Source organism: Diadema antillarum, unplaced genomic scaffold, assembly GCF_040938485.1.
Source record: "Diadema antillarum isolate AM-2024a unplaced genomic scaffold, OU_Dant_1.0 scf00000054, whole genome shotgun sequence".
Taxonomy (NCBI): Eukaryota; Metazoa; Echinodermata; class Echinoidea; order Diadematoida; family Diadematidae; genus Diadema; species Diadema antillarum.
Window position 1 is genome coordinate 126,185 of NW_027270943.1, and position 144,179 is coordinate 270,363.

General features: G+C 37.7%; 3 protein-coding genes across 6 annotated transcripts; all 3 read left to right on the forward strand.

The window, feature by feature from the left end:
- The first annotated feature begins 13,009 nt into the window (after nt 1-13,009).
- LOC139715739 (potassium channel subfamily K member 18-like) lies at nt 13,010-64,926 on the forward strand. 4 transcript variants are annotated; one of them, XM_071627290.1, is made up of 5 exons: nt 13,010-13,182; nt 19,238-19,378; nt 25,433-25,684; nt 26,287-26,942; nt 63,253-64,926. In XM_071627290.1, the coding sequence occupies exons 4-5, from the start codon at nt 26,342-26,344 to the stop codon at nt 64,080-64,082; spliced, it is 1,431 nt and encodes a 476-aa protein (XP_071483391.1). In that variant the 5' UTR covers nt 13,010-13,182; nt 19,238-19,378; nt 25,433-25,684; nt 26,287-26,341; the 3' UTR covers nt 64,083-64,926. The 4 variants fall into 4 exon arrangements, 3 of the variants coding, with proteins under 3 accessions (XP_071483391.1, XP_071483389.1, XP_071483390.1); XM_071627288.1 differs by lacking the exon at nt 25,433-25,684; XM_071627289.1 differs by lacking the exons at nt 13,010-13,182; nt 25,433-25,684 and adding an exon at nt 16,897-16,965.
- Nucleotides 64,927-74,915: 9,989 nt separating this feature from the next.
- On the forward strand, nt 74,916-95,172 carry LOC139715721 (potassium channel subfamily K member 18-like). Its single transcript, XM_071627271.1, has 3 exons — nt 74,916-75,026; nt 92,701-93,158; nt 94,175-95,172. The coding sequence occupies exons 2-3, from the start codon at nt 92,747-92,749 to the stop codon at nt 95,170-95,172; spliced, it is 1,410 nt and encodes a 469-aa protein (XP_071483372.1). The 5' UTR covers nt 74,916-75,026; nt 92,701-92,746.
- Nucleotides 95,173-105,678: 10,506 nt separating this feature from the next.
- LOC139715722 (uncharacterized) lies at nt 105,679-109,137 on the forward strand. The gene is made up of 3 exons (XM_071627272.1): nt 105,679-105,921; nt 107,304-107,493; nt 108,056-109,137. Exons 1-3 carry the CDS (start codon nt 105,679-105,681, stop codon nt 109,135-109,137), a joined length of 1,515 nt encoding a protein of 504 aa, XP_071483373.1.
- The last annotated feature ends 35,042 nt before the right edge of the window (nt 109,138-144,179 follow it).

Below are 144,179 nucleotides of genomic sequence, written 5' to 3' on the forward strand. Positions count from 1 at the left end.
TGTACATCTCTGCAACAAGTGCAATTCAATAAAGCTACATATCTTCAGTGATGATGGAATGTAAAGGTCCTGTGTTTGAGTTGTCTGTAGTGATTGGGTTATGTTACTGTCATGGCTAATTGTGCAGCAGGTGGTATAGAAATGGGGGGGGGGGGGAGGGGAGGGGAGCAGAACAGTCATTTGTTAGAGCCATTATCCGAGTAGACTCTACTAAGGAATGGTCAGATAAATGATGTAATGAGGATACAGTCTGTTCTTAATCCTTGACAACTGAAAATGACACTTTGTTATGTAATCACTGTCACTAAGTTGCTGGTACCTGCACACTCAGCTACACCTGCAAAGAAACTTATCCAAGTGTGAAATTCCATGAATGAAGCAGTGTTTTGCAGCATATCAATTGGATGTAAGCATAGAATGACTCTCCATGAGTTTTTTTTTTTTTGCCCTAAGGGCCAAGAAATCATGGGACTAGGATAAGTTGAACAAACCTTTTAAGCAATGCAACTCCCTTAATCTTGATGTTGTCAGCACGTGTGAGTATACACAGAGTAGTGTATTGCTTTAAGTTAAAGGGCCTGACCCATCATGCTTGCCAGAATTAACATTGTTAGTATACAAGGTATATATATGTACAGTGCACGAGACTCTTGCCAACGTTCCACTGAAAGGTGATGATTTTGCAATATGTGGGGCCACTACCAATACCTTGATGCAAATTATAGACTTTCATGTGACTTTGAAATTACTGCAGCTGTATTTCATTCTTTTATCTTTGTTAACTAATGGGCTTGAAACATTGCAGTATGTAAGATTGTTGTGTACAATTCAGTAGCAGCAGTTTCATATTTCTCTGAATTCAATAGCCAGGAGAGTGAAATGCCAGTTGAGTACAATGTGCTTGATGCTTGGTGTGTTGAAACATAGCATTAATTAGTTTGTACTGGGTCATATGTTCAATCTTGAGGAGATAAAAAGTGAGGAAATGTGAATATATGTTTGTTAATGGTAGAATTTTGACGTAAGAATTTTCAGATTTGAGCGATTGTAAGTTTATTTCTGAAAGAGAAATTTGCATAAAAAGAAAGGACAGAATAATAAAGATATTGAGATGTAGTGATCATGGGCAACTTGATCTAGATTTTTTCATTGACTAAACCGCAACTTCACGTACTACTGTACCATGCTATAGTGAAAAAAATAACACAATTGTAAACAAGATTTTGCAAGCAGTAAGTTGTGAAATGTATCGTAAGGCAATTACTCAAGATGTCAGCAATAATTACAATGTACTTATTACAGGGACGCAGTATTACAGACAAACACTTGTACCCAGTACTTGTCAGTTGAGAAAGTGGTCAATCTGAAGTCTCCCAGATTGTTCTACTTCTTCACTCTCACATTAATATGTCAATGTAATTCATGAAAATGTGCATATTATTGCATTTTGTAATATTTACAGTGCATACATATCACATTTTATACAGAAAGGTAATAAAATGTTTCATGAAGTAGATGTGACCTGCTTGTGTGATGAAATAGACTTGAAATTTGAAAAATGTAAGGCCGGTAGTCAAAGGTCAAATAGAACTCAAAACATGTCTGTTCCCATTTATTGATACATGTATGTATATCAGGGCTCGACACTAACTTTTTCCTGTGGTGGCCCAGAATAAAAAGAAACATCACAATCCACTTTAAATCCGAGTTGCTCGATCAGGCCACCAAATTTGATGGACTGACATCAATTTTTAGCAGCCCTGGGCCATCATGCCACCACTGATGTTGAGCCCTGTATGTACACTGTATGTGTGTATATACGCTCAGCAAACAAACAAAGTAAACACTTTTTCAAGTTTATATTTTTCACAGAATTTTTGGCTAGATGTTAATCTATTATATACCATATGAAAGGTAATTTAATTGGCTATCAACTTGGTAAGTCAATAAAGAGGGAAACTTTAGGCATGAGTGAACACCTTCGTTTTTCTCTTCCAAGGCACAAAAGTAAAAATTGCAAAAATGAACAAGTTGTCATTCATATGTCAATGCTCTTCTATGTAACAATGAGAACAAAAGACAAATTTAACACAATATGTAACATGAAATAGTTGCAAAAATATACCTATGATTATTATAATATATGTGAAGCCCAAAAGATCAATAAAGGCGAAAATCAATGGAGGAAAATGAAGGATTTTTTGTCAAATCCAAATTCAAGTGACATGAGAGAAGAAGCTATATCTAACAAAAATGCTAGGATTTTGAATTGATTTCTCAAATTAGAAAAATTGTAAATTATATTTGGATCTTGAATTTGTCTCATAAATTCAATGAAATTACTGAATTGAATGTATTAAATGAAGATTATTTGTTTATTTAACCCGTTCCTTTAATACTGAATTTAGACATTTCCATTGACTTAATGCACAGACCACCAGGTTCCCGTATGGAACGGGTTAATCATGTTTGTGCCCTTACTCCCTATGTCATCTGAAGTTTGGGTTGACAGAAAATTCTTATCCCCACCTTAAATTTCCCACTTTGGTTTTGTTTGAGCTTGTAAAGAGATAAAGAGAACGAAAACTTATTCTTGCCATGTCATTCATATCTCTCTTTGTGTTAAGCTATTTTTTTTTTAAACCATTTTTATCTTAAAGGTCATTTGCAAAGAAAGACCATACAGTTATATGTCAATTTTTTGCAATTTTTACTTTTGTGCCTTGGAGGACTCAAACAAATGTGTTCACTCCTGCGTAAATTTTTGCTCTTAAACTACTAGGTTGGTAGCCAATTACATTACCTTTATTATAATATATAATACATGGATTTTCATCAAAATCTATGAAAATTGTAAACTCGAAAAAGTGTTTACTTTCTTTTTTGCTGAGTGTATATATATATATATATATATATATATATATATATATATATATATATGATATGTACATATATACTTGTATATACATTGTATATATAGATAGATATAGATATAGATACATTGTATATATATATATATATATATATATATATATATATATATATATATATATTGAGTAAGTTATCCACATGTTGTTGTGATAACGTTATCAAAAACAAAACTGAAACAAAGTTCATGCTTTGTTTGAAGGTTTGCATGGTGAAGTAAATGAGGGAGAAAGGTTTGCGGTTCTCCCTCAAAGTTCATTCTGCATTTACCAACAGTTTATCTCGGCACACCAATTTTCCTGCGATTCGCTCTTTCTCAGGTGTTGTTATTGTTCTCTCAGTATCAACACTTGAGAAAGAACGAAAGAAAGAGCTCGAAAATTTGTGTACCGAAATAAACTGTGGGTGAATACAGCATAAACTTTGAGGGAGAAAGGTTTGCGGTGACATGTGGTGTTACCGCAAACCTTTCTCCCTCATTTACTTCACCATGCAAACCTTCAAACAAAGCATGAACTTTGTTTCAGTTTTGTTTTTGATAACATCACAACAACATGTGGATAACTTACTCAATATATATATATATATATATATATATATATATATATATATATATATATATATATATATATATACATATATATGCACACACGCCTAGGTCCAGATATCACTTGGAAATTGTTGGAAATATTACATACCTCCTTTGTGCAGATAGGATTAAAGGGATGGTACAGTTTTGGTTGAGATGGGGCTTGAGGTTTCCAACTTCTTTTGATGAAGATTTTTTTAGGCAATTAGAAACCTCTTATGAAATATGAAAGAGCATATGGTACCTATAATTCTAAAAGGAATTCTAAGTTCATTTGATGAAAATTGGTTTTGAAACGGATAAGATATCTCCGACAAAGCAATCCTTTTATTTTGTTTTTGGATATCTCAACCATTTCTAAACCAATTTTCATCAAATAAACTTTGAATTCCTGTTAGAATCGTATACTTTTTAACATATTTCATAAAGTGGGTTATAAGTATCCTGTATCTTGCAAAAAGTGAAAAGCTAAATTCTTACCTCATTAAACACTCTACCTTCCCTTTAATAGTAAATCCCCGGTTTGTGGTCAAGATCAGTTAACTTCATCAAAATAGAAAGGAGAAACTTAAAAAGGCAGATTGCATGATTGCAGTCGACTATGAGTAACAGTCGAGGTCCGGGTATTTTTTGTTCTGTTTATCATTTTGCATGTCTACATGGCGGTGACCAAGAAAAAAAAAAGGAATTGGCATTTAATGTGATGTTTACAACATGCGATAGTTGATCAGGGGGTGTTTCATAAAGCTGTTTCTTGAAGTTACGAACGACTTAAGAACGACTGGTGATCAGTTCTTGTATAGCACATCAGAACTGATCACCAGTCGTTCTTAAGTCGTTCGTAACTTAAGAACAGCTTTATGAAACACCCCCTGGTGTTCCTGCATCAGCAAATTACTTTAAGCTGTTTATTGGTCCATTAGTGTCCATGTAAATAAATGGAGTGGTCTACCAAGTTGCTCAGTACATGTACAAGAGACTCGGATGCATCTGTTGTTTAGTGTAGAGGATCAACCTGTTCTTGCGTTAATAACACATGTAGATTGGATGTTCTGCTACCGGCAACATCCTGTATTAAAGGCAAGACTTTTAGTAGGCTTCGAAAGTCCCCCCCCCCCAAAAAAAAAAAAAAGGCGCCCCAAAACAAAACAAAACTGAGTCTGACACTACGACCAAAAAAAAAAAAAAATGAACAGTAGCTCGTAATGTTTATATATATATATATATATATATATATATATATATATATATATGTATATATATATATATATATATATATATATGCCAGCATGATATCAACATGTCGCCGCTTCTGTTCTTATGACATTTTTTGTTGTTGCGCTGTTTTGTAACATTTCTTCCAATTTTTCATTTTGTATGATATCTGTACAAGTATAGGTTTTCCTCTCTCATTTTCATTAGAATTGCATGAGAATTCATGAATAAGCGATCAAAGTTCGAACGGTTTTTGCAAACTCTGGTGACATGGTTCATTTTCAATTTTTGAACATTTTAGATTTTGTTTTCATTCAATTTAGAAAGAAATTTGTTTGTGATATATTATGACGACGTGAAGTCCCAAATATATGCCTAGTTGTATTTCAAGTTCATTTATAGACACACATCTTCGTACTTTGAACATTTCAAGGTAGAAAGCTTTGTGATTTCAACACATATGCGGAAAAGTCTCGAAACGTTGGGCTTTGACAAATGTTAGTATCAGGGATTTGGAGACCTTTTTCTACTTTTTTTTTTGGGGGGGGGTGGGGGTTGGGGGTCAGCACAATAATTCGTTTGTCAGAGAGAGACAGTTAAAATTGGGTGATAGTTGATTGGCAGCCCAGAGAATGAGTGTGTTCGTGTGTGTGTGTGTGTGTGTGTGTGTGTGTGTGTGTGTGTGTGTGTGTGTGTGTGTGTGTGTGTGTGTGTGTGTTTGTGTGTGTGTGTGTGATAGTAGTAGAAGAAGTAGTAATAGTAGTAGTAGTAGTAGTAGTTGTTGTTGTTGTTTTAGTACTAGTATAGTAGTAGTAATAGTAGTAGTAATAATAGTAGTAATAATAATAGTAGTAGTAGTAGTAATAATAATAATAATAGTAGTAGTAGTAGTAGTAGTAATAATAGTAGTAGTAGTAGTAATAGTAGTAGTAGTAGTAATAGTAGTAGTAGTAGTAGTAGTAGTAGTAATAATAGTAGTACATAGTAGTAGTAGTAGTAATAGTAGTAGTAGTAGTTATGATAGTAGTAGTAGTTATAGTAGTAGTAGTAGTAATAGTAATAGTAGTAGTAGTAGCAATAGTAGTAGTAGTAGTAATAGAAGTAGTAGTAGTAGTAGTACACTGTAGTAACAGTAATTTAGTTGTAGCAGTAATAATAATAACAATAGCAATAATAATAATGATAATAATAGTAATAGCAGTACGCTGTAGTATCAAATTTACCTTCGCTGATACATGTATTGAATAAATGAAGTATTACGTCTTTGCTGCTATTCGTATAACCTGAACAATGACCCATGTAAGAACTCCTTGAAAGTCAGCTTAGGTTTTAGTGGGGAAAATCATATCAGGATTCACACCATGCTCTGCTTGATTTTCACTATTAAGTCGTTTCAAATTATGATCGTATTTCAGATATAATTCTCTTGGTTATCATGTCATAGTTGATGCAATGCACGAATCCGTACATATAAGATGCAACTGTAGATCGTAACTGTTGACTGTGCAATGTTTGTAAGCTGCCATCTTCATGTCAAAAATGGAATGGTGACGACGGATGGTTTCATCCAATGTTACCAGCGTGATATCACTTTTCTGGCCTGCACTGCTACCTATACTATTGTGGGAGGCAAACTACTGTAAGCAGAAGCCATGATGAAGGCATAGCATGAATCCGCTTCCTCCATACCTTGCCCCTTTAACTAATACATGTAGCTGCATTACGAAGAACATGACTAGTCGATCAACGTTATGACTTGACATGAAATAAAAGGAGAGCACGAAAGGGACCGCTGAGCAACGGGAACATTACTGTATCCGCACAATCGAACGATTATGATGGTAATAAAATCCAACAAAATTATATTGAGAACCAATAATTTCATACGGCGTTGCTGGTATAGATTGTTATCTAATCCTTTTTGATTTGATTTCCATTTCGTTCTATTGAAAAAAAAAAAGGAACGCGTCGGTCAAAAATCGGCTTTGGATGTAGGTTGGTTGGTTGGTTGATTGGTTGGTTTGTATGTTTGTTTGTTTGTTCGTTTTTGTTTTGTTTTGTTTTTAGCCTCCATGCTTCCGGGTTCCGAGAAATATGAGGCACGAGGTTCGAGGCTAAAAGGAAAGTAAGATAAATGAAATAACATGTACAATACAGCACCTTGTTGATCATGATACCAAAATTCTCTTTTCCATTCTATGTTTCAGGGGAAATAAATTTGCTAGTTCGTTTATTGTAATTATTATCTGTTTTTGCCATGAATATGTATGAGTTGTTAAGCTTTACATATAGGTATGTACAGCATGCAGGGTGACAGTAATTGATTGCTGACACATTGAATTGAATGACCTGTACATCCTCCGTTGCAAGACATACGTTTGATAAATTCATTATGAATAAAAATATAAATACATCATAGTGTATAGAATACTACGTCCATCAGCAGCTGTGACGTGTCTGCGCAGTCAACACCTTAATAATTGTGAGCTATGTTGGAGCACCTCATGTTGATGTTATTTTCTTCTGACGAATATTGATCGTGAAATGCAGCATACCTGTCGTGCTCTATGTTCCATATGACGCTCACCAAATTATTCAACAGCTGCTCACGTTCGTTCGTGTCAAGTGCGTTTTTCATTTGCCCCTTTCGCAGTGCCTTTAGTATATGAAAGTGTGTTTTCTGTACCTTGGCGACTAAGCGTAACAGAAAATCTAAATGCCCTGCGCAAAACATTCCGATAGTTCTTAATCTAACCCTATTTCTCTCTAACTTTGTTAGTGTGATAAAATATATCACAAACACTCGGTTATACAGGGGTTTATGTTGATCATAGAATCAACATGCTGATACTAAAACTGGACGTTAACATATTGAAAGTTTAAAAACGTTCATTACATGAACTTAAAAGTTTCCAGGCGAGGCATAAAGGTGATCCATTCTGCATATCACGAGTATTGATTTCTTTCTCCATTTCTCCTTCCTCTTCTTCTTTATCTTCCTTTGATATGCGTATATCATTACTTCATCATCATCATCAGTAGAAGTAGAAGTAGTATCAGTATTACATGTACTAATAGTTATAATAGTAGTGATAGTAGTAGTGGTAGTAGTAGTAGTAGTAGTAGTAGTAGTAGTAGTAGTAGTAGTAGTAGTAATAGTAGTAGTAGCAGTAGTAGAAGTAGTAGTAGTAGTAGCAGTAGTAGTAGTAGTAGTCGTCGTCGTCGTAGTAGTAGTAGTATAGTACATGTAGTGGTAGTTGTAATATCATCATCAACATTGTCATCATCATTATTGATTCAAAGACTGTATCCGGAGAAGGTGTTCCTTTCTATAATCCTTTGTCAGAAAATCACGAAATGCAATGTCCTCATTCATCTATTGTCATTTACGTCGCTAAAAACAATTTTTACAGAATCGTTGTGCTCATGGGAACCCGCAGGCGGCAAAGCGTGCATGGCGTCAATGAAAATAGAGTTCTATCCCTCAATACAAGTGTATGCCTACGTATTGTGAAAGTGAAAAGAAAATGATTTTGTTGTAGCTTGCTTATACGTTGGCCATTCGCATTAAGACCTAAGTAATACATGTAGTTTCATAGTTTAGTCTATACACTGTTACAGTGGCTTACATTGCTATAGCCTCACAAAAACGCATTTACCTAAAGGCCAATGATATGTTTATATCGGCCCCTTTTAATGCTAACAGAAAGAGAAGCGATAGAGAGTGTGAGGTATAATGGTAAAACTATCACCTCTCTACCCCAATTGACGTAACAATGCCATATTGGTTTATGACTTCTGGTTTCTTTCATGAGAAAAAATTACTTTTGAAGAGGTCACTCACATCGTCTGCATTTGTAGTCGATCATCAAATATGCCTTCGGTTTTTGACAAATTTTACAGAATCGCACCGACACCATCGAACGATATCAAAATCAATTGGGAGGTGGGTTACGAGCATAAATTTGGCAAAAATGTGCTGTGTTTCAATTGCAGGGAGATGTATTATGATACTATAATTATACGTCTTTATTAGCCTTTACAAAATGATTCCAGTGAATTTACATAATTTGTCACATTCAAGCAAACATTCTTCATCGGTACTTTTTTCCTTTGTAGTAGTTTTTGGTGAAGGGAATGGTCATCTATCGAAAATGTAACTCTTTCGATCACCCGATCTTCGGAAGAGCATTTTAAGCATTCATCGAATGTAATCAACAGCCAATTTTCAGTTACTGCTGTGAGTGGACACAAGATGAAGCTAACTTCATATCAAATATTATTTGCTTCCTACATAGTGCTCAATACCTTTCTCCGAACACCATTTCCACTTAACACGCTATCCATGGTCAGTCAAGTATGCGACTCTTACTGGGAAACAGGATTAGTTTTGTCGGGTTTTTTTATCGCCTGCTGCTTCCAGAAGAGCGAAATCAAAAGCTCTCCCTTTCTTCTGCCTGTCGTTCATTTATCGGAAGCGCTCTGCTGATATCAGTGAACAGCTATCACAATCCTCGCTCACGGCGATCTTGCGTACATGGAACACCAATGCGTCTCTTACAAAGGTTGCAGACAAACATAAGTAGCTGGAAATGTGAATAGATAATACATTGTAGACAGACTGAGATGAATGATTGCATGTCAGTTGAATGTTCCATCCTGTTAAATCGTCCTGGTGTGATGACAATGACTTGTATGAAAATCGTAAGATCTTCAAAAAGCTGCCATAGCAACAATTGCATGTAGTAGTAGTTCTTGCATTCCATGTATAGACAATACTTTTTTGTACAATGCCTACAGATAATTCGTCCACATAGGACGTGTTAGTAACAGGCACGGTAAAGATGAGCTGTTACTCAAAGAAAAAGGGATTAAGTGATGATATTAAAGAAATTAGCTTTCTATGACATTCCATGACATTCTATTCTCAGCTCGGCCCTGTTACTATGACAACGTAACACTGGATCAATGCACAACAACTCACGACATAACTGAAAATGCAATGTGTTGGTTATCAAATTGATCTATGAGTGTTTCCATATACATTATAGCTGGCTGTATTACGTGAATTTCTGCTGTTTTCAGTCACGTCCAAGTCAATTAAGAGCGAAGATCATCATGAATATTACAGCGATATTGTTGTTGCTATGACAACAGTGATACAATGAGAGCACATGAGAAATATGCCGACCCTTTGTAAATAAACAGCCTATCCAGTGTTAATTCAGTTTTATAGATATGTAGCCATTTCAATAAAGATGGATTCTTCATCTGAAGCACTTTAAGGTCACGTTCATGTCACATTCTTATCGTTTCAATGACAACAGCTGCCTGCTATATGAGCAATCCTTCCCTCACGTACGTGATAGCTTTTGATAAATCTAGACGACACACTTTTGTTTAGAACGATTACTCTTTTAAAGCTAGCGCACGTTTTCAATTTGCTATCCATCACTCTCTTCACAACTTCAACATGATTGTTGCCTTAGCTTTGGTTATTTGAATTGAGTGCTTTTTATTTTCTTGTACTTTCTGTTTCACTTTAAAAAAGCATTTTGCAATTTTGCTATAGAGAAATACACTTTCCTTTTGCATGTTTTCAGGACAAACATTTAGATGATTAAGCTCTGTTATAAACCTTGCGTGATCGTATACTATTCGGAAATGACACTTTCCATATAGGAGCTTTCTTTCTCAGTAAAAGTACTTTCTTGGTTAAACAATGCCTAAGCATTTGCATGATTATGACCTTGCTTTTCTAGCCCCTGTTGTACAGACAGCCAGACTAATTTCAACAATAATAACTGCTAATGAAGATGTTGTCGATTACTAACATACAATTCAACAGAAGTGACAGAAATAACTCTTCGTTTTTAATGCGGCCAATCTGCATACAGTGGTAACTTTCACATAAACGTGAATAAGGATTTATAGGGATGGATTCTAGACCGATTAAGAAATCATTACAACAAGAATATTTTCTTACCTGTGTATGAACTCATTTTCACAGCCAAGCATCCTTATTTTGTTTGTATTTTATTGGACAAGGGAAAATGAGGCGTTTGCATTTGATTAACTGAAAAAAATGAATTACTGTTGTAATATAATCCACATGCAGGGCCGGCAAGATAAGAAAAGATGACAAAACTTAGTTTTGTGCTAGATATTCCAGCAACACCAAAATAATAATGTCTTTGTCTCCGAGATGAGCTGGTCTATATCAAGAATTTCCTTTTTGTGTAAGTCTGATAAAGTGCGATGAAAGTCAGTATGGCACAATACATTGTGCAGTTGTTGTGTGCTTTGGAAAATAAGCTGCATGGCCAACCCGCAAGGAGAGAGATGTTTGCAGATATTTAGTCTTCGGTTATTACTTGCTTTCATAAACCTCTATGCAAACAGTACTGTATTCTCAAGAAGAGCAGCTACAAGAACTCATTCCATTAACCTTTTCTGTCTTGATTGTTTGTTTGTTTGTTTGTTTGTTTTTTTGTCTTTATCATACCGAGTGTAAGGGCATTTTGTCGATACAATCGTCTTGTTTTCACCTGAAACTGACTCTAAAGTTTTAGTATTTTCCCCCGACGGACTTCGTACAACGAAGACACAAAGTGAAGAAATCCTTCAACTATTATGGGCACGTTTTCTTAATATAGCATTTGACCTCTCACTTGAGGGTCTATCCACTTGGGCATTTCCCACTTTTTTTTGCCCCATTTGACATGCCTGACTGGGCTAAAAGCCACATTTGAAAAAAAAAAGAGCCTCTCTTTCTGTATCTTCATTTGTATCCAGGAAATAAGAGGAGAGCAAGAGAAAAGGGATGAGAGAAAGTAGATAGAGTGCGAGTGAGTGAATTATGTGCCTGTCAGTGTTGTTTAGCGATTGTGTTTAATTCGATGTGTGCAAACCAGATGTAGGTTTTGTGAATTTAAAACGTTTAGGCAATTCCGTATAGTAGGCAACAATCAAATAAATATGATTTTATCCTAAAAGTTTGTTTAAAGCATTTTTACATTCCATACAATTGTGGTGTGTGTGTGTGTTTGTGTATGTGTTTGTGTATGGGGGTAAATAGGCCTACACACTACCACCGATTTTGTTCTGTACAATTTGCAGCTGAAAAAATACCCAGCATTAGTCCTTCAAAATAGTTCTGAAGTGTGAGTTAGGGATAGAAACAACCAATGTAACAATTTGAACCAGTCTAATCGATGGTAAGTATTGTTAAATGCACAAACTGTGAACAGTATTTTAACAAAAATGTTACCAGACTAAACCGTCTAAAGTTATGGTTTAATGAGAAAAATAGCGATATCTCCTTATAGTTTAGGCTTTATTGCAAAATTTTTGCATGGTAGGATGTTTTGTGATATAACTGACCTACACATGTGCATCAAACATCAAAAGTGATATCTTGAACATTTTTATATTCCTGCTTCCAAAGTTAACAGGACCCTTAACCCCACGCCATCCTACCGTCCACTATATCTGCCCTTCTCTGTAGGCCATGTTTATCCCCATTTCAATATATTATTAAGCAGTTCAACATAATAATCATACTTTGCAGGGGAGGCAAAGGTTGATTTTGATAAAGAATAGGCCTATGTTTTAAACCCCAATAACACACACACACACACACACACACACACACACACACACACACACACACACACATGCACACTCTTATTGACAAACCAGAAAAAGTCAATGCCGCCATCGTATGTCAAATGTTATAGTATTACCGACATCAATATAGAGGTGTTTTCTTATTCTTATGTTCTTCCTTCACCTCCTCCCATCTCTTCCCCTTCTTCCAGATAAAGAAAAGTAAAAGATACAGTCACTATCCCTTGTTTGCACTTCCGATGGGTGAACTAAGTGATCATCCCTTCGCTGTAACTGATCTCACCTGCACTGTAACCCTATAATGCCTATCTGCTTAATATCCCTTTGTCCAGCGGGAAGTTCACATCAAGCATAGCTGTTTAGAGTGTATCGATGCGACTGGCGTAGTGCGCTCACGGATGCGAGCTCTCGAGAAATCTGTCTCCTCACCTAGAGCATTCCGAAAAATGTCAGGTCTGCCACTGCCAGTAACTTGCCCGCGGGTATATTCATTATGAGAAGACTGGAGTGTTGTCTCGTCCACACTTGCGAGGAAGCTTGAAAGCTTGGCGCATGCGGGGAAGTCGTACATCAAAGTTTATGTAGGACATCACAGGAAATCGCCTTCACATTCTGTTTCGCAATGTCGCAATTATTATACCGTGGAAAAGTACATAACAGAGGATCTCCCCTGAAGTACGTTCGCCTTTCAAGCTGCCTTTGATATTGTTGTTGCTATTGTTTAGGACTACACAACCAGTCAGAAACAAACTGAAATATCCACCATCGGAGAGACATTTTGCCTAGCGAAGTTCGTCAAGTGCGGACTTGTGAACCTACAGGTAAGGCGCCTTTTTTCCCCTTTCACTGTATGTATCAAAACAATGCATCATTTCAGAGCGCAAAATTTCTATCATATATATAGTATTTTTTTCTCTTTCTAAAGTTGTCTGCGTATACTATTCTTATCAAGATTAATAAGACCTATTAAATTCCCGAGCTTTCTGTCTTACCACGATGTGTTCTCGACATATAACTCAATCTAACTAACACGGTCTCGTCCTATTTCGTCTCGTGCATGTGTGGTATATCTTGACCGAGATGTTCATTTCCTGATCCTATAGTGTTAATCATTATTCAGACCAAAACCACGATATTAAGGACGTTATATTGGTTTTTGTCACCTCTCCATTTCCTTCCGTTCATTAATTCGTCATTGAATAATGTATTGTGACATCCCAGCTCCTCAAAATAGTTACACAGTGAGGGGACACCAGTGGATAGAAATGACACAGGCCTACTTCACGCTAAGCCACGATTTTCTAATCTAATCCTCAACGACTAAATCCTGTGATAATATTGTCGCGCATGTATAGACTAAAAAGGAAAAACATCAAACTAAAGGTTTATTGATAGTAAACTTCATCGATAGTAAACTCGTCCTCATGATACACGGTTCATATTGAAGCTGTGCTGTATGTCATATTTTATTCAAGGGCTCTTTTTTTATTAGTTTACTATATTTGTCATCATTTGAAACAGTTCATATCTTGAAAGAACATCAAGCTGTTATTTGTAAAGTGACTGCCAAATGTGTTGAATGTTATTCTGAAAGCTGCGTATCGAATGTCAAGACACTATTTGACAAATGATATTTATCACCTTGCCTCTTTAAGTTTTCTCGTATACTTTTGGGGTGTATTGTTCTACAACTTTTATGTTTGTATTTTCGCAACGTCACCTTCTCAATGTCTGTTCGTCAACTCAGTTTTAAAAATTCGACGTCAATTTCACTTACATCGCTCTGGGAATGGGCAGTCACAGTTATGGCCAAAACGCAATGAAAACACCGCCCTGTTACGGTACCTTCACAACGAATTGAACAGGCTAGTACAGTGTCCCTTATAAAGAAAGAAGGGTGTAATTCAAGGCCAAATACACAATCGTGTATAGCGCTGAGAGGTGTGAGAATTTTCCTTTTCATGGATGTATTAGTCAGCCCTGAATATCAGCTGTTATGAATGCAAGAACGGTACTAGAGGAACGATTCAGCTACAACGTCATAAATGCTTAATCTGGTGACTCCTTATATAAAGAAGAATGGGATCCAAGCAAACATGTGGATTAAGGAATACAACAATATTATTAGAACACGTAAATCAGTGAAGTTTGACGAAATTAATTATTAACATCCGTTCGAAAGTTAAGATTTCTACAGTTTCGGTGCCGCCATCGCTTCGTAAGAAGACCACTGAACTATGACGTTATGTGGCAGTAAGTGCAACGTATAAAGAACATGTAAATACAATTAAGCATACTTTCACATTTCTAGAATAATGGAAAGAGCACTTTATTTACCTTTTTCAGAAAGCAGTGGGAATAGTATTACCCTCATATGTTAGTAATATGCCGAGGAAATGTACACTTTTTGTGAAAACATAACAATTTCAAAATTCTCTTCATATTTTTTTTTTGTTTTTTGTATCGTTGTACACACATGACGTAATCAACTGTAGAATACTATAGTCTTCTTATCCAGTGTTGGCTGCACTCATACAGAATCCATATCTTTTGAATGGATTGTCTGATTTTTATTTCAAACTTAAACTGCTGTGTTCTGCTAATAATTGGGTTTCATTTACTTTAGGGAAATGCCTTGGAGGACTGAGATTCGGTGTCGCTAGTCCTAATCTTCAAGTTTATACAAACACCTATACTCTACAGCTCGTTTCTAACTCCTACATTGAATCCTTCTGTGTCACTAAGGATATGATGAAATAAAAAATCCTTTGTAACTTAAAATAATGTAAACACTTAGGTAAGCTAGGTTTACTCATAATCCGAATTTACCAGGATAGCCTATCATGCATGACTCCTCCCCCTTGAATAATGATTCAATGTGTATAATAATATCTTTGCTCACCAAAGAAAGTGGGATATGATTGCTACAAACATTTGCGTTTCATCCAAGTTTCATCCAAAGATATTTACTGCTTCCAAATACAGTCAGGACTGAATACTAGAACTAAGATGAGACATTCAGGTTTTCTTGGCGTTCTTCTCAGCTTTGCTAGCTTGTAACGCCAGACAAATCCGTAAATCCATGGTGTCTTCCACGCCACTCGGTAATACGTAGCCTTGTTAAAAGACTGTAACTCTCTGCCAGGGCCAGTTCGCTCCATAGCTCATGTGCACTCATGTACAAATTACATCTCGTTGATTCTTAACTGACTAGGCACATCAGAGCTGCAGCATAATGCATTTAGTAAGCTTGCCCGACGCCACAATTTATGAAATTCAGCTTCAAACAAAGAATGAACACAGGTGCCACTTTCTTCTTCCTTTTTTTCTTCTCATCCGGAAACTGAACTATACAAACTGGCTTCTATCGCCAATGAAAAGCTGGGTCTTGCTCCATTTTGGTATCTTGGCTTCTCTCTATCTCTTGTGAAAACTCTCTCCTTTCCTCTATTCTAATCACTAAAACGATCACAGGGTCTTGGACAAAGGCTACACATTATCCTGGGCTACAAAAAAAAAAAAAGACAGAAAGAGAGGAAAACAAATACTTTGAGCATGTAGAATGAAGGGATAAGAGCGGCGACGATTTAAACCCACGCTTCAGATATTAGGGTGTACCTTTAACTCCGCAAGGTTATATGTACATTGATTCCAAAGTGTAGGATGGGTACTACATTAATTGCTTAATTCTATATGATCAACTGCAGATTGTAACCTTTACCCATAACATATTATGATAAACAATGTAGCAAAAATATGAGATTATAACATTCATCCTTTATGGTATCTGTATGTTCTGGATATAGGCCTAGACGTCGTCTTTGGAGCAGTCCCAAAGGAGCAATGTCGCTACATCTATTTCATCATACTTTTATTTCATTGTACGCGTATTTCATCATAAAACCGTGTCTCTTGACAAGAAGATAAAGTTCAATTCAATAAGGGCTCTGAAAATGATTATGAAATATTGTTTGTCAATTACGTTTCATAAAAAGATGTACTTTAGGTATCCTGCTGAACGGTGTGGTGCCAGATGTCATGAATGATGATAGAAAACTATCATATTTCAGCACTTCTTATGTCCTCCTCAACTCATTAAGATTGAAAATAACATCTCAGTATTTTGTTTATCTGTAAATCATATCATGCCTTTTTGCTTTATAATGACATGTAACTGAGCTTTATTGCAATTTTATTGCTTAGATTACGACACTTAATAACCCTAAAACCACACATAAACTTGCCAATATGACTTACGAAACTGAAATAAAAAACAAAGAGACAAAAAACAAAGAGTGTACTCAGCAAGCAATTTCGTTACAACGAAATGCTATTCTTATATTACTACGGGAACTCCCCTTTCAACGATTTAGCGAGCAATTTGTGGACTGATCTCAATTTGGAAGAGAAGCAGGGTGAAGGATAATGTGTGAGCCTCGCTGATTTGAGTTTGACAGCCAGTGGTGATCAATTAGCGAATGGTGTTCACATCTACCCGGTGGTGATGTGATTGGTATTACCGGAAATAGGCATCAGTTGGGGAAAATGTCAGACTCGTTTTGTGCGATGATGGTTGCTGAACAATCCATACTCGAAGCAAGAGGGTGAGCAAGTGCGTGAACGTCAGTCTATTTGTGTTTAGCTACAAAAATACATCCAAGTACACATACATTGAGGTCGAAACGATTTTTGTTTCTTTCGTATGAGTCAAGAGAGAACTGTTTTGTATCTCGGAGAGTTGTGGATGATATGACTTGAATTGCCGTGTAAATGTTCATTACCTATATACTAAAGAAGTAAAGATTGTTTTAATATGAAATAAACCATAGCGTGCTGAATCAGGACAGCATCATGTACTAGTAGATCGAAATAATGAACATTCCTAATTCTTGACGACCACTATCATAAAAATCAAACAAAGAAACAAGCAAGCAGTGATGTCTGCATATAAAAAAAAAATACCGATTTTCCTCCCTGCTTTGACTAAATAATATTCTTTCACAAGATAAAAAAAGGTATAGAGTGTATGTACACGTAAAAGAGATTATATTTCATGTGTTCTCCGATGATAAATAATGTGCACGGCGGAAATTTCATCCAGATTAATTCAAATATCATAATTGACCAACTCGGGACAAGCCTTTCCATAATATGATGCCTAAAATTCATCCAACTTCATGAAAGCAATAAAAACAAAAAAGTGCGATCCGTCTACGCTTTCACCACCGAGGGAGAATTAATCATTATAGTGACTATAAAGACGTAAATAAATCTAATTTTCAAAAGTTGACATCTGTCACGTTTTCATTCATTACGTGACTATCCGAACATTATTTGGAATCATCCGATCCATGTCGAATATCATGTTTGCTCTTAAATTAGGACGTGCTTTAGTCCATCCAGATGTGTTTGGCATCGATATGAGTCCCACGAATGTTACCATGCACCAGAAAATCACGTCGCAACCAATTCATGGAAACAGCAAAAAATAGAATTCGGAAAAGGAAACAATTGATCACTGTAACTGAATGTTGTAAGGAACAATTATCCTGCCCAAGTCTTTAGCCGTACTGAGCATTCAAAGGCCACGTGACGGCCTCCCTCAGCTAACATATGGGTGTACTCAGCCGGTCAGTTGCGTAGGTGTTCGTGATTATTACTGTAATTGTTGAGTGTGTCTTTTATTATGTAAGATGTATTTACAATTAATGTTATTCTGTATTGCCCTTTGTCTTTGCCTTGTGTCTCCTGTTTCATCCAGGAGGTAACCTAGGCCTTTCATGTTACATTGTTTATTTATATGGTAAAGAATGTTAAACAGAAAAAACAACAACACACAAACATGAACTTAAACACAATGGACGAATCTTTTTCAAAACGCCATGGTAAAAATAGTTATTGTACTACAGTACCCCCTCTACCCAAAATGAGATTTTAAAAACATTCTTAAACTTTGAAAAGAAAACAGATGGCAATTAAGAAAGAAAAGTCACGATTTCTTGACCAAATCACTCATTGTGCAGCTTTTCCCTTCGGTCTACTTGCAGTCAACTTTGCAAGTTTATCAGGCTATAATTTGGTGAACGGTAATCATACATGCAAAATTGCATGCATAACGTTATATATTATATACAAGCAGGCATCATTATACATAATAGGTATATCTGTTTATTATATAAAACATGTTTGTGTGTATGTGTTTGTATGTGTGTGTTTGTGTCTGAGCTCCTTTTCAAATATTGACGTTATCTTTGTAGACGTGTCAAACGTGCGATTGGAAAACTATTTACTAATTGCACAAACACAACCATTCAGTATCTCATGCTTTAATTTCTTGGGGGAAAATGAATAAAAGTCTCAAACATGGTTGAATATGTGTGATAGTATCATTGGACACCTGCTAATTTCCCAGGGATCAATATTGCACGTATTCCATCAAAAGTTTAATGCTTGATTTCCATCGACTTATCGACGTGGCAGCTGAACTTTATTTCTACCAGACTGTACCATCCTGGACGTGACACTAATAAGGACATTTCACCTTCCTAGCTACGGTATTGGTCTGCCAGTGTTTACAAGTCTTCCGCTTGACTACAGAGAGAAGTAACGACCCGACAAAGGACTACCGGAAATCGTGCGCAACACGCCCGCGACCAACTTCCAGGATGCAAGCGTGTTGAGTATAACTTCAGCGGCCAGAATAATCGTTGGCATTTTGTGAGCTGGCTTTCATTATGTCCCACACTTCTGGCATATAAGGTCGTCATAATTTGCATCACATGCCCTCCGTTTCAAAGGGGTTTTCCCGCGAGAAGACGACACCCTAAGCTTCACAAAATTAACGGTCGTTATTTTGTGTGCTCTTCCACACTACAGGTCACGTGATTACTGGATGGATGGGCACTAGAGCTCCACTCCTTTGGAATTGGAACGAAGGAATATTTTATAGGGCTGAGTTTCTGTGCATGGTGTGAGAAAACTGTTTAGATTGGACCATCACTAATTCATCATGACATGGTAAGAAAATATTTCTCTTTATCTTAAACCGGTATAATATGCTTTAGAGAGGTTTTCTTCTCATTTTTTGCGAATATATGAAAATGAAGGCGTTCGATATGATTAATGGCAAGAACATACAGCTCTAATGCTATGCAAGGCTATGGCCTATGGTCTTTACTACTAAATAACTAAGTATCTTAGAAAAACTGTTGTAGACAAAAAAAAAAGCATAGTGCTGAGTAGGGAAGCTCCGATAAAAAGGTGAAGGTTTACCTTTTCTAATCTCTTTGTATCCTACTAAAATATTCCTTACTGTCATTCTAGGGATCGGCAAGCAGTCCGCATACACTGTATCCCCCGACCGCCATGAATTCAAGCTTATGGCTATACGATGGTGGATTAGGGAATTTTATTCAGCCTAACATATGATTTCACATGAATGATACACCAATCATTCTGAAGTTATGAAAGAATATAACACATACACTTGTATCAACAAAGCCTCTAAGATGTCGGCAGTCACTTTTATGAACACCATTCAATGGCATCTTGTTATTTTGTCTCTTTTTTAGAATAAGATTCTATGAATGTATGATTCAAAGTAATTGATTTCTTGCGTTAGGTGCCATTTTGTTGAAATACATATAATTTCATCAAATTAGAAATAAATTCTTGATTAAATTTCCTATAAAACTGCAAGCTTTTCCCCAGTAATGACAGACCACAGTAAATGCATAGTGATTACATAACTTTCATACCACCTTACAAGGGGTACTCTTTTATTGCTCTACAGTCTACAGTCAAACTCATACCACTTGAGTATTAGAGCGTTCGGAATGTAGCTTTGTTTAGATTCATACTCCGCATGAAACGTATGGTATATCAGGTATACATATAAGTGATATATTATACAGTATGTCCCCCCCCCCCCCCCCCCCCCCCACACCGAAAAAAAAATACAATCAGATTTTTGCGTTGATAACTTCCGATATGATGAAACTGTCTAAATGCTACTTCAGGCTCTTCAGATATAACATCTTAGCTATATTTTGCAGAAACCCCACTCAATTTGGTTAAGTGGTCACAGAGAAACGCAGATCGTTGTAAAGCATGTCATGAGTCTAATTTTTCCAAGTTTAGCACTTGGATGATCCTGGAACTGCATATTCATGTTTGAACACAATGGACAGAACTTGAAGGGAAGGGATTCCTGACATGCTCTACAAAACTCCTCATTTCTCTTCGACCATTGAAGCAAATTAAATGGGGTTTTCTGTAAGATGTGGGTATCAAGTTACAGTTTTATACCGTGAAATTGCATTTGGATTGATTCACTATTTTCAAAGTTATCATTGTGGAGGGTCCCGTTGTAATCTTTTTGGGACATACGGTATTGTGGACATGTTGTCAGTAATTACAACGTCTATTAAAATTCTGCGTATGAAGTTGTCTCAAGCTTCCAAGGTTTGCAGCCATTTAAGATTCATTCTTTTTATACTTCTTGCATTTAGAATACATTCCGTTTGATATCCTCGTTCAATAGAAATTTAGATTGATGAATCATACATTGAAGCAATAAAGTAGCACTTGTGTGTTATCTCTGCAGCGATATTTAATATCGATATATTTCAGTGATGATCTTTAGAACACATTTGAAGTTTTGAACAAATTTGAATTTGAAATTGAGACTATTTTATTTCTTTCGTCAGAGCATGGATAATGTAGCATGTAACAGCATTAATTTGTGACTATGTATATATGCTTTTATTTCTTAATTACAAAGTGTCACTAGTTTTGATAACGTCAACTCGTTTGTACTCAAAATTATTCATGATTTATGTTCTATGGAAGAAGAAAATGAAATAAATTGAAATAAAAACTGAAATTGAAGTAAAATCTTGCCACATAACATTCATCCGTAATCATAGTTGACATTCGGCTTTCCATTCATATTTTCTGTCGAATTCTAGAACAACAATGAAATAAATTATGAAGGCTGGTGGTTTATCAATTCATTAAATTTTTCTGCAAAGAAAAAGCAAAAAAAAAAGGAAGAAATTTGAAGTAGGCCTAAGTATCTGTATAACAAGAGAATTCAAATTACTCTTTATTGCTGAAAATATCTGCTTATAACGCCTACACACTCATACACATTTACATACAAAATGACTCATTGTCACGTTGTGCAGTGTAATAGTTTTTCGCGCTAGTCCCTCGATATTTCGCGATAATATCGTTGCTTCTGTACTAAAAATAATAAGGCAGGGCTAACAACCTTGTTGTAAAGTTTCCTGTTGTGTCTGCAAACACTGCTGGGAAACGAATCAAGAGGATAACAGATTTTTTGGAAACTCACTTCCGCCACATAGGAGGGCAGGAGGGACGATTATGTCATGGAAAATTTCCACTGAACAAAACTGAGAGCCAAATTTTTGACACCTTTATATTACAAAGCCCATTCTTATGTGACTCGTAACTCACGATATTCAATGTTCCCACTCCTATGTTTTCAGTGCGGGCAATATTTATCTGGTACCTCCCGAAAGAAAGGCCAGTCAATATCATAATTATTACCTATCCCTTAGGTAAATTAAGAAAATATGTGAATACGGCTATACACTGATTCAGATGAAGCCACATTTGACTACCTGTAGACCATCAACATGTTGAATAATTACAAAATTGTTCATCAATGTATATCACTCAACTCCAACTTCAAAGATACATATGAAGTTGTAACAGGCAAACTTCAAAGTTCTGAACGCTCTTACACTTTATTTTTACTGTAAAACTGATGGTCACTGTGCAATTACTGAGCACAAATGGACTAGTCATTGCCTAGTGCTGCTGTAAGTGGTCGACCTTGTATGAGCTGATTTATCAGCGTTCTTCTGCGGTGCGTGTAACTGACACCCTGGACGTCGTGGAAAGTTTTCTTTTCGTGGTCGATCGGAATGTTTACGTTTAAAAGCCCCCTCACACCTGAGCGAATGTAGGGGGACGAAGGGGGACGAATGGGAAAAACGCACGAAATGCGCGCGAATTCAACGATTTCAAATAAAATTGCCTTCAAATCATCCGATTATAAACTAAAGTCAAATATGATTAACGAACGGTCAGCGAAGGATAACGATTTTTTGGTTCACTTTTTTGAGTAAATTGCGGCCGAAGGCGAGCGAAGGGTGGATATGACCCGATAAGACGAACGAACAATGACCAATGGTTTGATATGGCGTGCGATTGGAAACGAAGACGAAAGAATAGATCAGGCGTTCTCGTACGTGTGTGTGCGCTCCTCGAGGAGTATAAAAGCGACCAGGGCCCCATTTCATAAAAGATGTTAGGATGACAACTCTTGCTGGAATGACAACTTCCCACAGCAAACAGCCAATCAGGAAGCTGTATTCTTGTCGTTACCATGACAATTGTCATTCCAGCAAAGAGTTGTCATCAAATCAACTCTTTATGAAATGGGGCCCTGTGTCCGTCCATCCAGATTTCAGTGCAGCCAGAGAAAGGTGATTACCTTTTAAAGGAAACTGAAGAATTTTCTGTCATATCCAAATTGGAATGAAATGAGAGGAGAAGCAATATAAATAAAAATTTCTCAAATTAGGAAAATCATAAATCATATGTTTTTGTTGAATTTGTCTCATGGATTCTTAAATTACGACATTAAAAGAAATAAATGAAGATATTCTGTTCATTTAATCATCATTGTGCCCTTACTTCCTATGTCATTTGAAGTTTGAATTGACAGAAAAGTCTTATTTCCCACTTTAGTTTTTTAACTTTGATTTTGTTTGAGGTTATAGTATAGAGACATAAAGAGAACCAAAACTTATTTTTCTTATTTCATTTATGTCTCCCACTCTGTTAAACTGGTCTTTTGTTATCATTGTTATCTTGAAGGGCATTTCCAAATGAAAGACAACATGTCAATTTTTGCAATTTTTGCTTTCGTACCTTGGAGGACAAAAACAAATGCGTTTCCTCATGCATAACGTTTCCCTTTATATTGACCTACTAGTTTGATAGCCAATTGAATTACCCCAATTTGGTATTATGTAATATACATTGATTTTCATCAAAATCTTCTATGAAAAGTATGAACTCGAATAAGTGTTTCCTTTCTTTTTTGGGGGGCTGAGTGTATATATACACTCAGCAAAAAAAGAAGGTAAACACTTGTTCAAGCTCATATTTCTCATGGATTATTTGGCTAATACAGTACTGGTGTTTTAGATACCATATTCAAGGTTATTTGATTGGTGGATTAATACAAAGGGAAATTGTACGCATGAGTGAACACTTTTTTTCTCTCTTCCAAAGCACAAAAGTAAAACTTGCAAAAATAAACAAGTTTCATTTATATTGATTTGATTTGATTTGATTTGATTCAATTTGATTTGATTCAATTTGATTTATTTCCGCATTCAATCTAATACAAATTGAATACAAATTTTAAAAGTACAAAGACAAAGAATAACAAGTGCACTGAAATAAAACTATATTAGAACACACATAGATACACATGAGTAATTGCATTGAGCAGTATACATTCACAGAAACATAAAATGAGGCGGGCTGCATCTTCCATTTTTCTGAAGAAACTTTGAAACTTTCGGGTGGAATGTTTATATATGAGTAGCGTGGTGAGTGGCTGGTTACAGAGAGCAGCTCAGCATTCGCCAATTTTTTCGTCAGGTCATTCGCTCGTATTCGTATCACATCGTAATCCATAGTTTGTCGTAGTATCTCTTAGACTTGCCTTCGTGTATGCATCGCTATTCAAATTTAGTAAAAGTCAATCTTGGTTTCCCTTCGCATAGAAGATGGCAAGCGAAAATACGTTTGTCATAGTATCTTCGTTTCTATGCGCAAGTCATTTAGTCATCGTGTTGCTTCGTTTAGGGTCCTTTCGAGATCGGTCCACCTTGGCAAAAGCGCGATGAGGGACTATGCGTGACAATAGCACACGAACGATAAACGAACGATTACTGCAGACTAAATAAGAGATGCAAATGACAGACGATTTTTCAATTCGTCGGGAAATTTTAAACATGTTCAAAAATCCCGTGCGAATTTGAATAATCGCAACTGTTAGTTCAGAAGGTGTACGAACCCAAACACGAAGGGTAAATATGATGTACTATCAATTACCATTGAAAACGATTTTTCCAAAAATGCCTTTCGCCAGTCATCGCAAGTCATATTTCAGGCAATTCGCTCAGGTGTGAGGGGGCCTTAAAGTATTGAGATGGGGAGAGAGATTCCACTCTCTCTCTCTTCCAACCTCCCTAAACCGGAAGACTGCACTGTTTGCACACATTGTTTTGTGTACGGTGCGGTGTGTGTAACCGACACGCAGCGACGTGGCGAAAAGCATATTGACTGCTGACCTCTAACCCTGCAAAATAACAACTCCTGACCTTTAACCCTGCAAAATAACAACTGGAATTGCCTCGCAAAACTCCCTCGTATAGGTAATAATGTTTTATATTTATTGAATAGTAGCCACATCATGGACTGTGTGAATAGCGCAGAAGTTGTCTCAGTAATGCATCTAGGGTAATTATGTTGCCACACGTCAATCAAGGTAAGGCTTACACTGAGGGGTAGGGGGTAGGATTGCTGCTGACACCTTCAGATTAGTAAAAGCAAAGTCACATTATGACTTTTCTCGAATGAAGATGATTACATTTCTACCCAAGTGACATCCACTTCAACAAGATTACTATTGTGAGATACATGTCTGAATGCTTGCTCAGTTATAGCGTGCAATTTCCATTTTTCGGGGGGGGGGGGGGGGGAGGGGTGGGGCTCTTGTTCTATCATTCCCACGCAATTCATTGAAATCTTAGTCAGAAGAATTCTGCGTGATCACGGTGATAGGGCCTTTCATTAGTCCTTTTATTTATTCATTTTGATTTTCAATGAATGATGTATGCAAGAATCGAACTGAAAGCGTGTCATTTTTTATTGTCCAGAATGATCAATACTGCTGAATGTTTCTAGTTTGTTGCATTACAAGGTTTGGCATTGATACCTATTTTGTCTTTGTGTTGACAGGCTGCTTTTAATGAACTGATCATCGCTTGACGTTTGACTAACAGTGCTAGAACGGTTTGCCGCACGGACACACCGTGCATAACAGTTAACCACTTTGTGAAGGCTACAGTATCATCGCCGTTACTGCGTTCTGCACACCAATCCTGAAATATTGGCAACCTAAGAAGTGCATGCATATCAACGGCATACGGCGGCAGCGTTAATTTTAGAGAGTTTTGCCGTGGTACTACCGTCTGCCTGGCCTGTTGCTGAGTGAGCAATATACGATAAATGAGCATGTGACCTTTTTCTTGTCGATCAATAAACCTATCATATCTATCGTATAGCATGCCCTGATTATAGCTGACTCAAATTTGTGATGCATAGCAGTGCTTTAGTACTGTAGACAGCAGCTAGTGGCAATATAGAAATGATAAAATAGTAGAGTGTTCATATTACATGACGCTGCTGTTTTTAGTATATTTGTGCATGGAGCATTTTGTTTATCTTTAATGCATTGTACTGCTTGTATTTTATGGACGTTCAATATGCGAACATACGAAGTATTACCGTAGATTCAGAGGATTAGTAATCTGCTTTAAGCTATTAAACAGTCTACCAGTATTTTGTTGACAATGTATACACCAATTCACAACCCTTGCCACTACTTGTATAATGCCTGTAAACATGTGACCCAGGGATGCGTATAATATGACTGTGTGTGCATGGATTTGATCACCATTCAATGTTTAGGAGGCATGGGACAAGTTGTACATCTGTGTTACCAATATAGCATTCCACAGCAGGTGTCAGTGTGATAAAAATGGTAAAGAATTGAATGACGCTCAGCTTTCATTGATCTATCTATTGTGCAGGGGAAAGACGAAACCTGGCCACAGCTGTGCAGGGCGCAAAGCTCACCAGGCCACCATGTTGCAACCACATCCAGAAATGTCCGACATGGGGAACGGAAGTCGGCGAGGGATCAGCATACGACGCCGCGACGATTCCGTCTCCGATGAGAAGGAGGACCTCCATCGAGGTCCCGTCTGGAGATTCTTCCGCCATGTCTTGCCGGCCGTCATTCTACTCATAGTCTTTTTCGTTTACCTCATGATTGGGGCCGCTGTCTTCAGATACTTGGAGAACACGAACAACGAAGCCACGCGGTTTCAAAATGATGTTGTTCAAATCAAAACAGAACTTTACGATATGATGACCAACAGCTCGGCTATTGATCCTACCGCAATGACCACTGGTGTATCACCGAGCAATACTACATCAAGTGAAATCATTCGTAAGTCTGATGAAGAGCCCACAGAGAGAGGACAAAATGAACCCATGACTTCTACATATCGGGACGATCATCACTATATCAGAAAAGGGGAGGTGGATCGCAAAATTGATGAAATGATCGAGAAGATGAATGGTCGAGATTGGAAAGCTGGTCGAATGGAGGCCGTACAGGCGGGTCGAGCCTGGTCCTTTCCCAGCGCCATGCTATTCTGCATGACAACCATTACCACAATAGGTGAGTTCAGTCCTTCTTCCGCTTAGACTTTAGACTTCCTTGTTCGTAGCAGCCCACGCTCACTTAGGCACATTTTGTTACATATGACTTGTTTACAAAATTATAAACAATCGAGAAATCCCGCAGGAGGACGTTCATTCACGTTTGACAAGTGGGAGAATATATTGCTCAGAATGATTGGATATTGAAACAAACGTTTTTAATGTTTATCTTTAATTATCCAAGAGATAGAAGTGAAACGTTTTTTTGTTTTTTGGTTTTTTTTTTTTTTTGGGGGGGGGGGGACAAAATGCAAAGATGAACACAAAGAAATGTGTAGTGCATGATTATATCATTTGAGAAGAGGTACTCAATGAATGTTAATATCTTCAAGTTTTGTTTTATTGCTTTTTTAATCATGGTTCTAACCTACAAGGTTATTCTTATTAGTCATTGTTAACTTATTGTAGCTGAGAATGCAACATGTAGACCTGAAATAACGGAAACAAAAGAGAAAGAGAGGGAGAGAGAGAAAGAGAGGGAGAGAGAGAAAGAGAGAAGAACTAAGTGACAATCATACTCTTTCTTCCTTCCTTGAATGGTAATACAGCATGTGAATATGGTGTGTTTACGTGTGCGTGTCTATACGCTCACATGAACATTGTCACTAATTGTGCGTGTATAATCTATTTTAAACAGCTTCTAATTGCTGGTATCGCTTGAGAAACATAAGAATATCTTATATCCATAGGTACCTTTTCTTGCTCGATGTGAAATCAATCACAATGATTGAAAATTTATATGAAGCGACTTTTAATTACGCCATATCATGATCCGGAGCAGTATGAACAGTTTGATACCAAAATGGGCTAAGCGCTATTTTTAAACATTTTAAAGTAAGCACATATACCCATCATTAGATGATTCCTTTTCAGCAATACCTCGTTTGCTACACACCAAGGCATGCCAAGTGATATTCTTGAATTTATAATTAAAGATATTCCACATTTTCTTGTTGTTGTTGTTGTTGTCTTGGCAGCTGTATACGCAAATATCTCAAATTAACAAAAATGGAGTGAAGTTGTCCTGCGATCAAACTCTTAATTATACAAGTACCAAACCTAATTGGTCAGTAAGCTGTTTGCTTGGATCACCATAGCCATGATATTCACCGACTCTAGTTTATTGTTTGATTCTTTGTTAACTGTTTGTGTTTATTACTTTATTGGAATGCGACTGTTAGAGATAACAAACACTGGCTTTTTTCCTGGAATCACATTCATTATATTCGTTTTGATAACTCCCAAACAGACTGACTGCAAGTGATAAAAAAGTAAAAGAATACTAAAACTTTTTTACTTTCTCCATTTGAGCTGTATGATCATTATCATTAAACTACAACTGGGAACATGTCTTTGCAGTCAATTCTCATGTGGCTATACCACCTTATGGTTTAAGAAACACAATATTCATATCATGTTAACATGCATACCTACCAAGCGCACAAATTACACTGAATTACGGAAGATATCACAAACAGGAAAAGATAGCGAAATGTGCAGAACAGTATAGCAAAATAATCCCCCAATCAAAGAATTTCGTTGCTTATTTAGGTTAAAGTTGAATAAAAACACAAAGCAGGTTTTGGTTATGGTTAACGTGTCTAATATCTTAATCTTGCAGTGATGTGTTATCGTATGATTTATGTGCGTCTACGTGCCAATTCGAAATACTTCTTTCATATTACTGCAATCATGTTCTATTACAGTTGTTGTCTTTTTTATTTGAGGACTCGCTTGGTGAAAAGTCCTTGCATAAAACGCGGGACTAGGATGCAGGAGAAAGAACAACTATAAAAATTAAATCAGCAAGCAGTAGATGATCAGATTGACTAAATGAATGATATGGTGCGTTTTGGGCCACAGCAGGCTTTTTTTATACCCTGTGAGACACTTTCAAGGACAGCGTCTTTTATAGTACACAATACAAACATTATTCAATTCACCCCCACACGCTAGTAAAATGAGAAAGCGTTTGTAGAAGGATATAGCTGTCCTTCAATAACAAACACTTCTCTTCATCAATAGCAAACTTCCTCTAAACGCAGCAACATAGATATCTGGCTGACCTCTCGAGTTAAGATTCCTTTCTAACCCCCCCCCCCCCCCAAAAAAAAAAAGAGAAGAAAGTGAGGAAGAACAAAGACCACAAAAAAAAAAAATGGAAAGACGGAAAAAAATCAAACACAAACTTGAACTCCAGGTCCTAAAAAAAAAAACTGAACTTAAACTATCGAGATATCCGTTGAATATACTGTGGTAGAATGATAAAACTAACACGTCGCCCAAAGCTGTTTTTATTATACACAAGCATGCTGTTATAAGTTCATAGAATGATGATGTAATCTTGGATGAATCGCTGGTCTTACAATCAAGTATCATTCCAATGTAGCAAAAACACTCATTAACACAAACCCTAGCATTTTGTAATCAGGTAAGTTACAAAGAAATGAAACGGTTGTATCACAATGGTTGCGAAACACATTGACGTTTGCTACTGTACAGAAACCTTAACTCAAGTTATTGTAGCCAGAAATACTAATCCCCCCCCCCGTCTCTCACATACACACTAACACACTTTGAAACAGATCATTAGAAAGAATGCTTATGCGAAGTGAGGACAGAGAAAGCATACAATTAAATGCAAAAAGGAAATAGGGGATACTGTTTCTTTACAACAGACCTTTCGAGTAAAACTCTTCTTTTTTCATTGGTAATGTTTTTGTAACATATCCACACTATCTTTTTACCACTACGTATATGTTGGACTGACTTCTGATTTTTTTTTTTCCGTTGGAAGTTTCTTCACCCCCATTTTATGGGAAATTTATGCGAAATGGCCCACATTAATGAACAGTAAACACTTCGTGGCGCTCATACTGTGCAGCAATCCGTTTTGTCTGTCACGTCTTTCATACCCACTCGGCATTAATTTCCATATAAATATGCCATCCTACGTTTATAGAATAATGGGGAAAATATTGATATTGCATCAAACCAAATCGTCAGTGAATGTGTTCAGGGACAGGCCTGGATGATTATCTGTTAAATGACCCGATTCACTCTCACATAATCGGGCTTCGCATGATCGGTCACGTATGACTCAATTTATTTCATTTTTTTGATATACATCTTCATCATGGGATGAAACAACCTATTTTCTGGGTCCACATAAATAAATGACAGTGAGAAAGAGGGAATGTATAAAGCTAATATACAAACAAAATCTATGTCATATTCAACAATAGATACGACGATACATAGAAAATAGACGTATAGGCTCAAAGTTCGAAAATTTACAAATCATTATATAACACGAACACAAATATGGAATGGAATGAATTATATCTTGCGGTAAATTTGATTTCGTCATACAGTAATATAAGTCTTTCAAATAAACCTAAATAGAGTAAAATTAAAAACACAACGAACTGCTTTAATCAAACCCTATAAAATCTACAGTAAACCTCCTACTCTGAGTGGAAATAACATTAAAAATACATTAAGATCATGTATGCATTCATAATAAATGTACAGAAATGAAATTACGTATCTATTTAGGACAAGTTATCAATTAAGACAATGTAATCAAAAGAATAATTCAGCTGAGCAACAGAGCTATCGTAAAATACAGACTTATCATCAGCTAAATACAAAATGAGTCCTGTGAAGTTTTGTGAAAAAAAAAGAATTTGGAGAGAGAAATATACATGTACGTACAATATTCATTCCTTGAGAGCTTATGAGAACGTATTTTAACCAATGTATGACTTAAAGTTAGTCTGTACATATAAGAATTTGTTATATCAGTATCAACTTTACTTCACTCTAACATTCTGGCGAATGGAAGGAGACATACACACACAAAAAAAAATCAAGTCCAATGTGCGATGCGGATTCGTTACTCAGAAAAAGAAATGAAAATGTTACAAAAAAATGCGTTACAATGGTTTTAGGAAAACCCTGGTCCTGGCAGCTCCCTCAGATCTGCAGAGTGTGCAGGGTATCAAACGGACAAAATGTGACGACGATCGCAGAACCAAAATGTATGTCGGAGCGCAAGTCGATCAGCCTTTAAATCGTTTTCCATCTATCATACCCAAAAAGGTGAATAAAGATAGTGCGAGTCGAACTTGCCTTATTATGTGAAGACACACAACCTCAAAGCCCAGATTTCTTCAACGGATTATGAAGAATGTATTGAGAGAAACATATTGAACATGATAATAATATGGAATCTAGCTTCTGTGTTACAAATCTTGGTTAGTAAACACGTGTTCTTACTTGCTATTGACTATTATCTGGTAAGCATTGCTAAAACATGTTAACTAAAGATTTTTTAACGCCAACCATATGTTAACAGAAAGATTTTTTGACTCAAGTAACTCTGTGCTTCTTCAAAGTTTGCATGATGATGTTAATGAGGAAGAGATGTTTGCGGTAATAAACACCACGTGAGCTGTCGTTGAAGGGAGTGCTGTCTAATGACCTTCTGTTGTGTAACATCCCTGCCTCCTAGCTAAGACCTCTCGTTTTCTTGCCTTAAGACTTGTGATTATGAAAGTCGTCGATGTTTAACTCCCATAATAGCATAACGCATCTGCGCCATGCTAGCAAATGAATGCAATGAATTATATAATCGTAGCTCTTCCCTTGAGGCGTTACTGCGACTCGCACAATGAAAGCTCAGCGCACAAGGTCTTTTGTGATGATCGCATGCAGCGATCCTTTGTTTCGTACCTACACGAGTCTCGCGCAATTATAATTCTGTCATCTCATCGGCCTTTTTCAACGTGGGCAGGATTACTTTATAGAGAGGCAGATTGTAGAAATAATCATATTAATAACAATAAACATAATTACTAATGAAAATAACTACAGCAAATATTAGCCAAGCAACAGAGTGGAATCTAAAGAGGCAGGTTTTCTTCTGTCAGTAGGATTAAAGGCCTAGCTCTCCACTTCTTTTAAACGTCTCTCCATAGCGAAGGTCAGGGATGGGATTCAATAAAAACAAGAATCCTTTCGTTGCATTCACTCCAGTGTTTGTTTCGACATCACGGTTTGCTGCTTTTAGTTCAACCTGCTAACCAACATTGTGGTCTAACATGAGGCAGTTTTATCGGACTTTGTCAGTATCCTTCACGTAATTTCTGTTTCTTTTTAAAAGGAAAAAACCACACACACACACACACACACACACACACACACACACACACGAACGTGTGACGTGTTTGAGTGCCCATTAGTGTTTGCGAAATCCGTAACTATAGAGCATGCCTTGACAAGCTTCCAATGTAAAGGGAGAAAGAGTAGAGTTAGCATACATCATAGATATGATCTCAGAACACAACAGTCGTGTCTGTACCATAATGGTAGGGATCATGAAATCGTAAGTTGACTGGACGTGCCTGCACTGTTCTGCGCGTATAGGATGCAATTTACCTCTTTCAGGAGGTGAAACGAAACCTCCTCTGAAGGGTAATGGGATAAATATTACAGTGTCGTGACGTTATTTTTTTTTTGCGTTATACCATCTACTTAACTGAAAGGAGCGGCTGTGGTCAGGGTCAACCATAATTAACAAACATTAATTACAACACAACATTGTAGATTAGGCTTGTACGTCGCAGCGATGCAGTGATGCCCCCCCCCCCTCCCCCCCCCCCACACACACACACACACATACTCACAAACAGTGATAGATTCACTAATGTCTACTACGTAGTTTAACGGCCACTTTCAGTTTAGTTTATTTTCATATTTCTCTGTAATGACATTATAATGTGGTAGAACAAAAAAGGACTTACATAACACACACAAAAGGCGTAAAACGTCAAATCTCACTCAAACAATGTGCAATTAATGTCGTAAACACGGTCATGCACAGATATTGGATGTAAAAGAACAAAGCCGTTTGTAGGGAGGCATTAAGGAAACCTACGAAAAGCGAAGTGGAAATTGCCAGTTCCAAGAAAATATGAGTTTTTATCGAAGAAACGTCCATTACACTGTATGCTTCAGCAACTGGTTTTACCTGCATTGCCCCATCCTAGCAAAAGGGAGCAAGCGACAGACGGGATATTTTCTAGTAAATGAAATAAATTGTGATAATCTTTCATTTGAGCAAATATCCGAAGTGTTTATAGAACAAACTTAAAACAAAGTCCCAAGCAATGGCAAAGAAGCTGACATGATATCACGTCCTACCTGTTCGGCATGACAAACAGACACATGAGTGTGAAAACAACAACTTTCTGCACATGCGCTGTTGATTAACGCCTTCAAATCATTATTTTGAAGAAATCCACTGCCTGTTGTATTGGATGAGTGTGTCATAGTGGTAAAAATGACCTCGACCACCACCTGTTAAAAGCATGAAATTTTGCGAGTCGTGAAATCTATATTTTGTGCGACAGTTGTGGTAGACGCATGCAATGTCACCAAAGAACAATATGCTGCATTTCATCAACAGCTGTTAAATCAATGGAATTCAATAGAACTAAAAATTCATCGAAGAAATACCTCTTAGAGTAGACGACTGCTGGACTTTTATATTTTTTATTTTGTATTCTTTTCCTACTGTCTGATTTTTTTTTTTTGGGGGGGGGGGAGGGAGAGGGGATGTCTGTTTGTTTGCTTGCTTGTTTGTTTGTTTGTTTGTTTGTTTTTGTTTGCAAATAGACAGGTCAATCCCGAAATCTTTAAGAAAAACTAAAAATACCTCTATAAATATACACATTAATGATTAATAGACAAGAAAACTGTAGACCAGATTGTTTAACGTCTGAACAAACTCTTATCATATACTTTGCTTATCACACGAACATATTTATTTAATGCACCTCAGTATAAATTTCACTTATTTTAATCCTTCAGTTGCAAAGTTGGTAATTGTGGAGTGTATATAACATTATCACAGTCTTGTAAATATATTGATTTTGGATTTCCATCCAGAATAGATTAACAAAATATTTTCTCATTTAAGGCTGCGCGTCCTTCCATGCGACAAATTTTCATACCGTACCAGAATCAGTCTTGTAAGGAACAAAATCATTAAACCTCTGACATAGGGACAGATTTATGCTGTAAAACCAGCGGTTCATTCCACTTCAGCTCGTTCGTTAATTGAATTGAATTTGCCTGAAATTCATCCCTTCCGAATTTTTGGTCTTTATCCCTGACTGTGGATACTGGATATGACGAGTTTTACTTCATTCGAATGTTGCACACCTAATAAAATAAGCTTGACTCAATCATTCTGACAGATTGTTGATTTGCTTCTGATGCATTAATGGTATTACCTTCAGCCGCACTGGGCAAATGCTTGATTTATGATGCTATAGATCACATTGCATCATTGCAGACGGGAGGCCGTATCCTTGTCTACTAATGTAAAAGTCATTGAACCACGAGGCTGCGTTACCCTGCGGTTCATTCTAAACACGAATAGTTTTTAAAAACTGCATGGGTTAATTTCGGCGTATTTGTCAAGCCTTTCAACAATGCCACTCGTTATTCTCTTCAGCAGCTTGCATAGCATTACAAGAAAAAGAGTGTAAATTTGACTGGCTTCCGGGGTAAAGAAAATTAAGATATCACTTTGATGGTGGTATAACATGGACGTAGAAAAAAAACTCATCTACGGTTTGAAAACGAAAGCATATGAAATTTTTTTACGTTGATAAGCATGTGATATTGTTTGAATATTGTATAGTTGTCATGAGATGACTATGTGTTTGTGGGTCATTGACTATCAAATTTATTATATACATATACTTATATATATATATATATATATATATATATATATATATATATATAATACATTTTAACATTATAGCACAATGACAGTAACATTAATCTGATGACCCTGGGTTCATAAATATTGTTATCTAGGGATGTTTGGCAAAGTAAAGGCATTCTTACTTTGGAATTAGTAGAATGAAGTCCTTGAATGAGGGGGCATACCATTGAAGATTAAAATGTAGAGCTGCCTCTAAAGGCGAGGATTGATGAAATAGAGCTCTTCGTAGGACCCTGGCGACATGACGTTTCCAACAGCATATTATTTATGTGAGTCTCTTTGATTGAGCAAATGGTGAACAGTCAAAATGGTCATATGTCATCAAGTCCAATGTTTACATCGAGTCCTCCCATCCCCGGCCGTCAGCCGTCTCTTGTTTTCACGATGTTGTCTTGTCTCTTGGCTTTAAATTATGACGCGCTTCAAGACTTTGTTGGGATCTGATGATTTGGAGATGATAAATGTCTTTTATGCCAAAAATATCCTCTTCATTCCTATCCTTTTCTTGCCCCTTCTGTCTTTTCTTGTAAAGACCACATTTCACGATGTACTTCCAAGATTCCCAAGATGGCATGAGAAACAATTTTGAGTATACAGTTAAGTTAAGACAGTGATATCATTCTGTCAACATATTTATCAGTTAAATAACGCAGAGCATTTAAACATGCACTGAGTCTTTAAACTTGCATCATAGGGAGCCTCGCAACATGGGAGGGTGAACTAATGACTAAAAGGTGCTCTCATGCTTCAGGCATCAATGTATGCTGGTATACTTGAAACCCATGTGATTCAATTTCTTAATCTTCTTTTTTTATATACAGTACCTGCAAATGCACTACGCAGTGTACAATCTGTTACATTTCACTGAGGTAAATCGACAACACGAAGTAGCTCATCAAACTATTATGTGTTGCATTTCGCGCGTGATCAGGATTGGATCCCTGTATAGACTAAGATTGAGTCTATAAAGTGTCCCGACTCACACGAAAAGGGTTAACTTTCTTATTTTTGTCGCACATTATTGATAATCTAACTGACAAGGTGGCGTTACCACAATCAGAGCACAATGCATTCATCATTGCCTATTTATGATCAGGTTACCATGGAAAAGATGTAAAGATTCTTCAAAACTAATGAAACATATTTGATTTTATATGTCATGTTATTTACATGATTTTGTGTGCGGATGTGATAGCAAAATGTGCAAAATTACTTCCTTGGGCGTTTGTTTGTTTGTTTGTTTGTTTGTTATTTCTTTTCCTATACTTGTGATTCACTGAGTTCATTTTTCAGCAGGATCCTTGCTCTTTTGGGTTCCCATTGGCCATCAATAAACTTGTTGACCATATACTTTTATTTGATACAGCGTTACCTTGATCTAATTTGTTTTCATTAAATTTTGTCGCTAATTTGCCTAGCAAAACAGGGAAAGGAAAATAAGGTAATAATAATATAATAATGATGATAATAATAATGAGGTCTTATTTATCCAGGGTAGCCCCTTCAGTGTTGCCACTGCTCTACCAGAGGGCCCTGCCATTATTATTACCCCAGCTTTGCCAGGTACCCATTTATACACCTGGGTCGAGAGGGACATGGTGGGTAAAAACATCTTGTCCAAGGACGTAAGCACTAGGCGGGACTCGAACTCGAGTCCTCCGATTGGGAGTCGGGAGTCTTATCCACTATGCCACAGCGCCTGTTTTCTGACAAAATGAAAATGATGTTAGAAGGAGTTGGACGAATCTTGTGAGGACTTTGCGAGCCTTGCACTGATGACTTTGACCAAGGTAACTACTCCGGTATTCTGCGCTAATGGTCCTTGTTTTGTATTAAGCAGGGAGAGATAACGTATTAGTAAACCAGGCAGTCATTTACACCCACTCTCATTCCTCTCTTGAAAACGTTTGTCCGTCTTCCTTTCTCGAAAATGATCACTGACGGAAAGTAAACAACTGTGTCGGTATCTGAAATGCTCTGTCGCATCAGTCCAGATGGCCCCGAATGATCCTTTTCGACTGTTGGTGCTCACTCTTACACCACCCACCAAGCTCTGTGATGGATTGCCCGTCCAGTTTCCGCTCAAAATACTTTCGGTATGCTGACATGGTTTGAGAAAATGGCTTTCCCTTCGATTGGGTTCTTCCTTAACCCCTTCCGTTCCAACGAGTCAAACGTGCACAAATTTCAGGCACAAACATGTGCACAGGAGATTAATGCGGCATACAGAGGGTTAGGCATGTGGGATGGTGCTTCTCCTTGTCTGAGTTTGCTGCTTCACTTTAGATGATACTTTGCTGAAGAATTACGTGTATGGGTCAAGGAATTGAATTAGATAAATGGTATTAGCATATTTGCAGTTTTCGTGAAGAATGATTGCAATAACTATGTGTTTGCAACGTTAGACGGTTATTTGAACTTTTATTGTTATTTCTACATCAGATGATTCCAAGTGTTATGATGATAACAATAATACACCATGCAATAATGATGATATTGTCTGAAGCAATGTTATTATGGCGCCAACGATTATCATTCCTGTCATTTTGCCCTACTTGCTATGATATAGAAAAAGGGTTATAAAGATACGAATATTATGTATATATATCGTTACTCATAAATAAGGCAGGAGATTTATGTAATATTTCTTCACCTCCTTTTTTTAAGCAATGCACTATAAACTGTCGACTACATCACTATTGGGCAATCACTCTGTATCAATTTGTTTGATAGCTGCTGAAAACAGTGAAATGCATTTCATTCGTGGAGACTTTGCTTGAATCTTCCTAAGGCTGTGTGTTAACTGTCTTCCATGCTTCCCGCCCCTCTGGTTGCCGGAATAATGTCTCCTTCATCATTTATCTCGAACACAGCTTCGGCTTCCTAACAAGTACCACTGCCACATTCGTAGCTCTTTCCCTGAACATAGGGCACTCATCTTGCAGGGGAAAGCTGTTTTGTACCGTCCTGGCAAATTGAGGGGTTTTTTTTAGACTCTCATGTCTCGGGAAGAGATATATATGTTATTTTTGCGCCTTCGGAAGATTCGGCTAAGTTAATTACCATGTGTGAACTGAAACATATAGTCACGACGTTGATCTTCTAAATTCAAACATGTAGCTATTGAGAGCAATTGATACTAGAAAGGCCATTTTTTTTTGTCCCTCCTCACATGCCTCATGTTTCTACGGAAGCTTAAACATGTGGTGAGACTGTGGCTTGAGGAACTCTGGAAGGCTGTAAATCAAAACAACGAAAAAGAAGTTATACCTAATCTCCAAATATTATCATTATTCACCTAGTGACCCCTCCCCCCCCCTTTGTTTTTAATAAAATTTCTAAAAAGTTATCAACCTTTTCAGGATAACCATTTGATAGTCACTTTCGGCCGGTTTCCTGAATGGACTGACATTGCTTTTTTTGTGATGTTTAGTGTTTGAATGAAAGTGCAAATATTTATTTCATTACTCTTTGAAAAGTCACTGGGAAGTATCGTTCAAGCAATGTCTTGATTAATGTTGACCTTCACTGTGGACTGCTAATCGTAAACACCAATAATATGGCACAATTATTGATCAGCATGCTGGTGTATGGTGTACAGATACCGCGTATTTCGAATGTTTTGATCAATGTATTTGTCATCGTGAGGCTCATAGATGTTAATCGCTCCAGTCAAAATCTGCTCAAAATTTGAAGGCAAAATTGCACGCATGCGAGTAGAAGGAAATAGATCTGATTTCTTTACATGCACCCAAAAAGTGGGGCCTTAAAGGCTACAATCTAGATATTATCATGATAATTATACAACATCCGGTGCAGATACCTTTGTGTATAGGAAGCGATTTCCGTTAAGAGCGGAAATTCTACCAAACCCGAACCCCTCTCGAGTTTGGCATCATCAAAGCCCTAGTATGCTCTGTACAAGGTTCAAATTTTCATGAGTCATGAAAGCAGATAATTTTGTCTCCTCTAGTGTCAGATAGTCAAAGTACACTGCATTTCAACGTAATACACTGTACTCTATGTCTGTCGTCTAACATGGGAAACAAAGTTCACTTTTTTTGTCCCTATTTCCTAGGAGAGGTACTAGTGATGGCGATATTCATTTTTACACACACACAAAAAAGTATACTTGCTCTGAAGTTCCCAAGTGCTTTGAAGAGGGAAAGCTTTTCAATACCGGGGAGATGTGTTCTGCAAACTTCAGCTGAATTTGCTAAATATGTTATAATAGTGTCATAAACCCAAAGAGAAAAGAACATTCATTTCATTCAGTATCGGTCCTTCTAGTTCTTATGTGGTAAGATTAGTCGTCTCGTATTGGGGTTCGTCAGTTTCTATTCTGTCTCCCGGCTGCTGTTCATGTCGAATGTGACTTTGGAGTGTGCTGCCTCGATCTGGTTCTCCACGTCCTTTTCAATTGTTGCGGTCTTTGAAAGGATGCTCCCAAGATATGAGAAATGTTCAACATCTTCCAGGGCTTAGTCGTTGATGCTGATGTTTGTGGGTGGACAGTCGTTCTGGCCTGATGCAGGTTGGATCACGGTATTTCGTCTTTAATGTGTTCACGCACCTGCATTCCAAAGCGTTCGTAAGCCGCGCTGTACAGTTCAGTGCTCCTCTAGGTCATCTGCAGTCCGACTATGGGATGGCGTTGTGATCAGCATACTGCATGTCATAGATTGAGGTGATGGACGTCCTTGTCTTTGCACGGAGACGTGAGAGTTTGAAGAGTCCGCCATCCAGATGATAGGGCATGTTGATGGAAGACGAGTCTGGTGGGATGTGGGATTCGACATGCATGGCAGCCATGTAGGCCCCTATAGCGAGAAGCAGGACACGTCCTTGCTTGAGAGTTCCAGTGATGTGTAACGGGTCTGTGAGGCCATTTTGATGGCATGACCTACCCACCATACCGTCATGGAGGGAGCGGACTAAGGCAATGAAATCCTCCGGACTTCCAAATCGAGCAAGGAGATGGCTCACATTGCAGGCCGCTGTTGTTCTTTCTAATGATCATTTGTTCTATTGTTTCATATCTATTTCACGTGATGGTCGGCTAAACAAGGCGGAGACCGTCGGACGTTGGTGCACTGGAATATGAATTTCAGTTACAATGGACATGTTTAACTTGTTCCTCAATTGTCGATAAAGATTAGATAAAGAATTAGAAACAAACAAAACTGTCATCTTCTTATTCAGTGTATAGTAAATTTAGAATCATAGTTATGCATTCAGTGATTCTGAGGAAAATATGGAAGAAATTGGAAATATTGCAATTGAACCAGTCAAACGTGTAAATTACAAAGGGCACATTATGTGAGATAATTATTTACTAGACGTTGAGAAATTCGAACCATTGGATTTGATGGGATAATTCAAACACATCGTACGCTAAATGATCATACGTATAAACTACTAAAACTTGGACTTTCGCGCATGCTTACAACTCTATTGATTTTAATCGGTAGAAAAGGAAAAGATATATCAGAGATAGATTTTTATTCCAAGATGACATAACTTATCCAGGCTAATATGAAATTTGATTAGAAGTATCATCCTCCAAATACTATAAACTACATTCTGTCTCAGCAACGGGCAATGCTGCTATTTTAGTCTCTTGTTACAGTTTTTGATGCCTTTCTGCCATATGGTTATTAATCTCTTTAGAAAGATGCCGAATTTCTTATTAAATATTACACCGATCCTCTTGATGTCGTTTAAGATGAAAAGTGGAAATTCTCGCACATTTTGCGCAACCAGAAACTAGTGAAAATTAAAGCACGCCAATAGTTTCGCTTGCTATATATGTTTCATGTAGTTCATGTCTTGATTCCGCGGAATTAAAAACAAGCGAACCTTATCTTATCCAGCCGAGCGCGAAAAATCAGTCACGCGAAAACATCCACTTTTACAAAAAGTCTATCACGTTCCGTTACGCTACACTTGAGATATCTTGACAGACAGTTACAAGTGATGATTCTATATCATTGTCATGTCATTAAAATACTCTCGATAATAACATCAATCACTTTCTACAGATATGATATTCCATACGAGCACTCTTGCGTCCTTAGTCTTAGTCGAAGACCTTTAAGATGTTTGCCTGACAGTCGTGGGGGAACGGAGCTGAAGCCGACAGCCGAGCCCTTTTGCGATAATACGCGAGTAAGACTATTATTCGTGATTCATGATTATTCGTGCAAGAAGGCATTCCTCGTCCGATACAACGACTGAATAATTGTACTGGTTTTTAAAAAATAATGTGCCCCCCCCCCCCCATTCAGCGGTTTCCTTCTACATCATCTGCATCATGACAATAGCTGTCAGTACTGTCAGTGTCTTGACGAATTTTATTAAAGTTTGGTATATCATTTGAAAATCTACAAAAGTCCCTCATGACAAAGTCTTACTCCTATCTTTTTGACGCCAGTAACGGATACTTTCATCTCATTGACCAATGGCAGCACTAGATTCTCCTGAAATGTCATGAATGTATAAATGCATGAGCTTCTGCCACCAGAGCTCATTTGAGTGGTTGTAACTTTCACTGTTTTTATCGAAATGTGAAAACAAACTTTAGTGGACAGAAAAACAAAGATCAGACATGATCATTGATGGTACTCTCCCTGAGAATTGCCTTTAGCTGAGGCTTTGTTCTATTTCGTTTTCTTGCAAATTATACAACGAAAAGGGTATCTAATAATAACAGTTGATGTTTTTATAGCGCCTTGTTTTGCTGGATATAAAGCTCTATAAGATGTCATCTCTAAGAGGCATTGCAGAATATTATACAAAATACCAGGTAGAGACAGTACGAGTCCACGGAAACTTATTCTAACCTTAACCACACCTATTAGTTTCCAAACGTTGTATCACTATCACTTTCATTGTCATTATACTAATTTGCGTGAGAAGTCTGGTAACTGCACTTACTAGCTTCGGTAAGAAAGGACCTTTGTATTTATTCCATAATAATTTAAGGTAAAGAATTATGCAAGTCACATAGTGCTATAGGAGATACTGTCAACTTTTCTAACACTCAGGCTAACGATAGCCTTTGACAAATTAATTGGCCCGTCTTAAGCAGAGAGCATACGAATATGTCAGACTGGACATTGTTAAAATGTCATGTAATCAAATTCGGAGGCAACTATAGCCGCTGTCACACAGGTAAAACTTCGTGAAATTTAAGTTCTCGAAGTTGTGCCTGTGTGACAGCGGCTCATGTAAGCTTCTCTCCTTTCCCCAGCGGTTATTGGAGACGTGTTAAGTAAGCCGTCCTCACTAAACGGCTTAACTTAAGCTTCCCAACCCTCATCACTTATAAGGCTCCAAACTCCCTTAGAACGCTTTTGATATACGCATATAATTATGCGTGCATACAGAAAAGGCTTTACATAATCATTAGAATTTCAGAATGTACTGAAATAAGTCGAGAGTGTGGCATATACCAATTAGTGCATTTATTTGTTTATTTACTTATCTATTCTTTTATCAATTCAACTATCTATTCATTTATCTTTTTCTTGTTTACATGGTAACACGAAACTAGAAAAAAAGGAAAACACAACAACTGATGTATAACATGCGGTGATACGGGTACACCCGAACATAGTGTTAACAGGCTTCAGTTTATTATGGAATTGATATGCAAGGTTGTTCTGATTGCAACTGTTATACGATTGCAGGGAATAACATGAGAAATGATAACAAATTGGTGATGTTATAATGAGTAGGTGTGAATACATAATAGTGTTTTCCTTTTCTGTCCTGTATGCATATCATATTCCTATGGTGATGTAGTAGTGTGATTAGTTTATCAATTGTCCCGTGTGTTCTATGGGTCGTTTATTGGCTTTTATTTATGGATACCTAACATGCGTAAGTGTAATGTTAAAAAAGCAAAGAAGATGAAAGAAAAAAGATGTATGATTGGAGACTCGAAGGAGGCCACGATATATGTCAGAATGTCGACTACGAAGTTAAGCGAAGTATTATGCACCTTAGTGTATGCGACACGAATACGTTGTTTCTTATATGCAAGAAGGGGGCGAAGTGTGTTCTTACAACATTGTCATTCCAAATGGATTTTCTGCAGGCTATGAGGTAGAGTACCCCTGGATTTTTAAAGTTAATGTGGCAGGTTCTGGGGACCTATTAATTCCTTACGGAGCTTGTATTTATTTCAATAAATCCCCGTGACACACTTGTGCCAGATACGTCCAGACGAAGAAAATTTGAAGAAGCCTAGTTTTGTTTTGTTTTGTTTTGTTTTGTTTTTTCGATAGGATGGATTCGGGGGGTTGGTCTTTTATATTAAGCGATAAGGGGGTACTGCAAATTTGCATTCGACATGCGAGGCACCAAAGGATGGGGAGGGGATGAGTGGTCGCGGAAAGGGGCTTCTAGATCTTTCGTATCAGATTTTTGTAATAAAAGTGCTGCATATAACCCCTCCACACAAAAAAAAATGTTTGTTGAAACGAGACGTGAACAAAAATCACTAGCATTTGTGGTTGGACACACACACACACACACACACACACACACAAAGATTAACCAGTTTTCGATCTGCATTGTGAAAGAAATATTGTCGATCTACTTTTCTGTTTCTTTGCCATCGCAACAGTTCGCCTTAGATTGCGTGTTAGAGCGAAACGCGATTCTTGGTTTTTTTTTTTTTTTTTTTTTTTTTGGTGTTTTTTTTTAATGACAGTGATTCGCCCTGCAGGCGACTGATGAATGTATAGGATACGCGTGCGTCGCTATACAATCACCACTACGATCAACGACCAAAGTTATACAATATCCTTTGATTTGTTGGCTGTTTTGTATTATCCTCTCTTATTACTTCTCGATGGTGTCGAATGGCTTATAGGCGACAAGAAATGTGTCCAAAAACTCTGGGGGCTCACTAGAAAGATAATAAACTTCATGAAACCTGAAAGATATTAGGGAGAAGAAGAAATCTCCGTTTAAGCGGAACCAAGTCAAATAAGTTGAGGCCCGTTTAGGGGACGACTATCAGTCTGGATGAGGTTAGGGTCATCAGGGACCAAAACCAAGTAAAGAGAACAATGAGGTTTTTAAACATGAATTCAAAAATGACGCATACTGGATGGATACGAGCGATGCGTTGGGAGTTGGTGCACACATGATGAATAGGGGTACGTTTGGGCGTTTGCATGGGTTTGTATGTTGGCAGACCAATTTTTTTTTTCTGAAAAGAGTGGCGTGATATAATTAATTGGTTGTACTCCATGTTTGATTCTACATGTGTGTGTGTGTGTGTGTGTGTGTGTGTGTGTGTGTGTGTGTGTGTTACATCATCCATGAGTCCATGTTTTGTTGGCTCTTTTTCATTTCAAGTCGGTTATTTATTTTATTTTTGAATGTTTAATGTAATCGTGCTGTTGCTGGAACATTTGGCTGGCGGCTTTTCCGTTTTAGTAAGCGTTTCGTGTTTGTATGTTGCGCTGGTGTTGTTCGCATTGCCTCCAGCTGCGAGAGACTATCATATGTTGCAAAGCGGAATTTTTAGCAAGTTCTACTGTCAAATTGCATAAGATCACGCAGATTTCGAGTTTCACGGTTTGGTTGAGTTGGAATTATCTCAAGCCCTTTAAGAGGAGGCTGATCTCGGCTGAGAGGAAAGGAGAATAGTCGGAAAGATCATCAGTAAAGTACGTGTCACATTTTCATCGATGTGCTTGTCCTAGTTCAACACTTTTGTTTGCACCGGAATTAATTAAGTTTTCTCCTTTTGCATTTGTTGAGCTCAAACTGCATGCGTTTTTAGATTTCCTCCTTTCAAAGCCGGGATTTCGAGTTGATTTGGTGGGCTGACAGGTGTGGAGGCTGTTATTTTGATAATGCCGTATGTTCATTTTTCATTTGAAGGTTCGGTAATTGGCGAGATTTGTATAGGTAGCCAACGATTATGTCTTGCAATGATCAAGATTGCACTGTGCTGATTTCCCTGACATTTTTGTTAACTTAACTTTCATGGATACATTGTTTCATTAATCACTGTTAGTAGGTCGTCATCGCTGAATCAAGACTGTGTGTTAGTAAGACTTTTTTAATGACAATGCAGTTTTATTTCTCACGTTACCAGGAATGAAAAAAATGTAGCTTGTATATCATATGCTTGCGTTTCCAGTCGAAAACTAATTGCCCTTAAAGATTGTCGCTTAGAATTTAATTGACTGTAATGGAATTTAAAAAAATGTATGTTAACATGTAACAAAATCATAATTGATCTAAACGGATATTATAGATATTTATTGTGTGTATTGTGTGAATGATTTATGTATTTAACTTTGACCCCCCCCCCCCAAAAAAAAAAGAAGAAAAATAAGTGGTCAGAAACTTTGAGACCCCATGATTATTACTTGCAAATAATTTTCTTTTCAATCTTCTTTCTTCTCATCATTAACACATTAAGCAAACTTTGATGAAATTGTTACAGGCGGGTAAGGCTAGACCAAATTGCTTATGAAGTGTGACTGCTTAATAGAATTGCAATGACAATGCTCTGAGAAAGAATATCATCATAGTTATGGTAACATCAAACATTTGAAACGAGTGACACTGGCTGTAAAATTGTGGAATGCATTTCTTCAGAGAAATCAATCACCTATTATTTGTACATCTATCCTGATACATTTGGATTAGATTTACCAGAGTCAACAACCACCCATGCTCTTACGTTCACAGTCTTCTCCATCTTCGTTTTACCAGGAAATAATTGCACTACACTTTGTATCAGTAAAGACTTACACCTTGTTTGCATTTGCCCTTGGGGAGTGTACACCTCGATATTTTTTTTTTTTTTAATCCTGCATGACACCATTATGTTTAACAGGCGCCAAGCTTGTTCACCCTGGATTGCGTTAAATTCATGAGTCGTGAGTAACACATGAGTTAATTTGGCAGCCGTGGAACATTCAGGGGAGAGAGAAGGAGGGGAGATATAGTGTGTGTGTGTGTGTGTGTGTGTGTGTGTGTGTGTGTGTGTGTGTGTGTGTGTGTGTGTGGGAAGGTGCTAGTAATTGGACTGTTTTCATTCCTGCGGTAGACTGCTCTGTAACTACCCCTACTGGGTGCCATTTCATGGCGGACTTCACGGTTCCTCTTCGGTGAGCTGCGGAGACAAGACGTGGTCACTAGACAAGCACCTCTGAGGATTTCATTCCAAGAAACTCTGACCTTCTCATGATGACAGATGTTCATCGCAGAGCTTTAGCTGGGAGACGTTTGTTAATGTCTTAAAGTGTAACCCGGTCTTAAAGTGTAACTCGGTGCCTAGGCTTCTGAAAATGTGTCTCGCATATAGAGCGCCACCTGTGGTTTTTGGATAAGTTTATAGGCCAGTTCTTTCTGTCGTCTGCTCACACACCATCCGTGGTTTTGAGTACGTTATCAGCCAGTTCTTTCCGTCTTTCGCTCGCTTGCTATAAGAATTGCACTTTGAAAGTTTCGAAAATGAATTGCAGAGTATTGTTATTGTGGTGTTTGTTCCTGTTTACATCGCTATTTGAGTGTCAGGATGTCAACCACGTCCAGGCAGAAAATCAGATGATGATGGTGAAGAAAGGCTCGGCGAATGGCAAGAAGATAGACAGTCATTTGCGTGTCGAGGCAGTGGTGATGCTGGCATTCCAGCTGCAGTATTTCAAATCCAACCTACTTGGCGTTAGCCTTCCAGACTCATTTTTTGTACTTGTTGTAGTAGTGTGTGATGATATAAAAAGCAATGGATTGTACATAGGACTATAATCATATCGATGATTGTTCAACTTGAGTTGTTTTCAGTTGCCAAATAACCTTTGTGACTTGGAAGTCATTCTGACTGGGACTGTAACAAGTCTCCCAATCTTGCCATTTCTGATGTATACATGCATAAATCTTGAATAGATAGATAAATAAATAAATAAATAAATGCATATGCTAATTACATTCCAGCTATTCCACTGCCAGTTGACCTATTCAGCATTCTGGTATTCCAAGCTGTACATTGTATTTGTTGTAGTAGTGTGTGACGGTATCTAAATAAACTAATAATCTGTACATATTCTAAGATCGTCAATATTTACAATGTAAGTTGCATTCAGTTGCCAAAGTATCCTCTATGAAAAGTTTTCTATCTAAACATTTGTTGCATAAGTTGCATTCGGTTGCCAAAGTATCCTCTATGAAAAGTTTTCTATTTAAACATTTGTTAAATATCTACTTTGGAGAGTCATTGGGAGTGTGACAAGGTTTCAATCTTGCCGTTTCTATAGTCATTTATTTCACGATTTCACGGGTATTTCAGCTTTTTATCAGCAAGTATTTGTTTATCCATATAATTCCTTTTTTTATTTGATGCATTAGTGTGCAAAAATAGTGTATGTAAATGTTCACTGTTACCATTAGACACAATTTGTAATTTGTAAATTTGTAATAGACTGGGTTTTTGCTCTTTTTGTTCTCAGTGTCTTAATAAATATTCGCTAAAGATATTTTCTCAGCTTTTGAGTAATCATAATGGAATCTTACACATTAGAGCCTTTGAGGGCAAATTTAGAAACATATAATATGCATTGCATTGTCGAAAAGGGCATTATCAGTGATGGCATATGACGCAATACTGTCGATGTGTAATTCAAAAGAATAGTGTGGCAATCCTCCCCTCCCAAACAATGCTCAGGAGGGGACTGTGAAATGGGCTCCATATACATACGTGTGTGCAATGTTTCCCTTGAACTATCAAAGTAGATTATTGCACACTGTATAACGTACATACACATGTATTGTCACTCTGAGGTGACCAACCTTATTTATGTATGATGCACGTCATGTCAAGATACATTTTAATATTGTATTGCTCGGAAAGGATTTGGTATACTGTGCAGTGTGTATAAAAAGCGACTGTCAGCAGAATCACGTTATATTTTCATAGCTTACCAACTCATTTATATCAGAACTTTTATATATGCTATGGTTTTAGAATAGAAAAAGTACATTTATTTTGCATGCCTATATTTCAACATGTCATAAATAAAGAAATATTATAATTTTCTTCCCTACTTACAAGATTCCATCATTATAATATATGAAGTGCGCTTATTTCTTAAGAGGCATTATAGATGAAGAGGTGGATGACAGATGAGATGACGGATTAAATAGCACTGAAAGGGGGGGGGGTGGAATGACAGGTATGTGTGCAAACCATCATACTGGCAACCTAAATTTAAGAAGTGAAAATTGCCATCTTTTCACAATTTGGTTTGGTAGCTAATCTATGTATAACTTGATATATGTGAGTGTCTCGTGTCAATGTGTTGTTAAAGCGGGGTTCCCACTATCACGATTGGCGCCACGATTGAAATCGTGGTCTTAATCGTGAAGGAATCGTGGTGATCTTATCAGATCTTGACGTCAGTCGTGGCAATCGCATTAATCGTAGAAAAATTTTGGACGGTTCAAAAATTTTCTACGATTAACACGATTAATTGTTGATCGAGATCATCGCATCAGGTTGTCTTGGATCGTATCAAAACGCAGCAAATCTCATCTAATCGTACTTCTTAATCGTGTTGATCGGGATCGACTTTTTCACTTCCCTCCTACTTATATACATATATTCATTCTTCTTTTTTATATTTGCCCTTATTTTGCTCCAAGATCGTACGTATTTTGTATTATGTATTTTCATACATATCATTATTATCACTATACATTGTTTTACCATAACACAGACGCACAAAAACGGAGTTCCCCGTAATCAATTTGGGGTAATTTTTTAACAAAAAAAAAATAGCAAAACTATAATGACTGTGGTATGTCTGCACGTATTGACTAAGGTCAGTATAAAAATGAGAATGATTTCCTGAATCGTGCATGAGTGAGCACACATCAAAGGCAAATTTGATTACTTTTTATAACTATACTACAGTAATTGTTGTTGTTGGGTTGTTTGTTTGTTTGGGTTTTTTTTTTTTTGGGGGGGGGGGGGGGGTAAAGTATTGTTTCTTGTGTATATAATTATCAATCGCTGTTGTTGTTTCATCATCCATCATTTGACCCCTTCACATCTATTGTAACAATTTTCATGTTTTCTTTTTTTTTTGTGGTTTGGTTTTTAGAGGAAAATAGCTGTGTCTACTCTTATTAAACTGCAAAATCCATTTAGTTAAGGATTGTTGTCAGATGATGCAGCCAAGATCTAGCAGCCCATGTCAAGTGAGCGTAAGAAAGAGTAGTTGTGTCTTCATTGAGTAAGCATGTACACTTTAAAGATGGAGCAAAAACTGCAAAACTGTACTTTTGAGATTGAATAGGGGAGGGCTGGCACAATGAATCCTAAAATAACACTATTGAAAGCAGAATGTTTCTCATACCCCACGAAAACTTTTGTGACTTTTGAAAAGTGACCATTGTCACTATTGTCATTTTCACATAGAGGTTAGTTGATAAGACGTGTAACAATACCCCTGCGAAATAATTTTGCTTCAAACTTATTTTGTGTTAAAAAGTGATATTAGGGGAGTTACTTTTCTGTTGTGTGTATATCGGTTTTGTTAAACGTTGTTGAAAAAAACTATTTATCAAGCTAAACCCACCAAACTTTCAATACCCCATGAGATAACGACATTTTGAAATAGAAAGGCATATATACGTACTTTGCGAATATGAAATCAAACACATAAACAATACTAAGTTCGGTCAACTTTCTTATACTGAGCCTATAACACATAATAATGTCAGCATTCAAAAAGATCCAATCCTCTCTTTAAGCTTCCATTTCATATTTTCTTCATGTGTTTCAAAGGAAGGCAAAACATTTGTCTTTATCTTTTTTCTTTTTTTTGTGGGGGGGGGGGGCAATGATTTGATCTTGCGTATGCAGTTGTTTTTTGTTTGTTTTTTTTTAAGGGGAGGGGGGTGCTGAGGCCGAGCATGTCGATTCAATAATCTTTAGGTTGAATTAGAAAAGGGAATTTCTGACGTTGTGGCTGGCCTATATAGGCGCTGCTTTCTCTCTGATGATAACGTAATTGTCATTCGCAATATTGCAAAGGTCACGTTGTCGCCATCCTCAGTCAACCCTTGCCATCATCAATGGTTGTGGATAAATAGGCCTAGTCACTCTTAAGAAGTTAGAGAAATAATGAAAGACATTGTCAGTCGGACTATAATATTCCCATTCGGGTCCAATCGCGCCTTAAATCGAGTCGCTTTTGATCCCGATCGTGAAAGATATCGTATCTTATCTCAACAGCCCGCATTGCTTCGCGGTATTCGTACTGGAACGTATCAGAACACAGCTGCACGCACCAGATCGGGGATCTCGATCGTAATGATCGTGTTAGATCGAAACCAATCGTAGACTCAATCGGGACAATCCTATCGGGTCATATTTGAATCGGAGACCACATCGTGACAGATCGTATTGCTGGAAATAGACCAATCGTGACCATATCGCATCCCAGCGAACCAACACGTATTGACTCGCATAACCTCGTATCCAAACGTGAAGTTTCAGACGAGTTGAACAAATTTTCCACGATCAGTTACGAATGTCCAATCGTGGCGTTCGCAATGGATCGCACGATAGTGGGAACCCCGCTTAACGCGTGATGTGCGAGTGTCTTGTATGACTTTAAGCAGCAATATGATACGTGTAGATGTTAAAACCTCTACAATAGTATTTGATATACCAAGCAACTTTTCCTTATCATAGTGACTTGTAAAATGTTTGTACACTTAATAATCACAATAGGGATGATCATTTCTGTATGCAGGATATTTTGTTGGGTGTTTTCGAGAACAATCATGTGCAATAAACCGCACATTACGTGGAGCAGATACCAATATGTAGGCCTACACGTCAGGTCCTATGTGAGCAGTTCTTTTCATTATCATCATTTATTGTTGTTTCTGTTTGGTATAATGTATCAACAAACACCTTCGAAAACATACTTATTTGTTCACCATTAATCATGGCTAACTTTGCAAATGAGAAATAAGGAAATCATCAACAAAGAAAGCAGAGATAAAATAAAAAGAAAAGTGAAAGCATGGGGAATGAAGTTTGCATTTCCAGATAAAATTGTGGATTTTACCATACAAGCAGTAGATACCTCACCGATCAGAAAAAAAAAGAAAGACAATAAAAATGATGAAATCACTTTCCTTCGCTGCATCAGTGGCCACCATCTGGGGTTTCAAAGTGAAAAACCACAGAGGACCTTCCTCATCTTGGGATGTAAAACAGTCAGAAATGTGCTATAGGCAAAAATTGAGCAAATAAAAGTCCACCAAAAAAAAGAGTTACAAGCCGGCAAAACCGTTACATTGTTTATGTAACAATACAGTGTTAGGTGTTGAATTACTCTGGGGATGCTACCTGCCATGTAAAGTAAAAATCTTTTCAAGAAGATGTAAAAAATATGAACTTTACGCCGCCCTCCTCCTGCCCCCCCCCCCCCATCCGACATAGCAAATAAAAAGAAATCATTCATACAGTCACCTTCTAGTATAGCATTGCATCAGCTCTGTAACCTCTGGTTCTGGAGAAGATTTGGGTGTATTTTGTTCAAACAGTCCCGTATGTTGAGGTCTTTGGATTTGGTGCCCCTTCAAACAAAGTGGGATTCCTTTACCCAGGGATGCTATCTCCCAAATTTAAGTTTAGTGGAGATGTATATGTCATAATTATATTTTTCAAGAAGATGCTGGAAATGTGAAAATTCCATCTCCCCCTACCATGGACACGCCTGGATACCGCCATAATCTAACATGAAGCTTCTAATATACTATTTGCCTAGCTCTATCATTTGGTTCTTATTATTGAAGAAGGTATACAAAAAAAAAATCCTTAATTTCTTATGTAATTATTTGCACATTAATTTTGGTAGTGCAATATATTTTGATAATAGAATTATTGTGCACATTCATTCTTTTTTCCTTTAAATCATGTACATAGTAATCTGATATTTTCTGAGATTTCGCTGAACGCTGAAAATGAATTTGATTCATAATAGCAAAATATGTTGAAGAAAAATTAATAAATCTTTCAAACAAAATAAGAAATACATTATGAAAAAATCGTAATTGTTCTATTTATCGTTGATTTTGCTCTTTTTTCTTCATTTTGTTCTTTTTCTTTTAATGTATCAAACCTATAGCTCATGTCTGCATCCCCCTTCCTATTATAATAATTATTCTGAAGTACAGGCATCTTGTCCTAATATTGTCCGTGCTCGTATGTCTCGAGATTTAGTGTGCTGCGTTGTATAGTAACTATTTTCATTCCTTAGTTCTTTGTGCAAAAAAAAAAAAGAAGTTTGTTTCCTTTCTTTTCCTCTCTCCAGTTGCCCTCTAATCTATTTCTTTAGAAAGGTTATACTCTGAGGAGTACATGTCAAGCTATTGCTTTCTAGTGAACTCCTACGTTCTTCAGTACGTGTTATTAATCTGTAATAGTTTGACATGAAGTTTGTTATTTCGTTGGTGACAAGGTAAGGTCCTTTGCCTTTAAGTAGTTTGTATTCTTTAAAGATTTCATTTATATCATGTTGAAGAACAAGTGAATTCAATTGAATTGAATTGAAATGAACGTGCTTGACTATGACAAATGTATCATTTATCATGATATACCGCTAGTTTGCAGGCACACACCCTTGTTGGTCGTAAATGAGTCTGCACCACAGGACCACTGGCACTGAGCCTCTCTCCCATGGGAGATTGGCACAACGAAATGTGTGCTCGACCGCTGCCTACGCATCGCTCTGACACATTTTCAGAAGCCTAGGCATCGAGTTACACTTTAAGACCGGGTTACACTTTAAGACCGTAACACACGTTCCAATGCATACTTGATAACTGTGGACAAGGCCCGTCCAAGTGAGGATATTACAGGGCATGCACTCATACGTGGAACGTTCAGGTTGAACGAGGACCAGCACGCATACCAAGCATGGTTAGAGAGAGGTGATCCACATTTATTACCTTCTATTTGACGCGACCGTAGGAAAAAAAGTACAAAAAAAGGAAACAACCACAACTAACACTTTAGCTTTCAGAGCCTTCACAAGAAGTGTAGCGATAAACCCCAACCAGCAGCTATTCCAATTGACCTACTTGAATTGAGAGAAACAAAAACTGTAACTATTTTTCTTATGGTGTTACGATATATATCCATTAGTATATATATATATATATATATATATATATATATATATACATATATATATGGCATATCCATTATTTGTCACGAGTAATGTACCATTGACGCTGAGGTTGCCTGCATCAAATGATGATTATCACCTGTCTATACCTCTGTGTGTTCGACTGTCCAAAGTATGTTCCTGGCATCTTAGTCTTAACGGGAATGAAACCATTGCAGCTTGACGTTCTGACACGAGACATATTAAAAGTCCAACTTCCAGACACCGACATTTGAATGTCTGTGTAAGGGAAATGAAAATATTCTGATCGGATGTAAAAATACATTTAAATACATATAAATGAAGCAGAGATGAAGCTGCCAATTCCTCTTATTATAAGCTTAAGTCCACATCATGATAATTCAATCAATCGAGTAATTTGTGACTTTCTTATAAGAATGAAACGCCTTTTTAAGGGGAGAAGTATAAGACGGACCCTCCCTCATTTATTCAACGAATGTTCCGCGGAATCTAATTCACACATTTAATAGACAAAGATAGAATCAAATCGCAGTCTATGAGTAAGACGTCTGGAGAAGACCCAGTGTAAGGCGACTCTAGCCCAATGGACCGGACATTAAAATGACAGCACAGTGAACGATGTGACGCCTTGTCCTTCTTTCATATCTAATGCTGATGTATATGGTTGGTCTTGTTTGTTATCCTTGCTGCGCTCAGCTCTCAAATAACGACGAAGGTTAACAGCTGCTCTTTACTCGGAGCAAATCGTATTACCATCGTCAATCTTGATAGATGTGGGTATTCACAGTGAGGAAGCAAAGAGGCCACGAGAAGAATTTTCACGTCACGATTGTTTGTTTTTTTAATCATTATTGTATTATGCTTCGCCCATACTATGTGCATATGTGAAGTATATACTCTCGCCAATGTCTCGATCTGTTATCCGAGTCTTGGTAATCATTGCCCCATTTTTATTCCTTCTTCAAGACAGTTAACTGTTTCCTTGTGGGGCTTTTTCTACCCTCCACCCTTCGCCCCTCCTTTCTCAGTAGCGCTGATGGCTCTATAATCCTCAGAATATATCCGCAAAAATAGTACTAGCGCACAAGTAGAGATAAACGAAGCCCTAAGGGGCATAAAATGACACGAGTTTTTTTTTTTAATCTCGGAGCCCAGACTTATCATCTCAGTGCCCTGACTTATTATCTCGGGGCCCCGATTTAAAATCTTTGGGCCCTCTGCATATCATCTCGGGGCCCTGACTTAATATTTCTGGGCCCAACGGCGCAGCTAGGATTTGATCTTAGGGGGGGGGTGGTTAGTCTGCGAGGGAGCGAAGCGACCGAGCCCGAGCGAGCGGAGCGAGCGAGGGGGGGGGGGGGAGGGTGTGGGAGGGGGGTGTCCCCCCTCCCACGGTAAGAACTTTTTTGCATTTTGATGTTGTAAATGGTGCAATTTGATGCCTGTTTTTGCGCGTTTTATCGACGTGAAACAGTCCCACTTGCTTAAGCTTGCAGCATATTTTGATGTAGATTACAGTATCATTGAACAATTTGCCTATAATATGGTATAATTTAAATACACTTCTTGTATTAATTCTTTTCACTGAATATCATGAACGCGACTGAACCCGAGAGAGCGGAGCGAGCGAGGGGGATGGGAGGGTGTGGGAGGGGGTGTCCCCCTCCCACGGTAAGAACTTTTTGCATTTTGATGTTGCAAATGGTGCAATTAGATGCATGTTTTTGCGCGTTTTATCGACGTGAAACAGTCCCACTTGTTTAAGGTTGCAGTAAAGTTTGATGTAGATTATCATTGAATAATTTGCCTATAATATGGTATAATTTAAATACACTTCTTGTGTTAATTCTTTTCACTGAATATCATGAACGCGACTGAACCCGAGCGAGCGGAGCGAGTGAAGGGGAAGGGAGGGTGTGGGAGGGGATGTCCCCCCTCCCACGGTGAGAACTTTTTGCATTTTGATGTTGCAAATGGTGCAATTTGATGCATTTTTTTGCCTGTTTTAACGAGTTGAAACAGTCCCACTTGTTTAAGGTTGCAGTATATTTTGATGTAGATTATCATTGAACAAGTTGCCTATTTAATGGTATAATTTAAATACACTTCTTGTATTAATTCTTTTCACTGAATATCATGAACGCGACTGAACCCGAGCGAGCGGAGCGAGCGAGGGGGGAGGGGAGGGGGTGTACCCCCTCCCACGGTGAGAACTTTTTGCATTTTGATGTTGCAAATGGTGCAATTTGATGCATGTTTTTGCGCGTTTTATCGACGTGAAACAGTCCCACTTGGTTAAGGTAGCAGTATAATTTGATGTAGATTATCATTGAACAATTTGCCTATAAAATGCTATCATTTAAATACGCTTCTTGTATTAATCCTTTTCACTGAATATCATGAACGTGACTGAACCCGAGAGAGCGGAGAGAGCGAAGGGGGAGGGGAGGGTGTGGGAGGGGGTGTCCCCCCCCTCCCACGGTGAGAACTTTTTGCATTTTGATGTTGCAAATGGTGCAATTTGATGCATGTTTTTGCGTGTTTTAACGAGTTGAAACAGTCCCACTTGTTTAAAGTTGCAGTATATTTTAATGTAGATTATTATTGAACAATTTGCCTATAAAATGGTATCATTTAAATAATCTTCTTGTATTAATTCTTACACTGAATATCATGAACACTGTCTGTTAAGCAGTCAAACAGAAAAAGCATGCACACGAGGGTGTAGATAGGGGAATATCCCCTCCCACACGAAGGTAATTTTGCATTTTCAGACCTGAAATTCAGCGATCTGTTGCAAATTTTTGGTGCAATACTTTTTCATCGAAGTGATAAAATCACGGAATTTAGCTCTTATTCCGAATGTGCACCATCTGTGTGTACACTGTATGTATAAAGTCTAGTGAGGTAGAGCTTAGGGGAATGGGGGATTCCTCCTCCCGCTCGCGGAGCTTTTGCGTTTTTAGAATTGAAATAAAGCGATCTGGGTATGCCACAGTCTACTTCTATGCGAGGCGGAAGGGGGGGGGGGGAGGGGTGGGCGAGCAGGGAGAAGGCATGGGCGAGTGTTATCCCCACCCTTCCCTTCCGATTGAGCTTTTGCCTTTTTAAGGTTGAAATTGAGATATCTCGTCTACGCACATTTGATAAAATCAACATTTGGAAAATCACACACACACACACACACACACACAAAACTGATGGGGGACTGAGGGAGGAAAGGGTCGATTAAAAGGGGAAATTCCCCTTATACATGAGGGAACCTTGAGTTTTCGGAATATAAGTGATAAGTCTTGTGCACTCAGAATTACAGGTCATGATGGGATTTCAGGATTTCAGGATTTCAGGATTTCAGAGTACAGGTCATGATGGGATTTCTAATCACCTTATGAAATGTATTGTAAATGAAATACTATCACCATTAGTTCACATTTTGAATTTATCTTTATTAACAGGTATTGTTCCCACTAAAATGAAAATTGCTAAAGTTATCCCGATTTATAAGAAAGGCAGAGAGGATGAGTTAGGAAATTATCGACCTATATCGCTTCTGTCCTCCTTTTCTAAATTACTTGAGAAGGTGGTTTATAATCGTTTAATCAAATTTGTAAACGAATGTGATATTTTAGCTGATAATCAATTCGGATTTCGGAAAAAACATGCAACCACCCATGCTATATTACTACTAGTTGAGAAAGTTGTAAGAGCTATAGATTCAAAGTCGCATACAGTCGGTCTGTTTCTGGACTACTCCAAGGCCTTTGACACAATAGATCACGAAATTCTTTTGTATAAACTAAATCATTACGGTATTCGTGGAAAGGCCTTGGAGTGGTTCAGAAGTTATCTTACCGGTCGATCTCAATTTGTTTCCATAAATACTCATGACTCTGAAATAAACTCGATTTGTTGTGGTGTTCCACAGGGCTCCCTCTTAGGTCCTCTTTTATTCATTTTATATATCAATGACTTCCGGAACTCATCCTCTCTGCTGTCTTTTCTTCTGTTCGCAGATGATACTAGTCTCTTTTATTCTCACTCAGATCCGTATGTTTTGCTCGATTCTTTGAATAATGAACTTAAGCTGGTATTTGAGTGGATTCAGGCAAATAAATTGTCGCTTAACATAAATAAGACCAATTATATGGTCTTCAGTAACACAATAAAATCTCTTCCAGGTTTAGTTTTAGTGAACGGTCTACAGTTAAACCAAATAGATTCAACAAAATTTTTAGGTATTTATATTGACAGTAACCTTTCATGGAAGGCACATGTTGATCATTTATGCAAATTGTTGTGCAAGAATGTTGGAGTCATTCACAAACTGAAATATCTCTTCCCAAAGCCAATATTGCATTCTCTTTATACAACTTTATTATTACCTTATTTGAATTACGGAATATTAGCCTGGGGGAATTGCTCTAAGACTAAAATCGATTCGTTATTTTTGATTCAGAAAAAGGCCTTGCGGATTATAAATCGTGCACAATTTTTTGATCACACTGATGAATTGTTTGTTTCAAGTAAACTGTTAAAACTTTCTGATTTGTATTTGTATCATGTTGGAATTTTTATGTATAAGTTGAATACTGGTGATCTTCCATGTATATTTTCCACAATGTTTGTTAAAAACAATGATATTCATACTTACCCTACAAGACACAGTGAATCCTATCATTTTTCCCCTGTTCGTACAGTTTTAGCCCTCAAGACAATAACATCGACCGGCCCTTCTTTCTGGAATGAGTTAGATTCGGTTCGGTTGCAATCAAGTTCTTTAAGTTCCTTTAAGCAAAATCTCAAAGCCCATTTTCTAAAATCCTATGTTTAATTATTTTGCCGTATATAACCATTTGAAATGTCTGCATACTCAAATGATGCCTCGCTCGGATGACTTCAGTAGTTTGATTAACTTGCTACTTTTATAGCATTTAAACCATAGGTTTAGTCAAAAACATAATACTATACTTTGTGCATTCCGTAAACTTTATAATATTCTCGATATCTTGTATTTTTGCATGTTACGTCACTTTTGAAATTGATATACTGTACCAAAAGCCTGTTACATTTTTGGAACCCACATCCTACAAGCTTTGCTTTTTAGTGGGTTCCTCATATTACACGCCAATTATACGTCCTTATCCATTTGTGCAATTTTGGTTCAAACTGACCATTGTGTTAAAAACATTTCTTTTTCAAAATCAAATGGAATATATAATTTGTATGAAATGTGGAATATGGAACATGAATAAAAAAAAAAAAAAAAAAAAAAATTTATTCATAATTTTTTGTAAATCTAAAAAGTGTACTAAGCTAGGGAAAGAGGCACAGAGGGGGAGGGTTTGGGAGGGGGTATCCCCCTCCCAAGCACGAGAGATTTTGCATATTTTGAATTGAAATTCAACGATCTGGTGCACACTTTGAGTGAAATATTCAAAAAAATGTCTTATTTGATGAAAGGTTGCAAAGGAGACCCGCTTCATGTGCATGCATACAGTATACACGCATTTTTTTTCCGCCTCCCAAATCCCCGGTCCAAATCTTAGGGGGGGGGGGGGCCGATCGCCCCCATCGCCCCCCCCCCCCCCCCCCCCCCCTGGCTACGCCAGTGTCTGGGCCTGACTTTATATCTTGGGGCTCCAAATTATCATATTGGGGCCCGTGCCATTTTATGTCCCCTTAAGGCCCCGTAGAGACACACCACATAAAAGTAAACATACCATCTCACTGCCTACATCTTTCACACACACACGCACACACACACGCACACACACACACACACACACGCACACACACACACACACACACACACACTCTCTCTCTCTCTCTCGCGACATTTTAACTTGTTTTCGAATCTATCCTCAATTTTACCAAATTTCTGGTGTCAATCTTTGATTACGATTCTCTGCATGCCTTTGAGATTCTTACTTTTTCAAGGATTTTAATTCCCGAAGTAAGCCTCCGCTTTGGAAACCGGAGTAGATGTCTGCGTGCGCGTGGTTTATGATTCTGTGTGTGTATGTGTGTGTGTGTGTGTGTGTGTGTGTGTGTGTGTGTGTGTGTGTAGCTATATGTTGGGTTTGTGTGTATATATTGCTTCCCCCTCTTCACATCACGTTTATTGTAGAGAGCCGACATCTCCTAACAACTTGACACAAGGACAAACAGAACGTGTCACATGTTCTATGAGCAAAGTAAAAAGAATGTAATGAGAAAGAGCCTTCATGAAACGGTTCAGTGATAATAGCATTAAATGGATACTCAGGATGCTAAAGCATCATGTGTGTTCCGTAATATGTACAGTCGCTTTGGATGGCAGGTCTTCTATCTCTTTATCTTGGCAATTATGCATGCACCAAACGCTGGAGTATTTCTGCTCATATAAAATTATAATTTATCTTCTGTACATGTAGAGCTTAAAGGCATAATTTACTATTGAAACAAAAACTCAGCGTTAGTGCTTTAAAACAGTTTTAAAATGTGAGTTCGGGATAAACACAATCACTGTAAAAACTGGGATCCATATAATCGATGTTAAATATTTTGGAATACACAGAATGTGTACAATACAATGTAGTTATAATAATGTTTCCAGACTAAACTGTCTACAGTTATGGTTTATTGAGAAAAATACTGATATCTCCTTATATTTTAGGCTTTTTTGAGAAAAATTTATATGGTAGGGTGTTTTGTGATGCAACAGACCTACACATATGCATCGATTGTGATATCTTGAACATTCTTTTTTAAATCACTACTCCCAAAGGTAAACAGGACCATTAACAACTTGCCTTTAATTTGCTTAGCAGTTTATTTCGATTCTCTCTTCCCTCCACCTTCCACCCTCTCTCTTCAGCTCTCTTTCTTACCCATGTACCCCGGATTTATATTGATATTGATTCTCTCTGACCTTCATGATAAAGATTCAAACGGGCATATAAACATATCCCCAAAACCAGAGGGCAAGGGGCATTCGTGAACGATAGTGTTCACTGGAGGAATTCATCCCAGTGCTTGAATGTTGTGTGTATTATGTGAGGTTATACAGCGGGACGTCGATCAGTAAGTGCATCGGCACCAAGGCTTTCCTTGAATGCTACTGAAATACGCCTTCAGTGTTTGGTAATCAATTTGCGGTGCAGTATGAGGGTTTGTAATTAATTACTGACAGAAATTCTGAATATGAATCGATCTTCTTGCCACCCGAAGTGGGTTTTTAGATGCAGGTTTCTTTGTCAGTGTGTAAGCTACAAGTCATCTGTCTGTAGGTTCTCCAAGCCTATCTAATGACCGATTCCCGCCCTTGTCAATTCATTAATTTTATTCATTTACATTGCAGAAGGCCGTCTAACATAATTAAATATTATCACGACAGAGACACTTGCTGCCACGTTCAGCTTCTGTGAAGCTTAACGTGTTATTTATTCATATCACTGTGTGATGAAGACAAATTAGTGAATGACTTTATCTAGGTATAGCGATGCTGGTAGAAAATATATAAGGTTTGATGTAAATGTCAGTGTTAGATGCCATTGCTGGTGGCGTACAACATTTTACATCATTCTCTAAATTAACGCAAGAGTTAATTAATTCGTTGCAGGGACAAGCTAACGAAATGATATTTGGAAGGGATCATATTTCACTGCATCTTAGACAAGCTTTTTCATGTTAGTGCTCTCGTTGAGTATAGTCATAACAGCAACTTCCTGAACGTGTCAATAATATTGGTCTTTAAGTGTCTGTTTCAAGTGGTTGTTATCCATAAATAAATATATGCATGCCAATGTGGATTGATAGCGTGTTCATACACTCAGATTGTAGAAGGTCAGACACTTTCTCATAAAACGCAGTTTCATTTCCGAAGTGTTTGTGGCTGCTAGATAAAAGTGAAACAGTGCGTTTGGTATCACGTGAAGTTATATTCTCAAATAAACGATGGAATCATAGGACCTCAGGAAGGAAATAGATAGTTAGCATGACTAAATACAAAACAATCATGATATCAATGAGTCGTATGAGAACATTGAATAGTAAAGTAGTATGTCAATGGTGAAAACACAATGTGCGATGCTCTACTCTGCTTTGATGAAACAATAATGACGCGTTTTGTTCTGACGATTATGTCCGACAGAAAACTTCTGAAGGTTCATTTGTTAATTTGAAAAGCGTAGTGATTGAATAGATCCCCTAACCCTCCCCATAATTGCGACAAAATCAAATCATGAGACTGACATAATGACTATCGCTGTGGACTCAATTGCTTGCTTTGTGATGAGAGACATCGGGCTTAGGATGTTTAGGCCTTGTGCTCAGATTTCTAAGCGAAGGCCAATTAAACCTGTATTACAGCGGGACAAAAATCGCCATTGAGGGAATTCCCCTCTAACTGATGGGATGTAAACAGCAACGAAGATGTCATCTCTTTCACCTTGGTAACATTAACTTAATAATAGGTCAATCTTTCTTTCCCCCTCTCTCTCCATTTCTCCCTCTCTCTCTCTCTCTCTCTCTCTCTCTCTCCCTCTCTTTCTTTGTTCCTAAATTTAGATGAGGCAGTTTATTTAGCTTTTATGATCATTTGCGTCCAGGATTCCGGAAACAATCAGGAGTAAGAGTGTATCTCTGCTAACACAATTTAGTTCCAAACCCGAGGAAATCAGGAGATACTGTGACCCATCGTTATGTCATGATTCGATTGTAGTGTTAGATCCATGTGTCCTTGTATTCTTTCATATTCACATCCAACGTGCACATCTGAAGACTTTGAAATAATTTGAGAAAGAACTTCTTCTTTGAGAAGCAAACGACAAGCAATAAACAATAAAATATCAAGCAATATTCATTAGCAAATGAGAGGATGTTTGCAGTAAAAACAATATGTCTCCAATTAGTAAAGGAATTCGAAATTAAACCTGTCTAAAGGAATCGATTAGTTTTCTTTTAAGCTCGTCCTACAGTATTTGATTTCTACTGAATTGGGTAACTCCCTCTTTACCCAAGTGAAGTGATGGAGAAATAAACAGGAGTGAAATTGTCTTAAGTTGCAAATTGCAATAACAAACATCGGAACACTGACTAATTACGAAAAGCTTATCATTGAAAAGTAGAACTAAATTCCAATATCAGTATTTCATGTAGTGTGTGACAAACAATTCCGTAACAATTAAAAGACTTGTTTATCGAACAATTACTGTTTCGATGAAATAGAGTATGAGATTTCTTTTTTTCGTGTGTAACTATCACGCATAGCAATTTGCTGCCGATAATATTATTATACGCAAATCTCTATTGATTCCTAAAGCACTTCCCACCGATAGGGTGTAAAGTCTTACACATGAGCCCTTCATTATCGTCATGTGCTCAGACTTGTTTAAACAATCTATCCTGACGTCATAATCAATTACCCACTATTAAGCGTAATGCTATAAATTCTTACAATATTTTAACACAATACTGCGCTGATCATTGATTAAAGTTTGAACGGGTTTCTTCTTAATAGTAATTTTGTCCTGTAAGCTTTCCGAGCGTAATAGTGAACAAGCTAAGATGTGCCTATAAAGCTAAACGCCCATGGCAAACTTCAAATCTTTGTTAACCCTTACCGTGCTTCGGTCACTCTGGTACACATGTTTGGAAACTGTTAGGAATTACCTAATCATCCATATTCCTTTTTTGCGTGTGCGTGAATGGCCTTGTTCACTTTCAACTTGATGAGGTTTGGATAAATTATTGAATGCTGATGGAAACGCTTGACAAGCCTTTCAAAGCAAGGAGCATGGGCGCGTAAAGCTAAGTAGCTGTGTCACAATAAAAGTCCCTGACCAGCCTTCATTTTGTGTATAATATTCCATTGGAATACTTATATAATTTCTTCTTATTAGTATCTTCGTCATGTCTTTAGATTTTACGTGTCCTTTTGCAGAGTAGCGATAGGTAAACAATGTGTATTGATGGACGATAGGGCGTAACCTTCGTTGTAACGAATACCTTGTGCTTTTCTTTTGACAGGGTGAGTGTAGATGCAGTAAAGTTTACTGACAGCTGTTCGGCTCAACATTGAGTGACCTACAATATCGGAACAACTACACGAGCCTAAACAAATAGCACTGTTGTTACTTATCAAACTGCACTCATTTAGTTTTGCACGGTTTTGTATTAGACATGTTGTGAACTTGCTCAGTAAGTATTTCAAATGTGAAATCTATGTGTGCTTATATTGAATAGTGTGCTAAACCCTGTAACACTATGCTTTTGTCTTTCAGGTTATGGAGATATCGTGCCTTTGACCACGTGGGGGCGTGCTTTTTGTGTGGTGTACTCCATCATTGGCATCCCGCTGTCTCTCATATGCCTCGCCAACATAGGAAATCTCATGGCCAGACTCGTACTCAAGCTTTGCAGATTAGGACACAGGATTTTGGTCATTCGTCATCGACTCAATTCTTGCAGCTGTAAGTCTGCGAGAAGGAGGTCAAAGGTCGTGGAGAAAACTTCGTCGAAGAAACAAATTGTAGGTAGCGATGTCGAAATAGGTCTGAACACCTTCGAAAGTCCTCCTGATTATTCGCCTACAGACGAGGTTGTGAAGCAGTCAGTCCCAGCGACGAGAGATTTCAGCGAGCTTCGACCCGACCAACCATGCACGCGATCAGTATCCATAGCAACAGAAAGACCAACTTTTCATCCAAAGGGCATAACGAAACCAGAAACCCAAGAGGGCGCCGACCATCCGAAGTCATGTGCCTGTGAGTGCGAGTGTCAGTGCCCGAATCAAGCAGAGCCGGACATCCTCGAAGAAGTGCCGCTCTTCATCGTAGTCGTCATCCTCGTCGTCTACATGTGTGCGCATGCAGCTTTGTTGTCGTCGTCGGAAGACTGGACTTTTGGTGAAGGCCTTTACTTTTCCTTCATCACACTGACCACCATTGGGTTCGGTGACCTGGTGCCTACCAATCACTACGCCAGAGATTCCTTCATACCTTGTATCTTCCTCACCTTATTCGGGCTCGCTATTATGTCCATGTGCATTGCGTTGGTGCAAGAGAAAATCCTTCGCACATTTCGAGAAATCAAGCGTAAAATTGGAACATAGATTGCCATAACTTTTGCTCTTCGTGTTATCACAGTACCATGGATCTCTGACAGGTTGGAGAGATCCTGTAATAACCCCAGACTCAGAGCTTTGCAGACGACACTGCGACCTTCACGCATGCGCACTGACATCCAAAGATAAGAGGCAGCAAATGCATTGCATGGTCCAAGGTTTGACCAGATGAAATGTACCAAGGTCTGTAGGGGCTGTCAGATAATAGGGAACTTTTACATTTGCGGCGCGGACGTTTGAGACGACGAGTGCACCGGACGTTTTCCTTTCTCCCTGCGTCGTGCTGACAAGTAGCTTTAGATCACCCGGAGACGCAACCACAGAACTCTAGTTCTGTGGACGCAACCTGTAAAAACTGAAATTGCGCCCCCATATGATCGGTGCATCAAGCAGCTCTCTGCGTTGTGAATTGAGCGGACATAAAAAATAGCCCAGAACAGACGCGTAGTGAAAACTCAGACAACGTTAGCAACAAATAAATCGAGTTTGATAAACGATTTTGCGCATGCTCAGAACAGTTATTTCCCCTCTGGCCGTCCCTATCGCCAAAATCTAAAGCTCCCTAAATGATGGTGTGTAACTTCTCCGCTTACACAATAATTGCATTACAGTGAAAGACTTAAATAAAGTTCACTTTGGTCTGATAAGAGTTCCATTCTTGTAAAGATGATGACAGAATTGGAAGCAATTGGATTGAATACTCCAGTGCACAGAATTTGCAGTGCATAAAAGTCTTATTATTCTAACACGATAATGAGAGCAACAATCATTGATCTACAAATCTTGGAATTTGACGGACTTCACTTAAATCATGTATTTCAATGCTTCTCATTTACAATAATATAATTATTCTAATGCCAACTAAATTTCTGTCATAGCTATCATTACTTGTCATTACTATATTATTCTAATGCCAACTAAATTTCTGTCATAGCTATCATTACTTGTCATTACTATATTATTCTAATGCCAACTAAATTTCTGTCATAGCTATCATTACTTGTCATTACTATTCTGACTGCAAAGTAGTATTACGATCATTTTCATACTCATCTCATTGTCACTATCAACTTTAGCATTGTAAGTAGGATTTTCATGTGTGTACTATTTCATTGCTGTTACTGCCATGTATGTGGTACTCTTTATTCGACCAGTAATGTTGAAAAGACCGAAAATCAATTCATCAACAGCAATCTGTGAATGAATGTTTAAATCAAAGACTTTGTCTCTAAGCGTAAATGATTATGTGCTTACATTTTTCCACTTGCTGTCGTGCGGAAGCTCGGTGGTCTAGTGGAGATCAGGACGTCGTATGTTCGAATCCTGCTCGGGTGTGCACGCCCATAATTTCTTTTATCATGGCTACTACTAGAACACTGATCAATTCAGTGCTTATTTACATCGATATAGGACAGTTTGCCAATCAGTTGCAATGAAAACATCTCGACGGAAGAATGATTCATGAATTTGAATAAAAGAATCTGTACTTCCCACATTACACAATAAAATCTAAAGACACTTTCGATTACTAACACTTCCCGGTCTTTGTACTGAGACAAAAAAAAAAAAATGTTAGAGCAGAAGATCTTTATGTCTCTGAGTGTAAATAATGTACTTATATTTTCCAATGATTTAGAATGTGCACAACGCAATGCACCTTTGTAAGATATTATGTAAGATACTTACACGATATTACGGAAGCATGATGATATGCTACTACGACTCTTATACTGTTTTTGTATAAAGGTAGATTTTCCATCATATTTCCATAATATCTTGAGCCGAATACACAAATATATCCAAATGTTTTGATGATTGTCTTTAAGACAAAGTATGTCATCGAAGAATCAAGAGGTTTATAATAACTCAAAAGAGGCATTATTAGTATTTATATAAATATAATTTGTTATTACATACACTTGTATGTGTGTGTGTGTGTGTGTGTTTGTGTGTTGTTGTTGTTGCTATTTTCATACTTGCCGGTTTATAAAAAAAGTAACATCTTCTAATGTTTTTATATGTTTGCTATGTGATAACTTTGATCAAGATAACGTGAGGAAGTGAGTTGGGGAGTGCACGTCTTAGTTCTTGTCATAATGGTTCACCAGATCAGAACTAGAACATTACGCAGAGACGGCACTGCGGTACTGCGGTTTATCTGTAAACAGCGCCCTCTCTCGTTGCTATTTCTGAAAAGAAGAGGAAGATCTTTTACTTTCAAATTTGACTTACTGACAGTATGGATAAAAGGTCTCTGTCAGACCTAGTAGTGACAATGTTTTTAAGTATAAGAAATGGATTAATAACAAATGACATCATATCAAGGACCGCATAGGAACAGTTTAAAAATTGTGACTGCGATACATCGCGATTTTGGACTTTCTTCCATATTTTTGCTTAATAAGTAATTTCTAAAGATTCTAAAGATGCAAATTAATGCTACTCCTAAAGATGTTTTAAAACCATTATCACCCTGTCACACCGTTCAAACTTTCTGAATGTATAGAAAATCGATGACGGTTTACCTCTTTTATTTTGTTTTTGTTATTTTGTTAATAGTTAACTGTCTAGACGTATGTACAAGACTGATATCCAAAGCTTTAATACAGTTGTATAGTATGCAGATACCCCACTATTTTTCCATATTAATTATGGATATACTTTTGCTAAATGTCATTACATTATAGCAAAAAAAAATGCTAAGGGTTGTGTTGAGGTTCTTCGCGGAGTAAAGTCCTTTCTGATTTCTGCAGATTACATGAAATTATTTCTGAAAGTAATGAGCAAGTAAGGGGAAACTCCCCTCTGTTTTCAAAATGATTTTTGTTAGAGGGTAACGTCGACAAAGAGTGATAGGTCAGTTTCAATGAATGAGAGAAAGAGGGTTATTGCAGAAGGGAGAAGATGTGCAGTAACGGATTTGTCAAGTGTCATCCTATGTATTTCTAGTGAACAAAATCGCAACTGTACTGCGCAGGTCGCAATCACAGTTGCGATCTTATTTACGAGATACAGAGTGTGACACTTGACCAAAATCTGTTGTATACAGTTTCAAAGAAGTTGAACAATAATTGCAAGTTTCAAGTTATAACTTGGCCTCACAACTGTCCCATGTGCATATACACAAACATCAAAATGTTCATCAACACCACGCTAACCGTCCTCCCTTTTAAAAGATAATAATTGCCAAATAGTTGCACGTCTACGAACTATGTAAGTAAAAGATATGAATCCTCTTTTGATTTATTTCAACACAATGAGGAAGAAGTGTGAGTTTATGACCCCCCTCTCTCTCTTATTTAACTTGCACTTAGTCGACGAATGTCCGTTAAAAACATACTTCCCTGATTTATGTCCAGTTGTAATGAAACTATAAGATACTTGACTCACTAAATTATGTTGAATGACCAAAGTCAAGTCACAGATATTCACCTGTCTCATGTACACCTGGTTTAGCCCTGGTTGTATGTCCTCAACATAATTCAATAACAAGAACCAAATGAAGGTGTTGTTATCCCTCTGTAACCAATGTTTGTTTCTTTCTGACGTTTTGAAGACATCACCGGAGTGGTACTCTCACAAAGCCTTCCGATCTTGTTTTCACATTATGCAGATTCCATTCCAAAAAATGTAGAAAGTACACTCAGCCATTACATTTATAATTGAAACGTTTCAGAGTTTTACGTTTGCAGTCGATTGTTAGAAATGCTTGGGACTAGTGAACCAATGAAACTGGGACCGACGACAAACTGTCTGACGGACTATCTCTCTCCCTGTCTCTCTCTCTCTCCCCCTTCCAGAGCAGAAACGATTAAACAACAGATAATGGTCATTCAATCGTGCAATACCACGTGGCTTAATATTGTGTCACTCCGCTAAACCTTCCGAGGCCTCTTGTGACGTTTGTTGGTCGACAAGGAGTACAATACCATGCCATTTTATTTCTGGTCATTGGTTTTCAATACATTTTTTGGCCAGTTGTCCATGAGCCTTGTGTTACGATACCCAGTCACTTTGTACCTAAAGAAATTGCGTCTCACGAAAAATTCTTGAATCAAAAACTATGCACAACAATCGTTTAGTGAGAAATGCTTCCAGTAGAATCTCGAGGACAGCCAAAGTTTGCTGTTTGTCTGTTTGGACCAAATTTAGAACAGCGTCATGCGCTAGGGTTATCGATCAACAACTTAGACCCAATTTTAGATATTTGCTCATTACAACCATCGTAATAAATGTAACTTATACGCTCACATTATACGTGAATAGTCTTTAGTGGTTAGTTCACCAAAATAAACTTATGATTTTTTTTTTTACTTGATGCTTCTGGAAGTAATCGCAGTGTCTGTGTGGTAAATTCATATGTTTTCTGATGGAAAATAATATGATTTGTACGTGCCAAAGAATTTTTGATAATTCTTGATTTCTAGTGTGCCGTAACGGAATCAGATATCATGTACATACTATACATATAACTTAGTATGTACTGCGTGTGTTATGTCCGGCCATCGCTCAAATTGTGGGGTTTTGTTGCAGACATAGGAAACAACGTAAAAAAGATATTGCTTGTGACCTCACGCATATGTGTACTTAGATAGCCTATATGTTGTACTCGATTGATTACCGCATTCTTATAGCCACGGTCACATTGGAACAGATCGAGATCTTAAAGTGGACATTCAAAGAAAATTTACATATTAGCACAAATTACATGCTGTGCTCGAGCTAGAATCTTGGAAATGACATAATGTAAGATTTCTGCTCATTCCACGACGGGGAATGCCACAATTGCAAGGAAAAATAATATTCATTCGATGTCTGCGGTATTGAAAGCACTTCGGATGAATTCGGGATGGCTCAAATCTAAATCTAAATCTAAATGGATCAACCTAACAGCAGCAGAAGACGTGTCAAAGCTGAAGTTGAAGTTGAAAGTTGAAAGTTGAAAGTTGAAAGTTGAAAGTTGAAAGTTGAAAGTTGAAAGTTGAAAGTTGAAAGTTGAAAGTTGAAAGTTGAAGCAAACATCATAAGTGCATCCATTGATACTGAAGAAGAGGTTTAATTACTTCGAATTGGGCTAAATGTGATATTCGCGAAAGAAAGAGTAGCACAGAACGCTATTATACCAGTGCCCAGCTTAGAAACAGCAGCAGAAGACGTGTCAAAGCTGAAGCAAACATCATAAGTGCATCCATTGATACTGAAGAAGAGGTTTAATTACTTCGAATTGGGCTAAGTGTGATATTCGCGAAAGAAAGAGTAGCACAGAACGCTATTATACCAGTGCCCAGCTTAGAAACCATCACTGCTTTTAAGTTTTTAGAAGGCAAGGGCCGTTGCATTTTCGAGTTTAAAAAGCCCGCCTAACCATGGCGAATGTGAATGAACAGCAAACCATCCGGCGCAGTAGCAAGGTTAAGCGATTGCTGACAATGACTGTGGCAAAAGTATTAGGGGCGGACAAGTGCCTGGGATATATGTAACTTTACCCCCCTTTTTTGATAGATTGTCATTACTGTTGATGTTTTTTTTTAACTGCAGATCATTCAAATGACACGGAAAAGCTTTAGATTCACTTTGCATTGGTATGGCATTTATCCGGCTAAATACCAACACAACGCTCACCTTGGAAAACAATTACACCTTTGAATCAGTGCGTTGTCTGCAGGACATAATCTACTTTTGCTTGCTGAGTCCATTCAGTGACGTCATAAATATCAGGCGTGTTCGGCGAGTTTTGGTAGGTTTTCGAAATAGAAATTATGTTGCACAAATCTTTTCCGTGAGGCCGGGAATTTTAATAACTTGGGCTGGCTTAAACTATATCTGCAATTTAATTGAATATCATTCATATTTGATATCTTTGAATGTACAGATTAAAGACCACGATATTAAATTCCGCGATCTTTTGCCAGTGTGACTGCGGCTTAAACTGACAATTGACGTTTTCCTTGTACATGTACATGTATGCGTTTGATTTGAGAACTACGCTTGTGTGTTCTAGAAATGTTTACCATACTTAAAGGAATCATGTGTGTCCTGTTCGGTACACAGAAGCCACTGGGCAGGAGAAATACTTTGCTCCCCTCCCCCCCCCCCCCATATTTTGACATAATTATTGTGCCCTTTCCATTACCAGATTGTTATCTTTTATTAATTAAAGAAAAAAATGAGAAAAGAAGAATAGTGTACTATACTATACTATACTATACTTTACTATGCTATGCTATACTAGTACACCTATATTGTACTATTATACAATACTATCATCATTTAAGGGAGAATTTCAGTTAACGTGAGAGCTAGGATAAAGTGGATGCATGTACTCCTGCCATCACCGTTAGAAAATTCCCTGAATACCGCCTTATGTGACTCAACATAATATGTGATAATGACACCTGACACATTTTTATGGCCATGCCAAACATAATTCAATACACAGACATTGTATAGAACTGACGGTCCTGTGGATCCAGATTTATAAAGAGAGAAAAAGTAACTGTAAATTGATAGTCGTGTGGTAAATACTGATGTAACGTGCGTCGTGCACAACACTATAGCCCCATTTTATGTGTCTTTACTCGTCAATTTAACTGATACTGAAATCAATATAAAAGAAAACAGACTTGATCGTGAGTTCTAGTCTAACAATTTTTGTGCTTTAGGCAAATCCTCGTAATTACGCTCCCCAGAAAGTTACAGGTTTTGCAGTTACAATTGATTAGTTCACAATTGTCATGTCCCCCTGAAAGATGTTTGCATGACGTAAAGATTTCTCATGTAATATACTTGTCTCTATCTTATACTCCCTTGTCATACAAGCACTCTTATTTCTAGAGTCTCATTTACACACTGACACTGGATGTTAGTACTGTGCGTTGGCAATGTTCAATATGCATTCATCCAAACCACTCTGTTAAACAAGTCTGGTTGAAATAAATGTTAATAATAAACGTTATACAAAAGTATTCATTTTACACTTGTATGATTTGTTTTAAATCATTTTGGAGTGACTTATTTCATTTCTGCATTGTGTCGATAACAATGTGAACATAGAATAAAACAATGAAATGACTTGCAAATAATTGCAACTGTGACATACAGATGAGAAACAAACAGTGATAAAATCTAAGTTTTATTGATCTCATGAACAATATTATGAAATAGATTGAAATCTTAGGAAATTTGTGGAATATTTTGATGATTCAATTTCGTTCTATAAGGAGGAGAAAATATGCAAAAAGCCGTCATCAAAATCATCATTTAACTAAGATTCTAGCCTTTGCACATATCAAACAAAAGACTTTAAGCCCAGGTGTCTTAATTTGAGAAAGAATATCAATAACGGACACACTCATTGTGACATAAGTGTCATGAGAGATGTGAATATTCTTCATCATTTCCGTATAGAAAAATTAATACAAACGCGTCGATAATATAAGAACTTATGAATTATCATAATCTATATAATTATTTCATGACTTTTGTTGGGTCCATTCCATCCACTTCCTCCATGGGAGTTAATCTCTTAACAGCAGTTGAAAGATTAAAAGTATGTAAAGTATCGATTGAAAGTTTGCAAGTATTATCAGAATACTGTCAAATATTATCAAATTCAATAAAGATGATAGATGTGTGTTTGACTGTGATAGATGTGTGTCTGAAAGCAAACTGTAATAATAATTTCAAACATCACCACCCTTCGCTATGGTCTGCGGACCGATTGCACATTTACATTTCCTGGTTGGCATATATAAATAGGCCCTAGTATACATGGATATGTCAATTCAAGGAATTAGTGGTGTTTACTTTACTACACCGTATTCGTGCAAACTTGACATGTCACGTGCCTACATTATATTTCTGCTTTGTTAGACAATTTCCGTAAATGTTGTTGCGTGTGAATGTATAAGGCATTGACCACAATAATCACAACATTCTTCAAGCATACATCGTCATTCGAGCGAGTTTGACGACTAATGCCAGTCCTTAGTCTCATGTCGATGGTATATTATATCCTTTGTGATGCTGATTGCCTTGGTATGAAACTCTGCTCGAGAGACTGGAAGTACAATGTATTTGCTATTTGGTTGGAACCATGCACAGGGTATCACGCTGTTTTCTTTCACAGCACAGCTAATCATGCTTCCATTCTTAAAGGGGAAGTCCAGGCGATTTTCATTATTTCACATCGTGTGTAGTACATAAATCGTCAGCTCCATCTTTAGATTTGTGTAAGAAACTGTGGTCCTTGAGCAGACAAATCAATTTACTACGAAAACCCAAAACTATTTGCACTGTAAGTAAGGTATCAATTTCACCATAAGAATGCAAAAGTGGGGGCTCATCATAAGAATGCATGAGTAGGAGGCTCACAGATTTCAGAAATGTAGCAATGCAGTTCCATTACAATACCACTTGCTTAATGAGGTCATCTATGTAGAATCTATGCCTGTTTTCTCCTTTGTTCTGCTTCGTTGAGCCCCCACACATGCCTTTTTATGGTGAGGCTCCTACGTCATCATCCTTGTTCATTGTGATTTGTTATAAATTTTGAAAACATTTTTATTCCATAGGGCCTATCCCAATCACTATAAATTCTGAAACTGTGTACCAAGTATAACCAATTTATATTTGTTCGAATGTAAAAATCTGAAAATCATCTGGAGGTCTCCTTTAAGACCCTCACAGTGCTAGCTTCAATCTGCCTTGGATCGTTCAGCTGAAATACTGATTGAATACACAATGCGAAAAAAAAACCCTGAAACTGCAATCCTTTTTTGATTGTTTGCTCTTGAAAATGAAAAAAAACCACATTATCATGTGAAGGAATGTTTAAACACACACACACACACACACACACACACACACATTATGTGAATATTATTTAGATTGATGGATGGATAGATGTAGATGAACAGACAAGGAAAAGATGGATTTCATGTGTACTTTTAGACTTGGGGTAAGTTGGATACAAAGACTGGATTTCAGACATTGAAAGCTTCTCACGTCAAAAATCATGGTAGAAAGAAAAATAGAAAGAGAGAACAGTGGACCAGCCATGCCAACCTTCCATCATGAATAAACAAATTGTGATAGTCATGTACCCCCTTGAATTCAAAAGTAACAATGATCCTGATTTATGGCAATGATGTCTTTATGCCCACGATCGAGGACTCAACAATGTTAATGCCATACATTTCACATGAATTTCCATTATACCTCTCGCGGCTTTATTACACCTACCCTCGCCGCGTGTGATTCTTTCAATATATTTGAAGACATTCGTACCTGGAGGCGCTGCCACTAAATAGACCCCTGGCCCATTCATCGAAATAATGCTCACATATCTATCGACTTCCTTATTGTGTACCATTCAAAGAAAGAAAGAAATTTGAGAAAACATTAATTTCTGCAATGAATGCTTTATTTAATGGCAGTAACACCCCGCACTCACGGGGGCCATTTTCCACCCCCGTCAAGGGGATTATCGTCGAGTATAAGATTTGAATGGAAATTGACTGTGGGTTATTTAACAGGCAAACCTTTTCTTTGACAAGTAGAAACACGTCAGATTTTGAAATACAGCCTCAAGTGCACATTCCCTCTCTCGTATTAAGCTGCATTCTTCCTGTGTACTTCATGTGTCTGAAAAACAGATCGAGGTGCTTGCACCGTGTTGCATTTTCGTTGCTAAGGATTCTAAACAAAGCGAGGAAAGCGATATCATGTTCTTGCAATTTATAACCCAACACCCACAACATATTTGCGACTGCCATTTGAAATTGTTAACGTTTGGATCAAAATTAACATAACTTCAAAAGAATAAATGCGTAAGTATCTTACTTTTTAAAGACCAATAGGACTGTGATCGGGTAAGCATGTTCCCAGCCTTCTGTTTAAAGCTGAATTCTTTCAAATGTCAGAAAAAAAAATGTTTTTTTTCCGTTGATTGAAATATCAACAGAATTTCCAACAGTTTCGAGTATGAAAGTATGTACATGTGTATATACTCAGTGGAACTAAAATACCAGTGCCTCGTAAGAACTGTGCCTCTCAAGGCCGAGTTGAAAGGGGAGAAGATTGCAAAGCCATAGACATGATTTCAGTCTTCTAAGCCGTCAGAAGGAGAAAATATGGATCGAACCCTCGACATGACTGTTGGCTTAATGGGCCATGGCAGACTTAAACTGACAAAACAGATTATCGCCCCGAAACACACACGCACACAAGTACCGGAAGACTGTCTAGTGCTTAATGTGAGATAAATGATATTTGGGAGATACGACGTTGAAACGGTCACTAACGGACCCATCTTTTTTCCTCTTCTTTTCAGTACTTTTTGACAGGTGTTTTGTTGTAGAATCAAAAACCTGGAGGTCCTGTGACGATTTTCTTCTGAAATGTCTTTCAGAGAAAAGGGGGAAGAACGGGTGAGAGTCAACATTGATAAGTGCTCCTCATAAATCCAAACGCATTTGATCAGGCCAAGTTACAGTTTGTAGTTAAATTGAGGAAAAACAATAGCAACAACAACGAGTCAGGTTAATCGCGCTCTACTCGTGGTACAATAGACCCCTCCTTTATTTCTGAGAGAGCGGAGAAAGAGCGAGAGAGAGAGAGAGAGAGATAGGAAGAGAAAGAGGGGGAAAAAGAGAGAAAATCTGCTTTGTACATTCAACTGGCACAAAGGATAATGACGACGAAGAAAAAAGACCTGAAATCTCTGTCCGACACACCTCAGCAAGCCCAAAAAACATCAGTCACCACACGGCAGTAGACAAATAGCTGGCTTAGTCACACTATCCTTCCACAGTGCCAAGATCCGTGGACATACTTTGGTACCGAGCATTTTCATTTCCTTGTCAAAGAACAAGATAGACCAAATGTATGCTTCGCCCCTGCCCACGGACTACGAATTGCTTGTCTTCTCCGGTGAGTAAATTCTTGCTTTCTGTTTATTTTAAAACACAACTTATAAAAGATTCCCAAACAAACGCACAACCACAGAAAAAAGTATAACTCCTGTTAGTGAATGGTAAACTCAGTCACAGATTGACCCCCAAATTTCAACAAAAGTGAACCTACGGCAGTGAAGACAGCACGCCTACATGTAGTACCGCATCGGTAAGACAATACTAACTGAAAATATAAACATGATTATCATGATCAAAGTAAGGACGTGGGGTGCTGTCACGAAATAATATCAATGTGGACTTCAGGACTGCACATGGTGGTTCCGTCGGGGTGTAAGTTGACGTGCTGCTGCACTTTTAAGCTGAATTACGGTTTGTTGATCCCTACAGCACAGTGGGTGTACCATGGCGTGGCGCCATTCTCTGTAGGCTCACTGTAGAGCCGCCACGGGTTGACTTGCAGATATGCAATGCTTTCAGTTGGGTTGAAACCTGTTACATGACACTCTTTAGTGTGTTTAGAGTGTTTTCAGGAGTATTTGTGTCACCATCAACATTCCTCTCTTTCAGACCACTCATTCCTATACACTTTAAGTCTCTGTTTGGACATGGTAGTGCTTTATAAGGCCATTTAGAGCAAGTGAAACAATCAGACGTTACTAGTGGAAATAGATTTAAAATGATTTTTCAATACGGTTGTTAGATAAAAATACAAACCAGAGCTTGTGTAGTAGAATGAGCCTCCAATCTTAGTCGCAATCATGGAGTTGATTCATCTTTGTCATTCCGACATCAGAGATAAGGTTGGATATTGGTTTGTGTTGTCGCTGGTCTACGGAAAGCGCCGATTTGCTCTAGCCTCCGGAGGCCAAGCACGTGTAATGGAAGTCTGTTGCAGATCACCAGATTATTTATAACAATTCAAGCATATATATTGGTATGCTCAAACAGTCGTTGATAACACCCAGAGGGAAATCACGCGGCAAACGTTTGACTATATAGTGATATTCAGATTATTCTGCATTTTGTCTGCTATCAGGTCACGTGTGTATTGTATGCACTTCTTGTTTCTATACTCTTCGTACCACTATTGCTTGTACCTCGAAAGAACATAAATCGACTTTTATTTTGTGGAAAAACGTCGTATTCCAATATCACTCCATTAATATCCGGCCAGAAGCAAAATAAATGACTCAACGGTAACTCGATCTATCCGGAGGCTATCAAAAAAGTAATTTAAACTAAAATCAAAGTCAGCGTTTTGCAGAGTCCTTCCCTGCTGGCTACATCTTTTAAAAGTTTCAGAAAGGATCCCTTCTGCCATTGTGACTCCCAAGGCATATTCCATGACAAAAAGACTTTAGAACAACTGTTATCTGCTCTTGAAGTGCAGATAACAGTTGTTTTAAAGTCTTTAAAATGCACAGAGTTTGCATGCACAAAATAACAATCAACATAATTAGTTCTGTCACCCTAAAGCATAGAGAACATTCATATATATATATATATATATATATATATCATATCATATATATATATAATATATATATCATATATATATATATATCATATATGTATAAATACATATATATATATTTACACACAGAAAAAAAAGAAAGTAAACACTTTTTCAAGTTTATATTTATTATATATACATGTATTTGGTTAAAAGTTAATGTATTACATGTATATACCATTGAAAGGTAATTTAACTTGCTATCAATCGGATAGATCAATAAAAGCTAAAAATAATGGAGGAGAATGAAGAATCTTCTGTCAAATACGAATTCAAATGAAAAAAGAGAAGAAGCAATATCAACAAAAATGGTAGGAATTTGAATTGATTTATCGAATTAGGAAAATTGTAAATAATAATCATTTGCCTCATGAATTCTTAAATTACTAAGTTAAAGAATGAAATAAAGATATTCTGTTCATTTAATCATCTCCGTGCCCTTACTCCCTATTTCATTTGAGGTTTGAGTTGACAGAAAATTCTTATTTTCCCCCTCTAGTTTCCCATTATGATTTTGTATGAGGTTATAAAGAGATAAAGAGAACGAAAACTTATATCTTTGCTATTTCTTTCATGTCTCTCATTGTGTTAAACTGGTCTTTTGTTATTATCGTTATCTTGAAGGGCATTTGCAAATGAAAGACAACATGCCAATTTTTGCAATTTTTACTTTTGTGCCTTGGAGAACGAAAACGAATATGTTCACCCAAGAGTAAGGAGTTTCCGTTTATATTGACCTACTAGGGTGACAGCCAATTAAATTACCTTTGATATGGTATATATTATTTGATTTTCATCAAACTCTTCTATGAAAAATAAGAACTCGAAAAAGTGTTTATTTTCTTCTCTTTTTGCTGAGTATCTATACAATATACACTCAGCAAAAAAAGTAAGTTCCCCCCTAACATTTTTGGATGTATCTCAAAAAGTATTTTACGGATTTTCATAATTCAAACGGGAATGGATAGGGAATTTCATTACTCATAACATGAATGGCATATCATTGCCACCAGATATTATTATTGGTGTAAAAAAAACCGAATTTTATGTCAAAAAGCATGGGAAAAAAGTTGCACTTCAGGCTATATGAAGCATATTGTATACATTTCCTATGTAAGTTAGCAAATGATCTTTTTAAATTGTGCAATTCTCAGGAATTTCTTCAAGTACAATGTGCTTCCCTATTAAACAGATGTTATGCATACTTTTAAAACTATAGCCTTTTCGATATGAAAATGTTGGTAGAAGCCATGTGATTTGTAATTCCAATCTGGGTTGATCACATTAATGTGCCTATGGCCATTTTGCATCATGCGCTCAAGTTGTAGATCAGTTTGTTGAGGGAAATGGCATCGAACGTATGGAGTGGCCTACAAGATAGTCTGATTGTAATCCAGAAGAGAATCTTTGGGATGTCATTAAGTGGAAAGCGAGCAAGAAGGTGAAAGATGACACTTTACTGCAAGAATTTAAGCGCATCTTGCAGAGAGCATGGGCCAACATTGAGCAGTGCCAAGTAAACTTTAGTTAACAGTATGAGGAAGAGATGCTGGCTGGTCATTGAAGCGGAAGGTGGACATATCAATTATCAAATACTTCACTGTATGCTCATGAAGAGAAAGAGATAGAGAAATATGCAAACAATCATGCTTAAATGTTCAGAATCATGAGTGATTGTTTGATTATTTGTGTAAAAATCATTGCAAATCACTAAAGTGCAACTTTTTTTTCCATGCATTTTGACATAAAATGCATTTTTTCACACCAATAATGATATCTGGTGGCAATGATTTGCCACTCATGTTATAGGTAATAAAATTCCATATCCATTTCCGTTTGAATTATGAAAATCGGTAAAACACTTTTTGAGATATATCCAAAAATGCTAGGAGGGACTTACTTTTTTTGCTGAGTGTATATATATATATATATATATATATATATACGAGGAGCTATATACATTGTAGTTGCTCCGCGTATTGGCAGTACTAGAAATAGCAATAATAACGTCACAACAGAGGAATTCATTGAATGCCAATCTTGATTTTAATGAAAAAATCATTTCTAATTTGATTTTAATAAAGATTGGCATTCAATGTATTCCACTGTTGTGGCATTATTATTGCTATACGAAGAGCTGTATATATATATATATATATATATATATATATATATATATATATATATACATACATATACATGTATAGACTACAGGAGGTATACGACAATTGCTCTGGCCTTATTTTCTCCAAGCAGTTCGGGTTACGGTAAGGATTGAGATAGGTTTTTAGGTTTACGTCTTGTGCTGTTTGATATGAGGATTAGGATCAGGGTTAGGGCTATGTTTTTGGGTAGAATTAATGTTTCGCTGACCGTGCAGAGATTTCATGGGAACTATTGTCGCAGGGGCAAACATCATAAAACCTAAGTACAACATGACGCATCCTGCAAATGTATGCAAATCTTCTGTTACGTATCAGGATTTATGAGTATTTCTGATTTTATCTACTATAATACACCTGCCAATGACCCTTAGAGTGCAGTGTATCCTTGAAATGGTCAACTTGGCCTAATGGACGAGATGTAAAATAGAGCGAACATATTGGCGGAGGTTTCGTCAGAGTCGGACCTAGAATGAGAGGGGTAAGGAATTCAACGTTCACAAACTCGCTCCAGACAGCTGCAGTAGTCTACTTGTAAACTTTCCATGAAAAATAAAACATTGAGGTGGAAATGTCATAAATATGGCCCCCACCAGTCCTCCGTGACCTACGAGGAGACTTTCACCTTCCTTTGTGTGTGTTGCATGAAGATTTTGGGCAATGATGACTTATAACTCAGCTTTTAACATAAAATATACCTAAAACTACACTCCCGAAGTTTGGAACTGTAGCTTTCCATTTAGCGTTCTTCTATTCTTATTTTGTGTTTCATACCGTAGAGTTTAAAAAAAAAAAGAAAAAGTAAAAAATGATCCTTTGTTTTTTCATACACAATTTTTTTTTCTGGTCCTGAATTTCAATAGCCTGTGAATCAATTAGTTTGAAACTGATTCTTATATCTTGGCCACGCATTCAGAAAAATTAAATCTCCGTCCTTCTTTCAAATTGTTGGATTTATTTTTCATTTTGAGTGGATTTGATGAATGTCCCCAGTCCCATTTAAATCTTTCTCCAAATAAGTTATTTTGAGAGGTGCAAATTTCATGATGAAAGATGATAATTAATGCCGAAAAAATCCCGTCCCCTCTCCGGGATTTGATGAATTGAGGGACAGGGCTTGTATTTGCTGAATTACCAATGCCACAAGTGATGAAACGTTACCTCTGTATAATAAATATCCACTGCAGGTAATCATGTCCAAAGAACATGAAGTCGCCTGGCATCCGACATCACAGAGATATCAGAATATTGATCGAAAGCCGACGAAAATGCATTAATCAGTGCAAAATCATGCTGCACTTTGTAAATATCAAACAGAAATTTAATGTATCAAAGTAAAAATGATGACAAAGTGACAACCTATCAGACATGGAATGAAACGTGATTATGACTGTATATCTTTCCAACCAACAAAAGATAAAAATTATATGAATTCATCATATTATTTTTTGTATACATGTCATACATAGCATCGACTCAGCAGGCTTTGGTACTGTATCATAGTGTGTTGTTTTATGCTTTAAATCGATATACGGACTCACTGACAAACAGCCCTGAGGCTACATGTAAGTGGTTTTTTTTTTTTTACCGTATTAAAATTAATATAGCAAACAAATAAAACAGACGTCCGCTCAGTGCTTTTCCTATGTATTCGTCCGTTACACATGTTGTTTTTGATAACATTCATAAAGGCAGCTATGGAAACACTCACCAAGATAGAAATAGATATAGCACAGAGGTGCGTTAAAGTGTCACGTGTATAATCAGATTAGAAGTACTAGCAAACAAATTGTTCAGTCGCGTGTCATTATCATGAAAAAAAAAACAACGTACGGACGAGCGAATATTCAGCACATGACTTTAACACAAACTAACAAGGAAATGTTCGCCTCCTCTTAAAAAAAAAGAGGAAAAAATACTTGGGTTGTTATGTCAGATATAGACCTGAAAGTGCAGTGACACCATCAAGGTTAACAATCGTTTAACAATTTTGTGGATTGCTGTGTAAGTCCCCCGCTCGATTGCCATTGTGTGATACAAGACAATAAACCCACGTTCCATCGTCTGCAAAACTATAGCGCCCCGCTATGTATTTGGCAATAGAAGAAAGAAAGAAAGAAAGAAAGAAAGAAAGAAAGAAAGAAAGAAAAAAAGTGGGTAACTGAATCGAAACAAATAATAATAAAGCTGGGTGGGTCACATTTGTCTGTTAGACATTTCAAGATTTCATTAGATACTCTTTGAATCTTTGTGTGTGGGTTTACGGATGAGAGCTATCATATGCTGTATCAAATTAGAAAATTTGCTCCACTTTGATATCAAATCAGGTGATATTTTGAATTAATCGACTTATCAGTGAAGTGTAGTCTAAAATTTGACCTGTTGCTGTAATCAAAGGTTGCAGCCAATTTACACGTCAATTAAAAAAAAAAACTCAGTCAAAAATGTTAGTAGGTACTGTAGACACATATTTTCAAGTTGCATAAAGCATGCCCAAGGTAAAATGGATATTAGGTTGGAAATTCATTTCTTTTATTTCACACTATTTCCTGTGATTACCTGTGACGTCTGTCACTTCCTCAACGCGGTTTTGTTTTGAGACTATGAATGAAATGGCCGATCATTATATCCACCATTCAGTTTGGTATTTCAACTCTGATTGTTTATTTCAATCATATATCTGCCTGAAGTGAAAATAAGGGTCGTCATCTAAGGAGATTGCATACGGTATGCAATAATCTGGTTAAAACCGTGAACGGTGAATTTGAGGCTTGCACACCGATTTCACTTGTACAGACAGTGCCCTGTAATAACGCAGTGTTACAGATTATGAGGGAAAGTATCTTGTAACCTTGCAGCTTATTTACATACTCTAAATCAAATCATAATGCTTATACATTAGCTTTCTTTTACATGAACTTCCAATAAATTTATCTAGTTATTGTTGGTTTGCAAACTCATGGCACAAGGATTGACGATGTCCTACAGTGTACCACGCTTTTACCATGACCCACTATTTGCCTGCCACCAAGGACAGAACTTCCTTACAGCAATACGATGTTCATTTTAGGGGGAAGGGTATTATAATCATTCCCAGATTGCAGGTGATGTTCATTAAAAACCTTGCATAATGTCCACATTTTCTACACAATGGTGTTATGATGGGCAGCCTGAAGAGCAAATCAAGCAACGCAGTGACTGTTCATGAAGATTCTCTTCTCTCACCCACAACACTGCATAGATAAGTTTTATCGAAGGACATTACCTTTAACACACACACACACACACACACACACACACACACACACACACACACACACACACACACACACACACACACACACACATACACGCGCATATGGAAACCTTTACGATGCAGAAAGGAGCAGAAGATGTCATTCAAATTCGCTAAAAGTCTGAAAACACGTGTTATATTGTTTATAAACAAAGGCTCATCTCTGTAACCTCATAGACTTTATGATAACTGTCACTGAAGCATTGGCGATGTTCCCGAAAGAGAAAAAAAATGCGGAAGCGACTGGCGCTTCTCTACTTCTGGAAACGCCTCATTCCCATTGTACTCCCGTCTAGTTGAGATGACCCATTGTTTACTGAGGCAATAGCGGCTGATGTTACGAACTTTTCTTTTCCGGGTATTTAAACAGGTTACCCTGCGACATCCAGTCATACATCAAATGAATGTTTGTTTACAGTAAAGTGATTGTATCTTTTTCTCTTCGATCACTAAAGTTGCGAGAATATGATTGCAATCGATGCTTGTTTCTAAATATTCTCAGCTAGTTCCAGTGGTAGCTTGTGCGCAGCTTTTGAACATTAATGAGCCCCTCTAAAGCTTAATATGCAGTCCAGTTTTCTTAATTCTCTCAAATTGTGCAACACCATCATCTTTGCATAATGGAAATTTCCGATAGCTTGTCACCGTCTGATGAAAGTTCGTTGGTCGGTCTTTGCACCACGTGACTTCTTCCTACTATAGGAGTCTGAGTTCCATTCATACAAACGGCGGACTACCCTGGACGGGGCACAGCATGCAGACGAATAGAAACCCTAAACCGGAAGTCATAGGATACGATGTAAGCTGTGGTTGTGTTTGTATGGCTCAACCTAACATCCTTCCACATCCGACCATCCTGCAAATACATTTCCTAATCACTTGTGTGTAGATAGAGAAAGCACACGTCTAAATGACATTCTCGTTAGAATTTTGAAACCAAGGCATTGATGTGATTGGTCAGTACACTCTATTTTCCCTTTCTTTCTATCTTTTTTTTTTTTTTTTTGCATAGGCATCGTATAATACATGATAATTCGGAGCGCGCAAAACATATTGCTTATCATTATATAGAGGTGGCATCAATCGGAAACCTACATGCACACACAAGCAAAGACAGGTATGGTTGCACACACACACACACACACACACACACACACACACACACACATATATATATATATATATATATATATATATATATATATATACATAATATATACCAAGTTTATACATGCATATTCGTACGTATTCAAACACACGTACACACAAACATTAAACAGGTTGCATATGTGTATAGCACACTAATGGTAGTTCCGGTTTAAAAAAAAAATACAAAAAAGAAGACATATAGTGCCCTTGGTTACCAACAGAAATGCTTTCCTGATCTGATCTCCATCTTCCACATGCAAAGATACATATGAATATATAATTGTTGTTCCTGAAAACCATTCAACCAACTGCGGTTTCTGCTGTGGCCTTCACTTGTGTTTAAGCGTAATGATACACATGACTGTAAGGATTGCACATTTGAAAAACATACTAGGTGAGTTATGGCGATACAGTTTTTATCTCACGCGTTAACGCGTGGTGAAGTGATCTCTATCTCACTAATCGCCGGTGCACAAGTAGAACGTTCTAGTGCTATCTTCCAGATGCCACTTCCGGTCTGAGTCTGCAGAACTTTTAATAGAAAAAGAGAGTTACTGTGCAGGTAGTGACAAGCGATTGGACACTTATCTGCTACGCACATTACCGCGCGCCCAAGTGTTGATAGCATCCGCTCACAGGCATGCTTTCCGGCTTCACTGCAACTTTTCTTTTGTTTTTGTTGTTTGTCTATGTGTGATGTGCTAACAGTGAGAGGAAGATGATAATACATTCAAAGTAGAAATCATGGTTACGTTGACCACTGATCTGACCTGAAAAAGTTCATCTTTTGTGCATTGTACATCCAATTATATGACAAAATATATAAATAAATAATTGTACTTGTTTAAAATTACATTTTGGATATTTCTTTCCCTCTTTCAGGATATTAGACGATAAAAATTTATGGATCAAAGATGATGACAAATGTGATAATCTATTCATCATATCTAATTCAATATGTTTAATAAAATGAGCAGGATTTTATGATCATATCTCAATTTCCAAAGAAATGGCATGAAGAATGCGTTATCGATCATACCTTGTGGCCAATCACGATCAAGCAATCAGATACTGCCTTTTCACTAATTGGAAGTAAAGATACGTTAGCGAGGTAACTTCACTCTTTGTAAATTTATACATCTATGCGTATATTTATGGTTTTGCATGTGTGTATTTGTGTGTGCGTGTGCGTTCGTGTGGGTATATATTTACCTGTTAGTTAAAGAAGACGATCAAAATTTACGCGACTCAAATGGAATACATTATATTCCGTTTACTGAACTTCTTATTCAGTTACCCTTCAGTCATCAAATCTGACATTTTTATAGCAATAACGAGGGAGTGAGATTAAAGAGGAAGGGTAAAAAGAATAAATCAATGCTAGACAGATTTTTTTTTTTCATAGATTAAAAGAACATTTCAGTGAATGTTATTATGTAGGAAAAGGAAATCAATTTAAAGCGCAATTTCTAATGAGTCATCACAATCCCTGATTAAAACAGCGACAGTGTTTCTTGACATACTGTACACTGTAAGAAAGTTTCGCTGTTGGACTCTCTAGTTTATGATACCTTTTTTGAAAGGATCATATCAAATATAGATTCCTCCATGATCGTATAAAGAAATGACGGTTTGCCGTCAACCCCCCCCCCCCCCCCCCCCCATCCACATAAATGAAGGTTCGGAAGCACATTTCCCTCAAAAAGCGGGTTTCCCACGTGTGTCAACTCGCCAGTATTTGGGCAGGAGTTCCTCTGAATGGGTCAGCTAAAGTTTAGGTTAAACTATAGGTTTCATTCTTAACATCACAAAGCGAGGCCAACAAAGGTCGTATTACTCTGATGATACAGTTTTGCTGGCTCAGGTTTGTTTTCTCTCGACATATGAGATTATTATCTATCGACCTAAATACTGACAAGCAAAAGTACGGCGTATTTTAGGTATTAGGTATAATAACGTAGATCGATTAGAATTGTTTGAGCGAAATGTTACTTCTTGGTCCCTGATCTTGCAAAGCCACCCCTCTCTCCCATGTTGATATGGTGGGTTTCTAACGGTAATCAGGACTATCACGTATTTTACACTACAAATCAAACATAATGCCTAACATCAGTTGAGATATTAACATTAAATCATAAAGACGCCACTTTCCAAACCGCAGTGGCACTACAGTACGCCTCTCGTGATGAATTGTGAAGTATAGGTAAATAGCCTCATGCAAAGGGAAGCATTGAATAGTATCAATACAAGACCGGAATGAAGAAAATAATTGACGGCATTCAGTCGAATCAAGTCCGCAACCCTGCGTCTTTCAGAGCTTGAGTAACCCATTTTTTTATTCACTTGTTGTACTCAACAGGATATGTCCTCGTGACCTCTGATGGTAACGATATCCAGCGGGCAGAAATAACTTTTTACCACTATGAACTAAATTCATAATAGGCGAGTAGGCGTGAACACTGGTTGTTGTTGTTGTTGTTGTTGTCGTTGTTGTTGTTGTTGTTGTTGTTGTTGTTGTTGTTGTCATTGTTGTCATTGTTTAGGCGCAGTGGAGCTATGAACAGTGGATATCGTGTTCAAATTGAATAAAGATACCCTCATGCCTATATATCTACCTAACAGCTGTATATTTCATGTGTAAGCAGCCTCCTTACCACGATTTGTATCTGAACTACATGCAATGCCTACACATACAGAGCAAAATCTTTTCGTAGTTACACTATAATTTCGAACACTTAGGTAGTACTGACTTGCTCAGCACCCCCCCCCAAAAAAAAAGAACCGACACTCTAAGCAAAATAAAATACACTGTAATCCAATTGCAAACTAAGCTACGTGACCTACGTGCATTCTAACCTGCATCCTATCTTTCTCAACTATATGTATATTTGGTCTTGTGTCCGACCACCTGGCCAAAAATTTCAAATATGTCACATTTTCTCCAAATGATATCGGTTTGTTTTGTTTTGCCTAGTCGTTTGTCCACATACCGGTATGTTACAAATAATTTCGATGTTCACTCTCGTACCCGAACACATGAGTCTAAGTTTAACTCCTCTCTGTGCACAGACTAATCTTCATAAATAAAGTTCAGATTGCACATCCGAACCAGAAGGACAGTTGAAATTTCTTTAATATTCAAAATAAATTTTGAAATAATAATAATAATAATAATAATAATAATAATAATAATAATAATAATAATAATAATAATAATAGTGGCCTCTTACAATTCGCTGAAGTCCATCCAGAATGATGTTCATGACTCTCAATATATATAGATTTAAAACATTACACTTACGACTTTACGATATAGTGATATCTGTCGAAATTTAACACGATTTTATTTTCAAGGAGACTATAATTATGATTTCATTTTCTCGTATAAGTCTACATAGACCGCGCTTAGCCTTCGCATTCATTTTGTCGTATTGAATGATGAAAGTTATGAAACTATTCCACTCTTACTGATCAAATTATTCTACATCTACATTGATCATTTCATTAAACGTAATCCATAACATGGGAGAATTTCTGAATGGTATGGATATAATTAGGGAATAGAGAGGCGTGTATACCATACAGATGGGTTGAGCTGTTACTAGAGACAATGGGATAACCGTGATTTTGTTACATCAACAAGATTTTCCAGTACTCATCCTATTCCATGTTCCATTTGTTGTTAGCTGTGATACAGCAGCTTTCCTTGAGCTGGGCGACCTTCCCACCCTGTCTCAATGACACGGTGTCTCCCTGTTGGTGAGTGAGAGTCCGCCTCACAAACCTATCTCGTTCTGGTTTAACCCTTCATGTGCCAATGACTCAAATGTGCACACATTTTACACACATACCTATGGACAGGAAATAAACGTGGTACACAGAGGGTTGTTAATTCATTAAGTCTCAAATCATCGTTCGTCATTAAAAAAATATAGATGTATTAGAGAGTATTGTAAGGATCAAGACCAGATTACTTGAAAAGAAGCAATCTAGCTCGTGGGCGTGGCACTCATGTTTACACTTGCAGGTACACTACAACGTCGATTTGCTCGATGAATATGACACCATGAAAGTCTTTAGAAGAAACTGAATTATGACTAGAACTTTCTAAGAATCTGAGAGGGAAAATTCCCCGCATGAGTCCACGTGTTTTTGTGGACTGAATTTGGATTTACTGTGATGTCTAAGATCGAAGTAGACAAATGGAGTAGAGGGTGGGCGCTTTGTGTATATGGACCTTGCTAAACTCAGTGCTGAGTTAACTTGTGAATGGATATACCATTATTTTGTCTGGCTGTCCTTAGTCCTATACAATGTCGGATGTGGCAGTTCCACAATATCCGCCGCTCACTGAGAGCGAGTGGAAAATTTTTCGAAAACTTTAGATCGCTGCTCAGATCCTGATCTGTTCGCCTTACCTAACGGTTGGCTCATTTGGGTTGCTCCGTGATTAGCGGTTGGTTCCTTTGGGTTGCTCCGTGATTAGGGCAGACATGGCGTCTAAACTTTGTGTTACCCCGACTTCGTGCCGGTCCCACTACCTGGATGTTGATCTTCTCCAGAGCCTGGATAAGCCCAGATTGTGAGTAGATAACAACAAACCTGAATTTTGCGTCTTGTTAAAGAAACAAAATGCTCTTCTGAAAATATTTATCGATATCATAACAAGAATAATCACCAATGTCGCTTTTATCATCATCACAGCCACCGCTTCTGGCTTATAGTCATTATTCTTTTTATCACGATAGTCATTATTGGAGTGATTGTGTGCAGGTATGTCATTACTTCTGTTCCAATTAAATGTGTATAGTTCCCTATTGGCTCTGACTGAACATTTAGGAGAAACGTGCGCAAACACGAGAAGATCACACAATTTTACTGTTCCTTTGGGGGAAAATACTGTGGAATCTTTTTAAGAAATACAGTTTTTCTCTTTTTTTTGAAAGGGAATACATGCATGATTAATGAATCATACAGTTCGGATGTGGGCAGTGAAGCTCTTGAGTTTTCACGCGTTGGTAAGGTTCCCTAATCCGCTTATAGGGACACGTGATTCCATATGTGGTTTACTGCCAAAGTTTGTCTCAGATATAAAGTTTGTGTATCTCTCAAACTGCTTGAACAGTGTACGATGAAGTCTGACTATTTACATGATTACTCCGAAATAACTGTACGCCGACCGACCTCTTTTTTTCGGTCATTATTTTGAACTCTACTAAATTTAATGACGTGTTGAGTAAGGTCAAAAGTCGGCACTTGCTCATGTTTGTTGATACGGAGAAAGTAGATAAACTGTGTAAAAGTTCATGCAGTTTGGCACAGAAAACCGCATGACACTGTACACATGCACTGTCCAAAGTCCCTGACACAGAATATAGAAAGGGTGACTGGCAAATCGAAACTACGCATCATATTTCACAAATGCAAGCAGGAAGGAAAATATGATATTATTTCCAGCTCTGGTGACGGCATGAAACGAAACTACACTACGATAGTTACAGGATGTTTGGCAAGTGTATATGCTTAATTTTGCTCTCGTAGAAGGTGAATGTTGTCTTTGAAAAATAGAGTAGTTTCTTTAGAAAGTTTCTTTAGATCAGAGAGAAAATAGAAATGGTATGTTAATTCAGTGTTTCACATCGAAACAGTCTCAACCTACTCTTGGGCAAGTTACAATAAATGAAATCACATACATGTACGGTTGGCAAATTTTTGCTTACAACAATAACAAATCATTTGTTACGACATAATGTGTGTACAAAATAATGTATTATTTGTCAAGATGTCATCATTACATGTAATTTGGATACATCGTTTTGACCTCCATTTATGTGTGTGTGTGTGTCTGTGTGTGTGTGTGTAAATTGTAAATTCAATCATTATCTTGATCATATGTTTGATTTATTTTTGTTTATCTGTTTTCGTTTTGATAATCAAAGTCATTTTGAAGGTGAGGTGGTATTGTGCTCAAGACATAAAACTGGAGAGAAGATGTTACGATTGGTCTTAGACGTTTAGAGTTGAAACTTGTGATGATCATTATACATGTAGTTATGCTACAGAATCAAAATGTATAAAAAGTGACTCAAGATCTAGATAGCTGCAACCACTATCAAAGCTCTCGTTGGTCAGTCACCCTGTCAAAGTATACCAAGTCGAGACGATGAGTACGGTCAAACCGAGTAGGCAAGCTCTGCCTAGAGATATGATCGGTCGTTCGTTCGTTTCAGGAAGTTATCCCGACTGCTTGATCTTTTTATGGCTCGATAGCATCCATGAAAACACAAAGCAACGGCAAAAACAAAATCCCACCCAAAAAAGCTCATAATCAGATAGCGATTTTGCAAAGATGAATTCCAGCACACATTATGTTCACGCTTATCTTTGATGGTGTTATATACAGTTGTAGAACTCAAAGTGTCGGGGTGTCCTTACGTACGTAAAGTGTATTGTAAGCATTCTGAACCCTACTCCACTTATCTGACTCCATTGGAACAAAAATAAAGTCATATATCAGATACCAATATGACTTTGCTTCTCGAATATTTCAAGACAGTTAATGTTTGCTTGTACGTGGGATAGGGACCTAAATCATTCATGGATTTAATTTCTAATAAAATTTGTCGTTTGAATCAAAGCGGAATATGAATATGGATGAGTTCCTGTGAGTGAAGGTTGTCAAATCCCCTTATTTCCTCATGTAAGCAATTGGCAAGGAAGGAATCTTCACTGCAAACTTGGAATCTCCTGCCGCTTTGCGCTTATATGTTTCCCAAATCGCCGCCATTACCAAAGCTCAAGCTAAATTCAATTCACAACAAAATGATATTTTAGTTGTTGTTTTATATGATACAAGATTGATTCTGAGAATCCTAATACAAAATTAATCATGAAGCAAACTTCTTTAATCATGATCAATAAGTGAATGTTACTAAAATTATAATGTTTACATGTGAAACAAAAAGGACGCTACATGTACAGCATATACTCCTTTCAGATACTATACTGGCCCAAAGCGTTTACCTATAACGAGCACTTAGTCTAATTATGAGCAAAAACACAAGTCAGTGGTATGATACGTGAACACTTTTGAGTTGAGTGTCAGTTCCGCCTTGGCAGGGGAAAACATTATTCCCTCTCACCCAGAATATGACGAAGCGCGCAATATGTAGTGTTTGGTATGCTTAGCATTACTTTAAGAGTAACCGCGATATCAGTTTGAAGGTCATTAGATTATCAAAGTAATCGATATTGTTAAGCGACAAAACATGCATCTAACTACATGGATTATGTCATTGTTCCATTCCTTTCGATTGACTTTACTACACTCCATGATTATTAGATTGGCTAATTTGACTTCTAGTAACACCCGCGTAGGCAAAAATGTAATATTGTCGCTCACAAACGACCGTTTCCTGTAGCTGAGAGGACTTACCTCTAGGGGATATTCCCCGACCAGAGAGTCACTTTGTTCTCATGTTTTGCTTGTTTTTTATCGAGTTAGCATTTTGTCAGCGTTATAGGTTTAGTAATCAAAAGGGTGAGGTGGAAACCACACCCTTGTAAAGGTCGTTTGGATTGTCACTTTGATATTGCATTCCAGATGTTTTACAAATGTGTGAAACAATGCAACTCTATTTCACGCTGTGGAATTAAACCATCACGTGCTTTGTTCTCTCCTTGTCCTCTGTAGGCTAGAATTCCGGTTCCAATACTTACAATTGTAAGCAGAGATTTGTTGAGCTATAGTGAAACTCTTTTGGAAACACAGATATTACGTAACAGAGGATACAAGGGATTATGTGAGACTGTTTGATAACGACCATGATAACAGAAGCTTCAATCGCTGAGTATAGCCACATTCAATTAATTGTATTATTTCATTGGTTCTACAGGTACCTGATGAAGGGCTCTGTTTTAAATGCTGTTTATTCAAGCAAAAAACAACAACAACAACAAACAAACAAAAGAAACAAAAAGAAACACCCAAACAAACAAACAACAAACAAATCATGTTGACACGTATATTGCGAATTTTGTGTTTATATGATTAAAAAAGTGATAGTTTCAGATATAAATCCTGGAACCTTGATGTTTATTAAGAGGAGAATGCCCTATGTGATATTTTGTATTTTTGGAATTATTCTTGTTGATGTGTTATGGCACAACTTTGATGTGGATTTAGTAGTGCCGAACGTAATAAATATACACGTATAATTATGTATACATGCGGACTCACATTAATGCATGTACGCATTCATATCAGTAGATGATAACAACAAGGATGCAGATTTATCTGACATCTTATATGGAGTCACCTTTTCGTCAGGCGCATACCTGCAAGGTATACTGTATGTCTTCGACTGAATGTTTCGCCCAGTTTGCGGAGTTCATTTATTTCTCTCAATGTTCTTAGTTTCCCACGACATACATACTGTACTGTCTCAGGGTAAATTGGTGAAAGGAAATGGAATGAGATACTGTAGCACTCCTGAAAGGCAGCTGAAGAGGAGATTGGTGTGAATGAACATGGACGAGCCCTCGGCACTGGCACCTAGTATCATGTCAATTTCGGGTCAGTTCCGAGATTCTGGAATGAGATCGAAGAGGCTGTGGCTCGGTCTATGTCTAAGAATATTTTGCAATTCTACTGCAAAGTTCATGGTCATTAGAATCCTGCCGTAATGCAATGTACATTGAATTTCATTCATCAAGTGGAAATCGTACATTATGAATGAAAAACAGTGTAAAAAAAGACAGCAGACCGTTCCACTTCGGAGAAAAATCATGATTGTCCATGGAACCCTTTATAAAAGGTAGTTTAACATTATTGTCCCCAATTACATTCTGCAAGATACAATGTCGGAGAATCTGTCATTTGTCATTCTTTTCATTCTACTTGCAAAATATTTTTGTTCGTAAAGATTTTTGGGGACTTCACTTTAATGGGATCACGTGAAAGAGATACTAGCCACCTGCCTTATATTCTGGCAAAGTTGTAACAACATATAAGATTGAGAATATGATAATACCCATAATCATCTTCAAGCAGACTTTCCATACTCTTACTAAAGTCACCGAAGACAGGAAATCATACTGATTCGATCATTATGAGGTTTTCTTCGGGCTCATGTTGTACTTTTCAGTGTTTGATGACAACGACAGAGCAACAATGGTATACCAGTGATAAACATGCTTTCGTTCAGACTGTTATAGATGGTTCGAAAACAGTTCCGGTGAGGGGCAGCCTAAAATGAAATTTCCTCACGTCCGTTCGAGAACCTCAATCAGGAGCATCCGGCTCCTTGTCCTAGCAAGAATGAGCGAGAAAATGATGTGTGTTGTGTAGATGAGGGAATTGAGAGTTAAGGGATGTATAAGAATACAAAGTAAGGTTGGGTGTCTCCTCAATCTGTAAAGCTGCACTTACATGTAAACGCGAGGGAGAGTCCAAACTTCTGGACTTCTTTGTAATCGAACGAGAGTCAAGGATCATAAAGCAGAAGTAAAGTTAATAGCATAGAAAATCTCGATCACGTGTTTTGTTCTCTTTGCTGTTCTCGATGTTAAGGTATCCTTCCCACGTCAACCTCCTGCACACCTCGTGCTCCGCCAAGATGGATGATGACGAGGACAAGGACGAATCCGTGGCCGGAAAGTGCGCTGACGTCGTCCGCTCCATGCTGCCTCACTCACTGCTGATCATTGTCTATCTCATCTATCTCGCCGTCGGCGGGGTCGTCTTCTCTGCGCTCGAGATGCCACATTTCCATGTCCTCAGCGAGCAGGAGCACGCTCAGCTGGCCGAAGCCAACCGCACCAGACTGACCATCCTAGAAGCCTACCATAACGTCTCCATGGGAATCATGAAACCTGAAGAGCTCAACATCAGTCGCCTGCTCGATTCCCTCATCGACACGGTCAATCACCCGGACTGGAAGGCGGGAAGGCAAAAGGCCCTGATGATGGGTCGAGACTGGTCATTCCCGAGTGCCATGCTGTTTTCGTTGACGACCATCACGACTATCGGTATGTGTATAGGCTATGTTTCAATCTGTATATAATTTGTATATAAAAAAACAACAACTAAACAACAACAGTATAGGTCTTGTTAGCTTTTGGTGGAGGTAGGTGAACTAATTCTCTCTCTCTCTATCTCTTTGTAATTGTAATGATTATGAACATTAAAATGCAAAAAAAAAGCATGCTGCAGAAACATGGTGAATGTTTTCGCTTGTCAAGGTAACCTTCACAAGTTTGTTCAACCAAGATCGGAAATACATTTAACTAGATAAAAAAAAGTGCGTGTATGTATGTGTGTGTGTGTGTGGGGGGGGGGAGGGGTCATTAGCATCTGATGCATTTTAAACTCTGAGCCTGACAGAACGAAATACCTCGCATAACTTTTTTTTTAAACTTTTAGTTACTGCTTATTTTAAAGTAGGCACATCTTGCAATAAATCCCTACACTATAGGTTAAACACCATGCAATTATTCTTGTAAAACCAATGCAATTATCATTGTAAATAATATATACATAATATATATATATATGTATATATATATATATATATATATATATATATATATATATTTCTTCTTGAGTTGACATAGAGAAAAATAAAACCAAAAGAAACTTAAATGGGAATGACAAAGTTTTCATATGTCGGAAGACAACAGTAAGAGAATCACGTGCACTTATTTCAGCTTCCCTTAATCAACCGTGTCGTTTTGTTCTAAATGCTGCCTTGTCCAGAGCACAAACTTGTTAATTTATATTAAGTCACGTGGGAAATTTGCTATAAAATTTATTTCCCAAAGAAATAACTGCAATGGTCATGACGGCATACGTGTTTGCGCACTGAAGTCATCAAGCTGCTTTCAAACGCAGTAATAAAATCCCTGACCAATTACGCCATTATAGGGAGCGTGTAGTTAGATGTGAGCAGGCCTAGAAACGATGCTATTTCGATGAATAGCTAGGATTTCCATGGCGCCAGAATGTTATTCTCTGAAATTATCTTTTCTTTCTTTTAACTGAACAGGATACGGAGATCTTGCTCCAGACACGCTGTGGGGAAAGGTATTTTGCGTGGCATACTCGGCTGTTGGCGTTCCTTTCTCCTTCTTTCTATTGGCGGATATCGGTCAAGTTCTTGCGATCGCCTTCATCAAGCTAGTCAGGTGTTGCTGCAGAAAACAACAAAGTACGTCTGAGAACAATTCGTCGCAGAGCAAGGAGCACCGTGTGTACCCGACGCTTCCTAGTGTGAGAGAGGATACGCCTGATTCGCAAAGGAAAACAACGAAAGAAGGTCGGAAGGGAGCCAAGCCAGACGTTACAATGCGCCACCTGAAGTCCATCCGTAATCCCATGGAAAATTCAGGGGACAAGCGGGGGCAGGCAAGTCAACGGGGTGCACAGCCAAAGACAGATCCCGTCGACGATAAAGCGATTGAAATGTCAGATTTGGGAACATGTTCGGTGGACTCTTTCAATTTGAACTCGAATAATTCGGGCTTCGACCGTACCAGTCAAATGAGTTGCTGTGACAACCCTTCAAACGGAAACGCGACGGCACGTGAGGAGAAAAAAGAACATTTACATCCGGAAGACACTAAGATGAAAGACACCACGGAGGTCAATGACAAAGAGGAGGAATTCAGCAATTACCATGAAAATGATGTCCCCATCTTCCTCGTCTTGTTCGTCCTAGTGAGCTACATGCTCATCAGCGCATACGCCTTTATGGTTGTCGAGGGCTGGGACTATGGTACATCGGTGTACTTCATTTTCATCACGTTGACCACAATTGGTTTTGGTGATGTCGTGCCAAACGAGCAGTACACCCCTCAAGTCTTCTTTTTCTGCCTCCTTTTTACCATCGTCGGCTTGGCGGTGACATCAATGTGCATTGCTCTTTCCCAGGATACAGTGGCGAGGGCGGGCAAGAGATTGATGGGCGCAATCAGGCAACGGATGGTCATAGATGACAGCGACAAGGACCCCGAGCAGGGCCACGGTCGGAGCAACCAGGGGTGAGGACTGTAAGCCGTCCCGGTGGGCGGCGCTTCTTAAAAAGAAATGCACCGAGCTGGTACAGAGACGAGGACCAAACAGGCGCGTGTTCAGCAAAGCCAGCTATGCCAACTGCAACTGCTCCAGGAGTCGACGAATTTTGTCAACCTCCTGTTGTCTCCTATGGTCTCTTCTGCCTCCTATCCTTGAATATTCCAATGGGATCGTCTTTTTCTGTTCTTTTCCATCTTTGGACTATGATCTGCGTCGATCTCCTTTCTATTTAAGCCAGAGGCTTAGTATGAAGAATGAATGCTGTGTGTCTTTCTTTCTAATACTTTCCAGTTCACCTTTTGGAAGATGCTCAATAATAGAATGGCATGGTAATTGAAGTTATCCATAAGAGCTCTTGAACCCTAAATTTGAAAAAGGCTATCTACGCGTGCATCTGCGAATATTTTAGTGCCTGTTGATGTGCCTGTAACGTGCTTAATTGGTAGGGGCCTACTGCCATAATGCTTGCCGCTTTGGAATTAGCGCATTTACCACTGCTTTTGAAATAGAGTATTTTTTTAGTGAAATGAACTTGTGCACTTATGGGGAGAGAGAAGACACAGTCTTTCATTAAAGTGCTCTTCGCATAGTTGTCTGAAGACAAACCGAATGAGAAAGTAAAGAAATAATCAGGTTAATATCATGCAATTGGATGTTGTTGCTTGGTTTATTGGTGAATCATGTCGGTGTCCCGTTAACCTGGGACGATGCTGCCTGTAGTGGTATTCTTGCCAATCTTGGCTCATGTTTCTCTTCGACTCTACCGTGGCCTACATAAGCAAAAAAATGCCGATCTCTTTCATCGTTCATTCACCTCAGTGCCTTAATAGAATTGCAGTTACCACCAGTTTAGCTTGGGCTTTTTCGGACAAGGATTTTTGAAAGGTGTAATTGCATTCCTTCTGCTAATGAGTCTATACCACTTCTAGTGTGAAAATGCTTCCAGGCACTTCATTTTCAATGAGGTCAATTCATTTTCTACCTTGTCAAAAAAGGTCCCTCTGGGGCAATGTTAACAGTCCATCATTCTATGAAAGTCAATCAACATCTCATGGAATAACGGGGAAAAGATGGTTTATCACAATTCACGTCATTTAGGGAGTGATGAAGGAAATAAGCTTCTGTCCAATGACAACTAAGACTTAGAATGGGAATTAGTGGTTTATTATACCTAAATTTATATCTATATATATTTTACATATATTTTAGCCAATTTTTTTTGATATATTTACACTCAGACGACTCAGTTCACCTTCATATACATGTGGATTGAGTGAAGGCAACACTATTAATAGAACACATCAGTGAAAGTTTGGGGAAAATCCGACAATCCGTTCAAAAGTTATGAATTTTTAAAGTATGTGTGCAATCACTGCTGGAGGAGAAGACTACTACGGTGTATGATGTCACATGCGTACAACAATATACGGAAAATAAAAATAGAATCTCACAAAACTTGACTTTTTGAATAAAGTGCACATTTCTTCGACATGTTACTGACTTATGTTAGGGGTAATATTATTTCCCTTGACATCTGAAAGAGAGAAGTCGAGTGTTCTTTACTTATGTGAGAAAAGTGAGAATATCTCGAATTTTCTTTATACTTTCTTTATATAGTTGTACTCATATGACATCACAAGCTATAGTAGTCTTCTCATCCAGCCGTGACTGAGCAGAAACGTAAAAAAATTAATAACTTTTGAACGGATTGTCTGATTTTCCTCAAACTCTCATTGATGTGTTCTACTAATATTGCTGCATTCACTCAACCCACATGTCTATGAAGGTGAACTTGTCCTTTAAGTGATTAAACTTGTTACAAAAGACCAAAAACAAACTCAAACAGAAAAAGAAAGTACTTTAGGGCTGACTGTCTGCCTCATTTTCTTCATAAAAAGGTGGGTATTTGGTATTTTCAAGCCCTTAAACGTATCACATTTGTTCATGCACTTGAGTAAAAATGAACTTCATAAGCCAATCTGTGTGTGATTTTCTTACACGATGTTGAAATGTAATCACGTACTCCATAAACACCTGTTATATATAGTTCCAGTCTATAAATATGACAGTTATTCATAACCAATACAGGGTAGGAATTCCATCATAATGCCACGCACAAATAACTTGTTTGTAAAGTTCATTACCACGTTCACTGTATTTACTATGTAAATAGGGCGTCGAGACGAAGTTCAAACATTCACTTCAAGGTCGGTGTAAGTCCAGATCACAGAGATTACACGTATTATGTAAAGGCAGCAAGGTCTGTCTGATTCATCTTACTATTCATAAATGCAATGTTACTGCAAGATAATTTTACATCAACTGTAGGATTCGATATGATATCTGAATATTGGTGTTCACTAAAACCTTGAAAAAGATGTAAAGAATGATAAGACATGTATTCTAAAATTCCAATTTTTTCCATGTGAGCCAGATACTTTTTTCAAATGTTAGCTAAATAGTTAGATGAAGAAAACTCCAGGAACAGCTTCAAAAAAGAAAACCTTGCGTCAATTTTGTGCAGATATCCATTCAGTATGCGTTACTAAACCAGGGACGCATGATATACGTGAAACACACTTTATACAATACTGGTATGGGAATTTACAAGAGGGGAAAAGAGGCAAAAGAGAGGCATAAACGAACAAAGGAAATGAAAAAAGAAAATCGAAGTGGTTGAAAGGAAACAGTAATGATGACGATGATGACAGCGATCAGTAATGTCATCATCGCCTTCGAATCACCAAATACAGGACTGCAACAGTACAGGACTGTCAGTATGCAAATTTAAACTTTTAGTGGACAATTATCATGAACTTCCCAAAGCTGACATATCAAAATATGCTTGTAATGGTTTGTATACATTATTTATTCGGACAGCGGAATATTCAGTATTCTTTGGTATCGAGGGTGTAGTGTAACATTTCATGGAATTTTGTATACTTCAAATGGGTGTGGACGGAAAATTGAAAATTATGTACTTGAGCAAAGTAAAAACAAGCCTTTCTTACAAGTAAATTAATGCTTGATTCTGCAATCTGATGTCATCATGTGCTAATTGATATCTTTGATTCGAGAAAGGACTGCTTTAGCGATATTTGATTTGATTTAAAAGTGAACGGGTGACAGATATCAAAAGAGGAATTCGTTATCACATGAAACCCGCTTTTACCACCAAACTAGTAGAAGTATTTAAATAGTGCAATAGATGGAGATAGTTTGCTCATTTTAAGTTTATTTTCTTATTGCTATCGCATAAGGCTCTGTTCACTATGTCAGAACATTATGATATTGCTGACTTTTCTTTCTTATCCTCGGCAGGGCAAAACGATCAGGAAATGTTAGACATAATATGAAAGTAAAGTATAATCCGGTTGAGATGTGTCGCATTACTCAGATTTTATTAAATTCTCTTCTACACTGTAATGTAACAAGATGGTACCAATGCCATTTAAGATTGTTACTGATTATCTTTTAATATGATATGATACTATGCAATAATTGTAATCATGCTTAAAGGGATGGTATGATATTGGTGGAGATGGAATTAGGCTTTTTACTTTTTGCAAGATACCAAGAAACCACTTATGAAATAGTAAAGAGCACACCATCCTTAGACTAATTCAAAGTTTATTCGATGAAAATTGGTTTTATACTGACCGAGATATCCAAAAACAAAGTAAAAAAAAAGCGATCGTAATAAAAGGTGTGTCCTAACTTTTCTTAGGAGCGCTCTGTTTTGGATATTTCAGCCATTTCATAACCAATCTTCATCAAATAAACAATAAAATTATCTAGGAAATACATGTTCTTTCACGTTTCATCAGAGGTTTCTCATTATCTCACAAACAAACAAAATGTAAGAAACCTGAAGTTATTTCTCAACCAAAACTATACAATCCGTTTAAAAGTTAGAGGGACACTGTGTAAGGGCCGTATAACGCCTCAATACGAATGCTTCAAAGCTCATGTTTCTTCCAATTTTCTATTGAAGGTATTTATAGGTGGTGTATGTGACGGTAACATAGAACTAACTGCCAAACCTTTTCAATCTCCATCTTCCAGTCGATTATCCGAAATATATGAACAGTAAACCTACAAAGCTATTCAGAGAACTGATTAGCTCCCCAAAATGCATTCACCACCTTTTTAACGATTGCTGGAAAAAGAGTAATTATCTTTATGAACTTTACGTGCTGAAAAACACAGCTGTGTTGGAAGTGAATTCGTTCTCCTTTTCCTATCTTTGGTTTGCGTTTATGTTATATCGATAGTGCAGTCTAAGTGTTGCATAAGAAAAGTCCTACGTCTTTGCTTTGCAATTTGATATAAAGTTCAACTCTTTTAAGAAGCCAAGCCAAAAATATATATTGTTTTGAATTGTGTGATGAGTTGTTCAATGTTTTGTACTTTTCCCGTCTTCCATGATGTATTATGCATGTTATGTGTCCTTTAAAGGGCATAGTCCGTGAATATAATAAAATGCTCAAAACAAGTGCATAATTCTTGCCTTTTGTGACGTTGTGCTTCATTATTACTGCAGCTACTTAACGACAGCGAGAAAATATCAGACTTGCAGAACTTTATCCGACATACTCCGACGATTTATTGTATTTCCGAACAAACCAGGTATACATGGATGTGTTTCGCGTTCACGCAACCGAACAAAGTCTATTAATCTCCTCGACACCATGATTTACCGAAGTTGATTTGGGGTTTATTGGTAGACCGCACTCCTCCCATGAGACGGAGTGCAGATATAGAAACATAAAGAGAGAGAGAGAGAGAGAGAGAGAGAGAGAGAGAGAGAGGGGGTAGAAGTTGAGCTACAGAGGGGGAGGGAGTTGGGAGAGAGTGAGATGCATGCATTTATAGAGTAATGTGAAATAGAAAGAAGTAAAAACATAAGTAGCAAAAAAAAAACAAAGATGCAGAGAAAAAAAGGAAAGCAATTAGACTTATTTTAGAGTAAGCGGAAGTAGAGACTTCAACTCTTTTATCGAGAACGGAAGCTTTAGACCACCCTTTGGTCAATATTCTGAGGAAACCTTCTTTTTTTGTTTAACTGCTTTTATTTTGCTTCTGCAGCCAAACAAGCAAATGTCTAACAGATAGGCTTTAGTAATAGTGTAATGGTCTGCCACACTTGTCATATATTGCTACAGGACAGGCTCTTCATTTCTTATTGCGGGACCTCAAAACGCATGTACACAGCCACATGTGTTTTGACGTCTAACTAAAGATAAGAAGCTCTAAAAGCTCGCATGAATGTTGCATGCCGTGACGTATCCTTGGCTTGGACCCCACGGGTCCGCGGCGGCGGCGATTAGAAATTCATCACGCATCCGTTCTGGCTTTACGCGTCCACCTACATCCACTATGTGTTTTGGGTACGTAGGGAACAATTGGCGGTTCTCCCGACGACGATGATGTCATGAAATTATCTCACGAACAAATAGAAAGTGCTTACCCTAGAAACCAACAACAAGCCCCCCTCGAAACTTTTCTCTCCTCATCGATCCGCCCCGTCGGACTCTCCTACAGTCCAGTGGTCCGTCCACAAACAGGCCGACCTTTTATCCCTTTCCCGGCTTGGCCCATTGTTATGCAAAACACGTAGCTAGGGGTTTGGCATTGATGTACCTCTTATTCTTAACAGGGGACTTTAATGTATGCACTTTGGGGGGCAAAGAAGTGACCGGCGAAAGAAAGGGGGGCCCAAATATAAATCGACGCCATCTTGCCTCCACTGGTCCACTCGGAAGTCTTACTTTTGGAATATTAACGCAAACACAAGGTGAGAATTGTTGTTTTTTCTTCCTATTTTAGTTGTGCATGAAATCATTAAACTTTGTAGATGGGTGTGTGTGCTTTTTAGAGTTACTACGTAGATATTTTTAATGATTTCATCGAGTTAATCTAGTTCTTTCTCTGAACTATCACCATGACGCAAAACTCGGAGCCTGGGCCACATGAGCTTCATGTTACAGCTGCTTTCGTGATTTAACAAAGTTTTCATAACATTGATATGACACCCATGCAATGATCAGATAGCTCATATCATCACATATAGCACTTATTCCTGACGGAGGTTATTCCAGCTTACAGTCGGAATCAAAATTTTGTAATGTTCCTTTTTTTTTTAAGTTTTATGATAGAGCCAAGATTTTGTCAAAAGCACATTGCAGTGGATTCGTTTCTTCTGCGAATATCTCGGTTAAGTACGTCAAGAATGTGAGCCAAAAGTGAATAAATTCGCAGTTGATCTGTGAATGCCTCGGGTACCGTTATTATCATGACATTCGAAAAGGGCAAATCCTCGGAATCAACAGTTTTTTATTAAACAAATACAATGTACTTGAGCTCACATATCAGATATGAAATGACAATACAGCCGAAACTCTGATTGATGTAAACACCAAAGGCGTTTTTAAGGAAATTTCTTCATCATAGGCTGTAACAAATATGTCCTCGCAACACCATTACAGACACCCTCTTTACCTCAATTTTTTAGCCGCCTCACATGACCGCTTTGCCTTTTTTAATGTGTGTAATATAGCTGTTCTAGTGAAAAGGTTAAGGAAAAAATGCGCTTTTTGGTTTTTCATTTGAATTGAAAGATTGCAAAGTTATAAGCATGTGGCATATAATGCCATGTTCTAGACTTTACTAACTTTATAAACTTGAAGTTAAGTTTCCTCTAACAAAATTTACCATCTTAACGGTAATCTTACTAATAAACTTGAAAAAAAAAAAACACAAGATGGACGTTCGTAAGCTTTAAAGATTAAACAGCAAAAATATCTGCTTTCAGGACGTACAGGACTGTGAATTTAGAAATGATTTAGAAATGCAACCAGTCAAATTTATATACAAATGCAGGTTAAACACGTCCAATGCAATTAAGTGATCATTGTGGATTGTGGGTGCGTGTACATGTTTTTCGTTTGGCAAGTGCATGTCAAATATCCGAATAGTACATGTCAGTGCGTTAATGTTATTTATCTATTTATCACAATAAAAGTTTAATCCGCTTCGGTATGCAGAAAAAAAAATACCCTGGGACGAGGTGTTCGTAGCTGAAAAAAAGAAGATATTAGCGTAGTTGGCCTTGATATTGTATTTCAAATATCAAAATCTTGACTGGAGGTGTACCCACGAATTTTGTGATGACCCTCAACAAATGATGGATTACGCCCCTAGGATAATCGTCTTAGAAATACAGTGTATGCCTACTGTACATCGCAGAAAGACATTGCTTACTCAGATTCAACTTCACTAAATTCTATGTTACGAGAAAAAGTTTGGCCGTTTTAGAAAGATGGAAATATCATTTGAAGATCGCACAGACAGGTTGTGCGAAAACATTTTAGGAATTTAAGCTTACAAATGTACAAGGGTAGGACCCTACATGATGGTATCATCAACTTTATTTCAGAGGGACTGTTGTTTGACAAAATCTGTAAACTGTACAATGGCTTTGCTGACTTCTTTCTTCCATTAACATACAAGTACAAATGTCGAGTGACAGAATATGTTTGTAGGTTATTCGATCTAGGGTACCATTCTACAGTCTCTCAATGCAAAGTCGGGCATAGAAAGAGATTACAGTTCGTCCAAGACGTTGTTTTAAGTGGCTCCGTTATCTTGTCTCGACCAATGACACTGGCTGGAATACAGAGCAAATCTGACAGTCCACGACAGGAATTATTTCTTAGCAATGTGCAAAATGTATTCACAAATATGACTCTGTCATGACAGTATTTATAGTCACTGGAGATATGACGTTTTACATATCGTGTATGCATACTGTATACTGTCACATAAAGATAATACACGAATATTACTTTAGACAACGTTCGTTCAAATTAGGTCTAGCTCAGATTATAACGTATGATGATAGTGATGATGATAATAATCATGATAACAATGACGACAATAACGGTGATGATTGCAGTATAAACTATAGTGTTAATGATAACAGTCATGATAATTATAATGGTAATGTTATAATAACAATGATAACAGCAATAACAATGAAATTGATCATAAGGATATATAACAATCGTGTATATGTATGTCTTATTTACAGAGAGTATATAGAGATAGCCTTTTGAGTATTTGCACTGTTCTCCAGAGGCCCTTGTCATAACCATTATTGAATTGCATATAGCAGCATTGCCAGTAATCTATTCTAGGACCTGGATCAAGAGGACGATCATAATTTAAAAAAAAACAACAACATCATGTCCCAGATGGTTAAGTACGTACAGTGGTAGAAGTCAAACTCAGGATAAACCATATTAGAGAAGAATTCACAATATTACCACAGAATCCACAACAATCGGGAGGTTTTCTTTTTCTTTCTATGCATTGCAACATCGACTGCAGCAGTCTTTACATCGAGAAATTTCCTCATCTCAGAATTTAGCACCTTTATACATGTAGTATGATCCCAGTCCGCTATGCGTGTACACTTGTATTGCTTGTTTTTATTGAAAATTATGTGCCTTTTAAGAACATGTGGAAACACCGCTGTGCATGTGTCTTATTGATAATTGCTAATTCAGTTGATCTTCAGTGAATGAATTTAACCAGAAAAAAAAATGAAATGAAGTACAATAAACTTCTTTCGTTTTCCGCCATCACGATTATCAGTACTACGATTGATAGCTCTGGTAACGATGAGCTTGCTCTACGCTATTTAACTGGTTACCTGAGAAATTTTGAAAAAAAGAAATGAGTTGCGCGGCATTATACAGTTGTATGTACAATTGTGTCAAAGTAAATTCATTTCATTATCTACATGGTCTGAAAAAAAGATTTATCGGCAAAGAATTGCAAATCAACACTCATTGTGTTCACTCTGAATAACTAATAGTTTCATTGTTTTCAGTGACTATGTTTGTAAAATGCTGTCCCCTGAGACCTACAGTAGATTTCTCTTTCTTTCTTTTTTAAATCTAGCTATATAAATACATTTTATATCAAAGGCAGCCCTTAGCATACTAAAATTAACACCTATGTGCACACATAAAGTACTTTTTATTTATGATATCTGTGTAACAATATCGCCCCTTTGCATTTCATTTCTCTTGAATTCTTCGAAATGACAACTAGAGATTATACAGTATAATACTGCAGGTTATTCTTGTGTAAGTCCCAAACGTACGCATCTTCATTGGGGACTTGGATAATGATAATGAAAATAATAATAATAATAATAACAACAATAATAATAGAAATGATGATGATAAAAATGATGAAAATGAAAATTAATGATAATGATAATAATGATGATGATAATAATAATGATAATAATAATAATAATAATAATAATAATATACTGCTGTCTTAAACGCATCATATTAGCCTAAATTTCGTACTCCGATACCAGAGAAAAGACGCAAATTGATATCGATAAGAACTAGAGCATAAGGATGCAGTATTCTCCCCTCTTTCACCGGGACAACTGAATTATAATGAGTAAGTTTTAGAAATGTTCTTCCAGCGAGACACTTCATTACATACCTCAAACTCACCTCAGCCATGCTTGACAGGTACCCATCTTTACACAAAGGTCAAAGCCAAAGGTCAAAGTGGATCCTTTTGCTAATCACTATCATCATATAAAATTTAAAGAAATGAAATGAAACAAAAATTCGTGTGCAAAACCTATAATCTGTAAAGGCATGGAACACATACATGCCTATAAAGAGCAAGGCATCATCAATTGTTATTGATAAAGGGCGAAGCCTTGGCTTCTCCACGAAAACTGTTCGAGGGGGAAATAAAGACAGAATCACCAATAAATTCATATCTTCTTAATACAATGTACAACACTGTAGTTGCAATGACTGATACCATGCAGTTGGCAACTAGGGCCATCCGATTCCACACATATTGTACGTAGTCTGTCAATATAGCTGAGTTGGTGAAGCTTCCTTAATGCGTGTATAATGTGTTAAGATACACGTGCCATTGATTTTATAATACATGAACACGTTGCTACATGTACATTAAACAATAATATAACACGTGCTCGAACATACTTTTTTTTGTATTGGAAGTACATTAGGTCATATGCGTTCGTGTGAATAAACTTAGTGGAAAGTGACGCCTTATGCAAGTACTTGGTAATATATTTGTATAATATAGCAAGATTGAAATAAAAGGGTTGCTACATTTCGTACAACAGGGAGACACTCAGCGACACCATGATTTATATCCGCATATAGTTACAAACCCAGTTGTGAACTGATTTCTTGAATTGTTCTTTTATTACTGGACAGATTGGAGGTGATACCACTTGTATGCAGAAAAGAGGAGAAACCAACCAAAAACTCTTCACCAGTTTTCTACCATCGTGGTCGCAACACTCTTAGAAGAAAGAAGCCAAGTCGAAGTCGAAAACCGAACTGATGTCGGATGCCTCGCGTATCATGTAGTGAGGTGCACACGGTCATAATTCCCGACATGGAGAAGGGAACTGGTGACCACGACTCGGAGAAGGCGATGTCGGAAGAAAGGGCGACGTCGCCGTCGTCGGCGAAGAAGAGGAGAGATCGGTGTTTCAAGATTGCGATGTCTTTCTTCCCGCTCGTCATCTGGTTGCTCTACCTTACTGGAGGTGGCTTCCTTTTCAGTCACATCGAGGGACCGCAGCTCGCCCGTATTCGGGCGTACGAACGAGAACAGTTTACTCTGCTTGTATACCAGGTGAGGACAAGGTTCACGTTTTGCATCATGCTCGTCTACCAGGACGGCAAAAGATCTAGGCAAAACAAAACAGTGGTTTCACACTACTACAACAACTACTGCTCTTACTTCTGCACTAAGTTTTGCAGCTATTGCGCTTATAGGCCTATTATCAACTACTTCTTCACCTTCCACGTTTTATATGTCCCAATTTATGATGATTATTGCTACTGGTACAACGGCCCCACCACTTTCAGTACCAAAGCTACTGCTGCCCTACTGCCATGTATAGTACTGTATTTCTTACAGATTTTAACAACAGATGTACTGTGTATGGCTGTCACCGCAAGTACCACATAGCATTATTTTATATTTTATCTATTCATGTTTTCTTTAAAAATACAAGGTAGGCACATTCAGTTCGATAACTGCTTTACAATGACACGAATGCACGCCCTGTTTATACACAAAATATAAAATTACAACACATTTATAGTAACATGATTCACACGATGACAACCAAACAAAAAACTTAACTACATTTCTGTTACGTACTATATACTGGATATATCAAGGGTTAAACAATGTACATGTAGTATGACAAGCGCAACCACAACAGCAGTTCACCTTTATGCTATTACTGTACTTGCACATTACTCTTTCCTAATCACGTATTCAATAGTTACGTTGTAGAGGCCTGCTGATGCCGTTACATCTGGTGCTTAAACAATTTGTATGACCACTGTTACTATATGTACTGTAACTACGATGTTAGAATTGAAGTATCCATCACAACCTTCCGCTGCTGCTGCTACTTCTACTTCTACTACAACCACGTCACCACCACTGCAACTACAACAACAACAACAACAACAACAACTACTACTACTACTACTACTACTACTACTACTACTACGTCCACTACTACTGCTACTGATACTACTACTTCTACTACTACTACTACGTCTACTACTACTACTACTACTACTACGTCTACTACTACTACTTCATACATTGTACTACTACTACTACTACTACTTTATACATTGTATTACTACTACTACTACTTTATACATTGTATTACTACTACTACTACTACTACTACAGATTATATTGTTACTACTACTACTACTACTACTACTACTACTACTACTACTACTACTACTCCTTCGGTACTACTTCAACATTTCTGTTACTTTTGATACACCACCAAACCTTTCTAAAGAGTATTTTTTTAACTGTAACCGCCAGCCACTACTATCACTCTTACCACTACCATCACCACTAATAATAACACTACCATTACCACTATACCACTACCACTACAGCCACTACAGCCACTACTTTGCCTCAACCATATCTTTGACTACAATTTCTACAATTTTGCTTTGATATCTCTGCAGGCATGGGAGAGAGGTCGGAATTGCAATATCAGCAATGTGACGTATGAGTCGATGGATCAGATGAATGTCACAGCGTGCCAAATTGATGACATTATGAACACCATCATGAGGGAGGTCCACCAGGACAAGGGACTCGAATGGAACTTTCTCGGCGGGGTCCACTTCTGTCTTACGGTCATCTCCACAATCGGTCAGCAAAATTTTTCCTCTTTGTTTATACCATTTATGCCATATATTTGTTGTTTCGATATATGAATTGAAATACATGTACGTATTATTGTATATGTTCACGCTATTGGCAATTCATTCTTACTGTGAAGTGATGTTTAGGCCCTACGGGTCTTAAATGTTTAACATTCTTGCAGCTTGCTGTGCGTCTTGGTGATCTGCCTCCAGTAGTATGCCCGCTTTATTTGTTCTACATTTGTTTTTTTCTTTATAATAATTCGATGATAGTCAACAGGCAGGAATAAAAACGAAATGGTGATTTACAACAACCTACGCTGATTTTCATCCTTCTCTTCTTCCTATTCCAAAATATTTTCTTGTGGCCTCAGATCGATTTGTGCACCTTCGAAGCCAAACTTCTTAAACAAAACAAATGTTGATAAGAGTGTCCTGTGCCATTTTTTTTTGTTCATCACAAAGTCTTGACAGATGGCTCATCAGTAGAAAGAATTCTTACCTTTCTGTCTTCACACATAGTGGAATCTTGTTAATATTTCTCACTGCTTTCCAATCTCCCCTTACAGGATATGGCATCCTCGTACCCAAGACGCAATTAGGCCGAATTCTGTGTATTTTCTATGCCATCGTGGGCGTGCCGCTCAACATCACCCTCATCGGATGGGTGGGACGGGGCATTGTCTACGTCATCACTAAAACGTATCAGTCACTCTACAACCTCTGCCAATCCTGTAAGAAGAAGCGGGCAAGAAACATGGACGTGCGCCCACCTCGCTCAGTGAGCTGCATCAGCGTCATCAGTGCTGCGCGTGTGAACAACGCGGCAAAACGCGACAAACCCAGACGCAGCGTCGCAAATACCAACGACGACCGAGGGGATTTTGACAGTAGCAAAGATTGCCGCGTTACTTCTGACAGTGACGGACAAACCCGACTTAATGGAGTTACCAATCAAGCATTTAGACAAAAACAGAATGGACAAATAGGATCACCCAACCCAGGTGGAGGAAGGGTGGATTGGGGAGGAACAAGTGAGGGAAACTCAGACAAATCATCGACAGTAGGAAGCCTCACTCACAGCGTCCAGATGAGGGAAATATACAACGGGATGCTTACTCAAGGAGAGAGCGTCGCAATATGTGAAGCTGAGAATACTAATATTGACACGACCCTTCGATCACGAAACAACGAAAACAACAGCAACAACAACAGTGCCTCCGACAACTCCGACGTTGATGACTCAGCGAAATCGACGTCGGTACCGATCTGGTTCGTTGGCATCTTCTTTATCATTTACCTGTGCCTGACGTCGCTGATCATCTACTACTCTAGTTTCGTGCCGGGCGAGTGGACGCTAATCGACTCTTTTTACTTCGACATCATCACCATCCTGACGGTGGGATTCGGAGATATGTTCTACTACACCAAGGGACAGACGCTAACGGAGAAGCAAAAGACCACGGCAGTTCTCCTCTCTATTACCATGATGATTCTTGGGATGCTCATGATTTCTGCTTTCCTCTCGTTTGCCGTCGAATCCCTGACCCTTGACAACATGAAGAAAGCTTTTGATCGCACCTTCGTAGCCTGCTGGGAACGACTTTTCTGTCGGAAGAGGAAGAGGAAAAAACCGGTTTCAGGAGAGTGACATTAGAGTCGTTTTCTCGTTGTTTTATTTGTAAATCAAAACTGAGATATCTGCCAAACATTGCCATTATGTCATTTTGCAAATGTCTATGTGAAATATTTCACCAGTGAAACGTAATATCAATTCCAAATCGTCAGTCATCCCAAAATAATATAGTTCAACCAAGAAGGTAAACGTACTAGGCGAGCCTATACTAGTATCTTCTTGGTTTAACTGGTGTAGTCAATCTGATTATCATACATTAAAAAAAACAACAACAACATAAACACATGATAACCGGTATCAAGAACTGATCTCTACATCCTAACGAGGTTCTTCGATATTGCCGGACTTTAATAAAGTAAGGAGAGTTTTTTTTTTTCTCTGAGAAATGGATAGCATCGATTTTAAACCCCATATGCATTCTACTATTTTTCCTTTTACTGTGGCTGTGTTTATGACAGACGTCTGTAAGTACAGGTGTAGGGTTGGGCAAGATTCAAATGGAGGCCCAAGTATGGATCCTAGAATACTCGCAAACAATGCCAGTCGGCCCCAGGGCATGCCACACACGGTGCCATCAAGACACATCGTCTTTGCTTTCTTGCTTTAGACATTAGCTTTGACATCGCTCTCACAATTTTCTTTCAAGAGGAGATTGGAGGGCGAGGCAAGCTATTGTACATTAGTGCCATTGTTAATGCAGGTGGATATTAAGCTTTAAGCAATCCATCGCATCGCACATTATTGCAATGGTGATTATTTAGCCAAGAATCATTGCCAGGTGCAGACATTTTTTTGTTTGTACGTGAACGTCAGACAGACTTGTCACCATTAAAGGGTAATAATGATAACGATAGTTATGTTCTCAGCCCTGCAGCATGTAGAGTTTCTTCTGCCAATAACATTCATGCTCTTCTCGCAGTGTTGCTGATCAAGGAGTAAACATTAAAAACTAACGATCACATGACCTTGGAATATTGCTTATTGCATCATGCTCATTCTATGACTCAAAGTAGTCTGGGCAAGGAACGTACCCACTGTCTTCAAATGTTAATTCAAATTATTTAAACCACAGGCCAAAACAACAGAAAAAGGAGACAAAATAGGAAAACAAACTATTGATTGTATAAAGTAAGGGATGGGAAGACTTTACCGGCGCTCTTTCATTAGATCAGCACAAATAGCCATGTAGATATGATGAAATGTGCTGGCGTCAACTGTAAAAGGTCTAATCATTGAGCACATCAAACAAACTGAGTTTCGAGAACATAACGAAAAATTCAACCCAAAGGGTTCAAATCGGCGAATCGATGATATTTTTCTGTATTATTTAACATTCGTTCTCTCGGTATCGATAAAGAAGAAAGCGACACAATAAAACATCGTGTTATATTATTCCTGTGATACACAGCTGTAACTGCATTTTAAAACTGCCTCGTTTTATACTTCAAGACGCTGCACGAATGGGGGTTAAGGGGTCACACAAAAAATGCAATAATGTGTTTCTTACACACTGTAATAGGGATGACCTGTAAATACCATTTATGTGTAATAAATATTTATATTGAAATATGATTATTTTCTCTGTCACCTTGTGTCATATTTCGAGTAGTTACTTATCGTGTCATTTTGTGAGGTAGGAGTTCTTTCATACTAGTGACGGCTGCAAAAAGCCTCATTCACTGTTTATTTGTACGTTAGTGTCCTTGGCGTGTGCGAGTATTAATGAATGAGCGTGTGTGTTTGTGTGTGTATTGTGTGTATGTGTGTGTGCGTGTGTGTGTGTGCGTGTGCTTGTGTGTGTGTGTGTGTGTGTGTGTGTGTGTGTGTGTGTGTGTGTGTGTGTGTGTGTGTGTCTGTGGGCGTGTGTTTGCTGGCTTTATGCCATCGCAGGCAAGTTCCTGTTTGTCATGCCGTTCTATTTTTATCTTTCTCCCTTTAAATCTCTATTTACCTATATCAATCTTGAAGAATTAATTCACGTTTTAATACTAGATAAAAGTATGTTTCTAGTATCACTATCCGACCTTGAATGTTTTGTGTGTTTGATCTGCTTACTTCTGTTCACGGTTTGGTATATATGCTTTTGCGGAAATTTCAGCTGAGGTTCTCAGCCCCTGTACACATGGTACAGATATAGCTAAGCCTGGCACAATGGCGATTCAAAGCAGTCTATTATCACTTTCTTCTTTTTCTTTCTTTAATATCATTAGAGTGGACGCCTATTTAGCGTACTGGTCGTCTATATAGCTGCAGACATGAAGCGACCTTGCGTTGTATTGACCATGTTTTGATCGCTTATTAAATTTACTCGCAAATCCGTTATAAAGCATACGAAAGTTCTATGTCACCAACCACATGACAATATATTATCAAGATATTGGTCAGAAACAACCGCAAAAACAACGGCATGGACGACGACAACAACAACAGCAACAACAATAACAACAGCAAAAGAATGCACGCTTTTGACAATGAAAAAAAAAAACAACACATTCAAATAGGGAGTGTAAATTCTAATTCTAGATGGTCTGCAGTCATCTACGATGGCAGTAAAACTGATCATCGTGGTGATCTTGCCCACAAGAGCGATACAAGTGACAGCAACCTATAATGCGTAAGCGAAGGTCGTAGCCCCTGAACCCGTTTGTAGTCCCTTGGAAATATCTTGGAATATTGCGTGTGATCATCGCATAATATTGGTTAGCAATACCCGTGGAGATTTTATGACATTGTATAGGATAACCTCAGGTTTCTACCTATATGGATTGCATTCATTTATCGTATATGCTATAGGGACCTTTCAATGTTTAGATAATGGGGAATTTAGAGCTGATTATATGAATTACTTTACCTTTATAACTCACAATACAACTATTCTAACGATAACAATGACGATATTAATATTGATGGCCGGGTTTTCTCTTGACTTTAGGTCTAATGAGGGCTACTACATATTAGGTTGACCCTTCGCGTTATCAATTGAAAATTTATGTCCTCCGATATTTCATACTTTTCCACGATACACATAAAAGTCCTGTATTAACTGTTGCTAGTAATAGAAACGGTGTATCAAATATGGAACGAACGATTTAAACTTTTCGGCTACAAGAAACTCGGTTCTTGTAGCATGATCCCCGGTCACTATTTCCGCGCCAGGAACTTGGATAGTGTGTACAAAGCTGTTGTTGTTGTTGGTGTAGTTGTAGTTGTAGTTGTAGTTGTAGTTGTAGTTGTAGTTGTAGTTGTAGTTGTAGTTGTAGTTGTAGTTGTAGTTGTAGTTGTAGTTGTAGTTGTAGTTGTAGTTGTAGGCAAAGGGTCAAGAATAAAAAATGATATAATGACAGTACTTGTCTTCTCAGTGAATGATTTCTAAGCACACGACAGCACGTCGAGTAGACAGGCACCCTTTTGCAAAATTAGCCTTCCAAGGCCGCTAGAGAGCGCTAGACAGTTTTGCACAACTGGGACCATTGCTTCAATATAGATTAGAATGTTTGTACGTCAAATGGGTTTGATTAACTCCCTGCTCATTATCTTGATGCAAATGACACCAGCCTGTATTAACCATGACACAGGAATGCATTGTTAACTGAAAATTCATGTCCTCTGATATTTCATACTTTTCCTGGATACGCATAAAAGTCATGTATTAACTATTGATAGAAACGGCGAATCGAATATGGAACGTAACTAACGATTGAAACTTTTCGGCTCAAGAAGACAGGCACGCTATTGCAAAATTAGTTTTACAAGCCGCTAGAGAGCGCTAGACGGTTTTGCTCAACAGGAATCATTGCTTCACTAGTATAGATTATAGGGCTCACACGGGTAAATAATTCCCCATAGAGACGTGTGTTAAAATTCAAAATTCAAAAAATTCTGTAAAATAGCTGAGAGAAATGAGGTGTTTCATCTTCACTAACCTGGATAAGTGAGCTATACCCTGTCATCCATCAAATTTCCAAGGCGGGTTCTTCAGCTCAAACTCTGTGTTCGCAAAGCCAGACTTCGAGTTCTTTTCACTCAAAAAAATCACCTATTTTCTGTACATGCACTCAATGAAATATAGTCCCTTCAAATTCCATGAGAAAAGTTTTCATCTTTAAACCAAGATGCAGTTTGTAGAGGAATTCATACTCAATATCTGCAGCTATTCAGTTTTATGCCAAACTGCATTATTGACTTTAATTAATTTTTTCTTCATTTATTTTGGTATCTTTGGTACGAATTGGTGAAGAGGTCTGGGACATTCTATTTTATTTACAGGTGTGAGCCCTATAATGTCTGTGTGTCAAATGGGTTTGAACACCGCCCTGCTCGTATTGATCTCTAGTGGCATACTACACGGATCAGTATACTTCATTTTCCTTGCATAGATAATGCTATGGAAAAAACAAAGAAAAGTGGTTCGACCAGAAACGGGAACCTGTATCGCCAATACGAAGATCGGGCATTTCAAACCTGACAGGGAACGGGATTAACGCATTCATGAAGCAAATTCATAACTTTATAATTATAATAATTATGACTTTTACTCGTCTATATAATAAGCATCGAAATAATTTTGGAGATGTGTTTACGAGCTCTTCCAAGGTCTTCTTGAGTCAACATTTCAATCGTTCTTGCTGCCAAATCCAAACTAACGTGACTGTAACGTGTGTGAAATCATGAGAATAGCCGAGTGGTTACTGGCATGAAACAGAAAGAGAAATTCTCAGTGGGGGCGCTGTGGTATAGTGGATAAGACTCCCGACTCCCGATCGGAGGACCCGAGTTCGAATCCCGCCCAGTGCTTTCGTCCTTGGACAAGATGTTTTACCCACTATGTCCCTCTCGACCCAGGTGTATAAATGGGTGCCTGGCAACGCTAGGGTAATAATAATAGCAGGGCCCTCTGGTAGAACAGTGGCAACACTGAAGAGGCTACCCTGGGTAAATAAGACATTATAAAAAAATATAAAAAGGTCAAAAAATGAAATAGCCAGTCAGTCAGAAGAAGAAGTTAATGAGTAAACATACAGATATGTATGCATTATTCATTGTTTTGTATCATATGAACTAAACATATCAACTAGGCACCTGTGTGAAAGATTTTTTTTTTAGATCCTAAACTCCCAACCGAAGTGAGGAATCGTTTATGGAAACCTCCCGAATATTACATAAAAAAGATAGAAGTCATTTCTCATGCAGCAAATGTCGAGTTTCGAAGCTTAACTTTGCGCACTTGGCGCCCAAAGGCACACAACATGTCGTGCTTGTTTTAGGGAGAACCAATTAGATGACAGCCTAAATGTGGGGCCTGAGCTGAGAAACTTGTCACGTCGAGCTTAGCTTGACGTCAGGCCTACTTTTAACTCATTACAGCTTGCTGGACACTTGAACAACAGTGTAAACCAAATAGCCTTCAGCGAGAGAGTTTTTCTTTCCAAAACGTCATTCTATGTCTTTCTTTGTAATTGTCAGAGAGAAATAAGCCAGCAACCAAAACAGCAAAACGAGGAAGAACAAAAACAATGCATTTCTTAACAGAATGAAAACAGCGGAATGCAAATTTGGACTGGTTTTACGACTTGTGTCCACTTGAATTTTGAGGGTTCTCCAATCTAAGGCATGACGCCACCTGTAAACTCAACCCACAGCTGGAACATCACGTAAAACCTTACCACGATTTTCACTTCCGAGTCAACGCATAAGAGTTTAGTGTTCAGTCAGAATTTGAAATTGCCTGAACTGACAAACAATCGTGACAATGATCTAGCTATCATTTTCATTGAAAAATGACTTTGCTATCAGAATATTTAGATATCACCAATAGCCAAACCATTACAAACAAATATTGATTACATAATAGCAGAAAAGCAAAAGAAGTCAATCGCCTTAAGTTTATTCTTTCAAAATAAGTCACCCTTCATATTTATATTCAGACTGAAGTTGATTTTATGTAGGCATACTTGTTGCAAGTCGATTACATATTGTAGTAAGAATATTGTGATATTTGTTGTATTCTCATTAACAAGGTACCAAATAAACATTAGCACAGCAACAGCACTGTCAAAAAAAAAAACCAACAACTCTGAATGCTGAAAATCTGAAATAAATGCTTAAAGTGAAAACTGACAATCGCATGTCCCACGGCAGGGGGGGGGGGGGGGCATTCCCAGCATACATTATGTGAGTGTTTTCGTCTCATAAGTGGCCAAGATTGATCAACAGCTCGTGAGAACCATTAATATCAGCGGGAACCTATTCTAAAACAACATTGAGAGGTTCTTCAAATGAATTACTAGTCATCTTTTAATGGGAGATCAGTCACTGACAAATGCGCCTAATTTTGATATTGTGCGTTTAATGTGATTTCCGCCTTTTTTGAGTGTTTGCCATTATCACTACCTTGACATATCTCTCAGATAAAAAAAAAGGGAAAGTGGTAAGATTCTCGTTTAGGCGCTCCATACATCAAACTGGAAGAGAGTAGCGACTGATCTTTAATAGTCATACATCGAATGTTGTGGATTTGCTATGAAGCCAGGTGTGCAATACACGCTTCAGATTCATGAACTTTGATCTTTTCGTCGAGGACTTACATACTACATTCTATTTACTTTGCTTGTATTGTCAGTTTTCGCTGCAGAATTTCACACTGCTTCTCTTTTCTATGTCTGTGATTGGAAAGTAAACATAGCTATCACCGTAACTACGGAAGCACTGATCTCGCTCCGAAAGTATGCAGAAATCAAATAGCAAAGGAATTGACTTTTATACTGGACACTCTTGCCAAGCGTGTATATAGGTACGGTTTTTGTGGTCGGATTTGTGGCTGCACAAACCGGATCACATGAACGCAATATCATTATTTGAAAAATCAGCCATGAGGATTAGACGAGCAGACTGGTGAATCGCTTCCAGAAATGAATCTCATGTCTCCTCGTCTATCATCTCCCACAATGCTGAAGCAGGTCTTTGCCTTGACCGTCACACGTCTCACGTTTCTAATCTTCTCGTTCGCAGGTAAGATTTCGCGTTCAGTGCACCGGAGTAAAAAAAAAAAGACAGAAAGAAAGACAGAAAAAAGAAACATGCGCAAAAACCAGTAAAGCGAAGGCGATCCTGGAGATAACATATAATGTTTTCTCTCCAGCGAGGTTCGACAACGGGTTCTCAAGAAAAACGACGGCCGGACTAACAACAGAAAAGTCGAGGAATGATAAAAGCATCGGGGAAAGGGGAAAGAAAAATGTCAAAATTAAAGCAAAAATATAGTTAGATATAGTTTACATACGCAGATGTCGTCCACCTTGGTACAGAATGCTAAATATCAAAAATAATTCTGGTTTATTCTTTCTCTGCATAATCTAGATCCGAGCCTTGGTGTTGAGAAGTACACACTTTGTTCATTGCGTAGGTATGATTCAAATCAACATGAATTTAAACTATGATATTACTACATCTAGTTCTCTTTGTAGGTTTAATCGATGCCACTGGAATAACGGAGGCATATGACACTTACACAAGATTCGGTGAGTAAGTTTTTCTACCACTGTAACGTGACCAATTTTCATATCACTGTGTCTTTAGCGCAGAGTAAAGGAAATTCTTGATAATTAAGTACCTGTCCAAATTGCCAGAGTGAAAATGTGGGTTTTTGAGATTTTCTTAGCCAAATCAAATCTATTTCTAAGACTGTCTTTTTGGTGATTTTGCACACTTTTAGTTTGGGTATCTGATGACCACATTCCTCTGATGTCCTCACCATGATAAATTACATGTGTCTAGATGTTGTAGCCACGTGATGATGACCTACAAGTTATACATTATATCAACTCAACAATGTATTCGTATTCCTTCATGTCCGTATCAGGGAATATGAAATACAATAAACTATATTACAGGAATATACATAAATATACATATAAAATATGTTTCTATTCATATTTCATACTTTCGCTTTGTACAGATGTCGGTTATTCCGCAATAAATAATAGTCATATAGTATTCGACCAAAGTCGTTCATAATTTTTTATATGAGTTTATGAATTTCGAATCAACAAATTCATTCTATTGCGCTGATTTAGATGAATTACTATCATCCGAATGTTCTGCGTGATCGACATCTTGACTTTGTGTGATTTAGTATAACGATTACAATGTTATTCAAAAATCGTATGCAAAGACAAGGTAAAGAAAATTGTTTTTTGGAGCACGTAACTTGATTTATTCAGTTTGCAGACGAGACATTATGGCAAAGTAAATATGATATCTGAATGTTCCTGTCAGCTCTTACATTCCTTGTAGCTGAGAGCCTATTATTCACTACTTAGTTTTATTATTCATTTTAAGTGCCTGAAGTCAGCCTTGCAGTGGATCGGTTGCTCCTTACCGAACCATCCGACAAATCGTTCAATTTGAGCAGTGACGTCAGCATCCGGGCCACCATCCGGATTGGCACCTTTGTGGATACGGGTTATGTCATCGGGGATGATAACTGGCGTTTCGTGTTTTTCGCCGCGAATTCGTCGAACTACAGGCTGACAGGCCAGTTACAAACATAGATATACAATTCATAGTTGAAACTTGATTGATAGATGAAACTAAAAGCCTGAAACCATCAATTATTACGGTGAAATTTTAAAGACTACATGGTGTGGCTGTAAATATTGTTTGATCCAATGAAAATACAACTGTTTGTTTCACGTTGCAAGATTCGTTAATGAACACATGGCTTGGTGAAAATGCAAGGTGAATGATAAAAAAAAAACTTCTAAGATGGAACCTATTACCATTAAAAAAATGAACAAATTTTACTCTTGACATAATGCTTTTATATTCCACTCATGGAAATTCTAAAGTGAACATTCATAGGCCTGGCCTATATAAGTAAACAAATAAATAAATATATATATATATATATATATATATATATATATATATATATATATATATATATCATGTCACATAAACTACTTGTTCACTGGCAGTTGATATAGGTAACAATACATCATACGCAGAGGCGGATCTAGAGGGGGGCGCAGCCGGCGCATGCCCCCCGTTATTTTTCTTTAAAAAAAAAAGAAAAAAAATTGAATGAAACCCGGAAGTGGCACCAGAAATATTAGTTGCGCCCCCTCCCTTTACAGAATTCCTGGATCCGCCCCTGATATGTATATGGCCATGTCGTTATATATTTAATCGGCAGGCTTTAATTTGTTTACTTTATTATTTCATTTCTTGTTTGACTGCAAAACCAAGTGAATATAACGTTTTGGTCTACAAAAAAAAAAAATGTTAATGCCAACAAATTATTCTGCTGTCAGCTCAATGCAGAAGAAAAGTGAATTACGATTGGATATTTCTGCACTGATTTGAAATGATTTGACTGTATTTTGGTATATACACAGAATGATCCCAGCTTATCAAAAGGTGTTTATAACTTTGTTAATTGCTGATTTCAATCAAAACAGACGAATTTCAAGCAGAGCTGACAGCGGGCCAACGCGGATTCGACCTGTACGCCTCGTCCACTTTAACTTTCACCAACGTACGTGGCGTCCTTGATCTCAGTTCGCTTGACTGTGACTCGTTCACAAGGCTCTGCACACGCGTGTTCGATAGCGATGCTGGTCTGTGGGTCTTGGCCGAAAATTCGCTGGATGTTGCCTGCACAGACATCCTTTGTAACACAGGTACACCGATGTTCTTTGCTGTTGATGTGTTAGAAATGTCAATCGAAAGATTACAAGCAGATTGAATTAACTCTGAGGTCGCAAAGGCAGCACTTGACCTAATTATGCGTTCATGTATCTACTGTCTCCACAGTATGTACAGGAGTTTGCCACGACCAGTCACATTCGTAGTCTTTCTTGGTAGTTGTTGAAAGAAGAAGAAAAGAAGTGTGTTGAAACAAAGCAATAGAAAAAAAAAAAAACTCAGGACAACCAAACAGAAAAAAAAACAACAACAACACAGACACATACACACACACACAACTACACAAAATCACTCTGGATGAAAACCAAAAGATCTTACGCACTCTGATGCCACACATAAGTCACTGTTTTGTCTCGATAGTTATGTTCAGCTAAACCTGCTCTAGAGAATTCTGCAAGAGGGCAGTGGGTTAGAAAGCAGGAGCTGTGAGTGGGATACCACTGTCCCAGTCACAACCATGTTCGCAGGAAATTAATCAACTTTATTGATTTATTAATACAGATTATTCTACAGAGCCTGGCATGACTGTCCTTATTGAAACCCTCCTTGGTTGTTTCTTTGATGAGAATGATCTTTTTGTATGACATAAATTTTTTCCCATGGTAGACGAACAAGCAGTAGCACAGTAATTCGGGATGAGATGCGATATTCTTACCTAAGTCTAATGTCGTTCCCCGTCATCTACCCATATATGAACATCCTTAACTCAAGGTCACCATTGATGACAATTATCGCTGCACTGAATCAAGTGGATAATAACTACGTTGCTATAAGAGCCTAAACTGCACAGATGACTTCTCCGATAAATTCCAAGGAAGTACTGACGACATTAAAGCATCATTCTGGCAAGAGACCTTAATAAAAACTGGTCTCAAAAGCACCTTTCGGGTGCTATCAGTCCTCGTTCGACGGTGTGAACCTCAGCAAGCTGATGAAGCAAAATAAATCTGATCTGATTGTATTTGTTTGCTTCAACCTACAGCTTCATCAGAGACTTCATTTCACCACCTTGTCTTGATTTCAACGCTGGTGGCTCTTGTCACGGTGATATGACGACGTGATACAGTACTTCGGTTTTGACCCCTGTGCTACATCTTTTTGTGCCTCCGCCACGAACATTTCGCCAGAGGCACTATGTTTTCTGGTTGTCTGTCGGTCTGTCCGTCCGTCCGTCCGTCAGTCCGTCCTTTCATCCGTCCTTCCGTTCTTAATCGATTTAACGGACGGCGTAACTGTTTAAGTACCGTTTGAGGAATCCAAATAAAACTTTTCCTAGTCTTGTATGTATGAGTGGACAAAAGCTGCACCTAGCAACTTTTCGGCGAATGTGCTCACGATGAATAGTCATGGGTATTCAAGGTCAAATACTACAATTTCACTATTTTCCTCATATCTCTGCGATGCGGTGTTTCATAAAACTTAGTGTATACCTGTATTACCGGCTAAAGATTTCTAAAAAAAAAGTTTTGGTTTTGGTTCATGGCATCAAAGGTCAAAGGTCAAGTATAGGAATGCTAAATTTTCACCCTTTTTTTTCTTCATATCTTGGAAATAGCTAAAGGTATATATCTTCATGAACTATATGTACTTGTATTGTCTGACATTGATTATCTTGGGAAGTTTTTTTTGTGTGTGTGTGTCATTGTTTAAAAGGTCAGGTAAAACGTTCTAAGATGGCATTATCTAATGCTGAAATGACACAATTTTCTCCCTGCTCCTGATATTATTAACTTAAACTTTGTATTCATGTGCATTCATTACCACACAATGTTTCTGTAGGAAAAGATCTGGGCCTTGGGGTCAAATGTCAGGTGAAAATGCTAAACTTTCATAATCGTATTCCACATTTTGAAAAATGACTCAAAGTATTGTCATGAAAATTTGTATAATTATATATATTAACATAGGGTCAATGGTTAAGGGTCAAAGGCTAAATGAAACTTGGTTCAAGAAATGTATATAATTATTGTTACCACTCACCGCGTTTTGGGCTGTCCCACCAAACTTTCTAACATGTCATATTGCCAGAGCGAAATTTCTAGTTGCCCATAATTTTTGAAACTTTTACCACAGGTACAGGAGAGGAGAAACATACAGTGTGTAAAAACGTGTACAGAAATAATCATGAGAATGAATAATTCTGCTTACCAGCCGAAGCAAAAGTAAATTTTAACCCTTGGCGCTTCTATTTAATGAATTTAGATATTCTCGGAACAGAACTTATGTTTACAGTAGCACAAACCCATGCCTATGCTTATGTGCGTATTTATAAAACAGTATTGTATGAAGACTTTGCACAGGGGTGCAAACATCAATATGCTATAATTCACACTCGCACACGCACACATACGTAAAAATATGAGAAGAAAGTCCCGGAACATTGATATCTACTCTTGGTGTGGGTTTTTTTTTTCTGCCTCAAAGTTGTCCAGTGCTATCTACATTGTAACACTTCATTTCCAAATAATTACCACTAAAACGGTCAGAATGGCTAATTTGTTCAACGAAATTGTTAATAAGCTTTGTTGCCTTAGATTTGAAAATGAACAGTGTATAATCTTGTCGTACATTACCTCTACTACATTACTGACATTTTGTGTTCCGGTATATTTTGTCATTTTTCGTCAATAGTACGTTGTATTAAACTTTCAAATCATTGCTACAGAGCCTACATTTTAAAAGCTTCTGTTTTATAGTCAGTTCTTCATATAACACGTTATTCATATTTGCATCCGTATTTCCATCCAGAATTGACTATTTTGTGTTGTACTACCCTCTTGAACTCAAGTGGAATGTAAAATGTATGAAATTGTATTATATGGAACAATTAAAAAAAGCTGGTCTGAAGGTTAACCCATTCGCAATTAAAAAAAAAAAATCGGTAAAACTCATTAAAATTGCAGTCGAGTGTGCAGTGTGCCAAGTTTCTCATTTTAGTTTCATCATACTCTGACCAACGACTCTGGTTGAACTGAAAATGTCACAAAAATTACATTTGAAGATAGATAAAGTGTGAGTACCTTATTAGAACAATGTATTAGGAATGCACAAAACGTTAATCCGATGTTGTTAACGTGCTTTCCATATTTCTATTTCAAGAATTACTCAGCTTAATGACAAATAGCTTTCTAAATTTTCTGTAAATTACTTTTATTAAAGCATTACTTCAGATGTCATTACACATTAATCTTCGTTGCTCAGTTTGGTTTCTGGTTTGAAGGAAATAGATAGACTCAAATATAACTTAGGGTGTAAGGCATATCGCACACACACACACAAACACAAAATAAATCACTAGTGTTTCACTTTGTGTGGTTACTTAATGAAGGACACACACAGAAACAAACAAACACACACACAAAGAGACAGAGAGAGAGAAAGAAAGAGAGAGAGAGAGAAAGAGAGAGAGAGAGAGAGAGAGAGAGAGAGAGAGAGAAACAACAACACAAAGCTGTAAGATGGGGCCACAATCTTACAAAATAATTCTATATAGAATACGGGTGCAGACTTCAAAATCCCGAAACTTGTTATATGTCGTTGCTGGGTTGACATCTGAACACCACCATTAGGAGTTACCTTCGTGCCAGCAAAAATCAATAATCTCAAGGGGCCCATCGGAAGTTATGCTTGAATACAGTCGGTAGACACCCCTCCAAGTGAAAATGTTTCAATTAGCATTCATCGATTGAATACCAACTGCTGGGATGAAATACAACTTTCTTCATTCTTTCTAGTAATCTATATTTGTCTTCTTACTACCTGGCGAACAAAGGACCTGGAATAAAGTCCCTATATGGATCAGATGTCGTACTAGAGTCCCTCTTCTCTTCTTACATTTTGGGGTCGATCGAAAACTTTCAATTCCAATCTCAGAAGACAATTGACTACGTGCCTTCGTGCATGCGTACTACGAGGCCGACTTTAAGCGTGTCTGTCTCGTTCCCTTACTTTTGTCGTTCTCAGTGTTTGCAAACCACAGATTGGGGGTGGAAAGCCCTCGAACCATCTTGCATGTCTGATGCTCAGGCAACAATTTTTGCTCATCTTTCTAATGGACCTTGCATCCGATGCTGCCACATCCGTCAACGGTGCCGCCTTGTGTCTGTCGTCAGCACGGAAATCAGTCTTGGCAATACAAAAGGCATATGTTCGGCGAAACCATCCCTTTCTCTTAACTGTAGACAATTACAAATTAACTTCAAATGACATGTACTGTCAAACTAAGGATATAGTATTCGCTCCTGGCTTGACTGCATTGTCTGTTTTGAAAAGATGGATGGACAATGAGAGAAACAGCGAAGAGTGAGAGAAGGGAAGCATGTGGCGAGAGGAAGTTACATCTCAAGAATCAAGGGGGACATTATACAACTGTCAACTGCAATTGATTGTTCGCTTCTTGAAATTATTAAAATTAAAAAATAACGTACCATATCAGGTTTTGACGACATATCGCGCATTTCAGTTCATATCGTTTTATTTTGTTCTGTCTTTGAGGGGAGGTGACTCTAGAGGGGGATAGGAATGTCCAATCAAATATATCAAAGACATACGAGAAAAAAAACACACTTTAGATTACAAATTGCACGCTGATGAGCAAGTCAGACTCTCATTTACCCGAACAAAACATTGCTTCTTGTATTACTCCGACCGGAAGAATAATTGACGACCCACGCCTCGTTATATGCCGATGCCAGTGTAACAAACAGTTCATTTTCTACTAAATCAGTATAATGTTGTCTCCTATTACCTATACTTATGTTTCTACAATCGAGTGCTTGTTGAAAGAGAAATACAACGATCGACAGCACTGCAATTTGTAAAAGATATGATCGGGACACTGGGAACGGATGGTGTGTTGTCTATTTCAAGGGGTATATCTACTGTCTGATTGAGTGTCAATGATTGAAATTGCAACGGAAGTAGACGTGGAACCTTTTACATTAAGCGCTTTCAAAAATTGTAGCTACTAGGATATATGGCAACAGCCAGATTGCAACCAATGAACTGTAAGTTTTGCAGCTATTAAAAAAAATCTGATGTCATCCAGTCACTGTAATTTACAATAACTGCAAGTCTCTTCATGAAGAAAGTGAAAAAAAAAATAATTGGACATACCTTACGACTCTTCACCGATGAGGGAGTCCCTTTCTAAGGCTGCAGACGGACACCAAACAGTCGGATGTCATGTTTGGTGTACATCCTGCCAAATTATTTTTATTTTCGTGTTGTTTTTCTTGGTACGTGCACAGAATCGTAAGAACAATATATTGAGCACAAGTGCATAATAGTATATGTGAGCGTGAATGTGTGAGTGAACGTGTGTAAGGGGTGGGGTGGGAGAAGTAAGGATGGCATGCAGCTTGCACATTCTTGTTGACTTGAGTAAACATAGTATATTGACAAATAAAATACTGGGGTAATCGACACGATGCAGGCAATTTCACTAACATCAAGCAGGAAATAAGAGAGTTGGCTTCCTGAATGTGCACATGTCATAACAAAATGCGTGTAGGTGTGAGTTTCTTCAATTTGTCTTCCTTTACAAATGAAATTCATTAAGATCGCAACTGCTGATCTATAAAATTAACAAACATGTCGGAAAAAAGGAACCAGTGGGACTCGAACCTGTCATCTACTGCTTTCCGGGCATCGATACTACCACCAGGCTGTCCCTGGTCGCCAGTAGTGATATGATGAACTTGGAACAAATACCCAAGCTCCAAAATTCCGACATTGTTATGTTAAATAGTCCATTTGTCTCCCTCTACAAAATGTAGAGGGATACAAGTTGAAGAAACTCACACCTGAACCTTCACCCCTCTGAATAATATCTTTCTTTTATTTAAAATACATGTAGTCGCGTCGCAAACAAAATTAGGTCATTGCCTCGCAACTGATTCTGATCGATAATTAAGCAGCCCACAAAGAAACACACACATATTTGCAAACAAAATCTCCCCTGGAGAAAACCATCATTGTCAAGATATCACAAGCCAGCCAAAATGATTTGATCTGAATAGATTTTAAAGGCACTATTTACCATTTGGAGATGATAAAAGAACTCAGATTTGGTGCTTCAAAATAGTTCTGAAATGTGAGTTAAGAATAGAAACAACAAATGTAAAAATGTTAACCAATATAACCAATATTAAGTATTGCTAAATATACAAAATAAGAACAATACTTATAATAAAAATTTTTCTAGAATAAACCGTCTGCAGTTATGGTTCATTGAGAAAAATGAACATATCTCCTTATATTTTAGGTTTTATTGCGAAATTTGTATATGGTAGGACGTTTTTTTTTTTATACAAATGCCCTACACATAATGTATCAAACAATGTCAAATGTGATAACTCTAACATTAAATGGTAAACAATATCTTTAATCAAACTTATAACTTTCAACTGACTTGATTTGACTCTCTTTGGTGTGGTCAACGTATATGGAAAGTGGTGATTGCACCCAAATAATGCTCCAATAGCAAGTGTCTACAACTCTTTAGTTTGCTATACAATGAGAAATGTGACAAAACAAATGACAACTCAATGGTATTCCAACGACTACTATACAAGCAGCAAATCAAATCAGCAGTCTGAGAAGTTGGAGGAAATGAAAAAAACAACAACAACCAAGAGATGAAGTCAGGAAATGGAAAAAAAATGAATGAATTGGACAGAAAAGATAAAGAGAGAGATTGGAAACAAAATAAAGATAAAGCCTCAAGGAACTCATAGTCACTTTGGAAAATGACGCAATACGTAGGCACGTGAGATCCTTATTTATCTCAGTTTACGTCATGAGGTTGACTGAGAATCTTCACTTTCATTTCAGTAGGCGATCTCTACATGCACTTTGAAAATGAATAAGCGTAGCCTTATTTTTCCAAAGATTTCTAAAAGAAAATGTCATTTGGTTTCAAATTCCGTCTCCCACTCGTCTTTTCCGATCTTTTTAAAATCTGTAATAAGTCGAAAGTAGCTCAACCCCCCATATGTGTGTGTGTGTGCGTTTGTGCCTTTTTACACAATTGTGCCCCCCCCCCCCCCAAGCTTGTGAAGCGTCATTGAGCTGATGAACAAAATTATTTGTTCACGAAGTAATGTTATATGATAGCGAGAAGATGACATGCCTCAGCGATGAACCCACGAGACTGAGAGCTGCCTTAGGCACTATTGGCGTGTATGAAAACGGAAAAGTTATATTTCGCTCTAACTGTTGAATCTAAAATGTTATTTGAGCTGAAATATGACACAGAGCATAAGACCGTCGTCAGATGAGATTTTGCCGATATTTTGGAAGAACTGGGGAAAAACAGAAAGTAACTGATGACAGTGTCCTATTCGTCTCAAAGTCATATGTGCCTCTAATAGTGATCGAATACTGCAATGTTTGTAAGTAGGACTACTTGTTAATTCTCTACAAGTGTCCTTAGGCTTGTACAAGATTTATACTACATAATGAGTGTGTCAGTTTATGTGTGTGTACGTGTGTGTGTGTCTGTGTGTGTGTGTGTGCGTGTGTTTACCGGTGAACTACCTAGGAGTCTACGGATCATAATCAACACATTCGTTTGGATGATATTAGAACTAGAACCAAAGTAGAACTTTGAAAAGTCATGTGTATTCAACTTTTCATACAGACTTTACATTATTATCATCAGGCACATAGTTTAAACTCTTCCCTATACTGATCGAAGATAAAATACCCACACGTTGAGAAGATGAGCCCACCCTGTTGTACTGTAAATGGCTATTAGAACATCATCTATTCTATTGTTCTCTTATAATTAACAAATATCGTATTCCCTCTATTTTGTCTCTAATACTTCTCTAATTTCCTGTAATACTTTTTTTTTCCTTCAGTGATCTCTTCTGTCTGACGGAATTGAAATAAAGCAATTATTAGAATTAATAAATGTCCTAAATGACATTCAGTTCATATCATGCCTGGTTATACCGTGGTCCTTCTTAGCTGACAAGTTCAAAGTAAGAAAAAGTATGAGTGTTTTATGATGATTTCGTTGTATGATTTCCCAACGGTATATTCTCTCTCTTTCTCGTAATCTCTCTTTCTTCTTATTGCCCTCTTACCCGTTAAGTGTCTTTGGTAAAGGCAGCTGCATTCTTTATCTTTACACTTTTGTTATTAATACCCCTGAACTCTAAAGCTTTGGCAACTTTGTATAGTCTATACTTGTAAATTTTGTTGTTATCGTTTTCGGACATGTTGTATTGATGTTATTTTTTGGTACATGATGCTTGGTATTTGAAATGATGTAAAATAATATTCATTGCGTATGGCTATTTGGGTATCTGTTTAACTTCATGAATTGGTGGCAATGGAGGAATAAGAATAACAACAAACTCTCGTTGTGCAAATTTGGCAAGAAATATCAAACGGAAAAAGATTCATTGAAAATGAGACCCCCCCCCCCGAAAAAAAAAGTGGTCTATGCAAACATTGTCCCAGGGTTATTTTGGGGATATAACACCTCTGTACCTCTGCTTACTACTGATACGGTATAACTTCAGATGTTACTGTTTGAAGACTTTTCTTTTAGTTGATATGCATATAAAGCTTCCAGACAAGCTCCAGAAATGCTTTTTTTCCCCCCAACCATTATCTTATAAGGCATTCAAAACATAGCATTTATCAGAGTATTTACAGACGATAGTGCATGACAATAAGTGGATTGACATGTGGCCTAGTAAATCATGCATCCACATTTTAATTGCCTATGTGAACTTATAATGAAAAGGAATATAAGGAAACAAAATAGAAAATACATGCACATTACAATGACAATGTTAACATGACAAAGAGTTGTCTCTATTCATGCTAAAGCTACATTTTATGAGTGTGAGCACACATCATTCCATATACATAAGTATAGTGAGGCATTTGGTGTATAACCATTAGAGATTGACACTGCCCATGAGTGGTTCTCATTTCCTGTTAAATGAAATTAGATTCCCTTGCCTCTTTGCCATGTAACACTCTTCACATGATTTTAGTAACAGAGTCTTGAAAACAAATGTGGGAGTAGTACTATTACATTTTCATTTACATATTCTTAACAGAACAGAAAATACTTGTAACCATAATCATTCCTATCGATATCGAATTCATTTTGAAAAAACTCGAAATCTTTACAGTAGCCTTCAGAGGTGATAATTTGATGTAGTAGGTGTATACCTTTATGAAACATTCTTATATCAAAGATCATCTTCTTACCGGTTTTTACACTGGAGTTATTCCATAAAATCTGTGTAATCTGAAAGCTTCTTTTTTTGTTACAATGGATATCATTTCATTCCAAAAGATGAGTAGAACCTGAGTAGATTTTAAAGAAGTATTGTTCATGTCGTAACTGCAATTAAAATCTCCTGAAGAAATTTCTGTCATTTGTTGTACCTACAATCACTGATATCATAAATTCAAGTTTTGAAAGTGGTGCTGTCCCTGCTGCTCTGAAAGTTGCAGATGTACGACCAGCACTCAAGAGACCTGGACTGGACCACAATGCTCTTCAAAACTACAGACCTATAACAAATCTACCGTTCATCTCGAAAATTTTGGAATGTGTTGCTTTTGGTCAACTCACTGCACATCTTGACGATAACCACTTGTTTGATAGCCACCAGTCAGCATACAGGAGTAACCATAGTGTTGAAACTGTCTTGGTGAGTCTTTGTGACAACATTCTGCGAGAAATGGACAAGGGCAAAGTTACTGCACTTGTTCTCCTCGATGTGTCAGGTGCCTTTGACACTGTTCATCACTCAATCTTGATCAAGAGGTTAGAATCCTTTGGAGTCACATCACAAGCACTTCTGTGGTTCAGCTCGTGCCTTCATGGTAGACAACAGCGTGTCTCTGTTAATGGCGTCTTGGATATCCACCCTAACAAAAACTTTAAAAATGCCGAAACCTGGGTGTTGTCATTGATTCAGGTATGACTTTCAATGACCACATTTCCACTGTTTGCAGAGGAGTGAGATTTCAGTTGCGAAATTTATCGCACATTCGTAAGTATCTCTCTCCTAAGACAACTGAATGCTTGGTTCACTCTCTTATATCTTCTCGTCTTGACTTTGCCAATGGGATCCTGATAAACCTACCGAATTACCAAATACATCGCCTCCAGCTGCTCCAGAAGTCTGCTGCTAGACTGGTAACTCTAACGAGGAAAACTTCACACATCTCTCACGCCCTCCATAAATTACACTGGCTTCCAGTTGACAAGCGAATTGTCTACAAGATTTTGATCCTGGTTTTCCGTTCTTTACATGGCACAGCACCCAGTTACCTTCAGGAACTATTCCATAAGTACAAACCAACTAGATTTCTTCGCTCATCCACTGCTCACACCCTTCGAGTTCCCCGTACTCATCACTCGTGGGGCAACAGAACTTTCACCCAGTCTGGTTCTTCTCTCTGGAACTCACTGCCTTTGAAACTGAGAATGGAGACCTCTTTCCCTCTGTTCAAGAGGGAACTCAAGACCTTTTTTATTTCAGTAACTGTGCTTTCTTTCAATTGGGATCTCTTCCTGAATGAAGCAATGTGGGAGGAGGTCTTACCTTTCTGCGCCAGGAGTGCCACTGTGTGACAGACATGGCGCATTACAAGACTCCGTTATTATTATTATTATTAAAAATGAAAATACCGCCTTATTGGTGTAGATGATATTTTAGAACTTGATACCATACTTGTGAATTTTCAGGTTTTATCTTACCTATCCAAGTCATCTGTTGTGCATCAATAGAAGATTTTCCATCAAACATTTTCAAACCCTCCTTGTCATTTTTTGTTTCATAACGTTGCGAGTAACTCGATTAGCACCATTCCAAAGGTAATTATCCTTCTTTTTTCAGTGTCACTACTTTCTTAGGTTTACTAATAGAAGCGACAGATTTAATGTAGTTCAATTGTGAAGTCCAGAACTTTGAAGAATTGATATTTTTTCCAAAGAATGAGAGTTTTCTAGTTTTTCATAACTTTAACTATTTTCTCAGTCAGATTTTAATTGGACCAATTTTTCAGTTTGTATTCCCGAAGAATTATCATGTTCCTAAGATTTTGATTTTGTCAATATAGGATTCACTTCTTGTCTTTAAACGTTTTCCATCTATCATTTTTTCGTATTGCAGGAGTGTTTGACTATCAACATTTCTGTCCTGTCTCGGTTAAATCTATACGGCTCTAGCATTTCGAGCGCTACTAGTGCACGATACATAATCATGATAGAATCAACTTTCAAAAGGATCTGAAGTGAACATCCTATTGTTAGGTAAGAAACGGCCTCCTGATATTTTCGTTGGCAAGGAGTGCGTTAACAAACGATGTCGTCGGAGAGTATTGTGCCAATGCTCTTTGATGTTCTATCTCAGTTTGAGAAAGCGGTGGAGGAATATTTGTACAGAATTCAATGTAATCATGCGAAAAAAATAATGCAATAAGAACAATGACATTGATGATATTGTTGCTGAAACAGTGACAATGATTTCATTGTCTTGCAAGGGTGTGTGTTTGTTGTGTGTGTATGCGGGGGGAGGGGGAGGGGGTGCGGCCCGATTGGGATATAGTGTCAATGGCACCTCCCCTCCCTCCCCCCCTTGTTGTTGCTGTGTTTTTTATTTTTTGGCGTTGTATTCAAAATTCGTTCCCGTTTCTCGGGTTCCTTTCTTATACACCAGCTTTATACAACTCTTTTGTACCTGCACCGTTTTTTTAAGAGGGCCGTGCGCACGCACGACGTCATTCATACCAAAGTATTGTCATATAGGTACCCAACTGAAACGCCTAGATCAAGCAGATAAACTGGGAAGTGAGCACCCCGAACCCCGAATCTCTAGAGCCGCGTTTACCACATCACAGCCCCTCCATAATCATAACACAACACAACAAGAGGAAAAACAAAATCCAATCACAAAATAAATAGGTCACAGTTCGTCACATTGCAGTTGCCTTCGGCTAAACTGGGTACTGCGAATACAGTGAAGCAAAGGATGTGCAGAATTCGTCGCACCCTTTTTCGTTCTGTTTTGATTAAGACCAGAAACAAAAACAGCGCGCAAATTACTAGAAATCGATACATGCCAACAATTCGAACCCCTTGAGGATGGTGAATTTCTCCATCCAAAGAAGAAAAACTTTGTTGATTTGATTGATTTAATGTCCCCCGAAGGACGTGTGTGATATCTCGGTAACTCCTCAGAGGCTCAGTTATATTATAAACCGATATCATTCCTTGGGTCCTCTCAGGTTGGCTTTCTTGACAGTGAGGGAGAACGAGGTGCGTGTAAGAAATCCATCACTGTTTAATCACATGTATGCTGTACGTTCATGTAAAGCCCCGGTTGTTTGTGCGCACTTTTCTTCACATTTCAGTCTTACCGCTTTCATATTTTTTTTTTAAAGATGATAGGGATTGAAATATGAAAACTTGGATGCACGTCACGAGACCGACACCCACGAGTCAGACACCCCACGAATCATACAGCCCATGAGTCATACAGCCCACGAGTTATACAGTCCACGAGTCATACAGCCCATGGGTTCGCCACTAAGTAAACAAGGCCTACGAGACCGACATAATAAGCTCCATGCTGTGATGTCGAACTCATGGGCTGTTTTTACCTCGTATCGAACTCATGGGCTGTCTGAGTCTGTGGCTGTGTGACTTCAGGACCTTTTTTAAATGTCGAACTCATTAGGCTGTGTAACTCCCGGATGTCGGTCTCATTGGATGACCCCGAAAAATTCCGCGTGGAAAACATACGACAAACATAGCTCTTCTGATATCTAAAAGTCTTTTTATTGAGGAAAATGTGTTTCCCTTGTAATTAAATTTCCGAGAAAGAGATTGCTCTGTGCTTATCCAGGTAACTTTCAATGCAACATTTTCACTTGATAAAAAGAGGCATGAAATATTGTTCAAGTTCAAGTTCAAATTTATTCGTTTTTCCACAATATATAAACATAAATCTCACTTTCTTGAGTGACAGAAACAATGCATGTAAATTTGTACAGAGAAAACAACAATAATAGAAAAACTAACAGTAGCGATACATTGCAATAGTTGCTAAGTTAACGAAAATGAAATAATTGTCAATATGCACTGTGTGAAAAAAACGGAGGGACCGTTTGCATTGTACAGCCTGCATGAGAGAACTGATTCAATGTGACTTTCTTCTCTGAAAGACATTGTTTTTCTTTCATATGATTTTAAATTCCAGGAGTAGGTACTCGGAATATATAGCGCGAATTTTGAATCCAAAGCCAGTGTCCTTGCAAGAATTTGAGGCCTGTTGCGCCCCAGAAATGAATGTTGCTGTCAGCTTTATGAACGTGACTCTATTGTGTAGTTGAGAATCAGGAATAATGATTATGTAAGCGTTACTACAGATTTATTCAATTTCAGCTCTAAAAGTGTGTATATATATATATATATGTACATGTATAATATATGTATATTACATGAATAGCCAATGTATAATGTATACTATTTTGGAGATGACTTGATTTGATTTCTACTTTTTCACACACACAAAAACAAACACGTCACAAAACGGTCTTCCATGTAAAATCTTTCATTAAAATACATTACGTATTTGTACATACAAATCAAACAATATTCATAAAATTTAGTCATAAACGTACAAACGATTAATAAGAAATCATACAAAGAAATGAAGGAGACCTCAGTCTTAAGCGAAGGCTTGACTTGTAGGGCGGCCTGTGAAAAGAATTTATAAGGGTTATTTGTCATTGCAAATCAAATTCATTTTAAGGTTATTTATTGTGAAAAAACAACTAGTGAGTATAAGAAACATTAGCGTATAGGTGAGTTAGGGTGCGTACATAGAAGTGAAGTTGTTTTCGTAAAAATTTGGTATGAATTGGTATGTATGTAAGTGTTTGTCCGTGTGCGTGCGTGCGTGTGTATACAAATAAGGGCACGGAGAATGGATTAGAATATTGAAATGATGAAAATCATATGGTTTAGGTATTTAAGGAGAGGAAATTGGAATATTGGTGATATCTTCTCAATGATATATATAGGTAGGTGTTTGATTATGGGAACATTATTCTGGATTTGATAGTGGGATATGAGGTAGGAGTTGGATTTTTGGTATAGGTGGGTAGGGAGAGTTTTTGTCGTTTGGCTTCTTTGTACATAATGGATTCCGGAAAGTTAGAAGTCAATTTTGTTTCATGCACACTTTTGTCTGATCACAATAATGAGTAGAAAAATCAAATTAAATATTTTCACTTATTTTTCCCCGAAATAATTTGATTTTTTTCTTATTATATATATATGTACACACAGTGCAAATGATTGTCATTTACATCAATGTGTTCCATTGTGTGTGTGTGTGTGTGTGTGTGTGTGTGTGTGTGTTTGTGTGTGTGTGTGTATGTGTGGATGGGTGGATGTGGGTGGTGTTTACATATCCAAGGGAAAAATCCGAATTCTTATGTTCAATTTTTAACACATTCAAAGTGATTGTGTGAATTTTCATTTACATTGCATGGAATCAGAAATAAAAATAATTATTGGATAAAAGTGTGCTTGTGTCTGTGTGTGTGTATGTAATGTGGACATTGTGTGTGTTTGGGTGAATGAGTACACAAAATGATTGTGTGGGAGTCATGTGTCGTTTTGGCGAATAGAATAAAGTGCATATATCTGTGCGTAAGCTTCGATTTTTTTTTCCAATTTATGTTTCTAAAGGGGATGATGCCCTTGTGGAGAAGAATGGGAATTTTTGTTTTGATCGGGGATTACTTTATAGATTAATGTTGTAAATTAATCTTCTAATATGAAGCGTCAGTCGGGAATAATGATAAAACATTGAAATGGAAAGCAAGGTGTTGTAGATGTTAATCGAATGTCATTAGCACTATAAAAACGAAGAAAATTGTGCTTGCCTCATACGTATGACGAGCTTGCCTCATACGTATGACGAGCTTCGTTTCATACTTGTATGAGAACTGACTGGAGCAAAATTTAATAGAGTTAGGGAGATTATTCCACAAATTAGGATCGTGATGTCTTATAGATTTGTTTCTTGTCGGCAATTTTGGATTTGTGGGTTGAAAATATCCAGAATTGATATGTTTGATATGAGTGAATAAATTCGTTGGAAGAGAATATAACTTGAAAAGATGAGGAAAGTCGTTTGTTTAGATACATTGTATGTAAACACTTGTCATAATAGACTATAGAAGCTGAAAGCATCTATTTCAGTCAATTTTAGCGTTTTCAAGCTATGAGACAGTGGATTGGGATATTAAAGCAAGATAATAAGATCCTGTACAAGTGCGAACTGTTCTCTTTTTTTTTATTTTTGTAAATGTAGGATTGGTTAACTGTTTTTTTTTCCACGCAGTTAGCCCAGACGATGTTTCAGTAAGATATGCAAATACCACCGTGTTATATAACAAAACTGGGTGCTTATCATAGAGGTGAAATGAGAAATTAGCTTGGGAATTTATTTCCACATCTTTGGATATAGAACTTGAAATAATGTGACGTATATGATCATTCCAGGTAACATTTTAGTTGATGAAAATAGGTCGATTTTAGTCTGCTTCTGTTCAGAGAGTATTCATCAATCGGAATGCTTAAACAATTGGTAACGTTTTCGACATTTGAGTTTTTAAACTGCAATATTGGTTTTATTGATGGTTAGGTATAGTTCATTACACCTTAATCACTCAGAGACTCTTGGTGATTCAAAATTTGTAAAGAGCAAAGTTCACACTTGTTCATGACAACTGCTGAGAAAGGCAGAGTCTTTTAAACTCTGACAAAAATCCTAAGATTCAAAGAAAAAAAAGGCAAGAGATCCGTTTTCCAACAACACCACAGTATATCTATTTTTGGCTGATGGATAATTCATCCTGAAATGTGCATACGCAAGTATAGCATAAATTGGAGTACTCCTTGCAATAATTCCAGGACATTACACTAGCGAGAATCCCTTTTATTTTCTATCGGGAGCACTCCACTTATACTAATGTCATTTCCTTGCGTGTCACATTAACAGGATATTGATATCAATTTTGCAAGCAATTCATTTCTTAATCGTAGCGTCAAGACAATTTTCGTGCTAACGTGTTTACTCGAGGGTAAAGACTTACCTCCTAAAAACTCATGCTAAGCAGCTCACATAATTGCTCTCTTAACGTTCTTGTTTTCTTTTGACACATACAAATATGTATTCTCAAGAGAAGTGTGACCTTCTGGATCCTGTGGCAAAGTGTCTCTTTTCTCGTGGCTCATGTAGATTCGAACAAATTCCAGCTTGCTTGCAGTCCCCAACGTTGTGCGTGAGTACATGTCTAGACAGAAGTAGACTCCAGGGACAATGTGAGAACCATTCGCCTGACTCGATCATTACCCATCCATTTCCATTTCTCGGTTTGTAGTGACTATACCATTATAATTCGCCCCCTCGGCTATCTGTCAATTTACTTTTACGTAGATTTCCACGTCAAAAACAGTTACGACATTTCAATACTCTCGCGCTAAAAGAAGTTCATAACAAGAAGGGTTGTCATTACGTTGCTTCTTTCTCCCATGAGAAGGAAGGAAAAAAAATGTAAGAACTCTAATATTCTTGTTGTGAGAAGAGTAACTTTACGTGGGAGTGATTTTGTTGTTGTTGTTGTTGTTGTTCTTGTTTTTCTGTCATCTAACAAGGGGTTCAGAAACGGTCACTGACATTATGCAGCCCCGAGTAATGCTGGAAAATGTTCGGTTCATAAACTCGAGACAATAGACAAGAAAAATCCTCACTATTGATGGAAAAAGCTACCCATATTGCTTCTACAGGCCTGATGGGTATGTTAGAGAGGAAGTTCAGATCGCTGTAAGATTATTCACCAGTCCAGTCTTTGACGTCCAAGAAAACCCCTGATAGCAACCATGGGATCTTCACTCTACTTCAGGAGTCGCCGGTTTTGACTTTTCAGGTCGCATGGCAAGGTATTGATGTAGATATGCCATGGTGATGGCTTGGTTGCAACGCTGATCGGGCGAGACTGAGAGTCTTCTGCCAGTGTTAACATCGTTGGCGAGTCGACATGGAGGTCTCTTTGCTTCGATTGACTTCGACGACGAAAAGAAAGCGGGAAATAATCCAGTCCATTATAAGACAAGAGTGTCGGTTACATAGCCTTCAGTAACGATATCACGTGCGGAGAGGGCGCCACGCTGCCCGTCACTTTCTGCTGCGAGAAAAAACATCGGGTCGGGTATTGTTTAGCAATGAGCTATGCGTGTGTGTGTGTGTGTGTGTGTGTGTGGGTGTGTGTGTGTGTGTGTATGGGTGGGTGTGGGAGTGTGTGTGTGTGTGTGTGCACAAGAAAGATACATAATGCAGAAAAATAGATACTCGAGAGTAGATAGACAGATAGATAAATAGATAGACAGATAGAAATAGAGGTGGCTGGATGGGTTTGATTTCATGAATGTGAAACGAAGAAGAAACATTGATGTTACTCAATTAGTTTAGATATTGTGTGGTGTCAGAATGTATTGTTAAGTGCTGATGGTAAGGCAAGGACCCTCCTCAGATCGTGTCGGGGGATAGAAACACTCTCCAGTTGTTCACACACGAGGTTCACGATTGTCGGTATAGTGATGCGCGCATGTGATGTGAGTGCAAGAAAAAGGAAAAAGAAAGAATATCATCGTCAAGTTCCGCTTTCCCGCATACCGCGGCGTTGCGAAACATCATGATATTCTACTCTGTTAAAAAAAAAGACAATGAAAAATTTAGATCAGCGCCAGCGAGGTTCAATGTCCTGACGGTAATACGAATCTTGGAGCAATTTCGTTTGAACCGACACCATAACCACTATCTAACCGTTACATGTTATGCTGGTTGTTTGTTTTTTCTGTCCTGAAAACGCTACCCTGGCATTTAGTTTCTCCTTAACTGGCAGTAATTCATTTTCTCAGAGATAGATTATCAAGTATGAACCGAAAACAGAACAGTTCAGCTATTGAAGTACAATACTTGTCCCATATCTTCCAGAAATGTCATCACACGACAAAGGCACCTTTACACAATCGATAATATGAAGAAAGAAAAAAAAATGAAGAAATAGTCCAAATAAAGAGTATGGATGACCGTTATTCAACAGATGTTAGTGGGGAGCCACACACACACACACACACACACACACACACACACACACACACACACACACAAGCTCTCACAAACTACAAATCTTCCTTTTGCATTATACACTAAAGGAAGTTCTGATGCAGACATAAATATTACATAATATTATTATAAGGGGATAGTCTTTACAATTTGTCTAGTGATCATTCCATGTGATATTCTTTGCGTTTGATATATAGCGCACGGTCGTGCAATATAACCATGAGTTCTTCTACGGAAAGACAAGTGATACACTTTATTAAACGGTCTATATAAACTCTGGCGGGTGATTGCTGCCACGTGACTAATGCAGCCAGGATCGAAATCATTATATCGCGAGAAGTGACGTCACTTCAAGTAATCGAATGTTCAATCCTTTGGCTAACTGTCGATGGGACTATAACACGCAGCTTTGCAACCATCCGAATAGCTGTGACTCCACGCTACGATGAAATGATATGTGCTTATAAGTATGATAATTTATAAGAAGCATTCCCTTGCCTTGTGTTGTAAAACAGCACTTGGCAGTCCCTAGAGACTTATATTTTCCCGTCGAAACACTATTAAGCTCTTGTGAAAATAAAACTTCCAAGGGGTTTCAAAATGTTACATTGCACCTCTATTAAAAATACAATATCTGTATAGCATTTAATGTGAGAAATGTTCTATTCTTTTCAAGCCCAACCAACACTTTTGCAGTTCTTCAAAACTGCAGCTTTGCACTACATGCGTATCGTATCTATTCACGTACCGCGCTTTCGAACCATTACCTATGCTGGTCATGACTTTACAGTCTCTGCGTATTTGAATATTTTTTCGAAGCATGTGTTAGACGAAAAATATGTTACAGTAATTATATCCTGTGTATGTCTTGGTAATGCTGCCTTTTGAATACGTTTTTCATGTATCTACATATTATCGTTGATTTATTCAATCCCTAGCTTGAAGGGCTCATCAATTAAAGGGATGGTATAGTATTGGCTGAAGTGCGAATTCAGCTTTAACTTTTTGTGAGATATTTGTTAAAATGCATGTAATTCTAAGAGGAATGCAAAGTTTATTTGATGAAAATTGGTTTTGAAATGAATGAGATATCAAAAAAACAAAGTAAAACAAAGTGATCCTAATAAAAGATGGGTCCCGCCATTTATTAGGATAGCACTGTTTTGGATATCTCAGCCATTTCAAAACGAATTTTCATCAAATAAACTTTGAATTCCTCTTAGCACTATAATAATGCTCTTTCGTATTTCATGAGAGGTTTGCCATTATCTGAAAAAAAATATTGCCAAAAAACATTAGAAACCTCAAATCCATCTCAACCGAAACTGTACCACCCCGCCTTTAAACTAAATGTATCTAAGTACTAGTACGTGTAAATATATCCACAGTCTTGTCAATGCATAACTGCTGGTACTCTGGTACTGTACATCAGAAACAGCTAAAAGTATGGTGCGCATCTATTATAATACATGTAACAGTGTTTTGCTTTGTTATGTTTTATTTTTGTATAGTTTCCCTTCAGGTACAGTAACTTTATTGTTTCAAACAAAACAAGACAAAATATAACATTAAGTTAGGAATCATCAGTTCCACAACATCAATATAATAAGCAAATACTGTTCCTAACAATAAAACATATAAAAATATAGCGTTATTGGATGCTGCATGAACAATCATAAGTAACATAGGGGAAAACAACACAGGGGACCGCCATCACTCATCAGAACTTGGTTTGGTTTGGCTAGGGACCCGACAAGTAAACTAAAGGGGTATTTGCCTCTACATTATATTACTATGCATGTACTGCACTTATCACAACAAAGAGAATAGTCATTCAGAGTATGCTCATTGTTTATCCAAACTTGACTACGTCATAAAGAGTCATAAACAGCACTAGATGTCCTGAGGCAAATCTGGTTTATGAAAGTACATAGAGATTGCAGTGAGGCCTCATGAATCCATGTAAACTGTGCTGGATCCAAATGAATGTGATTTTCCAGTCATTTTACAGCTGTGAAGTGAGCCGTGGCAAAGACGGAGACACAGCTATTATTATCCTCCACTAATGAGTGTCTGGGGAATTTTGACGCGACAAACAAATACATTGAGAGAAACAAATAGCATTCCTAATCTATCAGACTTTGATGTCATTTCCTTTGCTGGAGTGACTAATTTAACTTATCACATGGGAAATACGTGTCACTTTATGTAGTGTTTTTGAGCCATTTAGGCCATCGCTTTCTGGTCTCCTTCACCGTTGCCATGACAATATAGACTGAAGTTTGACTCATTAAATTCACGTTATGTTTTCATTTCAAGATGTTGTTGTTTATGATTACATAATTCAAGTTTCAATTACACATGGATTTTCGTTTACTTGTGAAGCATGAAAACCATGGGGTCAGAGACACCACAATCATTTCTTTCCATCTAGTCATAATTCTATTATTCTTAATTCGAGAATGGCGATGAAACAGATATATATATATATATATATATATATATATATATATATATATCATAGGAAATCATAACAAAAGAAGTCATTGTCCTCTCGCATGGGAAATTTAGACAGGTTAGTGTTTGAAAGTTTAGTGATTTCTTTTCATCGTGCTTCGTTTGGAATCTAAAACCACTCATAACCTTTGGGTCTCTCCACTAAAAAATATACGCCATAATTGTAATAAATACCAATTCGGTCGATGCACTCATCTAAGGATTCGCCTCTTGATTTTAAGAACTTGATCAGACTTGAGAAACTTACAGCGGAAGAAGGAAAAGTAAATTGAGGAGATTTACTTAAAACATATACAGATGTGTTTCTTTATGTATACTTGGAGCCAACACTTGGCCTGTTCTGCGAATCCGGTTTGTGTGATAAGTAAAGAATAGAAATCGAATCCAGCCGGGAGAGTTTCGCGCCCTTTGGGCTTTTCGCCGATTAGCTAACGCGAGGGGATCGCATCAAGTGGTAATCAAAGCCTACGCGAAGGACACTAACGGAAATTCGGAGTGCGCGTTGGTTGCTACGGCATGTATACACAAGAGTGCTCTTACAGAGGATGATAATAACTTGTCCTATAGTTGACCAGTGGAGAAAGACACTCTGGTTCCGAGAAAAACTTAATGTAGTCTACGCGCTTCAATAACAACACAGCGGAAGAAATACAACAACCCAGACTCATTGCTGCGAGCTCGGGTGAAACTATGTTTATTGTTACGTAGAAAGAGAGATGGTTTCAATGACGGTTCAAAATGATTGAGGTCGTTGGGACCACCATTACAAGACGGAGCTACATTCAGTTGTGAATTGTTATGTTTATTCACATAAACGGCTCCTATTCCCATCAGTGAAGACATTAACAATTGCAATGCAATGCAATTACATATGTGCCGAGGGGTATCTTCGGATACAGTGTCTCTTTCAGGAAATGTGCATGGCGGAACAAACGTTCGCTATAGTCTATACCAGACACGAAAAAGACAGAGAGAGAGAAAAAAAATGCCTCTTCCAGGTGAATGGGCAGATTCAATGCATCATTTCAAACCTATGAAAGAAAAACAAAACAAAACTGATTTACACGATATAAAGAAAAAATGAGGGAAAAATGAGGGTGGTCGAATTGTATATTACACCTTCATCTCATTCGCATTCTAAGTAAATGATGAGAAAGCTGTTCCACAAAGATGTGATTGTTGAGGAAGATTTAGACCATAATGGTGATCACATTAGTGATAATACGGCTTATTCACAGGCTCGCGGGCCACACTTTCTATAGACTACTTCATATAGCACATTAACCCTCTGGATATCCTCCCAATTTATCATATGTCAGGATCGTTATCGTCACAGCGTACTCAAGCCAATATCCATTCAAGCGAATGGACTCATTCTTCACTCTCTATATCTAAAGAGGTCGATGAAACCTTCCGACTTTTTTTTTATTTGCACTTTTTTGTTAAGATATTTCTACTTTTGTATGTGTGTAAAGTTTGTATAATATTTGTGATTGATGTGTTCATTGCTGATTAATAAATGAGAAAAAGAAAAGAGAAATCATATCAATGTTGATGAAGAGAGGGAGTTTTTATTCATACGAGAAAGTTGCGAGGGAACAAAATCAACGCGCAACGCGCATACTTATTATCAGTTTATGACCAGCGTACCACGTCGAATTTTTGTCATTTCGTTGATCCCTAAAATTTGCCACGTTTTGATAAAGCATTTACTGCTACATTTCGTGGATTATGCGCTACCATCTGAATTGATATTGGACACAAAAGAATATAGCTCAATGGCTGACAGCACGCTAAAACCTAACGAGATGACAAGCTGATGACGTATAGCGAGCTTTTGGTAGTATCATAACCCAGCTAGGTTCCAGTGTGCTTTTCTTTTTCATGATATTATATTTCTGTGTATTCCTGCCGTATTATAGTCTAAGAGGGAATCTCTCTGGGTTTGTTTACACTGAATTCCTCGTATCATTACTCTCCCTAATATTGCCTTTGTTTGGACTTTTATCTTTTGTTTTTTTCAAATGACTGTTATTACCCAGGAGGACACTTTCTGATGCAATACTTTACATGATAGGCTCCGGTTTCCTGAACGAGTCTGATTTCCCGGGTTTATACTGCGCTACCATTTTAAAGATATGGTATAGTTTGGGTTGAGATGGGGCTTCAGGTTTTTAACTTTTTTGTAAGATAATGAGAAACCAATTAAACATGAAAACTAAATCATCCCTTTAAACCTGAATGCATCCTCACATGAGTCACACATTTCAGCATGAGCGACGTTGCTATCCACAGGTTATCAGCACATTGATCAGCAATACCTGATTCTCTTTCTTCCTGTATAAGAGTGAGTGTTACTAGAAAAAAAAAACACGAAAAGGTTATTCTTGGATGATCTCATGTTACTGATTGTCTGCAATGGGGGACTGTTTTTCAAGGAATACACTGCGGCCTCAGGCACAGAAAAAAGGAGGGGGGGGGGGTAAGTAGAGACATGGTTCAAATATTTGAGAAGACGTTTCCATCAAGGGCATCCATCTCACACTCTGTTACCATGATACAGATACTATCTCCATGGATTCCTTGCTGCATCTATGATAGACACGGTTTCTGACTCACGTTGATGATTGCTGTGTGGTCGAAGCATTCAGCGTTAGGCATCCACCTCCCTTTCCGGCGTCTGTACTTCACAACCAAACGAGACCATTTTATTGTTATTATCATTATTTTTTTTTACTTGCCAATGAAATTAGAGTTACACGTTAAAAAGATATTAGATGTTTCTCATTCTCATTTGAAAGTACTGAAACAAATCTGAAACCGTTCCTATAGGTCAAATAAAACCAATGGTTTTGCCATCTTGTTTATGATGCCTACTCTCTTTGAAAGTGATAAAATCCCATACAGAAAAGACAATAAAAACATTACACTTAGCCTACGTGGAGAGTGAACATTATTCACATAGTTGCATCTCTCTTCCTTGTGATTTAAGGTAGCCGTGAACATGGTTAAAAACGTGCTAGTTATTATGGTTATGACGTTATCAAGTGTTTGTTAAAAGCAGAATTTTTCGATCTTTTACAATACTATGCTACGAGAAGCATTTCGTGATAGCAGTCATGGCAGTCTGACCGTGTTCGCGCAGGACGCCAAAGGTTGTCCAGTGGAAGATCTGAAGAATCACATGATTCGACGTTGATTAAAGGTCAAACCTTTCGAATGGTCTAAAATGCCCTTCACCCCCCCCCCCCCCACCCCCCACCCCACACACACACACCCTCAATCAGAAGCAATGGTAGCAAACATTTCAACACTTCATCTTGGTGGAATTACCTCCTTCGACATGCTTTGGGTTAATGACTGGGTGAAATTATTTCATTTTAATAATTTTCATCAGAAGTTCTTCATGAATGCAATCAATCAACTGCATGTTTTCAAGACGACCAAAAGTTGAAAATGACCCAGATCTGCCACTTTGCTACATTACTTATCTTGGCTGACCGATGTGAATCCAACACGAGTGTGTATTACAACCTTCAAAACAAATCCATCTCAACGTTATCCTTTATCAAACATGCATCTGAAGACCTCGATTCCGCTAAACTTGTGAGCCGTTCTAGATGTTACCGTCTCTAGCTTTCCTTTTTAGGAGATAGATAGATCCAGAGAGAAGGAGAAAAAAACCCCACTAACAATTGTGATAGAGATGGAGGCTATATCTCTGTATGGAATGCTAGATGTCGAGATGGTAAAGCAATATTATATAATATAATATGTGTGTGTGGGGTGTGTGGATGTGTGTGTGTGTGTGCGTGTGTATTATGACATTATGCCCTCTAAGCTCCAGTTAGTTACAAATTTAATTCTGTAGCTTATGAAATGATGGGAAAAAAAGGCGATACCGAGAGGTCCGCCTACCTCTGCCTGCATTATGCCCCCTCCCCCGGCCTCCACCTCTCCTTATACCCCACCCCTTCCTCCATCACCGGTACCCCTTCCACATAATATGTTTGCACCAACACAGTCACCGAAGCTGAATCGGGTTACATTGAGTTGCGAGTATTTATTTCCAAGATATATCTTTGCTTTATGATATTTCTTATAAGATGACAGATATGTTTCACTAAGACCATAATGAACGCCTCGTCAGGCGGCATCGAGCATTTCGGGGCCTGTCAAGGCTTTCCTAAGCATTTTTGATGAGCTCTATGCTACTCTTATTTGCCTCACGAAATGCCCTTGCCCTTTTACCAAGGTCATCCAATATGCCTTAAGGTATCGAATGGACCACTAATATGATTGAAATTTATGTTCCTGCCAGAAATGGAAAGGGAAAAATAGGTACCACTACTCAAGGATAACCTTTACTTTTCGCAATTCGTTTTGCCCCACTCAAAAAGGCACAAATATTTGCAGATCTTAGGGCACTTTGTCATTTTGTAAAAACAGTCTCATTCAATAATGAATTCGTATCTATCCTCGTCGGTAAACTTGCGTCACACAGTAAGCTCCAGTCTTTTACCTTGCCACATTTCCACTACGGAGCGTGGATCACAATACAATGTGTTTATCAACTGGAGCAATAATCCAGCATTCGAATTGCATCAACAGCATTGTTCATCTTCTAAATCTCAATTCATATGAAAT

Coding starts and splice junctions, on each gene's coding strand:
- LOC139715739 (XM_071627288.1), top strand. Junction 26,943..63,252: donor GACAACCATTACCACAATAG/GTGAGTTCAGTC, acceptor TTTGTCTTTCAG/GTTATGGAGATATCGTGCCT.
- LOC139715721 (XM_071627271.1), top strand. CDS start 92,747: ATGGATGATGACGAGGACAAGGACGAATCCGTGGCCGGAAAGTGCGCT. Junction 93,159..94,174: donor GACGACCATCACGACTATCG/GTATGTGTATAG, acceptor TTAACTGAACAG/GATACGGAGATCTTGCTCCA.
- LOC139715722 (XM_071627272.1), top strand. CDS start 105,679: ATGGAGAAGGGAACTGGTGACCACGACTCGGAGAAGGCGATGTCGGAA. Junction 105,922..107,303: donor TTACTCTGCTTGTATACCAG/GTGAGGACAAGG, acceptor ATATCTCTGCAG/GCATGGGAGAGAGGTCGGAA. Junction 107,494..108,055: donor TACGGTCATCTCCACAATCG/GTCAGCAAAATT, acceptor CTCCCCTTACAG/GATATGGCATCCTCGTACCC.